The sequence below is a fragment of the Staurois parvus genome, unplaced genomic scaffold, assembly GCF_062004578.1.
Source record: "Staurois parvus isolate SC_StPar_1 unplaced genomic scaffold, SC_StPar_1.0 ptg000621l, whole genome shotgun sequence".
Lineage (NCBI taxonomy): Eukaryota > Metazoa > Chordata > Amphibia > Anura > Ranidae > Staurois > Staurois parvus.
The window spans coordinates 1,416,107-1,560,285 of record NW_028318417.1 but is presented as its reverse complement, the minus strand read 5'-3'; the positions used below and the strand labels follow the sequence as shown (position 1 = coordinate 1,560,285).

Below are 144,179 nucleotides of genomic sequence, written 5' to 3'. Positions count from 1 at the left end.
TCAAGCCCCGTAGGCAGCTTTCAATTCACTGCTTAACAGCCCCAATCCTTCCTCTCTCTGCATGGCTCTGGATTTCACACGCATTGCCTTGGCTTTTTTAACATTCACTTTTTTCACATTCTTCAGCACTTTTTTGCCGCTACAAACCATTGCATTTTGCAAGAAATAGCCTGGAAAGTAGCATTGCAGCTTGAAACACTATATACAAACACAAACAAGGCACAACTCAAATGTGCATGTCACAAAGTACAATCGGATAAAGTCAAGAGAGAAAGACAGGAAAGAACTGAAGTACATGAGCAACAGAAATGGAAAGGTAGGCAGAATTATTCAGCTACTGACAGAGTAACTCAATCAATCCAAACATGGGGGTTTCTCAATCATGTAGCAAATGCCTAGGAGTCCTCCAAATTGCCCATTTTCTATCAAATAACCTCAATCTCAACTCCCGATTGATCTGGGATCCCAAATAGGCAGGACTGCACAGTCAGATTGGTGAGACCGACATTGGCGATTGGTCGCAGCAGGAGGAAGGAGCTGCTCGTCCGGCCGCCATCTTGCCATAGGCCGGGCGGCAACTGATTAATATACACTTATTAGGATTTTTTGGACCAAAAACATGTAGCAGAGTACATTTTGGCCTAAATGTATAACTGACTTTGAGTTTACTATATATTTTTTTATCGCCGAAAGTAAAAAATATTGTTTTTCTTCATAATTTGCGGTCTTTTTTTGTTTACAGCGCAAAAAATAAAAAGCGCACAGGTGATGAAATCCCACGGAAAGAAAGCTCTATCTGTGTGAAAAAAAGGGGGTAAATTTCTTTTGGGTACAGCCCTGCATGAGCGTGCAGTTATCCGTAGAATTAGTGCAGCACCGAGTAGCAGCAAGAGGCCTGGTCATCAAGGGGGGGGGGGGGGGTAAATGGTGTTTTGGGCAAGTGGTTAACCCAGAATGTGCAAAAAGAATGAAAAGAAAGCATAAAAGCGCAAGCTGCACAGTGTGTAAGTTGAATGGGAAGTAATGAGTTAATAAGAAAGCGCACTCCCTGTGTTGTGGAAGATAAGGCGCTTGTTTCCCCCATGCTCCCCTTGGAATGTTCTCCTGGGCCCATGAAAGGCTTTGCGAAACGGTAAATTGTGAGAAAAGGAATGTTAAAAGCGTGTGAAAAAAGTCTTGAAATGAATGGCGGGAAGGAAAAGAATAATTGAGCGAAATGTGAATGAAAAGTTTTGTTCCGGCAGAGGGGGGTCTGGAACCTGCGACGATGTGCTTCGCAGTCCTCCTCCCTAACCACTAGACCACAGGCCTCTGCCTAGGGCTCTGTGGGTGAAACTGACCTTTGTTTTTTCCTGTGGGCCACGGAGCGCTACATTCACGACATGAGACGATAACCGCCCACTGCGACTTGGCATGCGCCGCTCCGGGGACGGACTGCTCGGGCCTTAAAGCGGCACATGTGCACTTGCTTCAGGTCAATACATAGCTTGCCATTGCCGCGCTGCCTTCCCCCCGGAGAAGACGCGCACAAAGCTTCCAGGCACACCTCTGTCACTTCACACTGCCGCCTGCTAGCGCTCAAGGCCCCATTCTGGAACGGCACGCTCAAGCCCCGTAGGCAGCTTTCAATTCACTGCTTAACAGCCCCAATCCTTCCTCTCTCTGCATGGCTCTGGATTTCACACGCATTGCCTTGGCTTTTTTAACATTCACTTTTTTCACATTCTTCAGCACTTTTTTGCCGCTACAAACCATTGCATTTTGCAAGAAATAGCCTGGAAAGTAGCATTGCAGCTTGAAACACTATATACAAACACAAACAAGGCACAACTCAAATGTGCATGTCACAAAGTACAATCGGATAAAGTCAAGAGAGAAAGACAGGAAAGAACTGAAGTACATGAGCAACAGAAATGGAAAGGTAGGCAGAATTATTCAGCTACTGACAGAGTAACTCAATCAATCCAAACATGGGGGTTTCTCAATCATGTAGCAAATGCCTAGGAGTCCTCCAAATTGCCCATTTTCTATCAAATAACCTCAATCTCAACTCCCGATTGATCTGGGATCCCAAATAGGCAGGACTGCACAGTCAGATTGGTGAGACCGACATTGGCGATTGGTCGCAGCAGGAGGAAGGAGCTGCTCGTCCGGCCGCCATCTTGCCATAGGCCGGGCGGCAACTGATTAATATACACTTATTAGGATTTTTTGGACCAAAAACATGTAGCAGAGTACATTTTGGCCTAAATGTATAACTGACTTTGAGTTTACTATATATTTTTTTATCGCCGAAAGTAAAAAATATTGTTTTTCTTCAAAATTTGCGGTCTTTTTTTGTTTACAGCGCAAAAAATAAAAAGCGCACAGGTGATGAAATCCCACGGAAAGAAAGCTCTATCTGTGTGAAAAAAAGGGGGTAAATTTCTTTTGGGTACAGCCCTGCATGAGCGTGCAGTTATCCGTAGAATTAGTGCAGCACCGAGTAGCAGCAAGAGGCCTGGTCATCAAGGGGGGGGGGGGGGGGGGGTAAATGGTGTTTTGGGCAAGTGGTTAACCCAGAATGTGCAAAAAGAATGAAAAGAAAGCATAAAAGCGCAAGCTGCACAGTGTGTAAGTTGAATGGGAAGTAATGAGTTAATAAGAAAGCGCACTCCCTGTGTTGTGGAAGATAAGGCGCTTGTTTCCCCCATGCTCCCCTTGGAATGTTCTCCTGGGCCCATGAAAGGCTTTGCGAATAGGTAAATTGTGAGAAAAGGAATGTTAAAAGCGTGTGAAAAAAGTCTTGAAATGAATGGCGGGAAGGAAAAGAATAATTGAGCGAAATGTGAATGAAAAGTTTTGTTCCGGCAGAGGGGGGTCTGGAACCTGCGACGATGTGCTTCGCAGTCCTCCTCCCTAACCACTAGACCACAGGCCTCTGCCTAGGGCTCTGTGGGTGAAACTGACCTTTGTTTTTTCCTGTGGGCCACGGAGCGCTACATTCACGACATGAGACGATAACCGCCCACTGTGACTTGGCATGCGCCGCTCCGGGGACGGACTGCTCGGGCCTTAAAGCGGCACATGTGCACTTGCTTCAGGTCAATACATAGCTTGCCATTGCCGCGCTGCCTTCCCCCCGGAGAAGACGCGCACAAAGCTTCCAGGCACACCTCTGTCACTTCACACTGCCGCCTGCTAGCGCTCAAGGCCCCATTCTGGAACGGCACGCTCAAGCCCCGTAGGCAGCTTTCAATTCACTGCTTAACAGCCCCAATCCTTCCTCTCTCTGCATGGCTCTGGATTTCACACGCATTGCCTTGGCTTTTTTAACATTCACTTTTTTCACATTCTTCAGCCCTTTTTTGCCGCTACAAACCATTGCATTTTGCAAGAAATAGCCTGGAAAGTAGCATTGCAGCTTGAAACACTATATACAAACACAAACAAGGCACAACTCAAATGTGCATGTCACAAAGTACAATCGGATAAAGTCAAGAGAGAAAGACAGGAAAGAACTGAAGTACATGAGCAACAGAAATGGAAAGGTAGGCAGAATTATTCAGCTACTGACAGAGTAACTCAATCAATCCAAACATGGGGGTTTCTCAATCATGTAGCAAATGCCTAGGAGTCCTCCAAATTGCCCATTTTCTATCAAATAACCTCAATCTCAACTCCCGAGATCTGGGATCCCAAATAGGCAGGACTGCACAGTCAGATTGGTGAGACCGACATTGGCGATTGGTCGCAGCAGGAGGAAGGAGCTGCTCGTCCGGCCGCCATCTTGCCATAGGCCGGGCGGCAACTGATTAATATACACTTATTAGGATTTTTTTGGACCAAAAACATGTAGCAGAGTACATTTTGGCCTAAATGTATAACTGACTTTGAGTTTACTATATATTTTTTTATCGCCGAAAGTAAAAAATATTGTTTTTCTTCAAAATTTGCGGTCTTTTTTTGTTTACAGCGCAAAAAATAAAAAGCGCACAGGTGATGAAATCCCACGGAAAGAAAGCTCTATCTGTGTGAAAAAAAGGGGGTAAATTTCTTTTGGGTACAGCCCTGCATGAGCGTGCAGTTATCCGTAGAATTAGTGCAGCACCGAGTAGCAGCAAGAGGCCTGGTCATCAAGGGGGGGGGGGGGGGTAAATGGTGTTTTGGGCAAGTGGTTAACCCAGAATGTGCAAAAAGAATGAAAAGAAAGCATAAAAGCGCAAGCTGCACAGTGTGTAAGTTGAATGGGAAGTAATGAGTTAATAAGAAAGCGCACTCCCTGTGTTGTGGAAGATAAGGCGCTTGTTTCCCCCATGCTCCCCTTGGAATGTTCTCCTGGGCCCATGAAAGGCTTTGCGAAACGGTAAATTGTGAGAAAAGGAATGTTAAAAGCGTGTGAAAAAAGTCTTGAAATGAATGGCGGGAAGGAAAAGAATAATTGAGCGAAATGTGAATGAAAAGTTTTGTTCGGGCAGAGGGGGGTCTGGAACCTGCGACGATGTGCTTCGCAGTCCTCCTCCCTAACCACTAGACCACAGGCCTCTGCCTAGGGCTCTGTGGGTGAAACTGACCTTTGTTTTTTCCTGTGGGCCACGGAGCGCTACATTCACGACATGAGACGATAACCGCCCACTGCGACTTGGCATGCGCCGCTCCGGGGACGGACTGCTCGGGCCTTAAAGCGGCACATGTGCACTTGCTTCAGGTCAATACATAGCTTGCCATTGCCGCGCTGCCTTCCCCCCGGAGAAGACGCGCGCAAAGCTTCCAGGCACACCTCTGTCACTTCACACTGCCGCCTGCTAGCGCTCAAGGCCCCATTCTGGAACGGCACGCTCAAGCCCCGTAGGCAGCTTTCAATTCACTGCTTAACAGCCCCAATCCTTCCTCTCTCTGCATGGCTCTGGATTTCACACGCATTGCCTTGGCTTTTTTAACATTCACTTTTTTCACATTCTTCAGCACTTTTTTGCCGCTACAAACCATTGCATTTTGCAAGAAATAGCCTGGAAAGTAGCATTGCAGCTTGAAACACTATATACAAACACAAACAAGGCACAACTCAAATGTGCATGTCACAAAGTACAATCGGATAAAGTCAAGAGAGAAAGACAGGAAAGAACTGAAGTACATGAGCAACAGAAATGGAAAGGTAGGCAGAATTATTCAGCTACTGACAGAGTAACTCAATCAATCCAAACATGGGGGTTTCTCAATCATGTAGCAAATGCCTAGGAGTCCTCCAAATTGCCCATTTTCTATCAAATAACCTCAATCTCAACTCCCGACATCTGGGATCCCAAATAGGCAGGACTGCACAGTCAGATTGGTGAGACCGACATTGGCGATTGGTCGCAGCAGGAGGAAGGAGCTGCTCGTCCGGCCGCCATCTTGCCATAGGCCGGGCGGCAACTGATTAATATACACTTATTAGGATTTTTTGGACCAAAAACATGTAGCAGAGTACATTTTGGCCTAAATGTATAACTGACTTTGAGTTTACTATATATTTTTTTATCGCCGAAAGTAAAAAATATTGTTTTTCTTCAAAATTTGCGGTCTTTTTTTGTTTACAGCGCAAAAAATAAAAAGCGCACAGGTGATGAAATCCCACGGAAAGAAAGCTCTATCTGTGTGAAAAAAAGGGGGTAAATTTCTTTTGGGTACAGCCCTGCATGAGCGTGCAGTTATCCGTAGAATTAGTGCAGCACCGAGTAGCAGCAAGAGGCCTGGTCATCAAGGGGGGGGGGGGGGGTAAATGGTGTTTTGGGCAAGTGGTTAACCCAGAATGTGCAAAAAGAATGAAAAGAAAGCATAAAAGCGCAAGCTGCACAGTGTGTAAGTTGAATGGGAAGTAATGAGTTAATAAGAAAGCGCACTCCCTGTGTTGTGGAAGATAAGGCGCTTGTTTCCCCCATGCTCCCCTTGGAATGTTCTCCTGGGCCCATGAAAGGCTTTGCGAATAGGTAAATTGTGAGAAAAGGAATGTTAAAAGCGTGTGAAAAAAGTCTTGAAATGAATGGCGGGAAGGAAAAGAATAATTGAGCGAAATGTGAATGAAAAGTTTTGTTCCGGCAGAGGGGGGTCTGGAACCTGCGACGATGTGCTTCGCAGTCCTCCTCCCTAACCACTAGACCACAGGCCTCTGCCTAGGGCTCTGTGGGTGAAACTGACCTTTGTTTTTTCCTGTGGGCCACGGAGCGCTACATTCACGACATGAGACGATAACCGCCCACTGCGACTTGGCATGCGCCGCTCCGGGGACGGACTGCTCGGGCCTTAAAGCGGCACATGTGCACTTGCTTCAGGTCAATACATAGCTTGCCATTGCCGCGCTGCCTTCCCCCCGGAGAAGACGCGCACAAAGCTTCCAGGCACACCTCTGTCACTTCACACTGCCGCCTGCTAGCGCTCAAGGCCCCATTCTGGAACGGCACGCTCAAGCCCCGTAGGCAGCTTTCAATTCACTGCTTAACAGCCCCAATCCTTCCTCTCTCTGCATGGCTCTGGATTTCACACGCATTGCCTTGGCTTTTTTAACATTCACTTTTTTCACATTCTTCAGCACTTTTTTGCCGCTACAAACCATTGCATTTTGCAAGAAATAGCCTGGAAAGTAGCATTGCAGCTTGAAACACTATATACAAACACAAACAAGGCACAACTCAAATGTGCATGTCACAAAGTACAATCGGATAAAGTCAAGAGAGAAAGACAGGAAAGAACTGAAGTACATGAGCAACAGAAATGGAAAGGTAGGCAGAATTATTCAGCTACTGACAGAGTAACTCAATCAATCCAAACATGGGGGTTTCTCAATCATGTAGCAAATGCCTAGGAGTCCTCCAAATTGCCCATTTTCTATCAAATAACCTCAATCTCAACTCCCGACATCTGGGATCCCAAATAGGCAGGACTGCACAGTCAGATTGGTGAGACCGACATTGGCGATTGGTCGCAGCAGGAGGAAGGAGCTGCTCGTCCGGCCGCCATCTTGCCATAGGCCGGGCGGCAACTGATTAATATACACTTATTAGGATTTTTTGGACCAAAAACATGTAGCAGAGTACATTTTGGCCTAAATGTATAACTGACTTTGAGTTTACTATATATTTTTTTATCGCCGAAAGTAAAAAATATTGTTTTTCTTCAAAATTTGCGGTCTTTTTTTGTTTACAGCGCAAAAAATAAAAAGCGCACAGGTGATGAAATCCCACGGAAAGAAAGCTCTATCTGTGTGAAAAAAAGGGGGTAAATTTCTTTTGGGTACAGCCCTGCATGAGCGTGCAGTTATCCGTAGAATTAGTGCAGCACCGAGTAGCAGCAAGAGGCCTGGTCATCAAGGGGGGGGGGGGGGGGGTGAATGGTGTTTTGGGCAAGTGGTTAACCCAGAATGTGCAAAAAGAATGAAAAGAAAGCATAAAAGCGCAAGCTGCACAGTGTGTAAGTTGAATGGGAAGTAATGAGTTAATAAGAAAGCGCACTCCCTGTGTTGTGGAAGATAAGGCGCTTGTTTCCCCCATGCTCCCCTTGGAATGTTCTCCTGGGCCCATGAAAGGCTTTGCGAAACGGTAAATTGTGAGAAAAGGAATGTTAAAAGCGTGTGAAAAAAGTCTTGAAATGAATGGCGGGAAGGAAAAGAATAATTGAGCGAAATGTGAATGAAAAGTTTTGTTCCGGCAGAGGGGGGTCTGGAACCTGCGACGATGTGCTTCGCAGTCCTCCTCCCTAACCACTAGACCACAGGCCTCTGCCTAGGGCTCTGTGGGTGAAACTGACCTTTGTTTTTTCCTGTGGGCCACGGAGCGCTACATTCACGACATGAGACGATAACCGCCCACTGCGACTTGGCATGCGCCGCTCCGGGGACGGACTGCTCGGGCCTTAAAGCGGCACATGTGCACTTGCTTCAGGTCAATACCTGAAGCAAGTGCACATACCTTGCTTCGCAGTCCTCCTCCCTAACCACTAGACCACAGGCCTCTGCCTAGGGCTCTGTGGGTGAAACTGACCTTTGTTTTTTCCTGTGGGCCACGGAGCGCTACATTCACGACATGAGACGATAACCGCCCACTGCGACTTGGCATGCGCCGCTCCGGGGACGGACTGCTCGGGCCTTAAAGCGGCACATGTGCACTTGCTTCAGGTCAATACATAGCTTGCCATTGCCGCGCTGCCTTCCCCCCGGAGAAGACGCGCACAAAGCTTCCAGGCACACCTCTGTCACTTCACACTGCCGCCTGCTAGCGCTCAAGGCCCCATTCTGGAACGGCACGCTCAAGCCCCGTAGGCAGCTTTCAATTCACTGCTTAACAGCCCCAATCCTTCCTCTCTCTGCATGGCTCTGGATTTCACACGCATTGCCTTGGCTTTTTTAACATTCACTTTTTTCACATTCTTCAGCACTTTTTTGCCGCTACAAACCATTGCATTTTGCAAGAAATAGCCTGGAAAGTAGCATTGCAGCTTGAAACACTATATACAAACACAAACAAGGCACAACTCAAATGTGCATGTCACAAAGTACAATCGGATAAAGTCAAGAGAGAAAGACAGGAAAGAACTGAAGTACATGAGCAACAGAAATGGAAAGGTAGGCAGAATTATTCAGCTACTGACAGAGTAACTCAATCAATCCAAACATGGGGGTTTCTCAATCATGTAGCAAATGCCTAGGAGTCCTCCAAATTGCCCATTTTCTATCAAATAACCTCAATCTCAACTCCCGATTGATCTGGGATCCCAAATAGGCAGGACTGCACAGTCAGATTGGTGAGACCGACATTGGCGATTGGTCGCAGCAGGAGGAAGGAGCTGCTCGTCCGGCCGCCATCTTGCCATAGGCCGGGCGGCAACTGATTAATATACACTTATTAGGATTTTTTGGACCAAAAACATGTAGCAGAGTACATTTTGGCCTAAATGTATAACTGACTTTGAGTTTACTATATATTTTTTTATCGCCGAAAGTAAAAAATATTGTTTTTCTTCAAAATTTGCGGTCTTTTTTTGTTTACAGCGCAAAAAATAAAAAGCGCACAGGTGATGAAATCCCACGGAAAGAAAGCTCTATCTGTGTGAAAAAAAGGGGGTAAATTTCTTTTGGGTACAGCCCTGCATGAGCGTGCAGTTATCCGTAGAATTAGTGCAGCACCGAGTAGCAGCAAGAGGCCTGGTCATCAAGGGGGGGGGGGGGTAAATGGTGTTTTGGGCAAGTGGTTAACCCAGAATGTGCAAAAAGAATGAAAAGAAAGCATAAAAGCGCAAGCTGCACAGTGTGTAAGTTGAATGGGAAGTAATGAGTTAATAAGAAAGCGCACTCCCTGTGTTGTGGAAGATAAGGCGCTTGTTTCCCCCATGCTCCCCTTGGAATGTTCTCCTGGGCCCATGAAAGGCTTTGCGAAACGGTAAATTGTGAGAAAAGGAATGTTAAAAGCGTGTGAAAAAAGTCTTGAAATGAATGGCGGGAAGGAAAAGAATAATTGAGCGAAATGTGAATGAAAAGTTTTGTTCGGGCAGAGGGGGGTCTGGAACCTGCGACGATGTGCTTCGCAGTCCTCCTCCCTAACCACTAGACCACAGGCCTCTGCCTAGGGCTCTGTGGGTGAAACTGACCTTTGTTTTTTCCTGTGGGCCACGGAGCGCTACATTCACGACATGAGACGATAACCGCCCACTGCGACTTGGCATGCGCCGCTCCGGGGACGGACTGCTCGGGCCTTAAAGCGGCACATGTGCACTTGCTTCAGGTCAATACATAGCTTGCCATTGCCGCGCTGCCTTCCCCCCGGAGAAGACGCGCACAAAGCTTCCAGGCACACCTCTGTCACTTCACACTGCCGCCTGCTAGCGCTCAAGGCCCCATTCTGGAACGGCACGCTCAAGCCCCGTAGGCAGCTTTCAATTCACTGCTTAACAGCCCCAATCCTTCCTCTCTCTGCATGGCTCTGGATTTCACACGCATTGCCTTGGCTTTTTTAACATTCACTTTTTTCACATTCTTCAGCACTTTTTTGCCGCTACAAACCATTGCATTTTGCAAGAAATAGCCTGGAAAGTAGCATTGCAGCTTGAAACACTATATACAAACACAAACAAGGCACAACTCAAATGTGCATGTCACAAAGTACAATCGGATAAAGTCAAGAGAGAAAGACAGGAAAGAACTGAAGTACATGAGCAACAGAAATGGAAAGGTAGGCAGAATTATTCAGCTACTGACAGAGTAACTCAATCAATCCAAACATGGGGGTTTCTCAATCATGTAGCAAATGCCTAGGAGTCCTCCAAATTGCCCATTTTCTATCAAATAACCTCAATCTCAACTCCCGATTGATCTGGGATCCCAAATAGGCAGGACTGCACAGTCAGATTGGTGAGACCGACATTGGCGATTGGTCGCAGCAGGAGGAAGGAGCTGCTCGTCCGGCCGCCATCTTGCCATAGGCCGGGCGGCAACTGATTAATATACACTTATTAGGATTTTTTGGACCAAAAACATGTAGCAGAGTACATTTTGGCCTAAATGTATAACTGACTTTGAGTTTACTATATATTTTTTTATCGCCGAAAGTAAAAAATATTGTTTTTCTTCAAAATTTGCGGTCTTTTTTTGTTTACAGCGCAAAAAATAAAAAGCGCACAGGTGATGAAATCCCACGGAAAGAAAGCTCTATCTGTGTGAAAAAAAGGGGGTAAATTTCTTTTGGGTACAGCCCTGCATGAGCGTGCAGTTATCCGTAGAATTAGTGCAGCACCGAGTAGCAGCAAGAGGCCTGGTCATCAAGGGGGGGGGGGGGGGGTAAATGGTGTTTTGGGCAAGTGGTTAACCCAGAATGTGCAAAAAGAATGAAAAGAAAGCATAAAAGCGCAAGCTGCACAGTGTGTAAGTTGAATGGGAAGTAATGAGTTAATAAGAAAGCGCACTCCCTGTGTTGTGGAAGATAAGGCGCTTGTTTCCCCCATGCTCCCCTTGGAATGTTCTCCTGGGCCCATGAAAGGCTTTGCGAATAGGTAAATTGTGAGAAAAGGAATGTTAAAAGCGTGTGAAAAAAGTCTTGAAATGAATGGCGGGAAGGAAAAGAATAATTGAGCGAAATGTGAATGAAAAGTTTTGTTCCGGCAGAGGGGGGTCTAGAACCTGCGACGATGTGCTTCGCAGTCCTCCTCCCTAACCACTAGACCACAGGCCTCTGCCTAGGGCTCTGTGGGTGAAACTGACCTTTGTTTTTTCCTGTGGGCCACGGAGCGCTACATTCACGACATGAGACGATAACCGCCCACTGCGACTTGGCATGCGCCGCTCCGGGGACGGACTGCTCGGGCCTTAAAGCGGCACATGTGCACTTGCTTCAGGTCAATACATAGCTTGCCATTGCCGCGCTGCCTTCCCCCCGGAGAAGACGCGCACAAAGCTTCCAGGCACACCTCTGTCACTTCACACTGCCGCCTGCTAGCGCTCAAGGCCCCATTCTGGAACGGCACGCTCAAGCCCCGTAGGCAGCTTTCAATTCACTGCTTAACAGCCCCAATCCTTCCTCTCTCTGCATGGCTCTGGATTTCACACGCATTGCCTTGGCTTTTTTAACATTCACTTTTTTCACATTCTTCAGCACTTTTTTGCCGCTACAAACCATTGCATTTTGCAAGAAATAGCCTGGAAAGTAGCATTGCAGCTTGAAACACTATATACAAACACAAACAAGGCACAACTCAAATGTGCATGTCACAAAGTACAATCGGATAAAGTCAAGAGAGAAAGACAGGAAAGAACTGAAGTACATGAGCAATAGAAATGGAAAGGTAGGCAGAATTATTCAGCTACTGACAGAGTAACTCAATCAATCCAAACATGGGGGTTTCTCAATCATGTAGCAAATGCCTAGGAGTCCTCCAAATTGCCCATTTTCTATCAAATAACCTCAATCTCAACTCCCGACATCTGGGATCCCAAATAGGCAGGACTGCACAGTCAGATTGGTGAGACCGACATTGGCGATTGGTCGCAGCAGGAGGAAGGAGCTGCTCGTCCGGCCGCCATCTTGCCATAGGCCGGGCGGCAACTGATTAATATACACTTATTAGGATTTTTTGGACCAAAAACATGTAGCAGAGTACATTTTGGCCTAAATGTATAACTGACTTTGAGTTTACTATATATTTTTTTATCGCCGAAAGTAAAAAATATTGTTTTTCTTCAAAATTTGCGGTCTTTTTTTGTTTACAGCGCAAAAAATAAAAAGCGCACAGGTGATGAAATCCCACGGAAAGAAAGCTCTATCTGTGTGAAAAAAAGGGGGTAAATTTCTTTTGGGTACAGCCCTGCATGAGCGTGCAGTTATCCGTAGAATTAGTGCAGCACCGAGTAGCAGCAAGAGGCCTGGTCATCAAGGGGGGGGGGGGGGGGGGTAAATGGTGTTTTGGGCAAGTGGTTAACCCAGAATGTGCAAAAAGAATGAAAAGAAAGCATAAAAGCGCAAGCTGCACAGTGTGTAAGTTGAATGGGAAGTAATGAGTTAATAAGAAAGCGCACTCCCTGTGTTGTGGAAGATAAGGCGCTTGTTTCCCCCATGCTCCCCTTGGAATGTTCTCCTGGGCCCATGAAAGGCTTTGCGAAACGGTAAATTGTGAGAAAAGGAATGTTAAAAGCGTGTGAAAAAAGTCTTGAAATGAATGGCGGGAAGGAAAAGAATAATTGAGCGAAATGTGAATGAAAAGTTTTGTTCGGGCAGAGGGGGGTCTGGAACCTGCGACGATGTGCTTCGCAGTCCTCCTCCCTAACCACTAGACCACAGGCCTCTGCCTAGGGCTCTGTGGGTGAAACTGACCTTTGTTTTTTCCTGTGGGCCACGGAGCGCTACATTCACGACATGAGACGATAACCGCCCACTGCGACTTGGCATGCGCCGCTCCGGGGACGGACTGCTCGGGCCTTAAAGCGGCACATGTGCACTTGCTTCAGGTCAATACATAGCTTGCCATTGCCGCGCTGCCTTCCCCCCGGAGAAGACGCGCGCAAAGCTTCCAGGCACACCTCTGTCACTTCACACTGCCGCCTGCTAGCGCTCAAGGCCCCATTCTGGAACGGCACGCTCAAGCCCCGTAGGCAGCTTTCAATTCACTGCTTAACAGCCCCAATCCTTCCTCTCTCTGCATGGCTCTGGATTTCACACGCATTGCCTTGGCTTTTTTAACATTCACTTTTTTCACATTCTTCAGCACTTTTTTGCCGCTACAAACCATTGCATTTTGCAAGAAATAGCCTGGAAAGTAGCATTGCAGCTTGAAACACTATATACAAACACAAACAAGGCACAACTCAAATGTGCATGTCACAAAGTACAATCGGATAAAGTCAAGAGAGAAAGACAGGAAAGAACTGAAGTACATGAGCAACAGAAATGGAAAGGTAGGCAGAATTATTCAGCTACTGACAGAGTAACTCAATCAATCCAAACATGGGGGTTTCTCAATCATGTAGCAAATGCCTAGGAGTCCTCCAAATTGCCCATTTTCTATCAAATAACCTCAATCTCAACTCCCGACATCTGGGATCCCAAATAGGCAGGACTGCACAGTCAGATTGGTGAGACCGACATTGGCGATTGGTCGCAGCAGGAGGAAGGAGCTGCTCGTCCGGCCGCCATCTTGCCATAGGCCGGGCGGCAACTGATTAATATACACTTATTAGGATTTTTTGGACCAAAAACATGTAGCAGAGTACATTTTGGCCTAAATGTATAACTGACTTTGAGTTTACTATATATTTTTTTATCGCCGAAAGTAAAAAATATTGTTTTTCTTCAAAATTTGCGGTCTTTTTTTGTTTACAGCGCAAAAAAATAAAAAGCGCACAGGTGATGAAATCCCACGGAAAGAAAGCTCTATCTGTGTGAAAAAAAGGGGGTAAATTTCTTTTGGGTACAGCCCTGCATGAGCGTGCAGTTATCCGTAGAATTAGTGCAGCACCGAGTAGCAGCAAGAGGCCTGGTCATCAAGGGGGGGGGGGGGGGGGGTGAATGGTGTTTTGGGCAAGTGGTTAACCCAGAATGTGCAAAAAGAATGAAAAGAAAGCATAAAAGCGCAAGCTGCACAGTGTGTAAGTTGAATGGGAAGTAATGAGTTAATAAGAAAGCGCACTCCCTGTGTTGTGGAAGATAAGGCGCTTGTTTCCCCCATGCTCCCCTTGGAATGTTCTCCTGGGCCCATGAAAGGCTTTGCGAATAGGTAAATTGTGAGAAAAGGAATGTTAAAAGCGTGTGAAAAAAGTCTTGAAATGAATGGCGGGAAGGAAAAGAATAATTGAGCGAAATGTGAATGAAAAGTTTTGTTCCGGCAGAGGGGGGTCTGGAACCTGCGACGATGTGCTTCGCAGTCCTTCTCCCTAACCACTAGACCACAGGCCTCTGCCTAGGGCTCTGTGGGTGAAACTGACCTTTGTTTTTTCCTGTGGGCCACGGAGCGCTACATTCACGACATGAGACGATAGCCGCCCACTGCGACTTGGCATGCGCCGCTCCGGGGACGGACTGCTCGGGCCTTAAAGCGGCACATGTGCACTTGCTTCAGGTCAATACATAGCTTGCCATTGCCGCGCTGCCTTCCCCCCGGAGAAGACGCGCGCAAAGCTTCCAGGCACACCTCTGTCACTTCACACTGCCGCCTGCTAGCGCTCAAGGCCCCATTCTGGAACGGCACGCTCAAGCCCCGTAGGCAGCTTTCAATTCACTGCTTAACAGCCCCAATCCTTCCTCTCTCTGCATGGCTCTGGATTTCACACGCATTGCCTTGGCTTTTTTAACATTCACTTTTTTCACATTCTTCAGCACTTTTTTGCCGCTACAAACCATTGCATTTTGCAAGAAATAGCCTGGAAAGTAGCATTGCAGCTTGAAACACTATATACAAACACAAACAAGGCACAACTCAAATGTGCATGTCACAAAGTACAATCGGATAAAGTCAAGAGAGAAAGACAGGAAAGAACTGAAGTACATGAGCAATAGAAATGGAAAGGTAGGCAGAATTATTCAGCTACTGACAGAGTAACTCAATCAATCCAAACATGGGGGTTTCTCAATCATGTAGCAAATGCCTAGGAGTCCTCCAAATTGCCCATTTTCTATCAAATAACCTCAATCTCAACTCCCGACATCTGGGATCCCAAATAGGCAGGACTGCACAGTCAGATTGGTGAGACCGACATTGGCGATTGGTCGCAGCAGGAGGAAGGAGCTGCTCGTCCGGCCGCCATCTTGCCATAGGCCGGGCGGCAACTGATTAATATACACTTATTAGGATTTTTTGGACCAAAAACATGTAGCAGAGTACATTTTGGCCTAAATGTATAACTGACTTTGAGTTTACTATATATTTTTTTATCGCCGAAAGTAAAAAATATTGTTTTTCTTCAAAATTTGCGGTCTTTTTTTGTTTACAGCGCAAAAAATAAAAAGCGCACAGGTGATGAAATCCCACGGAAAGAAAGCTCTATCTGTGTGAAAAAAAGGGGGTAAATTTCTTTTGGGTACAGCCCTGCATGAGCGTGCAGTTATCCGTAGAATTAGTGCAGCACCGAGTAGCAGCAAGAGGCCTGGTCATCAAGGGGGGGGGGGGGGGGGTAAATGGTGTTTTGGGCAAGTGGTTAACCCAGAATGTGCAAAAAGAATGAAAAGAAAGCATAAAAGCGCAAGCTGCACAGTGTGTAAGTTGAATGGGAAGTAATGAGTTAATAAGAAAGCGCACTCCCTGTGTTGTGGAAGATAAGGCGCTTGTTTCCCCCATGCTCCCCTTGGAATGTTCTCCTGGGCCCATGAAAGGCTTTGCGAAACGGTAAATTGTGAGAAAAGGAATGTTAAAAGCGTGTGAAAAAAGTCTTGAAATGAATGGCGGGAAGGAAAAGAATAATTGAGCGAAATGTGAATGAAAAGTTTTGTTCCGGCAGAGGGGGGTCTGGAACCTGCGACGATGTGCTTCGCAGTCCTCCTCCCTAACCACTAGACCACAGGCCTCTGCCTAGGGCTCTGTGGGTGAAACTGACCTTTGTTTTTTCCTGTGGGCCACGGAGCGCTACATTCACGACATGAGACGATAACCGCCCACTGCGACTTGGCATGCGCCGCTCCGGGGACGGACTGCTCGGGCCTTAAAGCGGCACATGTGCACTTGCTTCAGGTCAATACATAGCTTGCCATTGCCGCGCTGCCTTCCCCCCGGAGAAGACGCGCACAAAGCTTCCAGGCACACCTCTGTCACTTCACACTGCCGCCTGCTAGAGCTCAAGGCCCCATTCTGGAACGGCACGCTCAAGCCCCGTAGGCAGCTTTCAATTCACTGCTTAACAGCCCCAATCCTTCCTCTCTCTGCATGCCTCTGGATTTCACACGCATTGCCTTGGCTTTTTTTAACATTCACTTTTTTCACATTCTTCAGCCCTTTTTTGCCGCTACAAACCATTGCATTTTGCAAGAAATAGCCTGGAAAGTAGCATTGCAGCTTGAAACACTATATACAAACACAAACAAGGCACAACTCAAATGTGCATGTCACAAAGTACAATCGGATAAAGTCAAGAGAGAAAGACAGGAAAGAACTGAAGTACATGAGCAACAGAAATGGAAAGGTAGGCAGAATTATTCAGCTACTGACAGAGTAACTCAATCAATCCAAACATGGGGGTTTCTCAATCATGTAGCAAATGCCTAGGAGTCCTCCAAATTGCCCATTTTCTATCAAATAACCTCAATCTCAACTCCCGACATCTGGGATCCCAAATAGGCAGGACTGCACAGTCAGATTGGTGAGACCGACATTGGCGATTGGTCGCAGCAGGAGGAAGGAGCTGCTCGTCCGGCCGCCATCTTGCCATAGGCCGGGCGGCAACTGATTAATATACACTTATTAGGATTTTTTGGACCAAAAACATGTAGCAGAGTACATTTTGGCCTAAATGTATAACTGACTTTGAGTTTACTATATATTTTTTTATCGCCGAAAGTAAAAAATATTGTTTTTCTTCAAAATTTGCGGTCTTTTTTTGTTTACAGCGCAAAAAATAAAAAGCGCACAGGTGATGAAATCCCACGGAAAGAAAGCTCTATCTGTGTGAAAAAAAGGGGGTAAATTTCTTTTGGGTACAGCCCTGCATGAGCGTGCAGTTATCCGTAGAATTAGTGCAGCACCGAGTAGCAGCAAGAAGCCTGGTCATCAAGGGGGGGGGGGGGGGGGTAAATGGTGTTTTGGGCAAGTGGTTAACCCAGAATGTGCAAAAAGAATGAAAAGAAAGCATAAAAGCGGCAAGCTGCACAGTGTGTAAGTTGAATGGGAAGTAATGAGTTAATAAGAAAGCGCACTCCCTGTGTTGTGGAAGATAAGGCGCTTGTTTCCCCCATGCTCCCCTTGGAATGTTCTCCTGGGCCCATGAAAGGCTTTGCGAAACGGTAAATTGTGAGAAAAGGAATGTTAAAAGCGTGTGAAAAAAGTCTTGAAATGAATGGCGGGAAGGAAAAGAATAATTGAGCGAAATGTGAATGAAAAGTTTTGTTCCGGCAGAGGGGGGTCTGGAACCTGTGACGATGTGCTTCGCAGTCCTCCTCCCTAACCACTAGACCACAGGCCTCTGCCTAGGGCTCTGTGGGTGAAACTGACCTTTGTTTTTTCCTGTGGGCCACGGAGCGCTACATTCACGACATGAGACGATAACCGCCCACTGCGACTTGGCATGCGCCGCTCCGGGGACGGACTGCTCGGGCCTTAAAGCGGCACATGTGCACTTGCTTCAGGTCAATACATAGCTTGCCATTGCCGCGCTGCCTTCCCCCCGGAGAAGACGCGCACAAAGCTTCCAGGCACACCTCTGTCACTTCACACTGCCGCCTGCTAGCGCTCAAGGCCCCATTCTGGAACGGCACGCTCAAGCCCCGTAGGCAGCTTTCAATTCACTGCTTAACAGCCCCAATCCTTCCTCTCTCTGCATGGCTCTGGATTTCACACGCATTGCCTTGGCTTTTTTAACATTCACTTTTTTCACATTCTTCAGCACTTTTTTGCCGCTACAAACCATTGCATTTTGCAAGAAATAGCCTGGAAAGTAGCATTGCAGCTTGAAACACTATATACAAACACAAACAAGGCACAACTCAAATGTGCATGTCACAAAGTACAATCGGATAAAGTCAAGAGAGAAAGACAGGAAAGAACTGAAGTACATGAGCAACAGAAATGGAAAGGTAGGCAGAATTATTCAGCTACTGACAGAGTAACTCAATCAATCCAAACATGGGGGTTTCTCAATCATGTAGCAAATGCCTAGGAGTCCTCCAAATTGCCCATTTTCTATCAAATAACCTCAATCTCAACTCCCGACATCTGGGATCCCAAATAGGCAGGACTGCACAGTCAGATTGGTGAGACCGACATTGGCGATTGGTCGCAGCAGGAGGAAGGAGCTGCTCGTCCGGCCGCCATCTTGCCATAGGCCGGGCGGCAACTGATTAATATACACTTATTAGGATTTTTTGGACCAAAAACATGTAGCAGAGTACATTTTGGCCTAAATGTATAACTGACTTTGAGTTTACTATATATTTTTTTATCGCCGAAAGTAAAAAATATTGTTTTTCTTCAAAATTTGCGGTCTTTTTTTGTTTACAGCGCAAAAAATAAAAAGCGCACAGGTGATGAAATCCCACGGAAAGAAAGCTCTATCTGTGTGAAAAAAAGGGGGTAAATTTCTTTTGGGTACAGCCCTGCATGAGCGTGCAGTTATCCGTAGAATTAGTGCAGCACCGAGTAGCAGCAAGAGGCCTGGTCATCAAGGGGGGGGGGGGGGGGTGAATGGTGTTTTGGGCAAGTGGTTAACCCAGAATGTGCAAAAAGAATGAAAAGAAAGCATAAAAGCGCAAGCTGCACAGTGTGTAAGTTGAATGGGAAGTAATGAGTTAATAAGAAAGCGCACTCCCTGTGTTGTGGAAGATAAGGCGCTTGTTTCCCCCATGCTCCCCTTGGAATGTTCTCCTGGGCCCATGAAAGGCTTTGCGAATAGGTAAATTGTGAGAAAAGGAATGTTAAAAGCGTGTGAAAAAAGTCTTGAAATGAATGGCGGGAAGGAAAAGAATAATTGAGCGAAATGTGAATGAAAAGTTTTGTTCCGGCAGAGGGGGGTCTGGAACCTGCGACGATGTGCTTCGCAGTCCTCCTCCCTAACCACTAGACCACAGGCCTCTGCCTAGGGCTCTGTGGGTGAAACTGACCTTTGTTTTTTCCTGTGGGCCACGGAGCGCTACATTCACGACATGAGACGATAACCGCCCACTGCGACTTGGCATGCGCCGCTCCGGGGACGGACTGCTCGGGCCTTAAAGCGGCACATGTGCACTTGCTTCAGGTCAATACATAGCTTGCCATTGCCGCGCTGCCTTCCCCCCGGAGAAGACGCGCGCAAAGCTTCCAGGCACACCTCTGTCACTTCACACTGCCGCCTGCTAGCGCTCAAGGCCCCATTCTGGAACGGCACGCTCAAGCCCCGTAGGCAGCTTTCAATTCACTGCTTAACAGCCCCAATCCTTCCTCTCTCTGCATGGCTCTGGATTTCACACGCATTGCCTTGGCTTTTTTAACATTCACTTTTTTCACATTCTTCAGCACTTTTTTGCCGCTACAAACCATTGCATTTTGCAAGAAATAGCCTGGAAAGTAGCATTGCAGCTTGAAACACTATATACAAACACAAACAAGGCACAACTCAAATGTGCATGTCACAAAGTACAATCGGATAAAGTCAAGAGAGAAAGACAGGAAAGAACTGAAGTACATGAGCAATAGAAATGGAAAGGTAGGCAGAATTATTCAGCTACTGACAGAGTAACTCAATCAATCCAAACATGGGGGTTTCTCAATCATGTAGCAAATGCCTAGGAGTCCTCCAAATTGCCCATTTTCTATCAAATAACCTCAATCTCAACTCCCGACATCTGGGATCCCAAATAGGCAGGACTGCACAGTCAGATTGGTGAGACCGACATTGGCGATTGGTCGCAGCAGGAGGAAGGAGCTGCTCGTCCGGCCGCCATCTTGCCATAGGCCGGGCGGCAACTGATTAATATACACTTATTAGGATTTTTTGGACCAAAAACATGTAGCAGAGTACATTTTGGCCTAAATGTATAACTGACTTTGAGTTTACTATATATTTTTTTATCGCCGAAAGTAAAAAATATTGTTTTTCTTCAAAATTTGCGGTCTTTTTTTGTTTACAGCGCAAAAAATAAAAAGCGCACAGGTGATGAAATCCCACGGAAAGAAAGCTCTATCTGTGTGAAAAAAAGGGGGTAAATTTCTTTTGGGTACAGCCCTGCATGAGCGTGCAGTTATCCGTAGAATTAGTGCAGCACCGAGTAGCAGCAAGAGGCCTGGTCATCAAGGGAGGGGGGGGGGGGGGGTAAATGGTCTCTTGGGCAAGTGGTTAACCCAGAATGTGCAAAAAGAATGAAAATTTATCATAAAAGCGCAAGCTGCACAGTGTGTAAGTTGAATGGGAAGTAATGAGTTAATAAGAAAGCGCACTCCCTGCGTTGTGGAAGATAAGGCGCTTGTTTCCCCCATGCTCCCCTTGGAATGTTCTCCTGGGCCCATGAAAGGCTTTGCGAAACGGTAAATTGTGAGAAAAGGAATGTTAAAAGCGTGTGAAAAAAGTCTTGAAATGAATGGCGGGAAGGAAAAGAATAATTGAGCGAAATGTGAATGAAAAGTTTTGTTCGGGCAGAGGGGGGGTCTGGAACCTGCGACGATGTGCTTCGCAGTCCTCCTCCCTAACCACTAGACCACAGGCCTCTGCCGGGGGCTCTGTGGGTGAAACTGACCTTTGTTTTTTCCTGTGGGCCACGGAGCGCTACATCACGGCATGAGATCATAGCCTCCCACTGTGACTTGGCATGCGCCGCTCCGGGGACGGACTGGTCGGGCCTTAAAGCGGCACATGTGCACTTGCTTCAGGTCAATACATAGCTTGCCATTGCCGCGCTGCCTTCCCCCCGGAGAAGACGCGCACAAAGCTTCCAGGCACACCTCTGTCACTTCACACTGCCGCCTGCTAGCGCTCAAGGCCCCATTCTGGAACGGCACGCTCAAGCCCCGTAGGCAGCTTTCAATTCACTGCTTAACAGCCCCAATCCTTCCTCTCTCTGCATGCCTCTGGATTTCACACGCATTGCCTTGGCTTTTTTATCATTCACTTTTTTCACATTCTTCAGCACTTTTTTGCCGCTACAAACCATTGCATTTTGCAAGAAATAGCCTGGAAAGTAGCATTGCAGCTTGAAACACTATATACAAACACAAACAAGGCACAACTCAAATGTGCATGTCACAAAGTACAATCGGATAAAGTCAAGAGAGAAAGACAGGAAAGAACTGAAGTACATGAGCAACAGAAATGGAAAGGTAGGCAGAATTATTCAGCAACTGACAGAGTAACTCAATCAATCCAAACATGGGGGTTTCTCAATCATGTAGCAAATGCCTAGGAGTCCTCCAAATTGCCCATTTTCTATCAAATAACCTCAATCTCAACTCCCGATTGATCTGGGATCCCAAATAGGCAGGACTGCACAGTCAGATTGGTGAGACCGAGATTGGCGATTGGTCGCAGCAGGAGGAAGGAGCTGCTCGTCCGGCCGCCATCTTGCCATAGGCCGGGCGGCAACTGATTAATATACACTTATTAGGATTTTTTGGACCAAAAACATGTAGCAGAGTACATTTTGGCCTAAATGTATAACTGACTTTGAGTTTACTATATATTTTTTTATCGCCGAAAGTAAAAAATATTGTTTTTCTTCAAAATTTGCGGTCTTTTTTTGTTTACAGCGCAAAAAATAAAAAGCGCACAGGTGATGAAATCCCACGGAAAGAAAGCTCTATCTGTGTGAAAAAAAGGGGGTAAATTTCTTTTGGGTACAGCCCTGCATGAGCGTGCAGTTATCCGTAGAATTAGTGCAGCACCGAGTAGCAGCAAGAGGCCTGGTCATCAAGGGAGGGGGGGGGGGGGGGGTAAATGGTCTCTTGGGCAAGTGGTTAACCCAGAATGTGCAAAAAGAATGAAAATTTATCATAAAAGCGCAAGCTGCACAGTGTGTAAGTTGAATGGGAAGTAATGAGTTAATAAGAAAGCGCACTCCCTGCGTTGTGGAAGATAAGGCGCTTGTTTCCCCCATGCTCCCCTTGGAATGTTCTCCTGGGCCCATGAAAGGCTTTGCGAAACGGTAAATTGTGAGAAAAGGAATGTTAAAAGCGTGTGAAAAAAGTCTTGAAATGAATGGCGGGAAGGAAAAGAATAATTGAGCGAAATGTGAATGAAAAGTTTTGTTCGGGCAGAGGGGGGTCTGGAACCTGCGACGATGTGCTTCGCAGTCCTCCTCCCTAACCACTAGACCACAGGCCTCTGCCAGGGGCTCTGTGGGTGAAACTGACCTTTGTTTTTTTCTGTGGGCCACGGAGCGCTACATCACGACATGAGATCATAGCCTCCCACTGTGACTTGGCATGCGCCGCTCCGGGGACGGACTGCTCGGGCCTTAAAGCGGCACATGTGCACTTGCTTCAGGTCAATACATAGCTTGCCATTGCCGCGCTGCCTTCCCCCCGGAGAAGACGCGCACAAAGCTTCCAGGCACACCTCTGTCACTTCACACTGCCGCCTGCTAGCGCTCAAGGCCCCATTCTGGAACGGCACGCTCAAGCCCCGTAGGCAGCTTTCAATTCACTGCTTAACAGCCCCAATCCTTCCTCTCTCTGCATGCCTCTGGATTTCACACGCATTGCCTTGGCTTTTTTATCATTCACTTTTTTCACATTCTTCAGCACTTTTTTGCCGCTACAAACCATTGCATTTTGCAAGAAATAGCCTGGAAAGTAGCATTGCAGCTTGAAACACTATATACAAACACAAACAAGGCACAAGTCAAATGTGCATGTCACAAAGTACAATCGGATAAAGTCAAGAGAGAAAGACAGGAAAGAACTGAAGTACATGAGCAACAGAAATGGAAAGGTAGGCAGAATTATTCAGCAACTGACAGAGTAACTCAATCAATCCAAACATGGGGGTTTCTCAATCATGTAGCAAATGCCTAGGAGTCCTCCAAATTGCCCATTTTCTATCAAATAACCTCAATCTCAACTCCCGATTGATCTGGGATCCCAAATAGGCAGGACTGCACAGTCAGATTGGTGAGACCGAGATTGGCGATTGGTCGCAGCAGGAGGAAGGAGCTGCTCGTCCGGCCGCCATCTTGCCATAGGCCGGGCGGCAACTGATTAATATACACTTATTAGGATTTTTTGGACCAAAAACATGGAGCAGAGTACATTTTGGCCTAAATGTATAACTGACTTTGAGTTTACTATATATTTTTTTATCGCCGAAAGTAAAAAATATTGTTTATCTTCAAAATTTGCGGTCTTTTTTTGTTTACAGCGCAAAAAATAAAAAGCGCACAGGTGATGAAATCCCACGGAAAGAAAGCTCTATCTGTGTGAAAAAAAGGGGGTAATTTTCTTTTGGGTACAGCCCTGCATGAGCGTGCAGTTATCCGTAGAATTAGTGCAGCACCGAGTAGCAGCAAGAGGCCTGGTCATCAAGGGAGGGGGGGGGGGGGTAAATGGTCTCTTGGGCAAGTGGTTAACCCAGAATGTGCAAAAAGAATGAAAATTTATCATAAAAGCGCAAGCTGCACAGTGTGTAAGTTGAATGGGAAGTAATGAGTTAATAAGAAAGCGCACTCCCTGCGTTGTGGAAGATAAGGCGCTTGTTTCCCCCATGCTCCCCTTGGAATGTTCTCCTGGGCCCATGAAAGGCTTTGCGAAACGGTAAATTGTGAGAAAAGGAATGTTAAAAGCGTGTGAAAAAAGTCTTGAAATGAATGGCGGGAAGGAAAAGAATAATTGAGCGAAATGTGAATGAAAAGTTTTGTTCGAGCAGAGGGGGGTCTGGAACCTGCGACGATGTGCTTCGCAGTCCTCCTCCCTAACCACTAGACCACAGGCCTCTGCCAGGGGCTCTGTGGGTGAAACTGACCTTTGTTTTTTCCTGTGGGCCACGGAGCGCTACATCACGGCATGAGATCATAGCCTCCCACTGTGACTTGGCATGCGCCGCTCCGGGGACGGACTGGTCGGGCCTTAAAGCGGCACATGTGCACTTGCTTCAGGTCAATACATAGCTTGCCATTGCCGCGCTGCCTTCCCCCCGGAGAAGACGCGCACAAAGCTTCCAGGCACACCTCTGTCACTTCACACTGCCGCCTGCTAGCGCTCAAGGCCCCATTCTGGAACGGCACGCTCAAGCCCCGTAGGCAGCTTTCAATTCACTGCTTAACAGCCCCAATCCTTCCTCTCTCTGCATGCCTCTGGATTTCACACGCATTGCCTTGGCTTTTTTATCATTCACTTTTTTCACATTCTTCAGCACTTTTTTGCCGCTACAAACCATTGCATTTTGCAAGAAATAGCCTGGAAAGTAGCATTGCAGCTTGAAACACTATATACAAACACAAACAAGGCACAAGTCAAATGTGCATGTCACAAAGTACAATCGGATAAAGTCAAGAGAGAAAGACAGGAAAGAACTGAAGTACATGAGCAACAGAAATGGAAAGGTAGGCAGAATTATTCAGCAACTGACAGAGTAACTCAATCAATCCAAACATGGGGGTTTCTCAATCATGTAGCAAATGCCTAGGAGTCCTCCAAATTGCCCATTTTCTATCAAATAACCTCAATCTCAACTCCCGAGATCTGGGATCCCAAATAGGCAGGACTGCACAGTCAGATTGGTGAGACCGACATTGGCGATTGGTCGCAGCAGGAGGAAGGAGCTGCTCGTCCGGCCGCCATCTTGCCATAGGCCGGGCGGCAACTGATTAATATACACTTATTAGGATTTTTTGGACCAAAAACATGGAGCAGAGTACATTTTGGCCTAAATGTATAACTGACTTTGAGTTTACTATATATTTTTTTATCGCCGAAAGTAAAAAATATTGTTTTTCTTCAAAATTTGCGGTCTTTTTTTGTTTACAGCGCAAAAAATAAAAAGCGCACAGGTGATGAAATCCCACGGAAAGAAAGCTCTATCTGTGTGAAAAAAAGGGGGTAAATTTCTTTTGGGTACAGCCCTGCATGAGCGTGCAGTTATCCGTAGAATTAGTGCAGCACCGAGTAGCAGCAAGAGGCCTGGTCATCAAGGGAGGGGGGGGGGGGGTAAATGGTGTTTTGGGCAAGTGGTTAACCCAGAATGTGCAAAAAGAATGAAAAGAAAGCATAAAAGCGCAAGCTGCACAGTGTGTAAGTTGAATGGGAAGTAATGAGTTAATAAGAAAGCGCACTCCCTGCGTTGTGGAAGATAAGGCGCTTGTTTCCCCCATGCTCCCCTTGGAATGTTCTCCTGGGCCCATGAAAGGCTTTGCGAAACGGTAAATTGTGAGAAAAGGAATGTTAAAAGCGTGTGAAAAAAGTCTTGAAATGAATGGCGGGAAGGAAAAGAATAATTGAGCGAAATGTGAATGAAAAGTTTTGTTCGGGCAGAGGGGGGTCTGGAACCTGCGACGATGTGCTTCGCAGTCCTCCTCCCTAACCACTAGACCACAGGCCTCTGCCAGGGGCTCTGTGGGTGAAACTGACCTTTGTTTTTTCCTGTGGGCCACGGAGCGCTACATCACGGCATGAGATCATAGCCTCCCACTGTGACTTGGCATGCGCCGCTCCGGGGACGGACTGGTCGGGCCTTAAAGCGGCACATGTGCACTTGCTTCAGGTCAATACATAGCTTGCCATTGCCGCGCTGCCTTCCCCCCGGAGAAGACGCGCACAAAGCTTCCAGGCACACCTCTGTCACTTCACACTGCCGCCTGCTAGCGCTCAAGGCCCCATTCTGGAACGGCACGCTCAAGCCCCGTAGGCAGCTTTCAATTCACTGCTTAACAGCCCCAATCCTTCCTCTCTCTGCATGCCTCTGGATTTCACACGCATTGCCTTGGCTTTTTTATCATTCACTTTTTTCACATTCTTCAGCACTTTTTTGCCGCTACAAACCATTGCATTTTGCAAGAAATAGCCTGGAAAGTAGCATTGCAGCTTGAAACACTATATACAAACACAAACAAGGCACAAGTCAAATGTGCATGTCACAAAGTACAATCGGATAAAGTCAAGAGAGAAAGACAGGAAAGAACTGAAGTACATGAGCAACAGAAATGGAAAGGTAGGCAGAATTATTCAGCAACTGACAGAGTAACTCAATCAATCCAAACATGGGGGTTTCTCAATCATGTAGCAAATGCCTAGGAGTCCTCCAAATTGCCCATTTTCTATCAAATAACCTCAATCTCAACTCCCGATTGATCTGGGATCCCAAATAGGCAGGACTGCACAGTCAGATTGGTGAGACCGACATTGGCGATTGGTCGCAGCAGGAGGAAGGAGCTGCTCGTCCGGCCGCCATCTTGCCATAGGCCGGGCGGCAACTGATTAATATACACTTATTAGGATTTTTTGGACCAAAAACATGTAGCAGAGTACATTTTGGCCTAAATGTATAACTGACTTTGAGTTTACTATATATTTTTTTATCGCCGAAAGTAAAAAATATTGTTTTTCTTCAAAATTTGCGGTCTTTTTTTGTTTACAGCGCAAAAAATAAAAAGCGCACAGGTGATGAAATCCCACGGAAAGAAAGCTCTATCTGTGTGAAAAAAAGGGGGTAAATTTCTTTTGGGTACAGCCCTGCATGAGCGTGCAGTTATCCGTAGAATTAGTGCAGCACCGAGTAGCAGCAAGAGGCCTGGTCATCAAGGGGGGGGGGGGGGGGGTAAATGGTGTTTTGGGCAAGTGGTTAACCCAGAATGTGCAAAAAGAATGAAAAGAAAGCATAAAAGCGCAAGCTGCACAGTGTGTAAGTTGAATGGGAAGTAATGAGTTAATAAGAAAGCGCACTCCCTGTGTTGTGGAAGATAAGGCGCTTGTTTCCCCCATGCTCCCCTTGGAATGTTCTCCTGGGCCCATGAAAGGCTTTGCGAATAGGTAAATTGTGAGAAAAGGAATGTTAAAAGCGTGTGAAAAAAGTCTTGAAATGAATGGCGGGAAGGAAAAGAATAATTGAGCGAAATGTGAATGAAAAGTTTTGTTCCGGCAGAGGGGGGTCTGGAACCTGCGACGATGTGCTTCGCAGTCCTCCTCCCTAACCACTAGACCACAGGCCTCTGCCTATGGCTCTGTGGGTGAAACTGACCTTTGTTTTTTCCTGTGGGCCACGGAGCGCTACATTCACGACATGAGACGATAACCGCCCACTGTGACTTGGCATGCGCCGCTCCGGGGACGGACTGCTCGGGCCTTAAAGCGGCACATGTGCACTTGCTTCAGGTCAATACATAGCTTGCCATTGCCGCGCTGCCTTCCCCCCGGAGAAGACGCGCGCAAAGCTTCCAGGCACACCTCTGTCACTTCACACTGCCGCCTGCTAGCGCTCAAGGCCCCATTCTGGAACGGCACGCTCAAGCCCCGTAGGCAGCTTTCAATTCACTGCTTAACAGCCCCAATCCTTCCTCTCTCTGCATGCCTCTGGATTTCACACGCATTGCCTTGGCTTTTTTAACATTCACTTTTTTCACATTCTTCAGCACTTTTTTGCCGCTACAAACCATTGCATTTTGCAAGAAATAGCCTGGAAAGTAGCATTGCAGCTTGAAACACTATATACAAACACAAACAAGGCACAACTCAAATGTGCATGTCACAAAGTACAATCGGATAAAGTCAAGAGAGAAAGACAGGAAAGAACTGAAGTACATGAGCAACAGAAATGGAAAGGTAGGCAGAATTATTCAGCTACTGACAGAGTAACTCAATCAATCCAAACATGGGGGTTTCTCAATCATGTAGCAAATGCCTAGGAGTCCTCCAAATTGCCCATTTTCTATCAAATAACCTCAATCTCAACTCCCGACATCTGGGATCCCAAATAGGCAGGACTGCACAGTCAGATTGGTGAGACCGACATTGGCGATTGGTCGCAGCAGGAGGAAGGAGCTGCTCGTCCGGCCGCCATCTTGCCATAGGCCGGGCGGCAACTGATTAATATACACTTATTAGGATTTTTTGGACCAAAAACATGTAGCAGAGTACATTTTGGCCTAAATGTATAACTGACTTTGAGTTTACTATATATTTTTTTATCGCCGAAAGTAAAAAATATTGTTTTTCTTCAAAATTTGCGGTCTTTTTTTGTTTACAGCGCAAAAAATAAAAAGCGCACAGGTGATGAAATCCCACGGAAAGAAAGCTCTATCTGTGTGAAAAAAAGGGGGTAAATTTCTTTTGGGTACAGCCCTGCATGAGCGTGCAGTTATCCGTAGAATTAGTGCAGCACCGAGTAGCAGCAAGAGGCCTGGTCATCAAGGGGGGGGGGGGGGGGGTAAATGGTGTTTTGGGCAAGTGGTTAACCCAGAATGTGCAAAAAGAATGAAAAGAAAGCATAAAAGCGCAAGCTGCACAGTGTGTAAGTTGAATGGGAAGTAATGAGTTAATAAGAAAGCGCACTCCCTGTGTTGTGGAAGATAAGGCGCTTGTTTCCCCCATGCTCCCCTTGGAATGTTCTCCTGGGCCCATGAAAGGCTTTGCGAAACGGTAAATTGTGAGAAAAGGAATGTTAAAAGCGTGTGAAAAAAGTCTTGAAATGAATGGCGGGAAGGAAAAGAATAATTGAGCGAAATGTGAATGAAAAGTTTTGTTCCGGCAGAGGGGGGTCTGGAACCTGCGACGATGTGCTTCGCAGTCCTCCTCCCTAACCACTAGACCACAGGCCTCTGCCTAGGGCTCTGTGGGTGAAACTGACCTTTGTTTTTTCCTGTGGGCCACGGAGCGCTACATTCACGACATGAGACGATAACCGCCCACTGCGACTTGGCATGCGCCGCTCCGGGGACGGACTGCTCGGGCCTTAAAGCGGCACATGTGCACTTGCTTCAGGTCAATACATAGCTTGCCATTGCCGCGCTGCCTTCCCCCCGGAGAAGACGCGCACAAAGCTTCCAGGCACACCTCTGTCACTTCACACTGCCGCCTGCTAGAGCTCAAGGCCCCATTCTGGAACGGCACGCTCAAGCCCCGTAGGCAGCTTTCAATTCACTGCTTAACAGCCCCAATCCTTCCTCTCTCTGCATGGCTCTGGATTTCACACGCATTGCCTTGGCTTTTTTAACATTCACTTTTTTCACATTCTTCAGCACTTTTTTGCCGCTACAAACCATTGCATTTTGCAAGAAATAGCCTGGAAAGTAGCATTGCAGCTTGAAACACTATATACAAACACAAACAAGGCACAACTCAAATGTGCATGTCACAAAGTACAATCGGATAAAGTCAAGAGAGAAAGACAGGAAAGAACTGAAGTACATGAGCAACAGAAATGGAAAGGTAGGCAGAATTATTCAGCTACTGACAGAGTAACTCAATCAATCCAAACATGGGGGTTTCTCAATCATGTAGCAAATGCCTAGGAGTCCTCCAAATTGCCCATTTTCTATCAAATAACCTCAATCTCAACTCCCGACATCTGGGATCCCAAATAGGCAGGACTGCACAGTCAGATTGGTGAGACCGACATTGGCGATTGGTCGCAGCAGGAGGAAGGAGCTGCTCGTCCGGCCGCCATCTTGCCATAGGCCGGGCGGCAACTGATTAATATACACTTATTAGGATTTTTTGGACCAAAAACATGTAGCAGAGTACATTTTGGCCTAAATGTATAACTGACTTTGAGTTTACTATATATTTTTTTATCGCCGAAAGTAAAAAATATTGTTTTTCTTCAAAATTTGCGGTCTTTTTTTGTTTACAGCGCAAAAAATAAAAAGCGCACAGGTGATGAAATCCCACGGAAAGAAAGCTCTATCTGTGTGAAAAAAAGGGGGTAAATTTCTTTTGGGTACAGCCCTGCATGAGCGTGCAGTTATCCGTAGAATTAGTGCAGCACCGAGTAGCAGCAAGAGGCCTGGTCATCAAGGGGGGGGGGGGGGGGTAAATGGTGTTTTGGGCAAGTGGTTAACCCAGAATGTGCAAAAAGAATGAAAAGAAAGCATAAAAGCGCAAGCTGCACAGTGTGTAAGTTGAATGGGAAGTAATGAGTTAATAAGAAAGCGCACTCCCTGTGTTGTGGAAGATAAGGCGCTTGTTTCCCCCATGCTCCCCTTGGAATGTTCTCCTGGGCCCATGAAAGGCTTTGCGAATAGGTAAATTGTGAGAAAAGGAATGTTAAAAGCGTGTGAAAAAAGTCTTGAAATGAATGGCGGGAAGGAAAAGAATAATTGAGCGAAATGTGAATGAAAAGTTTTGTTCGGGCAGAGGGGGGTCTGGAACCTGCGACGATGTGCTTCGCAGTCCTCCTCCCTAACCACTAGACCACAGGCCTCTGTCTAGGGCTCTGTGGGTGAAACTGACCTTTGTTTTTTCCTGTGGGCCACGGAGCGCTACATTCACGACATGAGACGATAACCGCCCACTGCGACTTGGCATGCGCCGCTCCGGGGACGGACTGCTCGGGCCTTAAAGCGGCACATGTGCACTTGCTTCAGGTCAATACATAGCTTGCCATTGCCGCGCTGCCTTCCCCCCGGAGAAGACGCGCACAAAGCTTCCAGGCACACCTCTGTCACTTCACACTGCCGCCTGCTAGCGCTCAAGGCCCCATTCTGGAACGGCACGCTCAAGCCCCGTAGGCAGCTTTCAATTCACTGCTTAACAGCCCCAATCCTTCCTCTCTCTGCATGGCTCTGGATTTCACACGCATTGCCTTGGCTTTTTTAACATTCACTTTTTTCACATTCTTCAGCACTTTTTTGCCGCTACAAACCATTGCATTTTGCAAGAAATAGCCTGGAAAGTAGCATTGCAGCTTGAAACACTATATACAAACACAAACAAGGCACAACTCAAATGTGCATGTCACAAAGTACAATCGGATAAAGTCAAGAGAGAAAGACAGGAAAGAACTGAAGTACATGAGCAACAGAAATGGAAAGGTAGGCAGAATTATTCAGCTACTGACAGAGTAACTCAATCAATCCAAACATGGGGGTTTCTCAATCATGTAGCAAATGCCTAGGAGTCCTCCAAATTGCCCATTTTCTATCAAATAACCTCAATCTCAACTCCCGACATCTGGGATCCCAAATAGGCAGGACTGCACAGTCAGATTGGTGAGACCGACATTGGCGATTGGTCGCAGCAGGAGGAAGGAGCTGCTCGTCCGGCCGCCATCTTGCCATAGGCCGGGCGGCAACTGATTAATATACACTTATTAGGATTTTTTGGACCAAAAACATGTAGCAGAGTACATTTTGGCCTAAATGTATAACTGACTTTGAGTTTACTATATATTTTTTTATCGCCGAAAGTAAAAAATATTGTTTTTCTTCAAAATTTGCGGTCTTTTTTTGTTTACAGCGCAAAAAATAAAAAGCGCACAGGTGATGAAATCCCACGGAAAGAAAGCTCTATCTGTGTGAAAAAAAGGGGGTAAATTTCTTTTGGGTACAGCCCTGCATGAGCGTGCAGTTATCCGTAGAATTAGTGCAGCACCGAGTAGCAGCAAGAGGCCTGGTCATCAAGGGGGGGGGGGGGGGTAAATGGTGTTTTGGGCAAGTGGTTAACCCAGAATGTGCAAAAAGAATGAAAAGAAAGCATAAAAGCGCAAGCTGCACAGTGTGTAAGTTGAATGGGAAGTAATGAGTTAATAAGAAAGCGCACTCCCTGTGTTGTGGAAGATAAGGCGCTTGTTTCCCCCATGCTCCCCTTGGAATGTTCTCCTGGGCCCATGAAAGGCTTTGCGAAACGGTAAATTGTGAGAAAAGGAATGTTAAAAGCGTGTGAAAAAAGTCTTGAAATGAATGGCGGGAAGGAAAAGAATAATTGAGCGAAATGTGAATGAAAAGTTTTGTTCGGGCAGAGGGGGGTCTGGAACCTGCGACGATGTGCTTCGCAGTCCTCCTCCCTAACCACTAGACCACAGGCCTCTGCCTAGGGCTCTGTGGGTGAAACTGACCTTTGTTTTTTCCTGTGGGCCACGGAGCGCTACATCACGGCATGAGATCATAGCCTCCCACTGTGACTTGGCATGCGCCGCTCCGGGGACGGACTGGTCGGGCCTTAAAGCGGCACATGTGCACTTGCTTCAGGTCAATACATAGCTTGCCATTGCCGCGCTGCCTTCCCCCCGGAGAAGACGCGCACAAAGCTTCCAGGCACACCTCTGTCACTTCACACTGCCGCCTGCTAGCGCTCAAGGCCCCATTCTGGAACGGCACGCTCAAGCCCCGTAGGCAGCTTTCAATTCACTGCTTAACAGCCCCAATCCTTCCTCTCTCTGCATGGCTCTGGATTTCACACGCATTGCCTTGGCTTTTTTAACATTCACTTTTTTCACATTCTTCAGCACTTTTTTGCCGCTACAAACCATTGCATTTTGCAAGAAATAGCCTGGAAAGTAGCATTGCAGCTTGAAACACTATATACAAACACAAACAAGGCACAACTCAAATGTGCATGTCACAAAGTACAATCGGATAAAGTCAAGAGAGAAAGACAGGAAAGAACTGAAGTACATGAGCAACAGAAATGGAAAGGTAGGCAGAATTATTCAGCAACTGACAGAGTAACTCAATCAATCCAAACATGGGGGTTTCTCAATCATGTAGCAAATGCCTAGGAGTCCTCCAAATTGCCCATTTTCTATCAAATAACCTCAATCTCAACTCCCGATTGATCTGGGATCCCAAATAGGCAGGACTGCACAGTCAGATTGGTGAGACCGAGATTGGCGATTGGTCGCAGCAGGAGGAAGGAGCTGCTCGTCCGGCCGCCATCTTGCCATAGGCCGGGCGGCAACTGATTAATATACACTTATTAGGATTTTTTGGACCAAAAACATGTAGCAGAGTACATTTTGGCCTAAATGTATAACTGACTTTGAGTTTACTATATATTTTTTTATCGCCGAAAGTAAAAAATATTGTTTTTCTTCAAAATTTGCGGTCTTTTTTTGTTTACAGCGCAAAAAATAAAAAGCGCACAGGTGATGAAATCCCACGGAAAGAAAGCTCTATCTGTGTGAAAAAAAGGGGGTAAATTTCTTTTGGGTACAGCCCTGCATGAGCGTGCAGTTATCCGTAGAATTAGTGCAGCACCGAGTAGCAGCAAGAGGCCTGGTCATCAAGGGGGGGGGGGGGGGGGGTAAATGGTGTTTTGGGCAAGTGGTTAACCCAGAATGTGCAAAAAGAATGAAAAGAAAGCATAAAAGCGCAAGCTGCACAGTGTGTAAGTTGAATGGGAAGTAATGAGTTAATAAGAAAGCGCACTCCCTGTGTTGTGGAAGATAAGGCGCTTGTTTCCCCCATGCTCCCCTTGGAATGTTCTCCTGGGCCCATGAAAGGCTTTGCGAATAGGTAAATTGTGAGAAAAGGAATGTTAAAAGCGTGTGAAAAAAGTCTTGAAATGAATGGCGGGAAGGAAAAGAATAATTGAGCGAAATGTGAATGAAAAGTTTTGTTCGGGCAGAGGGGGGTCTGGAACCTGCGACGATGTGCTTCGCAGTCCTCCTCCCTAACCACTAGACCACAGGCCTCTGTCTAGGGCTCTGTGGGTGAAACTGACCTTTGTTTTTTCCTGTGGGCCACGGAGCGCTACATTCACGACATGAGACGATAACCGCCCACTGCGACTTGGCATGCGCCGCTCCGGGGACGGACTGCTCGGGCCTTAAAGCGGCACATGTGCACTTGCTTCAGGTCAATACATAGCTTGCCATTGCCGCGCTGCCTTCCCCCCGGAGAAGACGCGCACAAAGCTTCCAGGCACACCTCTGTCACTTCACACTGCCGCCTGCTAGCGCTCAAGGCCCCATTCTGGAACGGCACGCTCAAGCCCCGTAGGCAGCTTTCAATTCACTGCTTAACAGCCCCAATCCTTCCTCTCTCTGCATGCCTCTGGATTTCACACGCATTGCCTTGGCTTTTTTATCATTCACTTTTTTCACATTCTTCAGCACTTTTTTGCCGCTACAAACCATTGCATTTTGCAAGAAATAGCCTGGAAAGTAGCATTGCAGCTTGAAACACTATATACAAACACAAACAAGGCACAAGTCAAATGTGCATGTCACAAAGTACAATCGGATAAAGTCAAGAGAGAAAGACAGGAAAGAACTGAAGTACATGAGCAATAGAAATGGAAAGGTAGGCAGAATTATTCAGCAACTGACAGAGTAACTCAATCAATCCAAACATGGGGGTTTCTCAATCATGTAGCAAATGCCTAGGAGTCCTCCAAATTGCCCATTTTCTATCAAATAACCTCAATCTCAACTCCCGAGATCTGGGATCCCAAATAGGCAGGACTGCACAGTCAGATTGGTGAGACCGAGATTGGCGATTGGTCGCAGCAGGAGGAAGGAGCTGCTCGTCCGGCCGCCATCTTGCCATAGGCCGGGCGGCAACTGATTAATATACACTTATTAGGATTTTTTGGACCAAAAACATGTAGCAGAGTACATTTTGGCCTAAATGTATAACTGACTTTGAGTTTACTATATATTTTTTTATCGCCGAAAGTAAAAAATATTGTTTTTCTTCAAAATTTGCCGTCTTTTTTTGTTTACAGCGCAAAAAATAAAAAGCGCACAGGTGATGAAATCCCACGGAAAGAAAGCTCTATCTGTGTGAAAAAAAGGGGGTAAATTTCTTTTGGGTACAGCCCTGCATGAGCGTGCAGTTATCCGTAGAATTAGTGCAGCACCGAGTAGCAGCAAGAGGCCTGGTCATCAAGGGAGGGGGGGGGGGGGTAAATGGTCTTTTGGGCAAGTGGTTAACCCAGAATGTGCAAAAAGAATGAAAATTTATCATAAAAGCGCAAGCTGCACAGTGTGTAAGTTGAATGGGAAGTAATGAGTTAATAAGAAAGCGCACTCCCTGCGTTGTGGAAGATAAGGCGCTTGTTTCCCCCATGCTCCCCTTGGAATGTTCTCCTGGGCCCATGAAAGGCTTTGCGAAACGGTAAATTGTGAGAAAAGGAATGTTAAAAGCGTGTGAAAAAAGTCTTGAAATGAATGGCGGGAAGGAAAAGAATAATTGAGCGAAATGTGAATGAAAAGTTTTGTTCGGGCAGAGGGGGGTCTGGAACCTGCGACGATGTGCTTCGCAGTCCTCCTCCCTAACCACTAGACCACAGGCCTCTGCCAGGGGCTCTGTGGGTGAAACTGACCTTTGTTTTTCCTGTGGGCCACGGAGCGCTACATCACGACATGAGATCATAGCCTCCCACTGTGACTTGGCATGCGCCGCTCCGGGGACGGACTGGTCGGGCCTTAAAGCGGCACATGTGCACTTGCTTCAGGTCAATACATAGCTTGCCATTGCCGCGCTGCCTTCCCCCCGGAGAAGACGCGCACAAAGCTTCCAGGCACACCTCTGTCACTTCACACTGCCGCCTGCTAGCGCTCAAGGCCCCATTCTGGAACGGCACGCTCAAGCCCCGTAGGCAGCTTTCAATTCACTGCTTAACAGCCCCAATCCTTCCTCTCTCTGCATGCCTCTGGATTTCACACGCATTGCCTTGGCTTTTTTAACATTCACTTTTTTCACATTCTTCAGCACTTTTTTGCCGCTACAAACCATTGCATTTTGCAAGAAATAGCCTGGAAAGTAGCATTGCAGCTTGAAACACTATATACAAACACAAACAAGGCACAAGTCAAATGTGCATGTCACAAAGTACAATCGGATAAAGTCAAGAGAGAAAGACAGGAAAGAACTGAAGTACATGAGCAACAGAAATGGAAAGGTAGGCAGAATTATTCAGCAACTGACAGAGTAACTCAATCAATCCAAACATGGGGGTTTCTCAATCATGTAGCAAATGCCTAGGAGTCCTCCAAATTGCCCATTTTCTATCAAATAACCTCAATCTCAACTCCCGAGATCTGGGATCCCAAATAGGCAGGACTGCACAGTCAGATTGGTGAGACCGAGATTGGCGATTGGTCGCAGCAGGAGGAAGGAGCTGCTCGTCCGGCCGCCATCTTGCCATAGGCCGGGCGGCAACTGATTAATATACACTTATTAGGATTTTTTGGACCAAAAACATGTAGCAGAGTACATTTTGGCCTAAATTTATGACTAAACTTGAGTTTACTATATATTTTTTTTATCAAAATAATATTCTATAAAATATTAATGTGGCACTCAAACGCAAAAAAAATAATTTTCAGTATATATAAACGCAATAATTATTTGGACTTTTTATGAGTTGATATATACTTTGAAAATTATTTTGTTTGAGTTTGAGCGCCACATTAATATTTTATAGAATATTATTTTTCAATTTCCACATATATTTCAATGTGGCAGCATGTTATGAGATATATTTATATTTTTCCTTTGTTTTTTTTGATTCACAATCATACCTTCACAGCGCAGTTTGATTTTAAGGGTTTACACTTAAAAAAAAACTTTTTTCTTGTTATATATTTTTATAGCCGAAAGTAAAAAATATCGTTTTTCTTAAAAAATTTTTTGCTTTTTTTGTTTATATCGTGAAAAATAAAAAGCGCACAGGTGATCAAATACTGCCGGAAGAAAGCTCTAATTGTGTGAAAAAAAGAACGTAAATTTTTCTTTGGGTACAGCATTGCATGACCGCGCAATTGTCAGTTGAAATAGTGCAGCGCTGAATAGCGGAAAATGGCCTGTCAGGAAGGGGGGTAAATCCCCAGGATGGTAAGTGGTTAACCCCTTGACGCCGACGTCACACAAATATGCGGCCTCACGGAACTGGGCTTTTTTCGTGGGCTGCATATTTGCATACCTGTCTTTGTACTGGGAGAGTGCCGCACTGCGTGCTCCCAGCACAGAGACCGCGGTGTCACTGAGAGCCCCGGGTCCCTTTCTAACAATCCGGGTCACATGCTCACTGTGATAGCCTCTGATTGGCTATCACAGTGATCAGTCACTGTACAGCCAGGCCCCTTTGCTTTTTTCTCTCTCTATGAATGAAGAAGAGAGATACATTGTATCTCTCTAACTCCTGGCATAGAGAGAAAAAAAAATGTTTGTAAAAAAAAAAAAAGAAGATAAATAAATAAATATTAAAAAAAAAAGAAAAAAAAAAAAGAAAAATACCTAGATCAAGGTTTGATCTACTTAATCAATCAAATTATTTTTTTGTTTGATCTAGGTTTGATCTAGTTCATTGCCTGGGTTAGTGTTTGGGTCAGGATTTAAAAAAAATGGTATCAGTGTCAGTTGGTGTAAATGTCAGTATGTTTTAGGCAAAAAAAAAAAGACAAAAACAAAATGCGCACTATTGTTTCTGGGCTGTACTCCGGGTACAAACAACAAATAATATACACATATATGGTATTGCTGCAATCGTCAATGACTTTAGAATTTATTTTGGGTTGTTCTTTGGTGGTAGGTTATGGTAGCAACCAGGGGCGGACTGACAACTCATGGGGGCCCCAGGCAATAGGGGATCATGGAGCCCCTGTGTCTTTGCCCAAACTCAAAAAAGCCTATGAAAAAGGTACCAGGGGCATCTCATGGGGCCCCCTACTGACCCTGGGCCCTCGGGCAGTGCCGAGTTTCCAAATGGTCAGTCCGCCCCTGGTAGCAACAAGAAACACACAGCTAAATAAAAAAAAAATGATTTTTTTTTTACTATTTTGGGCCAGTTTTTCTTTGATAATGAAAAAAAATCAGGAGCTATCCATTACCATTTACCACCAAATGAAAGCCCAATTTGTCCTGAAAAAATCAAGATATAATCCACCTGGATGTACAAAGTAGTTGTGATCAGGGGCAGACTGCCCATTTGGAAACTCGGGCACTGCCCGAGGGCCCGGGGTCAGTAGGGGGCCCCATGAGATGTCCCTGGTACCTTTTTCATAGGCTTTTTTGAGTTTGGGCAAGGACACAGGGGCCCCATGATCCCCTATTGCCCGGGGGCCCCATGAGTTGTCAGTCTGCCCCTGGTTGTGATGGTATGTACGGTTTTACTAACACATGTCAACGTTGCAGAATTGTGCTTAGGCATTTAGATTTGTTTTACCCTCAGGAGTGAAGGGGTTAAGTAACGCCCTTTTATAATCACCTGTCTGCTGGATGCCTGTTTAATGAATAATGAGACTCGTCTGGAGTTGAATTCTTGTTAACTAGGATTTTGTTGTATAAAATTTAGCTTTGCTCCTAAGGCTGGCCATACATTATACAATTATCTGCAGATTTTCTGCCCAATTTCCTTTAGATTTACCTTCAACTATGTAGTGCAAGGGCCTGCCTAATTGGATACAACTGAAAGTGTTGTTTAGGTTTGTCCTCCTATTATATGGTTTTTGGTAAATCTAAACCAAAAATCTGCAGATAATTGTATAATGTATGGCCAGCCTTAGACTTTCATTGGGGTGAATTCATTTTTGCAATATGGTCTTAAATGAATTTGTTAGGAAAAATACTTTTTTGTGTGTGCAAAGGAACAAATCTTGTTCGCTATCAATGGTCGGCATTTGTGGTTTTCTGACAAATCTGTTGGGGTGTTCTCATTTATGCTAAGCACTGTATATTTCATCAATTTATTTATCTGATTGCCTGAAGTTCAGCTTTACAATTATGCAGGCCATAGATGGGTCGAAAATCGGCCGATTTTTCTTTAAAAAAAATGAAAAATCGGTCGTTCAAGCGGCCAATGTTACCAGCAACGGTAAAAAAAAATCGGCCGATTTTCATCCCGTCTACAGCCGGCAAAAAGCGTCCCTGCAGAGAGCTCCACTATTTCTTTGACAGTTCCTTGACATTTATAGCGGCTGCAACAATGTATCTATTTGTATCCATTTAGGATACAGATGTTTTTATTTGGAAACAAATAGATACATTGTTGCAACCGCTATAAATGTCAAGGAACTGTCAAAGAAATAGCGGAGCTCTCTGCAGGGACACTTTTTCCTGGACTGGAATTCCTCTTCTTCTTCATCCTCTTCATCCTCTTCTTCCTCTTCTTCATCCTCTTCTTCATCTTCTTCATCCTCTTCTTCTTCATCCTCTTCTTCTTCATACTCTTCTTCATCTTCTTCATCCTCTTCTTCAGCTTCTTCATCCTCTTCTTCTTCCTCCTCTTCTTCATCCTCTTCTTCAGCTTCTTCATCCTCTTCTTCTTCATCTTCTTCTTCATCCTCTTCTTCATCTTCTTCTTCATCCTCTTCTTCTTCTTCTTCATCCTCTTCTTCATCCTCTTTTTCTTCCTCTTCATCATCCTCTTCTTCTTCTTCTTCCTCTTCTTCATCCTATTCTTCTTCCTATCCTTCTTCTTCCTCTTCTTCATCCTCTTCTTCTTCATCCTCTTCTCCTTCTTCATCCTCTTCTTCTTCATCATCCTCTTCTTCTTCCTCTTCTTCTTCCTCTTCATCATCCTCTTCTTCTTGTTCTTCTTCATCATCATCCTCTTCTTCTTCCTCTTCATCATCCTCTTCTTCTTCCTCTTCTTCTTGTTCTTCTTCTTCATCCTCTTCTTCTTTTTTCTTCTTCTTTTTGTCTTCCTCTTGCAGGTCACTGCTCATGCACAGATTTTTTCATCGGTAAAAAGATCGGCCAATTTGCCCATCATTGCCGCGAAAATCGGCCGATCGGCAAAATCGGACGATTTTTTTCCAACTTTACCGATAAAAAAAATCTGCCAAAATACAGAAAAACGGCCGAACAATTAGCCCACTAACGATCCGAAAATCGGCCGATTTTATTTTCGGCCGAATAATCGGACGATTTTCGACCCATCTATGGCCTGCATTAGACCATCTAGAATACTGAAAAAAGGTGAAATGGGAGAGAAAGGAAACAAACGTTTAACCAGTTTATGACAACAAGGCTTGAGTGCTAACAAGACTTGAATGGCAAAACAGGAGATAAGATGCCTTCAACAATGTTTTGTCATCAGATCAGCATAAACGATTTAATATTTCTCCCACACTGATTGTCAACTGACTAGCTGACTGATCTGGTTTAGACGAGAGCAGCTGAATCTGTGCTTGACACAAGACAGCCTCGGGCCACATCCACTATTTTTGAATGTTTGCAATAAGTAATCCTTAAGAGAAGTTGTGTTTCAGAGAATCGGTAAATTCATGTTTTGCCAAATTATATCCTGAGCAATGTGTCCGTGGTTTCGGGGCATAGCTGTATATACATGGCCCTGCCGGAACATTCTTCCACTGGGAACTGTATATACAGTGGGGCAAAAAAGTATTTAGTCAGCCACCAATTGTGCAAGTTCTCCCACTTACAAAGATGAGAGAGGCCTGTAATTGGCATCATAGGTAGACCTCAACTATGGGAGACAAAATGAGAAAACAAATCCAGACAATCACATTGGCTGATCTGGAAAGAATTTATTTGCAAATTATGGTGGAAAATAAGTATTTGGTCAATATGAAAAGTTCATCTCAATACTTTGTTATATATCCTTTGTTGGCAATGACAGAGGTCAGACGTTTCCTGTAAGTCTTCACAAGGTTGGCACACACTGTTGCTGGTATGTTGGCCCATCCTCCATGCAGATCTCCTCTAGAGCAGTGATGTTTTGGGGCTGTCGCTGGGCAACATGGACTTTCAACTCCCTCCAAAGGTTTTCTATGGGGTTGAGATCTGGAGACTGGCTAGGCCACTCCAGGACCTTGAAATGCTTCTTACGAAGCCACTCCTTCGTTGCCCGGGCGGTATGTTTGGGATCATTGTCATGTTGGAAGACCCAGCCACGTTTCATCTTCAATGCCCTTGCTGATGGAAGGAGGTTTGCACTCAAAATCTCACGATACATGGCCCCATTCATTCTGTCCTGTACATGGATCAGTCGTCCTGGTCCCTTTGCGGAGAAACAGCCCCAAAGCATGATGTTGCCACCCCCATGTTTCACAGTAGGTATGGTGTTCTTTGGATGCAACTCAGCATTCTCTCTCCTCCAAACACGACGAGTTGTGTTTCTACCAAACAGTGCTATTTTGGTTTCATCTGACCATATGACATTCTCCCAATCCTCTTCTGGATCATCCAAATGCTCTCTAGCAAACTTCAGACGGGCCCGGACATGTACTGGCTTAAGCAGGGGGACACGTCTGGCACTGCAGGATCTGAGTCCCTGGCGGCGTAGTGTGTTACTGATGGTAGCCTTTGTTACGTTGGTCTCAGCTCTCTGCAGGTCATTCACTAGGTCCCGCCCGTGTGGTCCTGGGATTTTTGCTCCCCGTTCTTGTGATCATTTTGACCCCAAGGGGTGAGATCTTGCGTGGAGCCCCAGATCGAGGGAGATTATCAGTGGTCTTGTATGTCTTCCATTTTCTAATTATTGCTCCCACAGTTGATTTGTTCACACCAAGCTGCTTGCCTATTGCAGATTCAGTCTTCCCAGCCTGGTGCAGGTCTACAATTTTGTTTCTGTTTTCCTTTGACAGCTCTTTGGTCTTCACCATAGTGGAGTTTGGAGTGTGACTGTTTGAGGTTGTGGACAGGTGTATTTTATACTGATAACAAGTTCAAACAGGTGCCATTGATACAGGTAATGAGTGCAGGACAGAGGAGCCTCCTAAAGAAGAAGGTACAGGTCTGTGAGAGCCAGAAATCTTGCTTGTTTGTAGGTGACCAAATACTTATTTTCCACCATAATTTGCAAATAATTCTTTCCAAATCAGCCAATGTGATTGTCTGGATTTGTTTTCTCATTTTGTCTCTCATAGTTGAGGTCTACCTATGATGCCAATTACAGGCCTCTCTCATCTTTTTAAGTGGGAGAACTTGCACAATTGGTGGCTGACTAAATACTTTTTTGCCCCACTGTAGATGTCTGTGCGGAGGGCCAGCAAACAGTGCCTGGTACAACTGCATGCTACAACCCAAAGCACAACTCTGGCCAAACTAGATAAATACACAGATAAATATATATATATTTATAATGATGGCCATACACTGCTAGATTGTCATGGGAACGTTAATATTGGGGAGGCCACTATTGAGAAGGGGGAACCTCTGATATGATGGAAAGCCAATAATGTGATAGTGGGACCTCTGGTGTGAAGGGCTGGGTCTGATAAGATGTGGGGACCTCTGATGTGACAGTAGACCTCTGATGTGAGGGGGGACCTCTTGTGTGAAGGGCTGGGTCTGATAAGATGGAGGGACCTCTGATGTGACAGTAGACCTCTGATGTGAGGGGGGACCTCTGGTGTTAAGGGCTGGGTCTGATAAGATATGGGGACCTCTGATGTGACAGTAGACCTCTGATGTGAGGGGGGACCTCTGGTGTGAAGGGCTGGGTCTGATAAGATGTGGAGACCTCTAATGTGACAGTAGACCTCTGATGTGAGGGGGGACCTCTGGTGTGAAGGGCTGGGTCTGATAAGATGGAGGGACCTCTGATGTGACCGTAGACCTCTGATGTGAGGGGGGACCTCTGGTGTGAAGGGCTGGGTCTGATAAGATATGGGGACCTCTGATGTGACAGCAGACCTCTGATGTGAGGGGGAACCTCTGGTGTGAAGGGCTGGGTCTGATAAGATATGGGGACCTCTGATGTGACAGTAGACCTCTGATGTGAGGGGGGACCTCTGGTGTTAAAGGCTGGGTCTGATAAGATGTGGGGACCTCTAATGTGACAGTAGACCTCTGATGTGAGGGGGGACCTCTGGTGTTAAAGGCTGGGTCTGATAAGATGGGGGGACCTCTGATGTGACAGTAGACCTCTGATGTGAGGGGAGATCTCTGGTGTGAAGGGCTGGGTCTGATAAGATGGGAGGACCCCTGATGTGACAGTAGACCTCTGATGTGAGGGGAGACCTCTGGTGTGAAGGGCTGGGTCTGATAAGATGTGGGCACCTCTGATGTGACAGTAGACCTCTGATGTGAGGGGAGACCTCTGGTGTGAAGGGCTGGGTCTGATAAGATGTGGGGACCTCTGATGTGACAGTAGACCTCTGATGTGAGGGGGGACCTCTGGTGTAAAGGAGGAACTCTGATTTAAAGGGGGACCTCTGTTTGGCTGTGGCTAACCTTTCCCAACCAAAAAACAAGTACAGTATGGATAGGGCCTTCAGTTGCAGTATAGAAAATAGAGATTCGCCCTCTCTGTTTGATCTGGTAATCTTTGTCATTGAGAGCGAAAGTGAGGTCAAATCCATCATTTTCAGTTTTCGGTCTAGGTGCAACATGGTGCAGGTAGCAGTAATCACTCTGAGGCTCAAGGAGTACAAAACGATGTATTGAGGAACTTGCAGAACAATACAGAAGCCGGTGGGCTGAAATGTCTGTCCGGGAACTCATAATCAATAAAGCAGAGCAACAGGCCCAAGCTGAAGAAAGCTCTTGCCAAGGAAAATGGAGAGCGGTGTGGCCGGTCCAACTCAAGACGTAGTGTACATGCAGGCCCTGCTCTTTCCCTACTACTTTGGAACTCTAGTGCTGATACTTACAGATGGGTGAGCTCTCCCTCCACTAGGCACTTTGCCCAAATGTGCCAAAACCCTGGGGGCAGGAACTTAAAAAGACTCTGCTTGACCCAAGATGGTCACCAGGGTCACCTGGATGCAGCGTAGCCAACTTGAATGTTGTCCCAGGAGAAATCAGGTTTCTTTTGACTTCCTCTCCAGCTGTAGTACCACTCCAGTTGAGCGCCACCTATAGTATAGGAAACAGACTGCACCTGCCTACAAGCTGCTACCAGAACAGGAATAGAGGGGGAAATTTTCCAATGGTGACCTTAAAACTGGCCATACACCGATCAATATTTGGCCAGTTTAGTTACCACTTGCCTGCCGGGCACTTTCATCCCCTTCCTGCCCAGGCCAATTTTCAGCTTTCAGTGCTGTTGCACTTTGAATGACAATTTCGTGGTCATACAACACTGTACCCATAGGACATTTTTATCATTTTTTCACACAAATAGAGCTTTCTTTTGGTGGTATTTAATTGCCACTGGGTGTTTTTTATTTTTTGCACTTTGTTTTTATACAATTTTGCAAACAGGCAATTTTTCTCTTTCACTGATGTGCGTTGATGAGGCTGCACTGATAGGCAGTACTGGTGTGCACTAATAGGCTGCACTGATGAGCTGGCACTAGTGGGAATTGGTGAGGAGGCACTGATGCTGATGCACTGATATGTGGCACTGATGGCAGTTCTGATGTGCACTGATAGGCTGCACTGATGAGGTGGCACTGGTGCGAACTGATGAGGAGGCACTGATGTGCGGCAATGATGGGCACTGATAGGCAATACTGATGTACACTGATGAGGCGGCACTGGTGGGAATTGATGAGGAGGCACTGATGAGGCTGCACTGATATTCGGCACTGATGGGCGGCAATGATGGGCACTGATAGGTGGCACTGATGGGCAGTACTGATAGGCAGTACTGATGTGCACTGATGAGGCGGCACTGGTGGGAATTGATGAGGAGGCACTGATGCTGCTGCACTGATGGGCAGCAATGATGGGCACTGATAGGTGGCACTGATAGGCAGTACTGATGTGCACTGAGGCTGTACTGATGAGGCGGCACTGGTGGGAATTGATGAGGAGGCACTGATGATGCTGCACTGATGGGCAGCAATGATGGGCACTGATAGGTGGCACTGATAGGCAGTACTGATATGCAGCACTGCTTGGCAGCAATGATGGGCGCTGATAGGCAGCACTAATGTGCACTGATACTTGGTACTGATGGGTGCTGATAGGCACTGACTGACGGCACTGACAGATGGCACTGCAGGGCACTGATGGGTGGCATTGATGAGTGGCACTGATAGGCATTGCTGGGCACTTTTGGGGCTGCACTGATAATCAGTGCCCTGATTATCAGTGCAGATGTCCTGTGTGACATATTGCCGGTTATCGGCAGTATGTAATATATGAGACGTGAGGCAAGTGCTGCCGATAACCGGCAACTGTATTTACTTTGTGATCAGCTGTCTCATTGGACACAGCTGATCAAGTGGTAAAAGGGCACTGTGATTGGTCTTTTACCTTGTCATGTGATCAGCTGTGTCCACTAGGGGCACGCGGGGGGGGGGGGGGGGGGCACATTCCGGGAGGACGTCATATGGCAGCCTCCCAGAACTGGACAACCTCACTGTAGCCATCATTCGGCTATAGCCCAGTTGTGGTGGTTAAGAGTCTTGAAGGAATGGAGACGTGAGAACATCAAGAGGTGAAGGTTGGCTCCATAGATAAAAGTAAGAAGCTAGTTAGTGACGGGGAAGCCTTTCGTTTGACGTTTGACCCCTCTAGTGTGTTGTGTTTGTGGTTACATTGGAACATCCCTCCCAGCATGACTCGTCTGGCAGGTTTCAGTCTATTCTCTCTATAAAAACAAATGCTTGAGGATAAACATGGTCTGACAAAGCCACTTACAGGGGGCAGAGACAAAAGCCACAGCAAGATTTGTACCAAAAACTAGAGAAAAGGATTATATCTTAAAGCCGAGTGATCGCAAAAAAAAAGATAAAATATTGACCTCCACCAGAACCAAGGTAGGTGAATCTCTTCCTTTCTTCTACGCTCCTTAGATGTGTCATAAGGATTCTGATAGCTTGTTAGTGTGTTCCATGTAACTGCCATTGACCTAAATATACAAATTGTTACAAAAATTTTAATTTGCAGTTTGTTGAAATGCAGATCCCTAAATGGACAAACAAAAGTAAAAAAGGTTATCATATTAAACCCTCAGCATTTTTTAGTTTAAGGCCCCATGTACACGGGACGTTTCTGAACGATGGAAACTGACTTTTGGAAAACGTAGCCTAAAAAACGTCTGTTTGCATAACTCGTTTATACGCGTTTGTTTTTTAAAGATAAGCACAGGAGAACCTCCCAAATGCCCAGAATGCACTGAAAAGTGGTAAATTATTAACTATTTCAGACTGTTTCAGAGAAATACAGAGAGTAGGAGCAGAGACAGTAGTATGTGTTGAGATAATTAGGTGTGAGTTGCTCATTAACATTTTTTTTGTTTCCAAGGGTGGGAAAGGTGTCTGGTGGAGGAGTCATTAAGGCCACCTGGCAGGGGGTCTTCATGAGGAATTTGAGGTGTGAATGGGTCATTAACATTTCTTTTGTTTCCAAGGGTGGGAAAGGTGTCTGGTGGAGGGAGTCATTAAGGTCACCTGGCAGGGGGTCTTCATGAGGAATTTCAGGTGTGAATGGGTCATTAACATTCCTTTTGTTTCCAATGGTGGGAGAGGTCTGAGGTGTGAATTGGTCATTACAATGTGTGACAAGCTTGGTAGGAACATCCTGTGTTCAGTGTTTTGTCCATCTGAGTACCTTGAAAACGCTTGCATGCATTTTTCATGATGAAAAAAGGCTCTGGACAGCATCGGGAACTGGGAGAGTTAAAAAAAATTTCAAACGCTTACAAACGCGATTTGCTGCATTTAGATGCGTTTACAAGCGTTTGCGTTTGAAACACTGATAGAATTGACGTCTGGACACAAGTTTGTTGCGTTCAAAAAACGACTCTAAACTTAGGTGCCTGTAAATGACTGTAAACGGCGATGTGTACATGGAAACATAGGAAAACATTAGGGAGAGTTCAGGGGCTGCTGAATAAAATGCAGAAAAGCTCCTAAACGGCAGTTTATCAGCTGCAGTGTACATGAGCCCTAACATATTCAGGGCAAAAAAATAAGCATTGCCCCAGAAACTATTTGTTAATATTCTTGTCCCAGCACTTGCACTTTACAGCTGGCTCTTGCTCCTACACCCCAGCTGGCTCCTGCTCCCTTGGTGCTGCTTCTCTGAACTTCAGGTCTTTACAGGAAAGTGTTAACAGTGGACAGTGCAGTCCCCAGCCAGTCCGTAAGCTTTGAGAATAGAGGTGGGGTTAACAGGGAATGGTTGTGCCATCTTGGGTTATGGGGTTGTGTGTTTCCATTGATGTGCACAGTGTAGGGAGACACAACTTTAGTCCCTGCCTGCAAGGGTGACTCTATAACAGTAGGTTCCAAACTGCCCTTTGTTTACTTGAATGGGGCATTGTTCCTTCCACTGTTACAAAGCATTATTCCTCCCACTAACACCACCAATAGAGCAATAATTCCTACTCTAACATCAACAATCGGGCACTATTCCTCCCACTGACACCAATAATGGGGCTCTATTCCTCCCACTGACACCAATGATGGGGCACTATTCCTCCCACTGACACCAACGGTGGGGCTCTATTCCTCCCACTGACATCAATGATGGGGCACTATTCCTCTCACTGGGGCACTATTCCTCCCACAGACACCAATAATGGGGCTCTATTCCTCCCACTGACACTAACGTTGGTGCTCTATTCCTCCCACTGACACCAATGGTGGGGCTCTATTCCTCCCACTGACACTAATGATGGGGCTCTATTCCTCCCACTGACACCAATGATGGGGCACTATTCCTCCCACTAATACCAATGATGGGGCACGATTCCCCCCACTGACACCAATGATGGGGCACTATTCCTCCCACTGATACCAATGATGGGACACTATTCCTCCCACTGATACCAATGATGGGACACTATTCCTCCCACTGACAGCAATGATGGGGCACTATTCCTCCCACTGACACCAATGATGGGGCACTATTCCTCCCACTGACACCAATGATGGGGCACTATTCCTCCCACTGATACCAATGATGGGACACTATTCCTCCCACTGACAGCAATGATGGGGCACTATTCCTCCCACTGACACCAATGATGGGGCACTATTCTTCCCACTGATACCAATGATGGGGCACTATTCCTCCCACTGACACCAATGATGGGGCACTATTCCTCCCACTAATACCAATGATGGGGCACGATTCCCCCCACTGACACCAATGATGGGGCACTATTCCTCCCACTAATACCAATGATGGGGCACTATTCCTCCCACTGACACCAATGATGGGGCACTATTCCCCCCACTGATACCAATGATGGGGCACTATTCCTCCCACTGACAGCAATGATGGCGCACTATTCCTCCCACTGATACCAATGATGGGCACTATTCCTCCCACTGATACCAATGATGGGGCACTATTCCTCCCACTGATACCAATGATGGGCACTATTCCTCCCACTGATACCAATGATGGGGCACTATTCCTCCCACTGATACCAATGATGGGGTACTATTCCTCCCACTGATACCAATGATGGGGCACTATTCCTCCCACTAATACCAATGATGGGGCACTATTCCTCCCACTGACACCAATGATGGGGCACTATTCTCCCCACTGATACCAATGATGGGGCACTATTCCTCCCACTGACAGCAATGATGGCGCACTATTCCTCCCACTGATACCAATGATGGGGCACTATTCCTCCCACTGATACCAATGATGGGGTACTATTCCTCCCACTGATACCAATGATGGGGCACTATTCCTCCCACTGATACCAATGATGGGGCACTATTCCTCCCACTGATACCAATGATGGGGCACTATTCCTCCCACTGATACCAACGATGGGGCACTATTCCTCCCACTGATACCAATGATGGGGCACTATTCCTCCCACTGATACCAATGATGGGGTACTATTCCTCCCACTGATACCAATGATGGGGCACTATTCCTCCCACTGATACCAATGATGGGGCACTATTCCTCCCACTGATACCAACGATGGGGCACTATTCCTCCCACTGATACCAATGATGGGGCACTATTCCTCCCACTAATACCAATGATGGAGCACTATTCCCCCCACTGATACCAATGATGGGACACTATTCCTCCCACTGACACCAATGATGGGGCATTATTCCTCCCACTAATACCAATGATGGAACACTATTCCCCCCACTGATACCAATGATGGGACACTATTCCTCCCACTGACACCATAGATGGGGCACTATTCGTCCCACTAATTCCAATGATAGGGCACTATTCCTCCCACTGACACCAATGATGGGGCACTATTCCTCCCACTAATACCAATGATGGGGCACTATTCCTCCCACTGACACCAATGATGGGACACTATTCCTCCCTCAAATACCAATGATGGAGCACTATTCCTCCCACTGATACCAATGATGGGGCACTATTCCTCCCACTGATACCAATGATGGGACACTATTCCTCCCACTGATACCAATGATGGGGCACTATTCCTCCCCCTGATACCAATGATGGGGCACTATTCCTCCCCCTGATACCAATGATGGGGCACTATTCCTACCCTGATACCAATGATGGGACACTATTCCTCCCACTGATACCAATGATGGGGCACTATTCCTCCCACTGATACCAATGATGGGGCACTATTCCTCCCACTGATACCAATGATGGGGCACTATTCCTCCCACTAATACCAATGATGGGGCACTATTCCTCCTACTGACACCAATGATGGGGCACTATTCCTCTCACTGACACCAATGATGGGGCACTATTCCTCCCACTAATACCAATGATGGGGCACTATTCCTCCCACTAATACCAATGATGGGGCACTATTCCTCCCACTGACACCAATGATGGGGCACTATTCCTCCCACTAATACCAATGATGGGGCACTATTCCTCCCACTGACACCAATGATGGGGCACTATTCCTCCCACTAATACCAATGATGGGGCACTATTCCTCCCACTAATACCAATGATGGGGCACTATTCCTCCCACTGACACCAATGATGGGGCACTATTCCTCCCACTGACACCAATGATGGGGCACTATTCCTCCCACTGACACCAATGATGGGGCACTATTCCTCCCACTGATACAAATGGTGGGGCACTATTCCTCCCACTGGCATCAAAGGTGGGGTGCTACTCCTCCTATTGACACCAATGATGGGGCATTAATATTTACCCCCTCTGATGCTGGAACATTTTCTACTCTCATTGGCCACAGTCCTGTCCCCCTAAAGTCTGAGGCTAGGTTCACACTAAATGCAACCTGAAGTTGCACGATTTCAAAGATCAGTGCGATTTTTAGATGCGACTTGCCTGACATCTGTGCAACTTCATGCACAGATGTCTGTGCAAGTTGCACCTGGAATCGATATAAATAGTGCAGAAGCTGCTTTCGAAATTGATTTGAACGATTCCATTGCCAAAAATAGGGTGGGACTTGTCATGCGATTTGAAACTGTCAAATCACACCGGGGCTGAAGCACAGTAAACTGCCCCCTGCTCTATGGGACTCTGCAAGAGAAAGGAGCCAAGGATTAAAAGATAAAGAAGCTGAATGCTATGTAAGTGAATAAATCTGCTGCAGAAAGTGCTTTAAAAAAAAAAAAAGTGTTTAATATCACTTTAACCCCTCGCCCTCCAGAGGATTTCCCCCCTTCCTGACCAAGCCATTTTTTGCGATACGGCGCTGCGTTACTTTGACAATTGCGCAGTCATGCAGCGCTCCACCCAAATGAAATTTATATCCTTTTTTCCGAAAAATGGAGCTTTATTTCGTTGGTATTTGGTCACCTCTGCGTTTTTTTTATTTTTTGCGCTGTAGAAAAAAAGACCAACAATTTTGAGAAAAAAACAATATTTTTGACTTTTTGCTATTTAACATGTCCAGTAAAAAAAATTTAAAAATAAAATTTCATCATAAATTTAGGCCAAAATGTATTCTGCGACATTTAATCAATAAATCACTCAGTAACCTATCACGTGGTCCGGAATGTTGGAATTGGATACAGAGGATTAAGATATTTTTGGTGGACTATAATAAAAAAAAAATATTTTTGGACACTAAAATTTATTTTTTTGGACACTAATTTTGGACATTCATTTGTGGTCTTTAATTTGTAGAAATTTTGGTGCATTTGGGTTTTGAGTTGAAGGAAAAGGCTTTATTATTAGTATTCTGCGACATGTCTTTGCTAAACAAAATCCCAATATGTGTAAATTAATTTGTTTACTGTAGGTGAAAGTTATAGTGTCTACAAATTAAAAACATCTAGTATATTATATATACTGGAAATTTTTTTTTTTTTTTTATGCTAGTAATGGCGGCGAACAGTGACTTATACAGGGACTGCGGCGGGCATTCTGAGACTGGGGGGGACTAACTGTCACTGACATCCCCAATGACAATAATACAGTGGTCAGTGCTAATAAAAAGCACTGACACTCTCCTAATGGCACTGGGCAGGAAGGAGTTAACATTTGGGGTGATCAAAGGGTTAACTGTGTGCTGTGTGTGCTTTACACTGTAAGCACACTGCTTTGTATGGCTCCGCTGCATTTTTTCAGAGGTTTGCAATCGCAAAGAAATAACATTGTGTTTGTGTATGTGAGCATTTGAAGCTTGCCCAGTGAATGGAAATGTCACATAATTAGGCTGAAAAAAAGACATAAATCCATGTAGTTCAACCATAAAAGTGTGTGTGGGGGGGGGGCTGTTTGTTTGTTTTTTCTATCCTATACTCACAGCTGACCCAGAGGAAGGCAAAAAAACCCAGCACAGCATGATTCAATTGGCTCCTGCAGTAAAAAATGTCATCCAGATCATCCAATGGGCAGCACAGTGGCTGAATGGTGGGCACTTCCATCTGGCAGTACTAGGGTCATTGGTTTGAATCCCAACCACGGCACCACCTGCCCGGAGTTTGCATGTTCTCCCTGTGCCTGCGTGGGTTTCCTCCAGGTACTCCGGTTTACTCCCGCACTCCAAAGACATTCTGGTATGTTAATTGGCCCATGTCTAAATTGTCCCTAGTATGTGTATGTATGAATGTGAGTTAGGGACCTTAGATTGTACACCCCTTGAGGGTTAGGGACTGATGTGAATGTACAATATATATGTAAAGCGCTGAGTAAATTGACAGCATTATATAACCCTGAAATAAATTAAAAATAAATAAATAAATAAGAATCTAATGTCATTGTTGGGACCTAGAGATGGGGAGGGATTTTTTTTTCATTCTCTAGGATATCTATTTATTGTATCGTTGTATATATTTATTGCATATACTGGGTTTGTATGTTGTATGTCTGTGTGTATGTGTGTGTGTGTGTATGTGTGTGTGTGTGTGTGTGTGTGTATATAGTGAATAGCGCCTACCTATTCACTATTAGTTCACATACAAATGTCACTTTCACTTTCTACAGGCAGCTGCAAAACCCCCTGGGGGGGTAAATATTATTCTAACACCAATTTATTTTTTATTATATATTTGTTTTTATTTTCTATTTCATTATAGCAATTGGCGCCACAATAATTTATTATATATATTTTTTTAACAGAAGAGAGCTGTCATTGTCATCAGACTAATTGGGGGGCAGTTGTAGTAGCAATAATAATAATGACCGTAATTATTATTATCATCATTCAGGATTTATATATACAATACAACTCAATGCAAGAAGGTTCAGAGGGCCCTGCTCCCAAGAGCTTACAATCTAAAACAGAGGGTCAATTGATATGTGAACTAATAGTGAATAGGTAGGACTGCTTTAAGGACTGGTCTCCTGCTCCCTGTTAAGGATTGGCACCTTTGGGGAGCGGGGGGGGGAGCAAGTACCCGAAATTGACAGGTACCCGCTCCCACTTTCTCTGCGATCACCTAGGCAATCAGAAGCATAAGTTGTCCCCCCCCCCACATGACAGCTCCCAGAAGACTACGTGACCATTCACAAAGCGCAACGCTACTCACGCATGCGCAGTGAAGTGTGCATTCAGAAATGTATTCTGCATACCTTGGTTGTAACAAGAGGTTATTTGAGTTACAGTTGCCTTTCTATCATCTGGAACCAGTCTGCCCCAGGGCGCGGACTGACTATTTGGAAACTCGGGCATTGCCCGAGGGCCAAGGGTCAGTAGGGGGCCCCATGAGATGCCCCTGGTACCTTTTTCATAGGCTTTTGTGAGTTTGGGCAAGGACACAGGGGCCCCATGATCCCCTGTTGCCCAGGGGCCCCATGAGTTGTCATTCCACCCCTAGTCTGCCCATTCTCCTCTGACCTCTGACATCAACAAGGCATTTTCCTCTACACAACTGCCGCTCACTGGATATTTTCTCTTTTTCGGGCCATTCTCTGTAAACCCTAGAGATGGTTGTGTGTGAAAATCCCAGTAGATCAGCAGTTTTTGAAATACTCACACCAGCCCGTCTGGCACCAACAACCATGCCACGTTCAAAGTCACTTAAATCCCCTTTCTTCCCCATTCCGATGCTCGGTTTAAACTTCCGCAAGTTGTCTTCACCACGTCTAGATCCTTAAATGCATTGAGTTGCAGCCATGTGATTGGCTGATTAGCAATTTGTGTTATCAAGCAATTGAACAGGTGGACCCAATAAAGTGGCTGGTGAGTGTATATGGTAACGGATTTTATGTAGGTCAGACCATTTAAAGGAATCTTTTATTTGATTGGAACCTTAGATGTATTAAACAGTTTGCAATCCGATATGTATGATTTTTCCTGAAGGAAGACCACAATCACACAATGTTGTTTGTCAAAAAAAAAGAATTCCGTTCTGCTCCTTCACCTTTATCATCACTACCAGGGGCGGACTGACCATTTGGAAACTCGGGCACTGCCCGAGGGCCTGGGGTCAGTAGGGGGCCCCATGAGATGCCCCTGGTACCTTTTTCATAGGCTTTTTTGAGTTTGGGCAAGGACACAGGGGCCCCATGATCCCCTATTGCCCGGGGGCCCCATGAGTTGTCAGTCCGCCCCTGATCACTACTCTCAAAAGCGACCATAGAATTGACCCCACTAACCATTAGAAAATCCAACAAAGGTTCAGCAAACAAAAAATGTAAAAATTGTACTGGTGTGTGGCCAGCTTTAGGGACCACCCTTATATGAGGAGCCTTGATGCAGTTTCCACATGTATTTGCAAATATATGCAACTAAAACCTGTGTTTTTAGCCTAAGCAGTTGAAAATAGACTAGTTTGGGTGTTTTTTTGCTGGTCATCTTGAACTTGTCTTCCCTTGATTCCCTTGTAGTTTTGTGTATTGCCCAGCCCATGTGTTCCTTTCCCTTTCCTTTTTTGAATTTCCAGATTGGCTGCCATTATTGCTTTCTTAAATCATTACTACATTAATTAGGAAGCGTTGTTTTTTTTGAGCCTTCAGTAATTGGCTTTATCTTCTAGCCCAACAGGTGACTCTCTACATTCACTAAAAGGTATCCAGAGAACATCCATGGAGCCAAGAAGACCAACATTAATTCATGAAGTCTCCAGGAATTAGCCCTCTGTACATTTCTAACTGAAAACTCTTCACGCAGCCTACAGGATGAGAAGAGAAGTTGTGTAAGGTGTCCATTGTCTCTGAGGTGGACTGAGATCTCTTTGTTGGGTGGAGCACATTGTCAATGCATCTATGAGATTGAACTGTTCAAAGATTAAAAAAGGCTTTGTGGCTTGAGAGTCAAGATGGTCCTATGCTGGAAGGAGAGGCAGGAGGAAAGCCCACGTGGGATCAATTTATGGCAACAAAAAAGGTTTTATTATTTATTCAATCAACATAATATAGGATCCCATTCATCTCGTCATTAGAAAAATTTCTAGGCTATGTTGTTGACCCTTCATTCTAAAAATGCAAGTTGCTTGGCCATCATACTGCCCTTCAGGACCATGCCTAGGTTAACTGCTGGCTGAGGCATCTGTTTTTGCTGCCTCCCTGAAAACATTTATAAGGCTGTATATTCTCTGCTTTACTGTGGCTTCATGGACACTCCAGATACCACCTCAATTTTTCCACCCCCTATACTTTGGCTTTTAGGATGTTGGCACTGCTGGAATTGTGTGGCTGTGCATCTTCGGCAGCTAGGAAGCTTGCGGCTCAGTATCATGCTTTTCCAGAATGCAGCCAGTTGGGCCATACAGCATCATTGACTGTTATGGTGCAGATGGCAGCCTGCACCATAGTAACCAATAATGCTGTATGGCCTATCCGCCAGCATCCTAGCAACCAGATCAGTAATGATGCTCTGAATCCAAAGACCATAGAAGTCAAGAATGTCAGAATTCAGGTGCAGATGTTGCACTTTCTACCAAAACGACTGACTCCTGGCTGCAGTAATACCAACAGGAATTCTGTGTGACATCATTAACCAGATTTTGGGTGATGGCATCGCCTGGGGTTCCCGATGGTAACTCTAAATTACCGCAGCCAGGAATCTGTCAATTAATAGCAGCAGTGCATTGTGTACAAACCAGCGGGTGACAGTTCGTCCTGATAATCGTGGGTTATCTCGCTGGAGACTGTGATTGGTGCTGGATTACATCTGAGGACATTCATGAACTTTTTTTTTTAAAGTCAGTATATATGTGTTTTGTTTGAGTTAAATTTTTTTAATTCAGTGTGTGAAATATGTAAGGGGTACTAATGTACTCCTGTACTCACTACCCTGGTATTGGGCAGGTATCTTGTCACCCCCTATAAATGGAGCTTCCAGATTACTCATAAGAGTCCCCCACATACCACCTACTTCTTTTTGGGGCACATGGAGGTAGGGTAAAAGCCCACCTCTACAAAATGCTCTCTTACACAAGGGTTTGGTCAGATTGTCCACCCGTGAGGTCCAAGTAGACATTCTCTCAGTGCTTATGCAGCTGCTTTTCTACAGGGGAAGGAATCCCGAACTATAGACAGCCACTTGACTAAAGGGGCTGTGCACACCAGCACAATCAGGATCCTGGTAAACTATGGACCCTGGCATTACCAGTCCGACTGGGGTAGAGGTGGCAGGAAACAGGCAGCTTGATTGTGAGAAGGACATGGTTAGGAAAGGAGCAGCCACATGAGGAAGAGGTGGCTGGTAAAGGAGAAGCTTGATAAAGCCAATATGGTAGGGAAACGAGCGAGATCACTAGGAAGAGGTGGCCAGGAGAGTAGTGGCTTCCTGGGGGAGAGGAGGCCAGGAGAGTACCGGCATGACAGAAGGGAGGTGGACAGGAGAGTAGGGGCTTGACATGGCAGAAATGGTTGGGAGAATAGTTGCTTGAAATGGGATAGATGGCTAGCAGAGTGGAGACTTCATGGGGGAGAGGTGGCCAGGAGAGTATCGGCTTAATGGGTAAGAGGGGGCCAGGAGAACAGCAGCTTGGCAAGGCAGTGGTGACCAGGAAAGTGGTGGCTTCACATGGCAGAGGTGGAGAGGAAAGTAGCAGCTTGATGGGGGAGAGGTGGCCAAGAACGTAGCTGCTTGATGGGTGAGTGGTGGCCAGGAGAGTATTAACTTGCACATGGCAGGCTAAGCAAACCTGCAAACTGTTTGTTTATATAGGGCCAAATCCCAATCTGTCAGCACTAAATACTAAGTGGGTGACTTTGTTTAGACACCAGCTTTTGCTTAGATATAAATACCCCTGTGATGACAACAGATCCTGCAATTATATCGTTAAACCTGCGCTCCAGACCTTGCCTAAGGCTTTACAGTTAAGGTAAGCTTGGAGCCATTAGAGTTTCCCAGCTATGGGACAGCTAAAGCAATATATAAACAGAGAACAAGCTCACCTTGAAGCAACCCTTTCCTCCTTAAAGGGACCACACCTATCAGAGGTGCCGAGGTGCAGTATGGCTTCTAAATGGTATTTGCAAATGTTGTGCAATGGAAACCTCAGCTTTAAGATCAAGTAGTTGAAACGTATTAGTTTGGAGGGTTTTTATTGATGGCCAGCTTGAAAGTGTGCTGGGGATCCCTTCTGTACTGTTTTATATATTGCCCATTTCTGCCCACATTTCTGCATGTGCGGGAAAAAAAAAGCAAAAACGTGCGACGCACTTGCTGTGCAATTATTTCTTAATGGCACCCCAAACATAATGCATCTTGTTGCATGATTTCTGCCAGACCGATGGGCTGAGATCTGAGCTGAAGCCTGTCTTTCATTAACCTTGCATTATTATTATTATTATTACATTGAGTTTATATAGCGCCAAAGGGTTTACTCAGCGCTGTACAATAGAGGGGGGGGGGCAATACAAGAAACAGAACAGCAACAACAGTACACGAGGGGTTAGAGGCCCTACTCTTTCGAGCTTACATTGGAGTTGAATATAGTGTGCTACAGTTCCTGCATGCCATATTATATTTTGTAGTGAGATATGCTCTCTTCTCTGCCAGCACCTGAATACAGAGTGTAAACCAGGGGCGGACTGACCATTTGGAAACTCGGGCGCTGCCCGAGGGCCCGGAGTCAGTAGGGGGCCCCATGAGTTGCCCCTGGTACCTTTTTCATAGGCTTTTTTGAGTTTGGGCAAGGACACAGGGGCCCCATGATCCCCTATTGCCCGGGGGCCCCATGAGTTGTTAGTCCGCCCCTGGTGTAAACCTGGGACACTGATACTGCAGACTTGGAGTGGCATAGATCTGTTACAGTGTGCATTGTCATCACAGACAGGAAGTGCTGTGCTGGCAGGATCACCATGTGAAAGTTCAGGGGGAAAAAAATCTGAAAGATGAAAACTAATGCAGCTACCACATCTAAGAACGTAAAAGCTTCAATGTATTACATTTTTGTTCTTGTGTTTAGGTATACTCAGGATCCACAGGAGAAGTACAGACAAAAGAACTTTGGCTGTAGTTCTGTGGATGACAGGAGTTCAATTCGTTCTGTACTCCTGAGACCCGTTTTCAGCTGACAGTAGGCTGAAGTCCGCTATTGGCTAGCGTCACTAAGCCGCTCCAGGCTTGTGAAAGATCCAGACTTCAAAGTCAGGATCAGGGGCGGACTGACCATTTGGAAACTCGGCTGCTGCCCGAGGGCCCAGAGTCAGTAGGGGGCCCCATGAGATGCCCCTGGTACCTTTTTCATAGGCTTTTTTGAGTTTGGGCAAGGACACAGGGGCCCCATGATCCCCTATTGCCCGGGGGCCCAATGAGTTGTCAGTCCGCCCCTGGTCGGGATCCACCCCAGAGTATGGAGAGGCACCTGGCTCAGCCTCTCACTGAAGCTCCCTCCCCCCTACAACCCAGCACAACAGTGAGCACTGGGGGGCAGAGCAGAGTTCTCACCCTTAGAGCCGACGGGGCAAATGCTGCATCGACCAGATGCTGCACCCACCTAGGTAAGTATAAATTGGGGGGAGGGGGGCCTACTTCTCTTTTAAAGACCCAGATGGGTTGGAATATACAAGAGATCTGTTTTAAAATACATAAGAATTTTGACTAGAGAAAACCAGAGATGGCAGCTTTAATGTGAACTAGCAATAGTAGCAACATAGATGGATACTAACATTTACCTATAACTGTTAGTATCCAGTTATATTCTGTGTATCTAAGAAACAATCCAGGACTTTTTTGAATGCTTTATAGTAAGCTCCTCCTCATGGGTGGAGCAGTGATGAAAAGTTCCCCTTTATAAAGCTGGGATGAGCTTGGGAGACAGAGAGATTGCTTGGCGCCACTGGGAAAGGGAGCACAGCCAAGGGGTTCTTGATATGCTTTCCCCTTTGGGATAGGGGCTGTGGAGGGCTTTGGCCTTAGTTTATAGAAATATTGGCTATGAACTGAAGATGGGTTGTCAGTACTGTATTGCTATTCCACCGTTGTGTCAAGTACAAAGGGTATGTTTGCCTTGCCATTACTTGGAAAGCTATTAGCATTCAATGAACTGCTGCTAAGGTTGGGAAGTAAGAAATTACTTTTGCAATTAGAGGCTTCTGTGTGATGCTGTGAGTGAAGTATTAAATACAGCTAATGGCCGAGGTGAAGAGTTTGGTGGTTTACTGGTGCAAACCTGGTTTGCTCTGAAGTAGGTGGTGATGGAGAAATAGATTTCCCCCACGTGACAGTGAGAGGGAACCCCCTCATGTACCATGGCTCTGGCCCCTGTGCTCCACAGGGACCAGGTGAACAGTTGGGCTTCTGGAGCTTCCATCTGGACCACATGTAATACATAGGCCTATGTGTGAGTACTTCAGGTGTGAATGTGAACAGTACGTAGCTTTGGGCTGAATCTAGGCATGATGCCCTGAGACCCTAAATGTAAAGGCGCAGTATAGGTGTGCATGCCTTCCACGTAGAAACAGGCTGAATTCACCTTACATTTGTAAACCCATCTTTATTCAATAAGGAGGGGCAGGAAGAAATGGTAATGTACAAATTACAGTAACCCATAGAGAAACCAAATGGATGTCAGCTACCTGCATCTAGATCAGTCAAAAAGGATTGCTGATGAGTTGTAAAATTCTGTTTTCCTTTTGTGATATTCTAAAATATCTTCTCTCAACCTGGGTTTTATTGAACTCTACTGAGATTTCTAGGGGTTCCTTGGGAAATGAGCAATGGCAAAATAATTTCCCAGCTACACTGACGACCAAGGCTAGGGGGCAATTTTTGGAAAAAGAAACCTTTAGTCCAGCTGTGCTAACAGTTCCAATCCCAGTGTCCAATTCAATAGTGTCCAATCTGAAAGGTCTTCCCCAGGGGACAACTGTCAGAAAAAGAAACCTTTACTTCAATCGCGCTAACAGTTCCAATCCCAATGTCCAACTCAATAGTGTCTGATCTGAAAGGTCTTCCCCAGGTGACAATTTTTGGAAAGAAACCTTTAATCCAGCTGTGCTAACAGTTTTAATCCTAGTGTCCAACTCATTAGCGTCGAATCTGAAAGGTCTTCCCTAGGTGGCACCACCAATGGAAGTGTTTACATCTACACTGACTACTAGGGCAAGGGATCAAAATAAGTGTTAGAGACTTTTGAGGTACCCAATGATACACCTACTGTAACATAGATTTAAAGCCCGTCTCCAAGAAACCTAAAAAATCTCCCTTGCCGTGGGGCTGCACCCTCACTTCAGGACCTTAGACTACTAGAGCATGAGGGGAAGACCTTGCAGTTGAGACACTAAAATGTCAAAAATAGTATACCCCAATAAAAATTTTATCTGCTACCATTACTTACATTTCCTTTCTATATTTTTCACTATACTAATGACGTTTCTGCAACCATAGGTATCTTGTGCAAACAAGTAACACAATCTGTTTTCACAGGATTCAGGAGCTGCCCCTCCTTAAATATGCACAGAGGAATCGTACAAGGGCTCTAAAGAAGTTGCTAGCTTTGCAGACCACTAACCCACTGCAAAGAGGTAAGTACTTCATCCTGGTTAAGATAAAAAAAAGAGTCAAATCTACAAAGAGTGGCAATCCAAGGCTAGTTGTATCTAATATCCACCTAAGGTGGTCATAAATAATTCCAAATTCAGCCGGTTCAGCAGGGACTGTGCAAACTTTGATCCATCTATGACCGCTTCTGCTTGAAAGAAGTTGATCTAATGATCGACTTAGGTTGAATGTGCTTGTTGGAAATGTTTTCTTGATTACCGGCTGCAGCTGCTGATCGGTGTATTCTGAAAGAGGAATACGCCGCAGGTCACGCGGCTTCATCAGGGGGTTGTGATTGCAATCAGGGATGAGAGACGGGGAGCCAGTTGAGACATACCCACCATACCTTATATGATGCAATACACATCTATTTAAAAGTTCCATAAGAGAACGAAAGCGCAGTAAGCCTACTATAGGCTATCAAGGAGGTGAGCGTACATCTTAAATTTACAATAAGGAAGTCATTGGAATTTATCATCATTAAGATTTGACATCATTATTAAAGAAGGCACTGGATATTTATCACTTCACTCTAATCACTGGGAGTGGTCACTCCATTATAATTAGAGACTTTTGTTCTTTTTTTCAATATATGTTATGTACAGGATGTCTTATTAGATAGGTTTTATTATGTAATTATTTGTTTTTTGATCACATGGGTTTTATATAGTTATTTTTCATTTATTTTTGTTAATATTATTATTATGGTACATTTAATAGTTTTTAAATTGAATGGGTACACTCTTTTTATTAATTTGCTAGATTAGGAGCGCGACATTATTTTTATTTATATTTATTTTATATTGACACATAAATAGAGGATGTGTTGGATGTCAGCGAACCTATACTAGTTATAGTTGGTGGCTCACAAGTACTACTTACATTTTTTATTAGAACTTCTTGGATATGACTATATAGAGCAAGTATGGTTGGTGCATGGATCCTCTTCTTGGGAGGCAAATAAGCATCTTGCTATCTATATATATATATATATATATATATATATATATATATTTATATATATATATATATACAGTTAGGTCCATATATATTTGCACACAGGCACAGTTTTAGTTGTTTCAGGTATTTACCAAAACATATTCAAGCTATAGTTATATAATGGATATGTGCTGAAAGTGCACACTCTCAGGTTTAATTTGAGTATATGTACATCCAAACTGGAGGAAGAGTTTAGGAATTACAGCTCTTAAGAGTAGCCATCCCACCTTTTTCAAGGGACCAAAAGTAATTGGACAATTGAATATAATCATAAATAAAATGTTCATTTGTAATATTTTGTTGGGAATCCTTTACTGGTAATGACTGCCTGAAGTCTGGAACCCATGGACATGACCAAAGACTGGGTTTCCTCCTTTCTGATGCTTTGCCTGAAGTCTGAAACCCATGGACATGACCAAAGACTGTGTTTCCTCCTTTCTGATGCTTTGGTCATGTCCATGGGTTCCAGACATCAGGCAAAGCATCAGAAAGGAGGAAACCCAGTCTTTGGTCATGTCCATGGGTTTCAGACTTCAGGCAAAGCATCAGAAAGGAGGAAACCCAGTCTTTGGTCATGTCCATGGGTTCCAGACATCAGGCAAAGACTGGGTTTCCTCCTTTCTGATGCTTTGCCTGAATTCTGAAACCCATGGGCATGACCAAAGACTGGGTTTCCTCCTTTCTGATGCTTTGCCTGAAGTCTGGAACCCATGGACATTACCAAAGACTGGGTTTCCTCCTTTCTGATGCTTTGCCAGGCTCTAACTGCAGCTGTCTTCAGTTGTTCTTTCTGCCTTTAGTTTTGCCTTCAGCAACTGAAATGCATGCTGAATTGGATTGAGATCAGGTGACTGATGCGGCCATTGCAGAATATTCCACTTCTTTTCCTTCAAAAGCTCCTGGGTTGCTTTTGCAGTGTGTTTTGGATCATTGTCCATCTGTACTGTGAAGCGCCGTCCAATCACCTTTGTTGCATTTGGCTGAATCTGGGCTAACAGTATATCTCTAAACACTGCAGAATTCATCCGGCTGCTTCTGTCACATGATCAATAAACACCAATGACCCAGTGCCACTGAAAACTATGCATGCCCATGCCATCACTAAATGGAGAGAGTGTGCCAAACATGCAAGATAGATTTTGGGTTGACATAAACTTAATAAGAAAATAAAGCATACATACCAAACAAAGATGAACTTTAACGGCCTTACACTTTGTTTTTTTCCATCCAAGAATATGCCGGGTCAGTTCAGGTCTCAGATCTACAATATGCAGTAATTATAAATTGAAATGAGATGGGAGAAAAATACAATGCTTATTGCTATCAAGTCCTTGACGCTTATAAAACCTGCTCGGTTGTACTTTATCTGTCAATAAGGCTATGACACACAGGGGTTGATTTTTCCAAAACTAGAGCGTTCGAAATCTGGCACAGCTCTGCATAGAAACCAATCAGCTTCAGGTTTTTTGTCAAAGCATGATTGAACAAGTGGATGTTAGAAGCTGATTTGATAGAATGCACAGCTGTACCAGACTTTGCACTCTCCTGTTTTAGTAAATCAGCCCCATTGCCTCACAATGATGGACTTTCTGCTAGGTGACGTTGGAGAGACTGCACTACATCTTGCCGTGCTTCATGATAACTTGGAGTCTGTGAAGATTCTGCTGGACCATACACCAGAGCTTGTCAACCAGCCCATGACCTCAGACCTCTATAAAGGTAATTAATGGAACCATTACTGGTGCGTTGAAGCCAGAATTTAAAATGCATTATCACTGGTCACATTCAGATGGACCTTACATTACAGAACAGGTCTAGTTTATTATGACTAAGAACTATGAGCTATACCATGACCTGGATATATGAGAACTTTTGCAGATGCATTTTGAAATGTTAATTTATTCATAGTATTGTATTGCATTATAGAAGAGTGGATAGATGCAGAATGTAGACATTTCATTTCCTAAAGTGCCAATCAACCCAAATGTAACATTTCATTTATAGGTGGAGTCTTGTGGACTGGGTCATCCACTGCCCTGTGCCAAAAATATATTTTTTTCAAAAATCCCTACCCTCGTTTCCAAAAAAAAAAAAAAAAGTCCCAAAGTACAGTAGTTCTCTCCCCTTGCATGTTCAAACGCTGTGCTTTGCATCCTCTTCCAGTCCTGACCACCACTTCTTTCCTGGCACCACACTTTCCCCTGTAAGGGTTTCCATTTCCTTCTTAGTTTTAGGTATAAAGAGGGAATGGTAAAGTCCAGGACAGTGAGTGTTGTGGCAATACAGTAAAGAGGCAAGTACTGAGTGTGAGTATTTTTTAGCCCCTGTCCCAAGGATCCAGGGCCTGCATCTTTAAAATATTGACTTCTTTGTTTGGGCTTTACTCCTTGGGGGAAGGCCATGGGGGGAAGGCCATAGATCTTTCCCCTTAGTGGTGTATACTAAGAACCTGAAGTGGGTAATGTAACCAACCATCCATGTCTGAATGAATCATGAAGTCATGGACTATGGTGCCTGTTGCACAAGTAAAGAGCAATTCCAAAAAGATTCAGTCAAGCTTTGTCATTCCAGTGGCCTATACCTGGAGAACAAGAAGTATGGACACTGGCTTAGGCAGTGGACTGGTAGTGGTGGTGAGAATGCATGGTGGTGGTGGTGACAGGCCTCCTGTCTTAATCATGTCCCTGGAAATCCCATGACCTTGTAATGTTTGGATCGGGTGAGTAGTCAGCCTCTAACAGACCCAGCCTGGAGCCTCTGTACTGGGGCACCGAACAACCTTGTTATATAATATTAATGTAGACCTCTTGCTAAAGACCTTCTGAGAGTTCACAGGGAGCCAGAGCCCAGGAGAGATTAAAAAATCTACCGGTCCCTGATTCAGACATATTTAATGTTAAGATCAACAGTAGAGAGGTCGCTGGGGTGGCCCTGGCTCATGAACATCCTGCTATGGGGCCTGATGATCTGTAGTTATGCCTCTACACCTGGGGCGGACTGACCATTTGAAAACTCGGGCACTGCCCGAGGGCCCGGGTCAGTAAGGGGCACCATGAGATGCCGCTGGTACTTTTTCATAGACTTTTTGAGTTTGGGCAAGGACACAGGGGCCCCATGATCCCCTATTGCCCGGGGGCCCATGAGTTGTCAGTCCGCCCCTGCTCTACACTAACATTGTTTTGGGACAGGACGTGAGGGTAAATATCTTCAATGGGGGACGCAGACAGCAAAAAGAAGCCTCAGTCTCTCCAAACAGGGGAAAAAGTGTTTGCTGAAGATGCAGTTTAAGTTTCCCTACAAGGCAATCAACCCAGTGGTGTATTTAGGTTTTGTGCTGCCCTAGGCCAGACAAAAATCGCCTGCCCCCTCTTCCCCTTGGAGAGAGCCTGACACCAACCAACACCACCCCACCCGAGAGAGCCTTCCACTACCACCACCCTCCATACACCCCCCCACCTGGTCCCCATGCCGCGTGTGTCCCTTCTTCTGTCCCTTCGTCCGGGGAGCGGTGCTGCCCCCCTGCCGCCCTAGGCAAATGCCTTGTTTGCCTTGTGGTAAATACACCCCTGAATCCACCATATACTCAATGACAGATCTGAAGAATATGATATCAGTCGATTTGTTTTTACAGATTTCCCCTTTCTTGTGTCTTGGCAGGTCAGACAGCGCTGCACATCGCTGTAATGCGTCAGAATCTGGCAATTGCACGAGAGCTGATACAGAATGGTGCCAATGTGTCCATGCCACGGGCAGTCGGAACACACTTCCAGCTCAAACCCAAATCCTTCTATTATGGTGAGTTAGGGTGTGCTTTCCTGTTTTCTGACCCAAAGTGATGTGTTACTATAGGATAGAGATTGGGCCTAAAAAGTACATAAAACCCAGCAATTAACTTCTTTTATTTATTTGCTTTTGGTCTATTTAAGTAACCATTAAACTGTTTTGTTTTAATATATCCTAATCCCTTTAGCAGCTTCTAAAATCATTGTGCGCATACTGGCAATGAAAGCCTTGTTTTCTAAACTCATCCTCCATCTTGTGGCAGAGAACATGATGACCAATGGAAAAAAGAAATCATGGGTCAGTCCACAAAAATTGTATACTTCCATTTTAGTAGATGCTGGAGAGATAAATGACCTGACAGTCTCTAACAGCTTTAGGGGACTCTCTTAGTGAGATCTTTGCTTTTCCTCCCCATATGTGCACATCTGCTATGAAGGTTTCCCACCATACCTGATGGATTTGTATTCATATTATGATCTTAAAATATCTATATATATATACTGGAGAATGTAACAGCAGGAGTAAGGACACACAAAGGTGGACAGGAGCCCCTAAAATTCCCAGGCAAGCAACAACCTATTTGGGGAATTATGGCAGGGAGGTCTCCCTGTTGGAGAAACCATATATATACCTACAGTATATAAGAAGTCAGGGTCTAATTTAGCCCACCAGTTGCTAAAATAGAAATATTATTTGTGGTCGGATCAACCCTTTAATTCTTCCATGACCACATATTTGCCTTATCTCCTTTGTATTTAAACATGACAATATAAATTCGTCAACAATATATTACTGTCTGTGTCCCTGTTTTGGAGCCTTCCGCTTAACCATTTGCCGCCCACTGGCCGAATGGCGGGCGGCAAATGTTATCAGCGTTCTGGGTGGACGCCATATGGCGTCCTCCTGCACATGCGCAGATTGCGCTCCTGCAGAGCGACGCAGTGGCGCGATCTGTCACCGGCCGTGTACCTCGGACACGGCCGATGACAGATCTGAGTATCGGCCCCGTTGCCGGTACCATGTGACCTGCTGTGACCAATATACAATGGATGGCTTCATTCATGCCATCCCATGTATACTAGTGTCTAGCTGTGAATGGTCACAGCGATCACATGCACATGTCATGTGATTAGCTGTGGCCAAATCACAGCTAAGCACAAAAAAAAAAACCCCTGAATGAATCGATGTCATTCAGGTAAATGCTTGCTTATAGCAAAGTAATTCTTTGCTATAAGCAAATTGTGTAAAAAAAAATAAAAATACTGATCACTTCCCCAAAGTAGTACAATGTTACTATGGTAACATTGTACTACTTTGGTCATAGTGAAATATGAAAAAAAAGAAAAAAAAAAGTAATAAAAAATAATAAAAAAAAGAAAAAAATATATATATATTTTTTTTTTCCATACTGTCACCAGTCAGTGTCCCTGATCACCGCCATGCCAGTTATATGATGACGCTGTACTGCACTGGTGACAGTATGTAAAAAACAAAATAGTAAAACTAATTTTTTTAACTTTTTAATTTTTCAAAAAATTATGACAAAAAAAAAATACAACTTCAAAAAACTCGCCATGCCTCTTATGAAGTACGTCGGACTGTCTACTCTGCAAAAAGGAGTCATTTGGGGGATATCTGTACCGTCCTGACATTTGGGGGATATCTGTACTGTTCTGACATTTGGGGGATATCTGTACTGTCCTGACATTTGGGGGATATCTGTCCTGTCCTGACATTTGGGGATATCTGTACTGTTTTGACATTCTTGGACCTCAAGAAATTAGATTGACTGTCAGTACTTCAGGATTGATCAATATTCAGATCTATACCATAGTTTGTGAACTCTATAACTTTCCTACAAACTAAAAAATACATCCTAATTTGGGTTATTTTCACCAAAGACATGTAGCAGAATACATCTCGGCCTAAATTTATGAAGAACAATTATTTATTTGAAAACTTTTATAACAGCAACAAAGAAAAACTTTTTTTTTTCAAAATTTTTGGTCTTTTTTTGTTAATTTAGCAAAAAATAAAAACCCCAGCGGTGATTAAATACCACCAAAAGAAATCTCTAGTTGTGTGAAGAAAATGATAAAATTTTAGTTTGGGTACAATGTTGTATGACTGTGCAATTTTTAATTCAAAGTGTGAGAGCGCTGAAACCTGAAAACTGGCCTGGGCAGGAAGGGGGTAAAATTGCCCGGTAATGAATTGGTTAAAATCATGTTCCGATTATACTTTGGGTGGCAGGTTGTCACTGGGACAGGAAGTAGTTGGAAACATCCACAATAGGGACACAGAGAACATTTCAAATTTAAGAACAGGTAATGACAAGGTGCTAGACACAAATTTTCACTGTTTTTTTTAAAGGTACCGTATTTTTCGCTCCATAAGACGCACCCTAGGTTTTAGAGGCAGAAAACAGGAAAAAAAAATTCTGAACTAATGGACTGCAGACATAGTACAGGAGATGACCAGAGACTGCAGACATAGTAGAGGAGATGACCAGAGACTGCGGACAGTACAGGGATGACCAGAGACTGCGGACACAGTACAGGAGATGACCAGAGACTGCGGACACAGTACAGGAGATGACCAGAGACTGCGGACACAGTACAGGAGATGACCAGAGACTGCGGACAGTACAGGGATGACCAGAGACTGCGGACAGTGCAGGGATGACCAGAGACTGCGGACACAGTACAGGGATGACCAGAGACTGCGGACACAGTACAGGGATGACCAGAGACTGCGGACACAGTACAGGAGATGACCAGAGACTGCGGACAGTACAGGGGATGACCAGAGACTGCGGACAGTACAGATGACTGCTGACCTTTGGGGAGGTGGGGAGCGGGTACCTGAATTTGACAGGTACCCGCTCCCACTTCCGCAGCGTTTTTTTTTTATCTTACCTGTTCCTCTATCCAGCCGCGCGCTGTCTTTCCGGCTTCTGTACTGTGGGCACTCGTCGGACAGCCGGATTCCCAGTGCGCATGCGCGAGAAGCGCTGCGCTTTGTGATTGGTCCGGCGGCTTCTGGGATCTGTCATGTGTCCCAGGTACCGCCTTACCATTCACAAAGAGCACTGCTTCTTGCGCATGCGCACTTGGGACCCGGCTGTCACGCACACTACAGAAGCCGGGAAGACAGCGCGCCGCTGGATAGAGGAACAGGTAAGGTCCCACTGCAGAGCTGAGCGGCCGGCCCGGTATTCTGACACGGCGGCGGTGGAAATACCGGACCGGCCGCTCTATATTCGCTCCATAAGACGCACTGACATTTTCCCTCCTTTTTTGGGGGACAAGAAGTGCGTCTTATGGAGCGAAAAATACGGTAAGTAAAGTCATGACTTGAGCCTGATGATTTGGCCTTGGCCACTCACCACAAAACAGGGAGGCCTTCAACTTCCAAGGGTAGTAGGTCAACAAAAGCACCAAATGAAAATCATGAGAGTCCAAAATCTTAAAATGTTTGGTTGGTGACAACAAGAAAAGTAAAGGACGCAACATGTTTTGTGGGCCACATTAATCATGGCTGGGCGGAATATTACTACCTGAACTCAGAAGTGCTCCTCTGCAGATCCAGTGTGCTTGCCATTTTGCTTTGAACACTTGAACTGATTGTTCTCCCTAACATGTACTGTCTGCAGACCAATCTGCATAGGAGCACTTTCAGGTCCATATAATGTGCTGTTCTGCCCATCCTTGATGAAGAGGGGTTTTGTGGCCTCCAAAATGCATTGGATGTCCTTTGCCTTTGCTTTTCTTGTCATTGGTAGAACATTTAAATATTTTAGACTCTCTTTGCATTTGGAGCTTTATTAACCTACTACCCTTGGTTTTAAAGATGAATTCCAGGTATGGATGTTTTTACGTGGTTACATTGGTCCTTCATGGTGCAATGTAACTGTGCATATACCATTCCTGGCCAGTCCCCCTGGACACTTGAAATCACTGCAGTAGACACTGCTACTCCAATAATCTCCACTAGCTTCTGAGTGGCTCAATTGCTGTTTACTGAACTCTTTTTTTTTTTGTCAATGAATGCAAAGCATTCTCTGATTGGATGAGATGGAGATTGTGACATCACTGTTCTGCTGTTCTAAATCATCCAATCAAAAAACGCTTTGCATTCAGTGAGAAAATGCAAAGGGTTCTCTAAATGGGACCCTTGCAACCTCCTGTGTTCATAATGTGGCAGGGCAGTCACACGGCACACAACCCAGAAGCTAATGGAGATCTTTGGAATAGTGTTGCCTAGTACAGTGATAATCAACTTCCACAGGGATCAGCTAGGAATGATACCATGCATGGCTACATTGGTCCAAGATACACAAATGCAACAATATAAAAATATCCATGTCTGGAATTCTTCTATACCAGTAAAAACCAGACAGGGGTTCTAACCGATCTCCATCCAAAACAAAAATGCATTTTGACTAGATTTGTGCTTTATGAGTAGAACTCAAGCCTATCAGCAGATCTCCATCCCAATTAAAGCAATTCGTTGCCCTTTATCTTCAAGACTTATGATCTGGTGAGGAGTCAGTTTTGCATGAAAAAAAATCTTGCAGAAGGGAAATGTGTTAGCAGTATAACAATTGCTGATTTGGTCCGAATGAGAGAACATCGAAGATGTACATGAGATAAGGCAGGTGACGTTCTATGATATATCTAGTATTTGCGGAATGTAGAAAACAAAATATGCTATAAAAACACTGATTTTTATCAGTTATCAGAAAATCTAGCCACTATCAGAACAAAAAAATACTTAGAAGGATGTGGGCCAATTTCTAGTGGTTGAAAACCCTTATATACAGTTGCAAGAAAAAGTATGTGAACCCCTTGGGATTACGTGGCGTTTTGCATGAATTGGGCATAAAATGTGCTCTGAACGTCATCTAAGTCACAATAGAAGAACACAGTCTGCTGAACATAATACTACACAAACATTAGATGTTGCCATGGTTTAATTGCACATAACATGTAAACATTCACAGTGCAGGGAGGAAAAAGTATGTGAACCTTTGGACTTAATAACTGGTTAACCCTCCTTTGGCAGCAATAACCTCAACCAAACGTTTCCTGTAGTTGCAGATCAGACCTGCACAACGATCTGGAGTCATTTTGGACCACTCCTCTTCACAAAACTGTTTCAGTGTAGCAATATTCTTGGGATGTCTGGTGTGAATCGCTCTCTTAAGGTCATGCCACAGCATTTTAATCGGGTTGAGGTCAGGACTCTGACTGGGCCACTCCAGAAGGCGTATTCTGTGCTGTTGCAGCCATTGTTTTGTTGAATGACTTGTATGCTTTGGGTCATTGTCCTGTTGCATCACCCATCCTCTGCGGAGCTTCAGTTGGCGGACAGATGGTCGTACGTTTTCCTGCAAAATGTCTTGATAAACTCTGGAATTCATTTTCCCATCAATGACAACAATCCGTAAAGGCCCTGAGGCAGCAAAGCAGCCCCAAACCATGATGCTCCCTCCGCCATGTTTCACAGTGGGGATGAGGTTTTGATGTTGGTGTGCTGTGCCTTTTTTTCTCCACACATAGTGTTGTGTGTTCTTCCCAAACAACTCAATCTTGGTTTCATCTGTCCACAGTATATTTTGCCAGTAGTGCTGTGGAACATCCAGGTGCTCTTTTGCAAACTTCAAACGTGCTGCAATCTTCTTTTTGGACAGCAATGGCTTCCTCCGTGGTGTCCTCCCATGTACTCCATTCTTGTTTAATGTTTTCCTTATTGTAGATGTGTCAACAAAAATGTTAGCATGTGCCAGAGATTTCTGTAGGTCTTTATCTGACACTCTGGGATTCTTCTTTACCTCATGCAGCATTCTGAGCTGTGCTCTTGCAGTCATTTTTACAGGACGACCACGCCTAGGGAGAGTAGCAACAGTGCTAAACTTTCTCCATTTGTAGACAGTCTGTCTTACCGTGGACACATGAACATCAAGGCTTTTGGAGATACTTTTGTAACCCTTTCCAGCTTCATGCAAGTCAACAATTCTTGATCGTAGGTCTTCTGAGAGCTCTTTTCTGCGAGGCATGGTTCACATCAGACAGTGCTTCTTGAAACCAGTAAACCCAAAACAGGTGTGTGTTTTTTAAGGGCAGGACAGCTGTCAGCAACACATCCAATATCATCACACTGATTGGAGTCAAGGTTGGCTCACTCCTGGCTCCAATTAGCTCTGGGAGAAGTCATTAAGCTAGGGCCTCACATACTTTTTCCTCCCTGCACTGTGAATGTTTACATGTTATGTGCAATTAAACCATGGCAACATCTAATGTTTGTGTGGTATTATGTTCACCAGACTGTGTTCTTCTATTGTTGTGACTTAGATGACGTTCAGAGCACATTTTATGCCCAATTCCTGCAAAACTCCACGTAATCCCAAGGGGTTCACATACTTTTTCTTGCAACTGTGTACCCAGTGAAGTGACTGGCCTGGTGATACACAGAGATAATACAAGTCCTCCTACATAAATTGTACCTGTTTATCTGCAGTTTTCTTTACTCTATAGCAGTACAAAGTACCCAGTTTACACAACACTCCTGAGCTTCAGAAGGTAGGGAGGTGTGAATGATGTCACATATGTTGATGGAGTATATTGCAGATTACCTGTCTTTAGATATTGAGGATGCATTATACAAAACAGTAAAAGACAATTGAAAAAGATAAAAATGACAAAAAAAGATAAGGCACAGAGCACAGAAATATCAGCTCACAAGATTTCTGGCAGGATGGCCAAACAGGATCAACTAACAGAAGTTCATTTTAGGGTTTACATAAACTTTAAATCAAACCTGATGCGACTTAAAATATTTAAGGTAACTAAAATCTACTAGTACAAGCACCTTACCGTTACTTGGGCTAGTTTTTAGATTGATCTACTGTATGAGGAGTCCCATTGGATCCCAGGCTCAGGCTATACACGAGGCCGGCACAAGTCAAGGTTTACATCCAAAGAGAAAAATAAATAGCTGTGCTTCTACCCCTAGTCTGTGTTTGAGAGGATGGAAATCAGATTCTTGTGCCTGGACATAGGCTGTACATATTTTCCATGAAAATGTAAAAAGTGAGGGTCCAGCACCAAGGCATCATAAGATAAAATCTTTATTGAAGATCCATCATGACATAGAACGAATACGTTCCTACAGTGATAATTGACGTGTTTCAGTCATTTTGTCCTTCGTCACAATCAAATACTATAACCAAAAGCAGCTAATTATATAGGATTCCAAAGCTGTGACAGATGTTCAAGATGCCATTGTGCCCCACTCTCACTTTCTACAAATTAAAGTTTAGCCTATACATGTGGCCTGCAGAAGTTAAGGTGTAGCCAATAAATGTGGCCTGCACAAGTCAAGCTTTAGCCTATGAATGGGGCCTGCACATGTCAAGGTGTAGCCTAAACATGGGACCTTCACGAGTAAACGTTTATCCCATACATGGGGCCTGCACAGGTTAAAGTTTATCATACACATGGGAATGAGTAACACAAGTTAAAGTTTAGCCTTTATATGGGGCTGGCACAAGTCAAAGTTTAGCCTATGCATAGGGCCTGCACCAGTCAAAATTTAGTCTTTACATGGGACCTACACAGGTTGAAGTTTAGCCTATACATGGGGCCTGCACAAGTCAAGGTTTAGCCTATACATGGGGCCTACTCAAGTCAAGGTTTAGTCTTTACATGGGGCCTACTCAAGTCAAGGTTTAGTCTTTACATGGGGCCTACACAAGTCAAGGTTTAGCCTATACATGGGGCCTACTCAAGTCAAGGTTTAGTCTTTACATGGGGCCTACTCAAGTCAAGGTTTAGTCTTTACATGGGGCCTACTCAAGTCAAGGTTTAGTCTTTACATGGGGCCTACATAAGTCAAGGTTTAGTCTTTACATGGGGCCTACACAAGTCAAGGTTTAGCCTATACATGGGGCCTACTCAAGTCAAGGTTTAGTCTTTACATGGGGCCTACTCAAGTCAAGGTTTAGTCTTTACATGGAGCCTACATAAGTCAAGGTTTAGTCTTTACATGGGGCCTGCACAAGTCAACGTTTAGCCTATACATGGGGCCTACTCAAGTCAAGGTTTAGTCTTTACATGTGGCCTACTCAAGTCAAGGTTTAGTCTTTACATGGGGCCTACATAAGTCAAGGTTTAGTCTTTACATGGGGCCTGCACAAGTCAACGTTTAGCCTATACATGGGGCTGGCACAAATCAACGTTTAGCCTCTACATGGGGCATGGACAAGTCAACGTTTAGCCTCTACATGGGGCATGGGCAAGTCAAGGTGTAGTCTATACATTGGCCTGGCACAAGCCAAGGTTTAGCCAAGCACTTCCTAACGCTATGACATGCTCCTGTCATTTAACTGTTAAATGCCAGATTTTCTACTGCCTACCAAAAGCTCTGACCTTTCAAGACTGAACAGCAGGGGAGGAACTTGTTGCAACTAAGATGCAAGATTAGTTTAACACAGTCATGCATTCATTCAAAAAAGTTAAGGTAGATGGAAATCTTATTGGAGAAACATTTAGTTTGCTGCAGCACTGTGAGTGCTAAACATTTTTTTCAACACTGGTTTCATAATTTTTCATCCTTTGCAGCTCAGTGCTGCCTCCTCTTTGTAGGCCCTTGAAGGCTACAGGCACTCCAGCGATTGCTTCATTGCATTTCTCAGGGAGGGGTTTCTGATGGTGCCAGCAGTGGACCGTATCTGTGTAATGAATGTTGAAGTGACCACTTTCAATCTCCAATGAAAGCTCATGAGACAGGTTGACAATGTAGGAAGAAAACTGGAAGACCAGAACAGAGCATTGTCACCTTGTAACAGAAAGGGCCTGAACGAGGACCTTCATGGCAGGAGCATGACTTGTTAATTTAATGAAATCAGCAGAATCTTTGTAAATATCAAAAATTAAAAAAAAAAAATTAAATTCTGAACTTACATTAACGTGGTAAATCTTATACGAGATGTTTATGATTGGGTTTACATCTACTTATAAATCCATTAATATTCTAAAGTATTGGAAGTAAAAAAATTATTTTTGGTTTCATTTAACAGGAGAACACATTCTTTCCTTCGCTGCCTCCCTGGGGAACGCAGAGTTGGTCCGATTGCTACTGCAACATGGAGCCGATGCAGAGGCCAAAGATTCCCATGGTGAGGTTTATTATTCTGCTGCGCAAATTATTTTTATTTTGAATAAAATAAGAATAAAATCTAAAAAATTTTTTATTCTGTAACTACCTACACATCTTTCTGTTCTTTGATCCTTAACCACTCAAGTCCCATAAGCCATTTTAAAATGGCACCAGAATTGAGCAGTTCTCTTCAGTCCCAGCTCGGGTGCAAGCTAGAACCACCGGCTGTCACTGACAACTGACATTGAGCACTATTCTCAGGAGGTGAAACGATCAGCTCCTGGGATTCTGATTTTGCTACACAGCACTCTATTGGAGTGCTTGTAACAGGTCAATGTATATTCTCTGATTGGACAAGGTGGAGAGGCGATGTCATGATCTTTACATTCATTGAGAAAATGCAAAGTGTTGGCTGAATGGTGCCATGATCCGTGAGCGACTCTCTATGTTTACTAAGCAGCAGGGCAGCCACTTGGTGTGGGACCTGGAAGCTAGTGGCTGTGACTACAATGATTTCCAACTTCCACGGGAACTGGCTAGGTATTGATCATGCACACTAACACTGGAACAATGAAACCATGCGAAAACAGTTATACTGTACCTGGAATTCAACTTTAATTGCTCTTAGCCAGGAGGTGTAGAAAAGGGGAGGTAGTGGGATCCAAACACCTCAATTGCATCCACAGTACCACAACTTTCTCTGTCCGAGGCTGAGCCCCCCAAGAAATACAATTATCTATGGCCCTGGTATCAACAAGGGCCACTGCTAGAACCAGCTGCTGACTGAAGATGGTCAAACCTACAACTTGGTTATAGTAGTATGTTTGAGGCTTGTTTGTACTCCCTCTGATAAGGGATTCAAAGTGGCTTTTCCTCTGGAAAAAAAGAGGAGCTTTTTGAAACCGACCTATGAAAAGCCATTCACTTTTTTTCCCACCCTATAAGGTGCTCTCCCAGGTCAAAATTGATATAATTAATTAATAGTTTATTTTCCATGGACAGCTGGGAAATGATCCACTGACGTAACATTTCCCTTTCCATCCCTATATATCAACTAAGGAAGATCCAATTATTTTACCGTCTTTATTTTCTTCGCAAGCAAAAGCAGATAAGTAACTAAAGTGGGATACATGTGAAACCTAAAAATGTAATTACATTTCTATTTGATATTATAACTACTTATATAATATATAATGTATGTACTATATATATACAGTTGCAAGAAAAAGTATGTGAACCCCTTGGGATTACGTGGAGTTTTGCATGAATTGGGCATAAAATGTGCTCTGAACGTCATCTAAGTCACAATAGAAGAACACAGTCTGCTGAACATAATACTACACAAACATTAGATGTTGCCATGGTTTAATTGCACATAACATGTAAACATTCACAGTGCAGGGAGGAAAAAGTATATGAACCTTTGGACTTAATAACTGGTTGACCCTCCTTTGGCAGCAATAACCTCAACCAAACGTTTCCTGTAGTTGCAGATCAGACCTGCACAACGATCTGGAGTCATTTTGGACCACTCCTCTTCACAAAACTGTTTCAGCGTAGCAATATTCTTGGGATGTCTGGTGTGAATGGCTCTCTTAAGGTCATGCCACAGCATTTTAATCGGGTTGAGGTCAGGACTCTGACTGGGCCACTCCAGAAGGCGTATTCTGTGCTGTTGCAGCCATTGTTTTGTTGATTGACTTGTATGCTTTGGGTCATTGTCCTGTTGCATCACCCATCCTCTGCGGAGCTTCAGTTGGCGGACAGATGGTCGTACGTTTTCCTGCAAAATGTCTTGATAAACTCTGGAATTCATTTTCCCATCAATGACAACAATCCGTAAAGGCCCTGAGGCAGCAAAGCAGCCCCAAACCATGATGCTCCCTCCGCCATGTTTTACAGTGGGGATGAGGTTTGATGTTGGTGTGCTGTGCCTTTTTTTCTCCACACATAGTGTTGTGTGTTCTTCCCAAACAACTCAATCTTGGTTTCATCTGTCCACAGTATATTTTGCCAGTAGTGCTGTGGAACATCCAGGTGCTCTTTTGCAAACTTCAAACGTGCTGCAATCTTCTTTTTGGACAGCAATGGCTTCCTCCGTGGTGTCCTCCCATGTACTCCATTCTTGTTTAATGTTTTCCTTATTGTAGATGTGTCAACAAAAATGTTAGCATGTGCCAGAGATTTCTGTAGGTCTTTATCTGACACTCTGGGATTCTTCTTTACCTCATGCAGCATTCTGAGCTGTGCTCTTGCAGTCATTTTTACAGGACGACCACGCCTAGGGAGAGTAGCAACAGTGCTAAACTTTCTCCATTTGTAGACAGTCTGTCTTACCGTGGACACATGAACATCAAGGCTTTTGGAGATACTTTTGTAACCCTTTCCAGCTTCATGCAAGTCAACAATTCTTGATCGTAGGTCTTCTGAGAGCTCTTTTCTGCGAGGCATGGTTCACATCAGACAGTGCTTCTTGAAACCAGTAAACCCAAAACAGGTGTGTGTTTTTTAAGGGCAGGACAGCTGTCAGCAACACATCCAATATCATCACACTGATTGGAGTCAAGGTTGGCTCACTCCTGGCTCCAATTAGCTCTGGGAGAAGTCATTAAGCTAGGGCCTCACATACTTTTTCCTCCCTGCACTGTGAATGTTTACATGTTATGTGCAATTAAACCATGGCAACATCTAATGTTTGTGTGGTATTATGTTCACCAGACTGTGTTCTTCTATTGTTGTGACTTAGATGACGTTCAGAGCACATTTTATGCCCAATTCCTGCAAAACTCCACGTAATCCCAAGGGGTTCACATACTTTTTCTTGCAACTGTATATATATATATATATATATATATATATATATATATACACACACACACTGCTTTTTTTCTCAGAGAATAGGTGCAGGAACTCCTTGCCATTACATACATTCAGTGCCGGAGGAGCCATTCCCCTGTATGTGTATATATACACACTGCTCAAAAACATTAAAGGAACACTTTTTAATCAGAGTATAGCATTGAGTCAATGAAACTCCTGGGATATTGATCTGGTCAGGTAAGTAGCAGAGGGGGTTGTTAATCAGTTTCAGCTGCTTTGGTGTTAATGAAATTAACAACAGATGAACTAGATGGGCAACAATGAGACCACCCTCAAAACAGGAATGGTTTTACAGGTGGAGGTCACTGACATTTTTTTTCCCTACTCGTCTTTTCTGACTGTTTTTCACTAGTTTTGCATTTGGCTAAGGTCAGTGTCCCTACTGGTAGCAAGAGGCGATACCTGGAACCTACAGAGGTTGCACAGGCAGTCCAACTCCTCCAGGTTGGCACATCAATATGTTCCATTGCCAGAAGACTGGCTGTGTCTCCCAGCACAGTCTCCAGAGCATGGAGGAGATTAAAGGAGACAGGCAGTTACTCTAGGAGAGCTGGACAGGGCCATAGAAGGTCCTTAACCCATCAGCAGGACCGGTATCTGCTCCTTTGTGCAAGGAGGAATAAATGTCTAAATGTCTCTGACCAAACAATCAGAAACAGACTTCATGAGGGTGGCCTGAGGGCCCGACGTCCTCTAGTGGGCCCTGTGCTCACTGCCTGGCACCATAGAGCTCAATTGGCATTTTCCATTGAACACCAGAATTGGCAGGTCCACCACTGGCACCCTGTGCTTTTCACAGATGAGAGCAGGTTCACCCTGAGCACATATGACAGATGTGAAAGGGTCTGGAGAAGGCGTGGAGAACGTTCTGCTGCCTGTAACATGGTTCAGCATGACCGTTTTGGTTGTGGGTCAGTGATGGTCTGGGGAGGCATATCCATGGAGGGACGCACAGACCTCTACAGGCTAGACAATGGCACCCTGACTGCCATTAGGTATCGGGATGAAATCCTTGGACCCATTGTCAGACCCTACACTGGCACATTGGGTCCTGGGTTCCTATTGGTGCATGACAATGCCCGGCCTCATGTGGCAAGACTATGCAGGCAGTTCCTGGAGGATGAAGGAATCAATACCATTGAATGGCCCTCATGTCTGACCTAAATCTAATAGAACACCTCTGGGATGTCATATTTCGGTCCATCCGACGCCGCCAGGTTGCACCTCAGACTGTCCAGGAGCTCAGTGATGCCCTGGTCCAGATCTGGGAGGAAATACCTCAGGACACCATCAGTCATCTCATTAGGAGCATGCCCCAATGTTGTTAGGCATGCATACAAGCACGTGGGGGCCATACAAACTACTGAGGACCATTCTGAGTTTCTACAATTAAATTTCAGTAAAATGGATTAGCCTGCTGCATTATGTTTTCATTTTGATTTTTGTGGTGTCTTTGAATTCAGTCCTCTGTAGGTCGATCATTTTAATTTCCATCAAATAATGGGGAATCCTTACATTCCTAACACATTACCCCGTCCATGTCAGTATAGATATCAAGCAGGAGATTTTCCCCCATTGAGATCTGATGGGTTTTCAAAGTGTTCCCTTAATTTTTTTGACCAGTGTATAGAAAGATATTTATTACTAGTTGCTAGTGCTGCCCACCCTCTTAAACTTTATATATTTATTTCTCATATATTTGTACCACCCGTCATCTAATCCTAGTTCTCCAATTTCTCTCCCCCTCCTGCAGGGAACACCGTCCTCCACATTTTGGCCTTACAACCCAACAAAATGTCAGCCTGTCAGATGTATGACCTCATCTTGGGCCATCACAAAGAGAAGTTTGGGCCCGGTTTAGAAGGGATCACCAACAATGATGGGCTGACCCCGCTGAAGATGGCGGCGGTAGAAGGAAACACTGTGGTATGTACAGTCTCTGCCCGAATCACACACCTACTGAGCGACATATCAGACTGGATGTCGCTCCACTTCCTTAAACTGAACCTCTCCAAAACCGAGCTCCTAGTCTTCCCCCCAGCCCGGACCCCACTCCCCATTGACTTCTCCACCATGTCCAACAACGCCACCATCAAACCCGCCCCGCAGGCCAGAGTACTTGGTGTCATTCTGGACTCCAACCTATCCTTCCATCCCCAAGTCCAATCTTTAACAAACTCGTGCAGACTCCACCTCCGCAATATCGCCAAAATCCGCACGTTCCTAACCCCAGAAACCACTAAACAGCTCATCCACTCCCTCATCATATCACGACTCGACTACTGCAACTCCCTCCTCACTGGCCTGCCTTGCCGCTGGCTATCCCCGCTTCAGTCGATCCTGAATACGGCTGCCAGACTCATTCACCTTTCCAACCGCTCCACCACCCCCCTCTGCCAATCCCTCCACTGGCTTCCGATTGCACAACGGATCAAATTCAAAATCCTAACACTGATGTACAAAGCCGTCCACCACACTGTCCCGAACTACATCACTGACCTAATATCCAAGTACCACCCAGCACGCACACTCCGCTCCTCACAAGGCCTCCTTCTCTCTAGTTCTCTGGTCTCCTCCTCCCATGCCCGCCTCCAGGACTTCTCCAGGGTGTCACCCATCCTCTGGATCTCCCTGCCCCAACCCATCAGATTATCACCTACTCTCCTCTCCTTTTGGCGCACCCTGAAAACCCATCTCTTCAGGGAAGCCTACCCACCCCCTGCTAACTTGCCGACCTCCTCCACTCTTCCTACCACTCCATCCCCCACAGCTATCTCCTCCTGTACCACCATCCCCTCCCTCCTAGATTGTAAACTCGAAAGAGCAGGGCCCTCGATCCCCTCATGTTTTGCATTGTATTGTTATTGTTCTGTCACATGTTCTGTCCCCCTTTGTAATGTACAGCGCTGAGCAAACTATCGGCGCTTTATCAATACTGTATAATAATAATATGGAAGGATCCATCCTCCATAGCAGAGAAATGTATTGTTATTGTAATATGGGGTCTCTGGGTAATGGTTCAAACTAATAGAGTCCATGGTCATTGATCAATAGCAAAGTATAACCTTAATGGGGGGGGGGGGGGTGTAGAGCAGGGTAAGCGTGGAGGACCTCAGTCATTAAAAATACAGATTGAGTCAGATTTATTTATACTACACAAAAGGCGGATAGAATCACCAACTGGAACTAAAAAAATGCCCCTGCGTTGGTGGTGTCACTGAAAGGAAAAAATGCCAATGCATTCATCTAGTCAGTCTGAGGGGGACTGTTTTGGCATCTGTGTCAGCGTGATGAAGGGGGAAAGTGAAAGTGGGCTATTTGGGGTGCATGGAACTAAAGGGATCTGGGGGAACTCTGAGGAAGGGAGGGGGACTGAAAAGGCTAAGATGCTCTTGGGAGGGTTCTTAGAAGTAGAGGGGGCTCTAGGGCGGAGTTGTCCCCCAACACTCTATGTAATCAATCAGTTCAGATCTCCTTCTGTATGGAATGAAGGCAGCTTCTCCCATCTTTAGTCATGTGGTATGTCACCTGGCAAGAGGAGACAGGAAAAAGGCCTTCACTTCCCAGCAGCTATCAGGCCCTGCTCTAACAAGTGTGACTGTGTAGTCCGTCCCCTCCTGAAGCTCCCAGCGTGCCCCCACCTATTAACACTGCACCCAGGGCACGTGTCCCTAATGCCCCCCACTCCTTGTCCCAGCCCTGCCACTCTATACAACAGACTATTTTCAGCAAAAAAACTCCTTTAAGTGACCTGACTAAAGGGTGACTGGTTGCCATGAGTAGTTTCATTTTGTAAATTTAGTGCTTTAAGCATAATTGTATTAAATGAGCCTCACCTAATATTGGTCTCCTTAGATGTTCCAGCACATTGTACAGAAGAGAAGACATCTGCAATGGACATTTGGTCAGATTAGCTGCTATCTTTATGACCTGATGGAGATCGATGTATGGGGGGATCCCAAGTCAGTATTGGATCTGGTGATCTCTGGAAAAAAAAGAGAGGTGTGTATGGAGTGAACCCCTTCTGGAAGAGGTTCTAATCTCTCTGCTAAAGGAAACCATTTTTATTACTGCTTGTTTTGCTTTTGAAGAGTTCTCCCACTTTCTGTCCGATAAACGTTGTCAGCAGGACAATAAGTGGGAGCAGGGGCGGACTGACAACTCATGGGGCCCACGGGCAATAGGGAATCATGGAGCCCCTGTGTCCTTGCCCAAACTCAAAAAAGCCTATGAAAAAGGTACCAGGGGCATCTCATGGGGCCCCCTACTGACCCCGGGCCCTTGGGCAGTGCCCGAGTTTCCAAATGGTCAGTCCACCCCTGAGTGGGAGGAATTCTCTCTAACAGAGCCACACATAGCAATAAAAACCAGGCTAACCTTGCCTGACTCTATCCAAGACAAGGAAAATATGATTTTTGTACTTACCATAAAATCTTTTTCAGCAAATCTGTTAAGGGACCCAGGAATTCAGTTACAGTCGGGTTATACTGCTGCCTATAAGCAGTTGGGATACTGGCAAACAGAAAAAGTTGTAAGCCAGCATTTCTCAGTTTTGTGAGGAAGCAGTGCACAGGGCCAAAAGAAAACCTAGACGTGTGGGACCCTCAATAAACTCAAAGAAAGGTACAGTTGTGCTCAAAAGTTTGCATACCCCGGCAGAAATTGTGAAATTTTGGCATTGATATTGAAAATATGACTGATCATGCCAAAAAATGCTCTTTTATTGAAGGATGATGATCATATGAAGTCATTTATTATCAAACAGTTTGGCTCCTTTCTAAATCATAATGATAACTGAAATCCCCCAAGTGGCCCGGATCAGAAGTTTCCCTACCCTGGAATGTTGGCCTTGGTACAGACACACAAGGTGACACACACGGGTTAAAATGCCAATTAGAGGTTAATGTCCCACATCTGTGACTTTTTAAATTGCAATTAGTGTCAGTGTATAAATAGTCAATGAGTTTGTTAGCTCTTATGTGGAAGCACTGACTAGGCTAGATACTGAGCCATGGGGATCAGAAAAGAACTGTCAACAGTCCTGTGTAACAAGGTAATGGAACTTTATAAAGATAGAAAAGGACATAAAAAGATGTCCAAAGCCATGAATATGCCAATCAGTACTGTTAAATCACCTATTAAGAAGTGGAAAGTTCGGGGATCTCATGATACCAAGCCAAGGTCAGATAGACCAAGAAAGATTGCAGCCACAACTGCCAGAAGAATTGTCTGGGATACAAAGGGAAACCCATAGGTAACCACAAGAATAATACAGGCTGCTCTGGAATAAGACAGTGTAGTTGTTTTGAAGGAGCACAATATGTGTCAGGGCCAAGTTTTCTGCCGCGATGCGCTGGGCGGCGCATGCGCAGAACACTGACACTCTTTAGCCAGTGGGCAACGGGACCCGGGCGATCGCGATGGCCACGCATGCGCACTCGCGATCGCGGACACGCACCTGGCACCAATGACAGTGCAGGGCGCGCTATTTAAACGGGGCAGGAGGTATGTCAATTGCTGTTTGGTCTTATTGTCCTGTTCCTGTATTCTGATCCTGTGAATCTTCTGTTGCCGACCTCTGCATTGATCCTGACCCTGCTGATTGTCTCCTGCTTGACCCCTGGCTTGACCCGACCATTCTTCTGCCTGATCCTCTGTACCACGCTGCCCGTTAGTTGCTGAACCTGGCTCGTGACCCTGACCATTCTCTGCCTGCTCCTCTGGTACCTCACCGCCCGCACGTTGCTGACCTGGCCTGCTTGACTACTCCTTACGTTACCCTGACGATCCATCCATCCATCCTGCATGGATCTGTCCCTGTTACCAGGCCTGCCAGCCTCTTCACATCAGGCTCCATTTCCCGCACACCCCTGACTGTGCTCTCTACCACTGCCGGACGTACTCAGGGGTCGCGACCTGGTCTCAGTCTGCTCCAAGTCCATCCCCACCATCAGGGGCCCTGGTGAATAAGCAGATTGGGACTTAGACCCCGCGCCCTGAGGAACCCCATGCTGTGGGTTGCTAGAGACTCCGCCAGGCGGTGCTTGACAATATGATGACACTTCAACAAAAATGAGCTGCATGGTGGAGGTTCCAGGAAGAAGCCTTTACTGCATCAATGACACAAAAAGGCCCATTTAGGCATGTCAAGGTGTTGTCAAGCATATTGTAACCGGGCTTTTTTGTGGCATTGGTGCAGTAAAGGCTTCTTTCTGGCACCTCAAGCAAACAGCTGATTTTTGTTCAAGTATCTCCATATTGTACTCATCCACACCATCATTTTCCAGAGCAGCCTGGATTTCTATTGTGGTTGCCTGTTTGTTTTTCTTTGAATCCTTCTGGCAGTTATGGCTGCAATCTATCTTGTTCTACCTGACCTTGACTTGGTATCAAGAGATCCCCGAACTTTCCACTTCTCAATAGGTGATTTAACAGTACTGATTGGCATATTCAAGGCTTTGGGCATCTTTTTATATCCTTTTCCATCTTTATAAAGCTCCATTACCTTGTTACGCAGGACTTTTGACAGTTTTTTTCTGACCCCCATGGCTCAGTATCTAGCCTAGTCAATGCTTCCACATAAGAGCTAACAAACTCATTGACTATTTATACACTGACATTAATTGCAATTTAAAAAGCCACAGATGTGGGACATTAACCTCTAATTGGCATTTTAACCCGTGTGTGTCACCTTGTGTGTCTAAACAAAAATATAAAACTTTTCCCTTTAACAAATAAATAACAATAAAATAAAAATAAAACCAACATAAAAGACATAAAAAACATAAAAATTGTCCAAAATATCCAAAATTCAAAAAATAGTCCCCACAGGTGTAAATAATAATTTTTCTTTCTTCTTTCATCAAAAAACTCCTTCTCAATACCCGCAAATCCTGATGACAGTACACCTCAAAAAGAAAAAACTTGACATAGTGTCATACCTTTTAAATAATACAACACACGTGCCACTCACTGTGCAGCATGCAAAAATCTTTATAAATGTGTATACTCTATAGACGAGTGTCTATACACATGCAAATATTATATATAGAGAATATAGATATAGGTGAAACACACTCACATAAGATAGTGTCATAAGCACCATGTGTAAAAGCAACTCCAAATTATCACTGCAAGTGTGTATCACCACACCCTGTATACATCAGTGATCACCTAAACCCAAAACAACACTTTCCAACTCATATGCTGATTGGTAATTACCCTATATAAAAAACATCAGGGCATAACACCACTCTGGGTTAATTTCTCCTCATACCGATTTCATCCAATGCTAGGGTTTTTCTTCCATTATCCTCAAGAAAATCCACAGTCACAGATAGTATATAAAATATCCTCCTTTATTTGGTAACTCACATAAAATTTGGGTGAAACAGCTCCTCCTCACAGGGATACAAGTGTAGACAGATTCAGGGAAACATTGGCCACATGTTCCCACTTCCAAGATGGCCGCGATTGCACTTCCGGTCAACGTCGATACGTCTGACGTCACGAGTCTCTGACGCGTTTCACTTCCTATGACTTTTTCAGAAGGGTAAGGACTGCGCATCGACTCCTTATGTACCGCCCTTCATACACTAACGGCACCTCTAACCGCCATCTTGGAAGCTGGAAAACGCCGCCCACACTTATCTACACTATGCCTTACTACAACAAATGATCTAAAGCAGTGGTTCTCAACCTTTCTAATGCCGCGACCCCTTAATACAGTTCCTCATGTTGTGGTGACCCCCAACCATAAAATTATTTTCGTTGCTACTTCATAACTGTAATTTTTCAGTGGGAGGACTAGTGCCACATCATTGGTGTCAGTGGGAGGAATAGTGCCCCATCATTGGTGTCAGTGGGAGGAATAGTGCCCCATCACTGATGTCAGTGGGATGAATAGTGTCCCATCGTTGGTGTCAGTGGGAGGAATAGTGCCCCATCATTGGTGTCAGTGGGATGAATAGTGTCCCATCGTTGGTGTCAGTGGGAGGAATAGTGCCCCATCATTAGTATCAGTGGGAGGAATAGTGCCCCATCATTGGTGTCAGTGGGATGAATAGTGTCCCATCGTTGGTGTCAGTGGGAGGAATAGTGCCCCATCATTAGTATCAGTGGGAGGAATAGTGCCCCATCGTTGGTGTCAGTGGGAGGAATAGTGCCCCATCGTTGGTGTCAGTGGGAGGAATAGTGCCCCATCGTTGGTGTCAGTGGGAGGAATAGTGCCCCATCGTTGGTGTCAGTGGGAGGTATAGTGCCCCATCGTTGGTGTCAGTGGGAGGTATAGTGCCCCATCGTTGGTGTCAGTGGGAGGAATAGTGCCCCATCGTTGGTGTCATTGGGAGGAATCGTGCCCCATCGTTGGTGTCATTGGGAGGAATCGTGCCCCATCGTTGGTGTCAGTGGGGGGAATAGTGCCCCATCGTTGGTGTCAGTGGGAGGAATAGAGCCCCATCATTGGTGTCAGTGGGAGGAATAGTGCCCCATCATTGGTGTCAGTGGGGGGAATAGTGCCTCATCATTGGTGTCAGTGGGAGGAATGATGCCCCATCATTGGGGTCAGGGGGGGGGAATAGTGCCCCATCATTGGTGTCAGTGGGGGGGGGAAATAGTGTCCCATCATTGGTGTCGGTGGGGGGAGGAATAGTGCCCCATCGTTGGTGTCAGTGGGGGGAGGAATAGTGCCCCATGGTTGGTGTCAGTGGGAGGAATAGTGCCCCATCATTGATGTCAGTGGGGGGAGGAATAGTGCCCCATCGTTGGTGTCAGTGGGAGAAATAGTGCCCCATCGTTGGTATTAGTGACACAAATGATGGGGCACTATTCCTCCCACTGACACCAATGATACTTACCTTGCTGACCCCTGCTCCAGCCTGGGCTCGCTCTCTCACTTACCTGTCAGCTGTCTTCCTTCTCTAGCCGCTCTCCTCTTCACTTACTCCGGCAGTTCCCTCGATCTTCTTAGATCTACGCGCGCTGCCGCTCGGCTCCTCCTCTCCAAGCTCCACTTTCTCGCCGGTGATTGGCCGCCTGTGTGCCTCTCCTGAGCTACAGTTCCGGTGGCCAATCAGCGGCGAGGAGGCGGAGCTGTTGAGTGATCCCGGAGGTGTGGCCAGGTGACAGGGCAGCGTATCATCCCGCCCACACATCGCCTGAGTCAGAGGAGCGGTGTCTCGGTTCCTAAGACCATCGGAAATATGTGTTTTCCGATGTTCTTAGGCGACCCCTGTGAAATGGTCGTTCGACCCCCAAAGGGGTCGCGACCCCCAGGTTGAGAACCGCTGATCTAAAGGCTATTCACATCTTATCCCAAACCCTGTGCCTCTATGAAGTTATATACAACACAGAGACTGCAATTAAATATACAACATCAATCAAATTAAGAATAAAAAAATGCCAACGTACAGATATAAACATCTCAATAAATTATGTACATATATATACTCCATGATATTAAACACATGTATATGCTCCAAATTGATCTACTTCACCCCTTAAGCCAACCATATACAATATAATCTTATACCATTCTAAAAATCCATAGAAACATATCTATTCCCATTAGTATATACATATTCATATATTGCACATACCAAATGCTCCCTCTACTGGTCAAAATTTAAAACCGCCCTTATACTAAATTGTTTCCTTAATTCTATCCTATTTTCTTATACAGCCCCCCATACAATTATTTAAATCCATAAATATCATCGTATACCATATATATTAATATCAATATACACCTCTATCATTTTTTCGTATATCCAGACACATATCCTAACACCTAATAAAATTTATTTTTCATTTTTCTTTTTTTATAATAAAACACTATAATTAAATACACATCATCAGATAATTCATAATTTAAAACCATTCTTCTATTGCTTTTATAAATTTTATAATTATCAATCTTATATTACCTCCATGGGTCCACCCATTAATTTCATGAATCCATATACACTTCCCTCATTAAATATGGGGTATTTTTTAAACAATATCCTATAAGGTAAATATAAATGACATATTAATTCTAAAATATTCATTAAAATATTCATTAAAATATATATTAAATTAAAAATCCGAAATGAAACAGTTCAAATCCAATTCCATATTTAAATAAGTATTCAATTTAAAAATCCAATATGTCTCATTTTGCGAAATACTCTTTACCCTATTACTTCCTCTCCAATGGGAATCAACCATGTCTATACCACAAAACTTAATTCCCCTAGGGTCAGAGTTATGATGTTCCTTAAAATGTCGTGAAACGTTATGGTCCTTTTTACCTTTCAAGATATTTGCTACATGTTCCTTTAATCTGATACCCAAGTTCCTTTTAGTTCTTCCTACATATTGTAATGGACAAGGACATTCTAAAACATAGGTCACATACTTAGTATCACATGTAATACATTTTTTTATATTAAATTCTTCTCCTGTATGAACCGATTTGTAACTCAAGATTTTTCTCTCCTTAATACCTGTCACTTTACAAATTTTACATTTTTTACAAGGATAGAACCCCTGTAGATCGAACATCCTTGTTTTTTTAGGGGGTGAGATGACCCCCTTGACTAATAGGGTCCGTAAGTTATCACTTTTTCTATAAACAAACTGGGGTTGGCTAGGTAACACATTACTCAATATTTGATCTTTTTTCAGAATAGGCCAATATCTTTTAAAAATACCCTCTACTTCTTTGTACTGACAGTTAAATTTTGAAATAAAAGCAAAATCAACTCCATTTTTTTATTTTTTCTTTGTAGTTTCAGTCTTTATCTTAGTTTCCCCTATGTAGTTTTTGCTAACTTTAAATCTAGCTTTTTCCAATTCTATTGGATTATACCCTTTCATTATAAATCTTTGTTTTATCAGTTGTGATTGGGTAATATAGTCCTCTAATTTGGAACAATTCCTCATTATTCTCGTAAATTGTCCAATGGGGATCCCACGAATCCATTGGGGATGATGGCAACTCGTCGTAGGAATAAACCCATTCCTGTCAGTATCCTTGAAAAAAGTTTTAAAACAAATTCTGTTTTCATATTTAAAAATATTTAAATCTAAAAAATTGGCCGATTCCCTATCAATCTTACATGTAAAACCCAACCCATATTCATTATCTTTAATGAGATCTAGAAAAATCTGTAAATTCTCTTCCGTACCCTCCCAGATGATTAAAATATTGTCAATATATCTTCTCCAGATTTTGAGGCCTTCCCATTGTTTACCAAAGATGATCTTATCTTCCCATTTTGATAAAAGGATATTTGCCACACTAGGGGCAAACTTGGCGCCCATCGCCACACCCTTTCTCTGTTCATAAAACTCCCCTTTATACCAAAAAAAGTTTTTGCTCATACTAAACTCGAGTAATTGGATAATAAACTTCCTCTGTTTTAAATGTAGGTCTGAGAAATTGTTCAGACCCCATTTTACAGCCTCAATACCATCTTGATGTCTAATATTAGTGTAGAGAGAATTAATGTCTATTGTTACAAAAAGGGTATTCTGTGAAATCTCCATTCCTTCTAATAGATCTATCACATCTCGGCTATCCTTCAAATACGACGGCATTCCCTTCACAATTGGTTGCAGATAAAAATCCGCATCTTCCCCAATTCTCGAATGTATCGACCCAATGCCGTTTATAATTGGCCTACCTGGGGGTTTTGTCAGGCTTTTGTGTATTTTAGGTAAAATATAAATAAACGGGGTTCTACAATGTGAAGGAATTAAATATAACGCTTCTTTCTCATTTAAAATTTTATTATCTTTCGCTTGATTTACTAATTTTTTTAACTTTTATATAAAACAATCAGATTTTTTTAAATCTTCACATATGTGTCTGAATCACTTAAAATGAGTTCCATCTCTTCTTCATATTGTGTGTCTGTACCAAGGCCAAACATTCCAGGGTATGTAAACTTTTGATGATGGCCATTTGGGTGATTTCTGTTATCATTATGATTTAGAAATGAGCCATACAACTATTTGATAATAAATGGCTTCATATGATCATCATCCTTCAATAAAAGAGCATTTTTTTGCATGATCAGTCATATTTTCAATATCAATGCCAAAATTTCACAATTTCTGCCAGGGTATGCAAACTTTTGAGCACAACTGTATCTCAAAGAAAGTGGAAAAATATGTATCCGTCATCCATTGAAGGACACAGGAATTCATTAACATTTGAGATGTCTAAAAGCAGTCCAACTGAGGGGTGGACTCTAGCCTCAGAGAAGTCCAAAAGAAATTTGTAAACCAACCACATTTTAGTGGAATTTGAAGGTTCAATGCCTGAATCAAAGCTAGATGAATCTCTCCCTCAGAGAGGGAAACTGCCACAACCTGGCGGAGAGCACTGAGCATTGAAGTGGTGCTGCAGACTAGGACAAAGAAAAAAACCCACAAGGTAAACTTCACTTGAAAGAACAATGGACCTAAATCAGTGAGAGAGTAGAAGGCCAACCTACAATTCCACCAAAGAAAAAAAAATCAAGTGGAAACAAAATTACTACCCGAACAGAAGGAAATCAGACCAACAACTAGAAGTGGTCAACATTAAATATTTATTGGGTCAAGTCCCAGGAAATTCATGTCCCCAGAAGCAAGTTTGGTGGACAACAAGCAAGTCCAAAAAAGAAAACCAACAGAAAAATAGTCATAGTCTAGCAGTCCTAGTCCTAATCAGGAAAAAAGGAAGTTCCATGAAAATGAAGCTCCAACATATGATTCGAAGAATCATCCAACTTGCCTCAGAGCAGTACTATAGCCTCCTCAGAGGAGTGATGGTCAGGATACAAATGGAGAAACAGAAAAAGGGCGCACCGACCTAGTGCATTATCGTTTAAAATAATTTATTGAAGAAACAAAATAGGTATCATACTCACAATGGACATAATAACACAGGCATGTCAAACTGAGTGGCTCTGAGGAAGAGGTTGTGTCATCGAAACGCGTTAGAAAGTTGGTCATCCAGGGTTCCATCGTATGGACTCAGATGTTGTTTGGACCATACATCTTGTTCAGTTTGACATGCCTGTGTTATTATGTCCATTGTAAGTATGATACCTATTTTGATTCTTCAATAAATTATTTTAAACGATAATGCACTAGGTCGGTGCGCCCTTTTTCTGTTTCTCCATTTGTATCCAGTGTATTTGGACCACCCCGGTCTGTTGAGGGCAGCAAGCAGTGCATACTCCAGAAAATTCCAGAACATTCCTATTGGGTCTACTGAGTCCTTTCCTAGCGCTGGAGTAAAGTGTTTGTTGTGTTAGTGATGGTCAGGAATCTTGGTCACAAGAACACTCACCTGTCTGAAGACAAGAATGAAGAAGGAATCTAAAGGTACTTCCTCAAGAGGTTGCCACTCACCTTGTGCTCAAGTCCTATGAAGGCCTTTGGACTTGCGTTATCCCCCATAAGGGATGCCTGTAGCAAGGTTTCAGCATATTCACAAACAAACACAAATTTCCCACCACACTTATTGGCTTGCCTGCACACAATCCAAAATGAGATTATCTATCAATTCACGTTAAAAACAGAGGGTTTCATTGCACATTTGCAAATATATGTAGAAGCCGCGGTGCCCATGTCAAGGCTGCTCTGTACACTGCGGTCCTAACTATTTTTTTTTTTTTTTTGAGAGTCTATAAGTTGGAGCATTTATAGCAGTGGATAAATTAATGTAGGCTTGTCTGGAGGAAGCACACTCCTGCTTAAAGGCACAAGGACACACTGCGTGTACATATTGCACCACACAGTGGTAAGCAACTAGGCTCAATGTCAAGCAAGGCCTCAAGTATTCACAATCCCAGGTTCTAGGATGCATCACTAGAAGGGTCACCAGCAGGAGGAAGGAGGTTCTGATTCCCCTATATAGATCTTTAGTTAGACCTCATTTAGAATACTGTGTCCAGTTCAGGAGACCTCACTTACAAAAAGATAGACTTTTGTTCAAAATAGCCATAGAAAGAATGGCCAACCTCCTAAGACACTAGCAAAAAACTGAGCAATTCTGGATTGAGGAGGGGTAATACCAGGGCTGGTCTACAACTTTTACTGTTTGCCAATGTCCTGACCTCCTGTAGGCAGCAGTATAATCACACTGTTACTGAACTTCTGTGTCTCTCAATGAAGGAGGGAGAAAGACTCTGTTATCCCTACATACACTTCAACTCCATCCCTTCTCCTATCCTTAACTCTTAATCAGGGGCAGACTGACAACTCATTGGGCCCCCGGGCAATAGGTGATCATGGGGCCCCTGTGTCCTTGCCCAAACTCAAAAAAGCCTATGAAAAAGGTACCAGGGGCATCTCATGGGGCCCCCTACTGACTCCAGGCCCTCGGGCTGTGCCCGAGTTTCCAAACGGTCAGTCCGCCCCTGCTCTTAATCTAAGCTTTACAATTGTCTCTTAACATTGATCTAAAATACATTTCTCATTGTGTCTGTTGCTGATTTAGAATGTGAGTCATGATTTCAGGCCTCATTGAGTGTATACTTTTCTTAGGCTCGTCGGATTTTGGATCTCTCCCCAGTGCAGGAGTTGGTCAACAGAAAATGGCAAAGGTTTGGTCGGCCATATTTCTGGACATTGGCCTTTATCTACATCCTTTACATGATTGTTGTCTCTCTTGTCTGTGCCAACCGCCCCCTAAAACCAAGAATGGACAATGTAACTGATCCAAGGGACATCACCTTACTGGTCCAAAAATCGCTAAATGTAAGAACCTTAACCACTTTTCTATCGAGACATTTTTTTTGTGTTCAAATTTTTTTTATGTTAAAATATGCATTTTTTTTGCTAGAAAACCCCCAAACAGTTATATATTTTCTAAAAGCAGAAGCATTGGAGAAGAGGGTAGTGGCAGTTGCCATTTTGTTTTTGTCAGACAAAATGAGAAATAGCTCTTCACAAAGATATTGTGCTAACGCTAAAAAGTGACGTCATCACGCTACACAAAGGCACTTGGGAATAACATTTGGTGTACAAAAGGCATGAGCATATAATTAAAGAGGCATGTTTTCCTGTAGTGGCGTGCTTTTATGGAGATGGTGTTTCACCCACACTCCTAATGAGGAGTGTCTTCACATGTTCGATTTTTTGCACTTAAGATTTGGACAGTGTCACTGAGGAGTACAAGTGAACTGTATTTGTGGACTTATAAGTGAAGCACATACTTTAATTTAAGATTTTTTTGTTCACTTTATTTACCTGTTTTTTTGCACATTTTATTTATCTATATATGTGCACAATATGGAGTTGGCTTAGTTGCTGAAAGTTATCCATTTTGTATTTATATGACACTTTGTTAAGTCATAGTGTTGTGATTTATTAATTTTGAGCACTGTGCATTTTTTTTATACTAAAAAAAAATATGTGCTTGTGAGCCACTATGGTACTAACTTTAGTGTGACATTTAAATGTGATTAAGATTATACTAATATGGTTCGCTCACACTAATGCACATACTCATATTCATGTGTAAATGTATCTAAAATTAAAACTAGAAACTGTGTTGCGCTCCAAATAAAAGAAAATTTGAATATAAATATACCGTGCTACATGTGCTTAATTAATATTGAAATTAATATCCGTATTTAAGTGCGTAATCCATTAAATACACCAATAGACCATCATCAATACTGAAACATATTTTTGTTAAAATAAAAAAATAATACAAATTAATAATAAAAAATTAATAATAAAAAGTCTCAAAAATATATATAAAAAAAATATATATAAAAACTAGTGATACACAAAAATAAGTGTCCCAAAGTTAATTTGTGTAATCCATAACGGTGTTCACTTCATGATATTTGCTCAGAAGACCTTAATTATATTATGCGCTCACCTTAATAAAAGCCTAACATTCAATTAGGCAAAGACAGCTTTATGTCCTAATAGATATATAGGGTATTTCAACTTCACTGCGTTTCCAATTTAGATGAGTTGTATGATGTAATACAGTACTTCTCCCACCAGGGGTTCCTAGGTATTCCGATCCCTTAATATGGACTGGATAAGTGGATCTCTCCTTCTGTCCTCCAGGGGTCTATGGATCTTTTTCTCCTCCTCTCCTTAATTCTCCACAGTAAAAATCACATGATAAGAAAGAGATATAGTGCCTTATCCTTAAAACACCTTTTATTTATAACCAGTTGTCTATGCACTCACATTATCAACATAAAAATACGCATTAAAATTATCACATGGAGCCTCCTCTGTGTGTGCTATGCACACTTTCAATACTCGCCGTCTGGTTCCCAAGTGCTTGGTGACGTCAGAGCCTCTCCCCTACGCGTTGCGCCACCAGGTCATGTGGCTTTGTCAGGGGGATACGATAGGACACCACTTCACTCATTGCTCTTTATAAGGCGTCTAGAATCTATTCCCAAAAAATAGGCAGGCAGAGGGCAAAAGACTAGTAACTAGTATTTCATATAGTCTCCAAGAAGCTGATCTTTTCTCATCATGGATTGGCTTGTTCTACACTGTGTCTGTGTTCCTGCTAGACCCAGGGCTTTGCTTCCTCATATCAGAGCCTCCAGCAAAGAGAACAGTAATTAGCACAGCAGTAGCATCACCAAATCTCTCGAGACTAGAAGTCAGAGGCAGCAGTGTCTTGGATCTCACACTGCAGATAGGAAGTTGGCTCAGTGCCTAGGCCCCCTCACATACAAGTTAGTGCATTGTGGCTTTTCAGGAAGAATTCAAGACAAAACGTAGTTTTTTTTTAGGGTATTGCTTAGCCACAATTAACATTTCTAGATATTCCCTATAATCACAAATCTTCACTTTTTGAGGAAAGAAAAAAAACTGCATTTTGGTAACTAAAACCCTAGTTTCCTTAAAGTTAAAAGAAATGTTCTACTTGAAAGCACTCGAGAACCCGAGACTGAGCAAATCTTCCCTGCCAAGTTGCCCCTTCTGCCTCCCCTGAAGTTTCCCTGCAAGTAAATTATTTTATGTACCATACATACTGCAGGGATACTGTGGTGACACCAAGGGCCGGTGCTAGACCATTTTGTGCCCTAGGCAAGAGCCCCCTTAACCCCAAAAAATAAATAACATTTTTAAAAAATAGAAAATATTAAATCAACAAAACATGAAACTGATAAATTTATTTTAATGTGCAAAAATAAGTGCCATAAGATGCCACCAACACCAATATTAAAGACAAAATCAGTGTCACAGACAGACTGTATCTGTGGTTGGCAGTGGCAGGGTGACAGTTGCAGTGAGTGGAGGATGATGGATCCACACTATGACAGATCCCAGGCTGGAATTCCCTAGGCAATGGGGGGAGGTAAAACGCTGTGACAGCAGGCAGTGAAGCCCACACACACACGGAGAACCACTGAACTGAGCGATCCCACACAGTGATAGATCTGACACAACACACCACCACCAACACTGACACAGATCAGCAGGCCCAGCAGGCACTAGAAGAGCAGGCTGTGGGATCGTGATGATGTCATCACTCACTGACACATTGCACATGTGATGGATGGCTGGCTGGCCAGGTCACACTCACACAAACAAGAGACATCAGAGTCAGACATTACCTTCCTCCACACGCTCAGCTCCACCTCCATTGATGAATGACAAGAGAATGGCTGGAACGCCACAGTGATCATCAGTCGCCAGCTGGCTTTCAGTAAGGGACTGAGTCTGAGAGGAACACTGGAAGGAGTGACAGCTCAGCTGCCACACTGGCCCCAAACACGGGGCATCTTCCTCTGTCCTTTCTTCCTCCTCTCTGTTGCCTCTACCCTCAACTGAAGGATCATGCATGACGTGGTGGCATCCCACACAGAGAGAGCGCCGGCCTGTGCTACGACCAGGTGCCCCTAGGTGGCAGTGTACCCTAGGCGACTGCCTAGTTTGCCCAGTGGAAGTATAGGCCCTGGTGACACCCATGACACTCTGCACTCACAGTGTCCTTAGTCTTCCAGGTTGAGTAACTCTGGACATCATTAACTCAGAAGGCTGAGGATATCTTGAGGTGGAGATGAGGTACTGCTCGGAACCTCTTTTAGAAGTGTTTGCTGGGTATTGTTAGAAATACTTCCAATTCAAGCCTATTCGGGGGGTAAAAATGTTGCCCACATTGAGTATTCACCATAATATTTTCTTCTTCATCTCACCAGGAATCATACCTCACTTCTGAAGACCACCTCCGCCTGGCTGGAGAGATCATTAGTGTCATTGGAGCATTTTTACTTTTACTTCTCAAGGTAAACACAGAATTTAAAGTGTACGTCAAGCCAAACATTTTTTTTTCTAGTTTTGGATAAAGTGGGGAAGTATAAGAACTCCTGTTAGGTTTTTACTACTATCTTAGGCACTTTTAGCATCCTGAGGACAACAGACAACATCTGTCTCTGCACTGTGACCGTGACCATAGGTGAGCAGTTGACTACGGGAGAAGGTGGGTAATTAGAGGTGTGGAAGGATCTTTTTACAGTGTGGAACAAGGGCAGACAAAGGTCTGGGACCTTTCCTATATAGCAGGGGTCTCCAAACTTTCTAAGTGAAGGGCCAGTTTGATGTCCTTTAGGCTTTAGTGGAGCCGGACCATGGCCAGTGGGAGAAGAAATCGGCATCAGTGCCCATCATTGATCTTAATGAGGGAATAGTGCCCCATTGTTGGTATTAATGGGAAGAATAGTGCCTCATTGATGGTGTCAGTAGGGTAAATTGTGTCTCATCATTGGTATCGGTTGTGGAATAGTGCCCCAAGGGCCAGATAAAGGCAAGCAAAGGGCCATATCCGCCCCCCGGGCCACAGTTTAGAGATTATTGCTCTATAGGAAGGGAAAAATCTGAGATCAGACTCACCAAGCCTTTCCAGCTGTGCTGATGATGAGTAATTCTAAAACTTAGAACAGCTCTTTATTGTTTTAGTGTGTGAATCCGTAAATTGTATGTAAAACCCTTAGTGCTCAAACACATGTGGTAGTCCTTGCCACCAATCTGAAAAGCGATCCATGGTGGACCGCTTTTTCAGAGGGCATTTTACAGGCGCAAGAAGGTCATATTTCATCTCTTCATCACCAGATTTAACCCTGAAAATGTCACAACGCCACACTGCAATTGTGCACATTGTACAAGGCTGTGGCTCTGCCTCATATTCTTATTATACAGTATTTATATAGCGCCAGAAAGGTTTGCTCAGCGCTGTACATTATAGTGGGGGACAGAACATGAGACAGTACAGTAACAATACAATACACGAGGGGTTCGAGGGCCCTGCTCTTTCGAGCTTACAATCTAGGAGAGAGGGGATAGTGGCACAGGAGGAAGTGGCTGTGGGGGATGGAGTGGTAGGAGGAGTGGAGGAGATCGGCTGTTAGGTGAGGGTGGGGTAGGCTTCCCTGAAGAGATGGGTTTTCAGGGTGTGCCTAAAGGTGAGGAGGGTAGGTGACAGTCTGATGGATTGGGGTAGTGAGTTCCAGAGGATGGGGGAAGTACTGGAGAAGTCCTACAGTTGGGCATGGGAGGTGGAGACCAGGGAGCTAGAAAGTAGGAGGTCTTGTGAGGAGCGAAGAGTACGGGTTGGGTGGTATTTGGGTATCAGGTCGGTGAGGTAGTTTGGGGCAGCGTTATGGATGGCTTTGTATGTCTGTGTTAGTAGTTTGAATTTGATGCGTTGGGCAATCGGGAGCCAGTGGAGGGAATGACAGAGGGGGGTGGAGCCAGTGGAGGGAATGACAGAGGGGGGTGGAGCCAGTGGAAGGATTGGCAGAGGGGGGTGGCAGAAGAGGAGCGGTTGGTGAGGTGGATGAGTCTGGCCGCTGAGTTCAGGATAGACTGAATCGGGGATAGTCTGTGATGAGGTAGGCCAGTGAGGAGGGAGTTGCAGTAGTCCAGATGTGAGATAATAAGGGAGTGAACGAGTTGTTTAGTAGTGTCTGGGGTTAGGAACGAACATATTTTGGAGATGTTGTGGAGGTGGAGTCTGCATGAGTTTGCCAACGATTGCAAGCCCCATAGACTTGCATTGGCCGCGTTCAGCGATGGTAATGCCCGCCAAAGGTGACATACTGTTTATTTTTTGCTGTGATGTTGTACAGCATGTGTACAGCCCTAAATGGCTGCATGCCCTGGTCTAGGCAGGCAGTTGGAGGGGTGGGGAGCAGTAAAACCACGGCTCAGACACCTTGTGTTACCGCCCCTTAGTTGCATGTGTGAGTGAAGCCTAATAATGGTCTTCTGTCCTTTGCTCCTTTTTTTTTCTTGTAAATAAAACATTGAAAGCGTTTTGCTATATCTGTTCACTAGGTGCAAAAAAAGATCCTTCCAGAAATCTTGTGAGCTGATACGTTCCTGTGCTCTCTGTCTTGGCTGCACTGTTACCATTTATTTTGTTACCAACAACCCCCTATCCCAACAATGTTGTAGAGAAACAAAGAGGGGAAGGTGTTCTGTAGTCCAGGTCTAGAATGCAAGGTAGAATGTCACCAGCACACCGAGGATCACCGATATGGGTCCAAAAGTTTTAATGAACGATCATTAGATCAGATAGTAACAGCAAGGCAACGTTTCGGAGTCTCGCAGGACCCCTTCATCAGGTATGTGACGTCACATGCCTGGTGAAGGGATTCTGCAAGACTCCGAAACGTTGCCTTGCTGTTACTATGTGATTGTTCATTAAAACTTTTGGACCCATATTGGTGATCCTCGGTGTGCTGGTGACATTCTCCCTTGCTGATTCTGTTCGGTTCCAGCCAACAGTCGCTGCAGCACCCGCTTATACACACTTTTGCCATTTTTAACACAGGAACGTGTGTGTATGGATCAGGGGCGGACTGACAACTCATGGGACCCCCAGGCAATAGGGAATCATGGGGCCCCTGTGTCCTTGCCCACACTCAAAGCACACCCAAAAAAGCCTATAAAAAAGGTACCAGGGGCATTTCAAAGGGGGCCTCTACTGACCCCGGGCCCTCGGGCAGAGCCCGAGTGCTTGAATGGTCAGTCCGCCCCTGGTATGGATTATTCACTTGCATTCAGGTCTAGAATGCAACACCTCTCTTCCTCAGATACAGTACATTGAGTAAGCATAGCCAGCCTAGGACAGGAATTGTAATATAGTGACGGAATCCCCAGTTAAAAATCAAGGAAAAAAAGCCTGAAAATAAAACTAATGCTGCCACCCCATTTAAGGACTGGTAAGCTATAATATGCTACATTTTTATTCTTGGGTTTTAGATACACTTTATTAAGCCCCCAAGGTGGTCCATTAAACAATAGCTACTAGGGAACACTTTCCAGCTGCTGACAAGAAGCAGTGGGTGCACAGATCACAGCACTGCAAACTGCCTGTAGTACACCTTGTGCCATTGGGTGAAATATGAATTTAAAAGGGAGTTTATTCTGTAGAAAACGGTGCAGTCGTGTTGATCTAATCTCCAATATATTCTACTCATTTTCAGCATTTCTCTAAACTCTCTAGATTCCGGACCTGTTTCAGATAAGAGATCCAAGGTACTTCATACAAGCTGTTCAAGGAGGACCCTTCACACTTATCATGTAAGAACCACAGGGAAGAATTTTATGTAAGTTAGCCAAAGATGTGAACAGAGGCGGACTGACAACTCATGGGGCCCCCGGGCAATAGGGGATCATGGGGCCCCTGTGTCTTTGCCCAAACTCAAAAAAGCCTATGAAAAAGGTACCAGGGGCATCTCATGGGGCCCCCTGCTGACCCTGGGCCCTCGGGCAGTGCCCGAGTTTCCAAATGGCCAGTCCGCGCCTGAAATGTGAAATGACGATCAGAAGATCTGCCTGCTGAAGGTCTCTCTATAAACATGTATGGTTGGTTAGACCAGTCATTCTCAACCAGGGTCCTCCAGAGGTTGCTAGGAGTTCCTTGAGTTGTAGCTGATTGACTTCCCATCTGATGATTCCTAGATGGTTCTGGGGCCAACACCAGTTGGCAGAGCCAGCAGCATGACACCAATGATCTTCTTAGCTGGCTTTAAGTGTGGCATACTGACCACCACTGTAAGGGCTTCATTCTACCTCCTGACCACCAGTGTAAGGATGTTCCCACTAGACCCCCAACAAACTGGATTTAGTAAGTGTTCCCGAAGACCTGAGAATTTTTCCAAGGGTTTCTCTGGGATAAAAATATTTAGAGAGGCTGCATTAGACTGAATATGTATGTTTCTGCATCCAGGAGACACTGTTGGCGCCATCATTATCTCAACAAAACAATAAGCATTGTCACATTGTCACAGAATTTATATATACACTCGCTGGCCACTTTATTAGGTACACCTGTTCAATTGCTTGGTAACACAATTTGCTAATCAGCCAATCACTTGACAGCAACTCAATGCATTTAGGCATCTAGATGTGGGGATGACGGCTTGCTGACATTCAAACCGAGCATCAGAATAGGGAAGAAAGGGGGTTTAAGGGACTTTGAACGTGGCATGGTTGTTGGTGCCAGACGGGCTGGTGTGAGTATTTCAAAAACTGCTGATCTACTGGGATTTTCATGCACAACCAGCTCTAGGATTTACAGAGAATGGTCCAAAAAAGAGAAAATATCCAGTGAGCGGCAGTTGTGAGAAGGAAAATGCCTTGTTGAGGTCAGAGGAGAATGGGAAGACTGGTTCAAGATAATAGAAAGGCAACAGTAACTCAACCACTTGTTACATCCAAGGTATGCAGAATACCATCTCTGAATGCACAACACGTCGAACCTTGAAGTAGATCAGCTACAGCAGCAGAAGACCACACAGAGTGCCACTCTTGTCAGCTAAGAACAGGAAATGGAGGCTACAATTTGCACAGGCTCACCAAAATTCGACAATAGAAGATTGGAAAAACGTTGCCTGGTCTGATGAGTCTCGATTTTGAGCTGCGACATTCAGATGGTAGGGTGAGAATTTGACGTAAACAACATGAAAGCATGGATCCATCAACAGCTCAGGCTGATGGTAGTGGTGTAATGGTGTGGGGGATACTTTCTTGTCACACTTTGGGCACCTTAGTACCAGTTGAGCATCGTTTAAATGTCACAGTCTACCTGAGTTTTGTTGCTGACCATATCCATCCCTTTATGACTACAGTGTCCCATCTTCTGATGGCTCCTTCCAGCAGGATAATGCACCATGTCACAAAGCTCAAATCATCTCACACTGGTTTCTTGAATATAACAATGAGTTCACTGTACTCCAATGGCCTCCACAGTCACTAGATCTCCATCCAATAGAGCACCTTTGGGATGTGGTGGAATGGGACATTTGTATCATGGATGTGCAGCTGACAAATCTGCAGCAACTGTGGGATGCTATCATATCAATGTGGACCAAAATCTCTGAGGAATGTTTCCAACACCTTGTGGAATCTATGCCATGAAGAATGAAGGCAGTTCTGAAGGCAGAAGGTGGTCCAACCTGATGTTAGCAAGGTAGACCTAATAAAGTGGCCGGTGAGTGTATATATTTATCACCACCTCACTGCCTGTTTTAACCCCATTGGGCTGTTTTGCTGTGCTTAGCCTTTCCAACACTACTTTAAATAGCCTAAAGGTGCATTTTTTATGTTTATTTCTTGGTTTGGATATTTCTTTTGTCTATATGAGCAAAGCAACTAAAATATTATCTGCCAACAGAATCACCTTCCCTTGTTTTGTTTTTGCGACCCTCGTTCTCCGAGTGACTGACACGGGTGGAGAGGTGGTGCCGATGTCCATATTACTTGTACTTGGCTGGTGCTACGTCATGTATTTTGCACGTGGATTCCAAATGCTGGGACCGTTCACCATCATGATCCATAAAGTAAGTTGACTGGAGAATGGGATGGACATGCACAATCTGATAGGACCAAGCAATGTGAGTGGTTTGATGTAGAGATGCTGTGTTGTATCGTGAATTGATAAGACGTTGGGAAAGTTCTTGTCAAAGCAAATTGTTACCTTTTCTGTAGGGGCCCTGATGAGCAAGTTTATTTTATTTTATTTTTTTCTATTGAGGAGCTTACAACCCAAGGTCTGCATTTCCCATTCATACACACACATACTAAGGCCAACCTAGACAGGAGCCTAATAACGTATTTGCAGGGGCGGACTGACCATTTGGAAACTCGGGCACTGCCCGAGGGCCCGGGGTCAGTAGGGGGCCCCATGAGATGCCCCTGGTACCTTTTTCATAGGCTTTTATGAGTTTGGGCAAAGCCACAGGGGCCCCATGATCCTCTATTGCCCGGGGGGCCCCATGAGTTGTCAGTCTGCCACTGCTTATTAGCATGTTTTTGGAGTGCGGGATGAAACCAGAGTACCCGGAGGTAACCCATACATGCACAAGGAGAACATGTTAACTCCATGCAGATAGTGTCCTGGCTGGTATTCAAACCAAGGAAAACTGCAGGAAGGCAGTTGGCACTGTTGGGCGTGCAGTATATCTACTCTTCACCCTTGCAGTAATAAATAGCAGATTTAGGATCTGTGCCAATAGGCTTTGTTTGGTGGTATCAGTTTGAGATACTTCTGAGATCTAAAAAACAGGTGTATTTGACCTACAGTTGACCTCCCTTTGACCTGCGTGTTTTCCATTCTCATTGACTTGCATGAAAATGCAAAACACATCTGAAACAAACAATAGCTTATCAACAGAGGTCCTTACAATGAGGATTACATTATTCTTAGCTGTAGAAGTCTCACTATTATGAACACTCAGGAGTTGGGAAACATGGGACATGTATTATCTACTTGAGATTAGGTCATTGACACGGCAGCAATTATTAGACCTAGACCTCAGGGTGTCGTAGCTGAATTATAGGCTTGCTTTCGTAAGGAGGAATTGAAGGAACTGTACCAGAAAGGTAAAGAGAGAGGCCAAAGCCATACAAGCAGGGCATGAGAAGTATATCTGATCTTAGTATTTATAGGAAATCTGATATGTATCCAATATATTGGGTTTATGAGAAAATCCTACTATCTCGGTTTTTGCAGATGATTTTTGGAGACTTGGTACGGTTTTGCTGGCTGATGGTTGTGGTCATTTTTGGATATACAACTGGTAAGTAAAGAGTTCTGAAGATGAATTAGACTATAGAGTAGATATTAAAGCGGTTGTGAGCCTAAAAAAAAATGTAAATCTTCTCTCTGCAAGTTAAGAACATAATGTGCTAGTATGTATCACACCCTAGAAAAATTATGAAAGACTTACCTGAAAACGAAGCTCTCCAGCAGAGCGCTGTCTCGGCTGCCCGAGGCCTCCATCTTTACCCAGTCTTCCTTCCAGGTTCCCTGTTCCCACAATACAAATATCATCAAATTGATTTGATGATTGGTTAATGCAGCCTTACACAATTGGAATGAACATTGCTTTGGCTTTCTGCTGTTTATCTGACCAGAGGTACACTTGGACTAATGGTTCCCTAATAGGACCAGAGGTACTCCTGGACTGATGTTTTTTTTCCCCCCCGATGTCCACTGGATAAGGCTTTTTTGTATGTTCTACCAATATTGATCTTCATCTACGTCAGGTGTTACTATTGTACAGAGTATCATCATCGGCACTGTTATTTTGTTTTCCTAAATTCCCTGAGGAAGTGGGTCTTATCCCATAAAACGCGTCGGATTTCTGGATTAATAATTCAACTTTATGGCAATACATTTGCCTATTGACGATCTATGTATCTGTTGGTATTGTTGGGGCTCTTAGACTCTTGCCCGCTCCCCCCCGTCTGTTACTTATAGATTTATATTATGTTTTTTTGCTTCATTATGCATGTGTCTATTTTGACTGACCAATTGGTCTCTCTTACCACTTATGTGTTTTTTTTTTATAAAATGACAATAAAACATGTTCTATTTTATCTAGTGTCTTCATGTTGTGCATCTTTATACTTTCATATGGTATGGTGCTTTAAAAGCTGCATTCGTTTTTTCTTTGTTAGGGTTTTTATATCGTTCTGATTAAATAGAGGTGTGGCACCTATAAAACCAATATACAAGGACAGGTGAGATTATATGTCTCTCCAGCTCCCGTCCTTTTTTTTTATCTAACTGTATCGTAAAACAGTTTTGGTAAAACTGACGCTTCTTTCTCTATATTAACCCCCCTGGCGGTATTCCCGAGTGTAGCTCGGGGTAAAGTTTCAGTTCCAAAAGCGGTAACCCCGAGCTACACTCGGGCTTACCATGCGGCGTTGCTCTGGGATCTGTTCTTCTCTTACCTTGTCCTGCGCTCCTGCGATGTCCCTCCTGCAGTGTCCCCTGTAATGTCCTCCGGCCGATGCCGGCATCTGTCTTCTGGGTTCCGTCCCCTGCGAGCGTCGGGACGTACGGGGGACGGAACGGCGGGAAATTTGAAAATGACAAAAAGTGATATTCACTAAAATCACATAGTATAACATTCCTGTAACAAACCATTTCACATACATTTTGTCCCGAGTGCTTTGTCCGGCGCCCTGCCTGCATTTTTACTGTTCTTTCTGCCTGGAAACTGAGAAACGTCCATGGCGTCCAAAAAGCGTCCCTTTAGGTCAAAAGCGGTTTTAGACCGGCTAGAGAACAGCGATAGTAAATTAGAACCACTTGCAGAATTGAGTGATAATGATTCGTGGGGGAAATTCATCATCAGACACTGAAAACAATTCTGCGACTTTGCTCAGCGATGTGCGAACTTGGCGCTCTTTCAAATTTCAGTGTTTTTGGTTTGATTATATTATGTATTAAATTTATTATTATTATTATTATATTATTATTTTTTATGATTATTTATTATATTATAATTTATGATTTCGTGTTTCAAATTTTATCCTACCCGGGATGTTTACTAGACTCTTGTTCGGACAGATTTCAGTGAGTTATTCCTAAAAATTACAGGCCTACAATAAAAAAAAAATATATTTCCATGCAAAAAAATGTACCGCTTTGAGCACAGAAATACTGACATAATCCGACCGCTAGGGAGGTTAAATGTAACCTATCATGTTCATCGATCTCTTTCTGTTTGTGTTTTCTTTCTGCCAGCGTTTTACATCATCATCCAGACAGAAGATCACAACCACTTTGGATCTTTCTATACCTACGTCATGTCTATTTTAAGCACCTTTGAGTTTTTCCTCAACATCATCAACTCCCCCACCAACTATGCTGTGACCCTTCCTTACATTTTCCACATTGTATATTTTTCCTTCGCCATCCTCACCAACCTCCTGATGCTGAACCTGCTGATCGCCATGGTGGGAGACACTCAATGGAGGGTGGCACAGGAGAGGGATGAGCTATGGAGAGTTCAGGTACTCGAAGGGTTAATACCTAAGGGTCTTTGGATATATATTTTTGAAAATCTAATTGAACTTTATTGTACAACAAGTTAATTCTCCATCATAATAAAGACGTACCTGTTTCTCGCCTCTCTTTTTATCAGGTTGCTGCAACCACAGTGATGTTAGAGCGAAAGCTCCCGCGATTCCTCTGGCCTCGATCAGGCGTTTGTGGCACAAAATATGGATTAGGAGACCATTGGTACTTATGGTGAGTTGAATGTTGTAAGGTGTAGCTGACTTTTTGTCTTTTTTAACTCTGCTTTGCAGAGATCTCCAGTTTTTATCTTAACTGTTTTACTGCCACCAAATGTCATATGTGTGTCGTAGGTCGGTGGTAGCTAGAGCCTTTTACACATGACTGAGGTATTGCAGATACTTATTGGCTGCCGTACCCTTTATAACCACCCCATTACTTGTGTCCCCCCCCCCCAATAACAGACAACACAATGTTATTGCTTGGAATGTAAAGGCCATAGCAGCCATTTTATTGGAAGAACAATAAAATGCAACTTTATTAAAAACTTACATCTTTGTTTTTATATATGTGAACATAGCTGACCACAATGTAATTACAGTAACTAACCTCCTTAACCACTTCCAGTCCGGACACTTTCACCCCCTTCCAGTCTGGACACTTTTACCCCCTTCCAGTCTGGACACTTTCACCCCCTTCCAGTCCAGGCCAATTTTCAGCTTTCAGTGCTATCACACTTTGAATGACAATTGCGCGGTCATGCAACACTGTACCCATATGCACTTTGTGAGACAGATAAAGCTTTATTTTTATTTTTTCCAATTTTTGTTTTTGAGACAGATAAAGCTTTATTTTGGTGGTATTTATTCACCACTGGGATTTTTATTTTTTTTGCTATGTAAATGAAAAAGTCAAAAAATTTAAAAAAAACAGTGTTTTTCTTATATAATTTTGCAAATAAATATTTCATCATAAATCTTGGCCAAAATTTATTCTGTTATCTTTTTAGTAAAAAAAAAACCCAAATTAGTTTATAACCAAAAATTATAATTTTTAAACATTTTTTTCACATTTTTATTTTTTTATATTATTATTTGTTTTTTGTTTTTACATACTGTCACCCTGGCAGTACAGTGTCACCCATAAAGGCTGTGAAAGCAATAATTTCTCCTTCTCTCTGGCTGCATTCTTGCAGCCATTGAGAACTACTGTGTGAGCTGTGATTGGTCACAGCTGGTCACATGGTACAAGGCTGTTGTGAATAGCCCTGTACCATGTGACCTCTGTGATCATTCACAGATTTCACATGTAGTAAGCAATTATGTCAGAAGTGACATCTTGCTTACTACTCTGCATGTGATCACTGATTGGCCAATCAGTGATCACATGATTGGGACCTCGAAAAGAGGTCCCGTATGACGATCGTTTTTTCCAATATGTCCGGAGGACACAGTGGGCACCGGATCCCAGGGAGCGCGCACAAGCAGGAGGCGAGGAGGCCGTTTATGAACGGCCACCCACCCCTTCACTGCCATCGTCCGGCCGTTTATATACAATGGCTGGATGGGAGGTGGTAAAAATCTAAAGGTCTTTTAAGGCAACTTGTATTCAACCGACCGGCTATATCTGCCAACACATAGACTTGAAGGCCCCCAGCCGCAAATACTCTGGCTTGAGGACAATTTAATATCTGGATAACCTCAATTTAGCCGAATGACTCTTAATATATTACTCCTTAACTTAACTAGGGAAGGTACACCCATACCTGAGATGGGCCCAACCTGCTCAGTCTCCAACAATTTTGCCAGTCACTGCCTTAAAAGACCCTGAGACCCCCTGCCAACTGCTACGACACAACCCAAAACGAAAATGAAGAACATCAAGGCAATTAATAAAAAGGCTAACACAATCTGAGGCCAAATTAAGTATCACGGGCAGGAGGGAGGGAGAAGCTTGTTCTCTTCTGTACCAGCTCTGACTGACCCAGGGGAAAATGCTCCACCCCTTTTCCTCTTCCAGGGCCCACCCTGCCTCGCACCGTCCCACCCCATGTTCCTCCAGTCAGATGGGAAACTCAAACTTTTAAACAAAGCTGACTCATTTTTTAACCCCATGTTACTCCAGCCTTCCCTGCAAACCCAGTCATGTCTGGCCTTACGCTTATGCTGCCCATCTAGCTCCAGGCCCTATTCTTTCCTGACTGCTACAGAAGCCAGGAGTGTGTGGAAAATTTTAGGTAGAAGAGATCCGGCAGCTTTCCCACCCACAGGCCCAAGACCCACAAATCACCACGTAGACGGGAGGGAAACCAGCGAATGTCCATTTGCTTATCTCTCCGAGATAGTAAGAACCCAGACACAAAGAGGATTTTGTCACTTCCGTTTTCTACTATCACTTTTTCTGGCCACTGTGGTCAGGGAAGAAGCAAATGGATTGTGGTCTGTGTGGAATGCAGGGGGGACATCAGGGGTCTAATAGAGCTTGGAGCACATGTTGAACACAATGTCACAAGCATGAGACTGCAGGTTTGGCTGGCTTAAATCAGGTTTGGTCTCCACCCAGAGACTGGCTACATCAATCACCTTGCAGGTGGACAGACAGAGAGAATGTATCACAGCCAAAACCTGGATGCTGGAATGAGATCAGCAGCTGTGATACATCAGGAGCGTTAGACATTCCTGACAGTTAGTGCATTTTTTACTGAAAAATTTCTCCTAAAGTGTTGCTAAACCCAGGACACTGCATTCACTATATCTGGTATAGGTAGCTACATGCCACTGTATGCTATCCTACTAATGGTTAACCAACAACTAGCAAACAAAACTGACAGAAGCAGCGTTGTGTTTTATTCCTGAATTTTACATCTGTGAATAATTCTGTAAAACTGCAATACAATCACATAAAGTGAAGTTACAATATGCTTGTATACATGTCTTTTACAAATGTATACACTGAACACATTTCTTGTAAACAGCTACCTACAAATCACAATAAATACATTGAAATTCAATCTAGATATTGCTTAACTTCATCAAATGATAAACTTACAAGCATACTGTATTGCAGGCCATAGATGGGGAGAAAAACGGCAGATTTTTCTTTTAAAAAATGAAAATTCGGTCGTTCAAGCGGCCGACGTTACCGTCAATGGTAAAAAAAATCGGCCGATTTTCATCCCTTCTACAGCCGGCAAAAAGTGTCCCTGAAGAGAGCTCTGCTATTTCTGACAGTTCTCTGACAGTTCCTTGACATTTACAGCGGTTGAAACATTGTATCTATTTGTTTCCATTTAGGATACAGATGTTTTTATTCGGAAACAAATAAGATACAATGTTTCAACCGCTGTAAATGTCAAGGAACTGTCAGAGAACTGTCAGAAATAGCGGAGCTCTCTGCAGAGACACTTTTTGCTGGACTGGAATTCTTCTTATTTTCATCCTACTTCTTCTTCTTCATCCTCATCCTCTTCTTCTTCTTCTTCATCCTCTTCTTCTTCATCCTCATCCTCTTCTTCATCCTCATCCTCTTCTTCTTCTTCTTCCTCATCCTCTTCTTCTTCTTCTTCTTCATCCTCCTCCTCATCCTCTTCTTCTTCTTCCTCATCCTCATCTTCTTCATCCTCTTCTTCCTCTTCTTCTTCTTCTTCTTCATCCTCATCCTCTTCTTCATCCTCATCCTCTTCTTCATCCTCATCTTCTTCATCCTCATCCTCTTCTTCTTCATCCTCATCCTCTTCTTCTTCTTCATCCTCTTCTTCTTCATCATCTTCTTCTTCTTCATCCTCATCCTCTTCTTCTTCATCATCATCATCCTCTTCTTCTTCTTCATCATCCTCTTCTTCTTCTTCTTCATCATCATCCTCTTCTTCTTCTTCATCCTCATCCTCTTCTTCTTCTTCATCCTCATCCTCTTCTTCTTCATCCTCTTCTTCTTCATCATCCTCATCCTCTTCTTCTTCCTCCTCATCCTCTTCTTCTTCTTCTTCTTCTTCATCGTCCTCATCCTCTTCATCATCATCCTCATCCTCCTCTTCTTCTTCATCCTCTTCTTCATCCTCATCCTCTTCTTCTTCATCATCCTCTTCTTCATCTTCTTCTGCTTCTTCATCCTCATCCTCTTCTTCTTCTTCTTCATCCTCATCCTCTTCTTCATCCTCATCCTCTTCTTCTTCATCCTCATCCTCTTCTTCTTCATCCTCTTCTTCATCCTCTTCCTCTTCTTCTTTTTCTTCTTTTTGTCTTCCTCTTGCAGGTCACTGCTCATGCGCAGATTTTTTATCGGTAAAAAATCGGCCGATTCGCCCACTAATTGCCGCGAAAATCGGCCGATCGGCAAAATCGGCCGATTTTTTTCCAACTTTACCGAAAAAAAAAAAAGAGGCCAAAATACCGAAAATCGGCCGACCAAATCGCCCACTAACGATCCGAAAATCGGCCGATTTTATTTTCGGCCGAAAAATCGGCCGATTTTCGACCCATCTATGGCCTGCATAAGTGTATCAAAAGGAGAATGGAGGAGACCTTCACAGGTTCTTCAGGAAGCTAAAATTGCTCTACAGTGGTTTATGGAAAATCCTTATGAACAAAACATTCCCTATTCTCCTTTTTTAACAAGACACTCCCTATTCTTGTTGAAAGAAATAATAAAAACAGGTGCTATTGCAGTGAACACCCTATAGATGGTTCCTTATTCAACACAATGGTATACATAACATGCTGGTTTTAGAACCGTTCTCACAGATGTTACACATTTAGAACTAAGACAAGGATTTAGAAAAGTGTACTTTAACCTCCTCGGCGGTCTGATTATTTCAGATTTTTGGTGCTGAAAGCGGTACCATTATTTTGCATGGAAATATGTAGTTTTTTTATTGTAGGCTGTAATTTTTAGGAATAACTCACTGAAATCTGTCCGAACAAGAGTCTAGTAAACATCCCGGGTATGATAAAATTTGAAACACGAAATAATAAATTATAATTTAATAAATAATCATAAAAAATAATAATATAATAATAATACATTTAATTCAATAATATAATCAAACCAAAAACACTGAAATTTGAAATAGAGCGCCAAGTTCGCACTTTGCTGAGCAAAGTCGCAAAATCGTTTTCAGTGTCTGATGACGAATTTCCCCCACGAATCATTATCACTCAATTCTGCAAGTGGTTCTGATTTACTATCGCTGTTCTCTAGCCGGTCTAAACCTGATTTTGACCTAAAGGGACACTTTTTGGACGCCATGGACATTTCTCAGTTTCCAGGCAGAAAGAACAGACAAAATGCAGGCAGGGCGCCGGACAAAGCACTCGGGACAATATGTATGTGAAATGGGTTGAAACAGCAATGTTTTACTATGTAAAATTTGTTTGGAAAAAAATGAAATTTTTGAAAATTTTCAAATTTCCCGCCGGCGCCCGTACGTCCCGACGTCACAGGGACCGGAACACAGAAGCCGGATGCCGGCATCGGCTGGAGGAGTTGGCCGGGGACGCTGCAGGGGGCACATCGTGGGAGCGAAGGACAATGTAAGTGCTGCAGGGAATTCCTATGCAGCGCCGCATGGTAAGCCCGAGTGTAGCTCGGGGTTACCGCTTGTGGTACTGAAACTTTACCCCGAGCTACACTCGGGAATACCACCAGGGGGGTTAAAACCTCTACCTTTGGATAAAGAGGGTAGGTAGTTGAAAAGATGAAAAGCATTATTGTAGAAAATATTTCCTAAAAAAACCACTCTAACTTAATCTTCTGGTATTACAGGGTGGTGGTAAGAAAGGACCTTAGTCAGAAAAAGATCCGTCGTTATGTCAAAGCTTTTCAAGGTCGAGAAAAAAATATTCATTCAGTCAAGGAAACACCAAATTACTTCAAGGAATACCAAACGATAAAGCCAGATCTGCTTGGATTGGTGGTGACTGAGGCTGAAAAACTACCAACAACCTCATATGAGCAAATAAAGACTTCCCAAACACCAAGTGGGTTGCTACACGAGGACACAGCCAGGACACAAAGCGCTTCACATATGGTTTCCTTGGACATACCACGAGTATGTGTGGAACCATCTGGGTCAGAGCTTCAGTCTTTAAAATGTGAAGTGCCAGTGGTTAGGAAGGCCAGAGGACACGGCTGGGAAATCTTAAGGCCACTTCCATTACGATTACAAGTACAAACCTCTCAAGCCATTAATGGTGATGAGGAGGAAATTCTAAATATCTAACGTTTTCGCTCAAATGTGGTGCTTTTCATCAGCTTTGGTCCAGCAAGCAAAGTACAATTTCAAGGCTCGTGGACCCCTTTTATTAAAGTAAAGTTCAAAACAGCTTACAGGGTTATCTTTGCGGGGGTTTTCAGCATCTCCATGACAGAACATACATTTTCAGCCTCCCAGCTATCACAACTCTGCCTACCTTGGACTGCACAGGCTCCTGCTTTGTTACACACTGTGGTGGATTTACTAAAACTGGAGAGTGCAAAATCAAATCTGTACAGAAACCAATCAGCTTCCAGGTCTTATTGTCAAAGCTTAACTGAACAAGCTGAAGCTAGAAGCTGATTGGTTATCATGTACAGCTGCACCAGATTTTGCACTCTCGAGTTTTAGTAAATCGACCCCACACACCCCTAATATTACTTTCAGGCCCCAGTCTGGTCCGATCTGAGCACCTCTCCTCGAGGTCATGGTAAGCACCATCCTAGTGTCTCTCCATAAATCTGCTCCTGCAGCAGCTTGTCCCTAGGGAAGGAGCCCTGACCTGCAGACAGAACCTTGCCTAACAATTCTGTGCAAATCTGCACCATCAGGGTCCTGGTCTCCAGCTCTCCTGGTCAGGGGTAAGCCAGACTCGGAGACCAGTAGCTATAGCAGTAGAGAGGCTCCCGCCAACCAGCAGGGTAAGTATACAAACAAGTCACCCTGGTGGATGGTGTTGGCTCACCTGAGATGCGGGATCTAAGCAATAACCAGTATTCACCAGAGCTCCTGATGGTGGAGATGGGTTTTGCTGTGTATTAGTACCAGATCGCGGTCCTCAGGATCGCCTGCCAGGAGGTGAGCAAGCCAGGGTCCAGTAGCAGATATAGAAGATAGGGATCGAGCAAAAGCATAGTCAGTAAATAAGCCAAAGGTCAGTAATAGGTGGTTGCAGGTTGGGATCCAGCGGAAGCATAGTTGAGGAACAAGCCAAAAGTAGGCACCGAGTGGTAGCAGAGATATGGCCAGAAGCAGGAGTGACAAAAGCGCAAGGTTAGCTGGAGAGAGAGCACAAAAATTTGGAAAACAGGAACTATAGAACATGGCTTAAATCAAGAAAATCATGGTTCATGAGAAACAAGAGACAAAGCAAGATTGTCCCAAGAGATCAGACAGACAGCAGTCTCAGGTGGCTCAGTGAGAAGAGCTACAGGCAGACACCACAGCTGTCAAAGGGTTCAAACCAAGACCCTGCCACCAGTAAGATGTGGACACAGGATTAGAGGTGTCATCCCTCCCAAGACTATCCAAAGGCTCTGGGCTCCAGAACCAAATCCAGGTGTGCTTGTGAGCCTGACGGCAGAGGAAGGCCTCTCGTACAGGTGCGGCTCGAGGGCCACTGAAGGTGAAACAGCAACCACAACAGCATGGCAGGGTATGAGTGCCTGGTCCGTCCTGTAGTCTGTGCAGAGATTGTTGGCACTTCGCTGACAGCTGGACCGGCTGGCAGCAGAGCTGGCTGGTAGCAGGCAGACGTCACGGCTGGACAGGCTGGTGGCAGAGCAGGCTGGCAGCGGGCAGATGTCTCATCGGGATTCTGTATGCAGGGTCAGACAGGCTGGGTCGGTAATGGATAAACGGGTCAGGCATGAACAGCAGGCAGAAGAATAATTGGGTCAGAGGCCAAGGTCAGTAATGGTAGGAGCAGATCAGGCAGAGACAGAAGGCAGAGGCAGAGTCCAAGAAGCAAGCAGGGGTCAACCACAGGCATCACTGATCAGTCAGCACAGGGTAATAGCGCTGATGAGTTTAAATAGTCTAATTGGCGCCAACATTGGCAATGGGCAGTTGCGGGTGCGCACAAATGCTCATGACTCTGCACAGCAGAATGGGCCCTCGCGCATATGTGCCTATGCCACTGTGTAAGCCCAGAGAGAGATTTAATCTCCAAACACGGAAAGGTTTCTTCACAGTAAGAGCTGTGAAAATGTGGAATAGACTCCCTTAAGAGTTGGTTCTGGCCAGCTCAGTGGGTTGCTTTAAAAAAGTCCTGGATTCTTTCTTGGATACACAGAATATAACTGGATATAACATTTATAGGTAAAGTTGATCCAGGGAATATCCAATTGCCTCTCGGGGGATCAGGAAGGAATGTTTTTCCCAGCAGGAGCAAATTGGATCATGCTTTGTAGGTTTTTTTGTCTTCCTCTGGATCAACTGTGGGTGTTGGATTCTAACTTTTTTTATTTAATGGTTTAACTGGATGGACTTTTGTTTTTTTTTCAGCCAGACTAACTATGTAACATATTCCTCACGCGCGCCCCCTACCTGTTTACAAAACACACGTTTTAAACCGTGCTTTTGCCCAGCCGTGCCGCCCTGCCGCCGTATTTATACAGTGGCTGGGTGGCATGTGGTTAAATCAAATATTTGCAAGAGTATACTCATCAAAATGAACACCATTCTCCTTTATGTAATTACTGAACAAGATATACCATTTTGCAGTCTGTTGTTTATCAGGTCATTATTTCTCACATACATTATTAGCACTGTAGTATCCTCAGTGTTACTAAGTGTAGGTAAAATCTAGTTTGGCACCTCTGTAGGCAGAGGAGCAGGGGTTAATTTGTGTTTTATCAGTGCCCCAAGCACTGAGGCTCTATTACCTCCCAATGTTTTCTGGAACTTTGTGGATAGTTCTACAGTCTAGTGCAGGGTTACTCAACCAGGGTTCCATAGAACCATAAGGTTCCTCCAGAGCTTGCTAGGGGTTACTTGAGCAACGAGCAATATCTGCCTCTCAGGTTCCCGCTGACACCATTGATATATTTAGCTATCTGTAAGGGGGGTAATTCTTCTCAATGACCACAAGTGTAAGGAACATTCTTCCCACTGACCATCACACGAATGTATCATGAGCTGTAGATACAGTCATTTTTAGCTCCCCGAGACCAAAAAGTAATTTCAAGGGTTCCTCTGTGTTGAAAAGGTTGAGAAAGCCTGGTCTAGTGGGTGGAGGAGCAGAGACTGCAGCCTGAATATTTATCCCACATGGCTGGATCTAGGGGGGTGCTGGGGTGGGCTATGCCCCCCCCCCCAGATTTTAGTTGTGCACCCTACCCCCCAAAGCCAACCCTAATGCAGGCCATACATGGGTAGAATTCCAAATGAATTTTGTTTTAGAAAATTGGAAATTTCGTGCATTTTGTAATCTGATGATGCCACCATTGATTTCGAAATTTGACCAACCAAGCTTTTAATTTCACCTCATGTTGCTAGAGAAAAGAATTTTTGTGGCCAAGAATTTTCTTTTCTTTTCAGGTCACAGCTCATGCTCATTTCTTTTTCAGTAACATTTATCACATGATTATCCCATCATTGATTAGAAATTTGTTCCTTTTTCATACAATTTCAAACATGCCCGGGCACTCAAATTTGATGGTCCCTCTAAATCGGCTGTTGTGGCCCCACTAATGGTGCGAAATTCAAACAAAAATTCTTAGAAAGGATTTTCGAAAGAAAATTCTTTCAGAATTCGACCCGTGTATGGCCAGCTTAACCTGCCACTATACTACCCTAACCTGCCACTATGCTGCCCTAATCTGACACTATACCACCCTAATCAGATATTTTACTGCCCTAGTTTGACATTATACTGCCCTCGATTGACACTTCTGATCTCAGATATGCATTGTGTGAAGACGAGGAGCTCTGCTGCCTGTGGCCAGGTTTTGTGCAGTACAGGAGCTGTGCCCTATTCACTGCCCTGTCAGCAGTGACCCCTGTCATCTGCCCTACTGACCTCCCATCCTCTGCCCCCCTGACATTTTTTACTGTACCCCCATATCAGACAGGCTAGATCGAGTCCTGAGTTCCCACCAATCCCCGAGGAGGCAGAAGGGGTGGAAACAACCCATACTACCATAAATACTCGGAAGCCTGGCAGTCTGGGAGCAGAGTCTGGGATCTGGTCGCTCAGAAAGGGTCCCCTGTGCTGGGGGGTTCTGCCCCTGAACAGAAGGAAGGGAAGATGAGAGAAAGCAAGAGGGAGCAGGGGCGGACTATTTGAAAACTCGGGCACCGCCCAAGGGCCCGGGGTCAGTAGAGGACCCCATGAGATGCCCCTGGTACCTTTTTTATAGGCTTTTTTGAGTTTGGGCAAGGACACGGGCCCCATGATCCCATATTGCCTGGGGGCCCCATGAGTTGTCAGTCCGCCCCTGAGCGAGAGAGAACATGAGAAGCTGGAAACCTCACACTCTTTACCAGTCTCATTTAGGCTTAGTTGAAAACATGCTAAAATCAAGACACAGCCTGTAGAGCAATGCACCCATACAGCAGCCTCTTGTATTCCAGGAACCACTTAAAGGGACAAAGTGAATAACGTCTGTGGCGGAACCGTTCCGCCTGGGCTTCCTCGTGCGGAGCTATGTGTCACACCCAATGGTCCTCTTTTCCAGCAAGTCTTCCAGCACTCTCCCAAGGCAGATATTATAGCTAAGAAACCCTCCCTTTTGCTCTACCCAAAACCACGAGTCGGAACTTCGTGTAGGGTGAATAATGACTGACTCTTTATTAAACACATCTCAGTATATACAGCTTCAACCCCACCCCCACCACACAGCCTGGCACCGGGTTTTCCCCACCCACAACAAACCCTACAACTAACAATACAGTATGAACTCTATTAGAAGTGAAAGACTACCAGGTCACATTTCCCTAAACAAACAGTGTAGAATGTCTGTGAAACATGTCCAGCTTTACAAAGGGGATGAAACTGGAACAGAAAGGGCAAAATGTGATCACACAGGGACAATTCGTCACAATACTCCCCCGTTGTGTAACACCCGCCAGACCCGGCGAGACCTTCAAACGGGTCCGCTTGGGGCTGGTCGGTTCAGAGGGTCACTTCTCCAACTCGGCTTCCCGGGACAATCCATCTGCTTTGGCGTTTTGCTTCCCCGGTCGGTACTGGTTGAGCTTCAGCAGGGGTCTCTGTGCCAAAAAGTGGAGACCAGGACTCCCAGATCATTTCCAAGGAGCACCTCAGCTGGCAAGTTCTGCATTACTCCAATTTCAACATCCCTGGCCCCGGCCCCCCAATCCAGATGAAGCCTTGCGGTAGGAATCCGGTAGACATGGCCTCCCGCTACCCGTAAAGCTACAGATCGCCCAGTCTTGGCCCAGTCTGGTACCAGTTGAGGTTGGACTAGGGTGAGTGTGGCCCCAGTGTCCCGTAATCCTTGGGCCTGACGGCCGTTAACATGGACAACCTGTTGGTGGTGTTGGCGATTGTCCGGGGTTGCAGCTTGGAGAGGGTTAGCCTCATGAAAGACCCCGATATCCTCATCCTCGCTGGTAAAATTCCTCCATGAAGAGGCGGTGTCACTCGGGTGGTCCTGTAGAGAGTAGGCAGAGGCTCGGCCATAGGGAATGGTAGGTCGGTTGGAAGTGCCCTGAGGGGGTTGGCTGCTCTGGAGCCTTGGTGGATTCCGGGGGCAATGAATGCGGATGTGCCCTGTTTGGTTGCAGCCATAACAGCGTGGGCCAGACCACTTTGGGTCAGAAGGTGTGGGTGGTCTGAGGCATTCTCGGGTGACCGGAGTGGGCACCACTGGTTGTGGACGAGGTGCAGGGGGAATGGTGGGCTCTGTTAGCCTCCTGTTGTCCAGGTACTCATCTGCCCAGCGACTAGCGTCGGCTAAGGTTAGGGGGTGTTTGTCCCGGACCCAATGTCGAACATCCCCTGGAAGTCCATTGTAAAACTGCTCCAGTAACAGCAGTTGTAACAGTTCCTCCAGCTTGGTGATCTGACACCCTCTGACCCAGCTGCGGGCAGTGTGCTGTAACTGATGTCCCCATTCAGTGAAGGTGTCCTGGGATTTCTTCTTGAGTGTCCGGAACTTTAAGCGATACGCCTCTGGGGTGAGAGTGTAGCGGGCCAACAAGTGTTCTTTAACAAAATCATAATCCAGGCAGTAGCTGTCGGGTACAGTCCTGAATGCGTCTGCAGCCCGACCGGTTAGCTTGCTGCTCAAAATGGGGACCCGGTCTTGGGTTGCCACACCATGGATGGTGCACAAACGTTCAAAGTCCTGAAGAAAGCTATCAATGTCCCCATCCGCCTCTGAGAAAGTTTTAAAAGCAGCGTAGGGAATTTTCTTTGGTCCGGTTGCAGTCTGGAGAAGGCGGGAGGTAATCCTCTCCCAGACCGAGTCCTCGGTTGATGACCGGGAGTGACTAAGCCGCAGTTGGGTGGCATCGTCCAGGGCCTTGGAAATCTGTTCAGAGGTGGGGAGCGCTGCCAAACAGAGACAACCGCCACTCCACCTCTTGTCGTAAATCTGAATGGTATAGGGGTCTCTGTACGGTGCTAAGTGGGCCTGGTGTTTCAGGGGCCGATGAGCTGCTCTGTTCCTCCAACTCCTCCTGTGAAGCAGAGTTCACTTCTGGTGGAGCAGTGTTCGCTTTAAGCATAGCGGAGTGTGCATCAGGTGGAGCGGGGTGCGCATCCGCTTGGTCCAGGTCCATAATCTCGTCCAACAGTTCCTCTCTGGTCTTGGAGCCAGCGATACCTCCCCGAGCAACAAGCAGGCTTTGGAGAGCTGGCTTCCGGAGGTCCCGTATATCCATCTGGCTGAGCAGGGATGTCTCCGTGAAAAAGATGGGATCCCGGTTGGTGGTTTGGACTTTCTCCGCAATGAGGAAAGATCCCACCGCTGCCAACCAATTGTGGCGGAACCGTTCCGCCTGGGCTTCCTCGTGCGGAGCTATGTGTCACACCCAATGGTCCTCTTTTCCAGCAAGTCTTCCAGCACTCTCCCAAGGCAGATATTATAGCTAAGAAACCCTCCCTTTTGCTCTACCCAAAACCACGAGTCGGAACTTCGTGTAGGGTGAATAATGACTGACTCTTTATTAAACACATCTCAGTATATACAGCTTCAACCCCACCCCCACCAGACAGCCTGGCACCGGGTTTTCCCCACCCACAACAAACCCTACAACTAACAATACAGTATGAACTCTATTAGAAGTGAAAGACTACCAGGTCACATTTCCCTAAACAAACAGTGTAGAATGTCTGTGAAACATGTCCAGCTTTACAAAGGGGATGAAACTGGAACAGAAAGGGCAAAATGTGATCACACAGGGACAATTCGTCACAACGTCCATTTCCACTTACCTCAAGCCTGTACACAGAAGCCAGGCGCAATACTTTACATGTCTGAGACCGGGGGGCAACTTAGAGCCAACACACAGCAGCCAGAAGCACCCCCATATCTCTAGCTTGGGACAGTAGTAGCCAACTAACCAGGTTCTTTGGTATTCCTGCCAGGAGCAGCACCTGCATCATTCCCATGGGTGGGCAGCACCGTTGAAGTCAGTTCTTAGTAGCTGGAGACTTTAGAAAGTCCTTAAGAGTTATCTAAGTTCTTCAGTTCAGGGCATTCCATGCATCCCTATTCCCTGTCCAAGTTCTACCCATAAATTAAACAAAACAAAATCCCCTGGACCGATTATTGAGCCTGTGGGTGTGGTGCAGAGGGAAAAGGACAGAAATCCCGTAGCTCCTACAGGAGTAAGCATTACACCACAAAAAGCCAAATTTGGTCCGAAAGCCCTGGAACTCCTCTGGATACAGGAAACGTCTGGCAGAGTCTGGAACCCAGATGCTGGAAGAGACCTTCACCCTAACCCTCTCTTCTTGGAGCAATGAAACTTGAAAAACACTAAAGTGACTGGTGCCCATCATTGTTGTGACTATCTCCACTGCTCCCATGGATCCACCCTATTGCTTGCCCTCTCCTTGAGTTGGGTCATGTTTTCCTTGCCCCCGGCCAGGAGTGGCACTACACATCTTTATGAATGTATAAGGACATCTGTGACTATCTCCACTGCTCCCATGGATCCACCCTATTCTAGCCTTCTCCTTGAGTTGGGTCATGTTTTCCTTGCCTCCGGCCAGGAGTGGCGCTACACATCTTTTTGAATGTATAAGGACATCTGTGACTATCTCCACTGCTCCCATGGATCCACCCTATTGCTAGCCTTCTCTTTGAGTTGGGTCTTGTTTTCCTTGCCCCCGGCCAGGAGTGGCGCTACACATCTTTATGAATGTATAACGACATTTACGCGTATGTCCCCCTCTCCCTTTTTCTTAAGTTTTTCTTTGTTAATTTAGATTTATGTTTGAGGATATGGCGCCATGCTTTTGCCTCGTCAAACTCATCCGCATCCTTTCGGATTGGTAAAACAACAAATGGAGAGACAATATGGTGGTAATGACTAAAATTCTATATTTTAACATCTGCATTTTTCTATATCTGTATTGAAAGAAATGCATTCTTCAAGGTGTGTTATTTGAAAAATTCTGGAAAATGTAATAAAAAAATATTTTGAGCATAAACAAATCAGTTCCTCATGGGAAGCATGGCACATATAACACCAATAGAATGACATTGCATCTTATAAACATACACACATCATCAGTCTGTGTTTTTATAAAGTACCTGATGGATGATAAAATAGCTTCCACTCTGTTGACACGTTGCGCAGACTTGGTCAGCTTCCTCAGGATGGAACATCTCACTAAATATGATACAAGGAGAAGAGAATAAATACATGGGAGTTCGATCAAATACGTATACTTCTATCTTCAAACATAGTACATCTGTCTCAACAAGATGCAAAGATACAGAATTCCATGTCTGATATCGTCTATGTGTGCGTGGCAACTAGAGAGAGCATCATACTGCTCCCCAAGAAGACACGGACAAGAGGGGAACAGCCAATATGAGGCCAACAAGGAATTCCCACCTGCAGTCCCATAGCCTAATAAAAAGTATCGAATTAAAAAAAAAATAAAATCGATAGAATCAAACTAATGCGGCTTCCAAGCTTGATCCGCAGTACAACAAGTCACAACACTAATGCCCCACAGGGGTAATTTACTTGTCCTTTGGAAAAATATATTTCCGGAAGCAAATAAGAGCAGATGATATAGTAAGTAGCTCAAGTAAGTGCATCACATATACTATATTGCAAAAAGTATTGGTCCAGCCCTCCATATCATGTGATTCAGGTGTTCCAATCCCCTCCATGGACACAGGTGTATACAATCACACCCCTAGGCATGCAGACTGCTTCTACAAACATTTGTGAAAGAATGGGTCGCTCTCAGGAGCTCAGTGACTCCAAGCGTGGTCCCGTGATAGGTGGTCACCTGTGCAATAAGTCCATCCGTGACATTTCCTGGCTACTAAATATTCCACGCTCAACTGTTAGTGGGATTATAACAAAGTGCAACTGGGAACAACAGCAACTCAGCCACCAAGTGGTAGGCCACGTCACATGACAGAGCGGGGTCAGCGCATGCTGAAGCGCACAGTACGCAGAAGTCGCCAACTGTCTGCAGAGTCAATAGCTAAAGATCTCCAAACTTGGTGTGGCCTTCAGATGAGCCCAACAACAGTGTGTAGAGAGCTTCATGGAATGGGTTTCCATGGCCGAGGAGCTGCATCCAAGCCTTCCATCACCAAGTGCAATGCAAAGCGTTGGATGCCGTGGTGTAAAGCATGCCGCCACTGGGCTCTAGAGCAGTGGAGATGTGTTCTCTGGAGCAGGGGCGGACTGACCATTTGGAAACTCGGGCACTGCCCGAGGGCCCGGGGTCAGTAGGGGGCCCCATGAGATGCCCCTGGTACCTTTTTCATAGGCTTTTTTAGTTTGGGCAAGGACACAGGGGCCCCATGATCCCCTACTGCCCGGGGGCCCCATGAGTTGTCAGTCCGCCCCTGCTCTGGAGTGACCTCTGGATAACATATATGTATTTCCCAATTTTAAGGAAGGACGTCTAGGTGTTTCCTAAAACTTCTATACAAACACTTTTTCAGCCCTGAGAAATACACGGCAGGAACACGCCTGTATAATGTTGGCCGCCACCATTGCCTTCTCTGCCCACTAGGTGACAGTCTGGTACTTTCCATGATGAGAATGTTGGGCTGTACAGGATAAAGGACATTTTTGCAACACTTTGCAGTCCTTGCTCCTTTTCTTTTCTTTCTTTTTCCTTGTATGAACGTGTACGCAGTTATGTGCTGCAGACCATTGCAATGAATTACAGCGTGTCAGCAACAATGTAACATGTCCATTTTTTTCAGTTTTTTTGTTAATGTTTGCGCCCCCCAGTGTGATGTCTGACATTGCAGCCCTGATGGTGCACCAGCTGGGATGCCTAGGAAGCTGTCATTTGTATTGATTTGTTCTATGACACCCGTACAGCGCACATGGATCACCATCACTGCAGACAAACTGTGTTATATATTGGGGCCGTCAGACTCAGATCACAGGGAGCCGAATCTCTGATTTTGTCGGGTAATTTTCACATCATTGCACTCCTGAATCCCGATGGATAGTTGCAGTGGATCACTTTTCAGAACTGTTTGACAGGCGGTGAGGAGGTGATATGTCAACTCCTTGATACCCATATTAACCATAAAACAACTGGACCATTGAGCTTCAACTGCATGCAGTGCACACGATTGTGCTGCATCCCCACACACTGACATAGGCTGCATTTGTCAGCAGTATTGCCCTTCAGAAATGACGCGTGGCTCCATTTTTGCCTGTACACCCGCTGTGCCCATTATGAGGGGTTCCCACCATCCCTGTGCTGAGTTCCCGGGTCTGTACAACCATTGTGTCCATTATGTGGGTTGCCAATATCCCTGTGCTGTGTTCCTGGGTCTGTACACCTGTTGTGCCCATTATGAGGGGTTCTCACCATCCCTGTGCTGAGTTCCCGGGTCTGTACACCCGCTGTGCCCATTATGAGGGGCTTGCATCATCCCTGTGCTAAACTCCTGGGTCTGTACCCCCGCTGTGCCCATTATGAGGGGTTTCCACCATCCCTGTGCTGAGTTCCCGGGTCTGTACACCCGCTGTGCCCATTATGAGGGGCTTGCATCATCCCTGTGCTAAGTTCCCAGGTCTGTACCCCCGCTGTGCCCATTATGAGGGGCTTGCATCATCCCTGTGCTAAGTTCCCAGGTCTGTACCCCCGCTGTGCCCATTATGAGGGGTTCCCACCATCCCTGTGCTGTGTTCCTGGGTCTGTACACCCACTGTGCCCATTATGAGGGGTTCCCACCATCCCTGTGCTGAGTTCCTGGGGCATCCAGGAACGATTTGTATGGTCACCAATGGGGATGGGTCACCCATGAGCGGACATACCTCGATGGCTCCAGATATACAATATTCTGCAGAAGCACAATCCAGATTTACTATTCATTATCCTCTCCAAATCCAGATCAATGACAACTTCATCTCTATATAAATAATTCTCCGGCTGTGCATCACCTCCAGTCGCTCCGTGTTTGTGAATCACTCGCGGCTCTGCAAACATTCCATCCGTGGAGCTCGCAGGACTTGCAGGACACGATGACAGCGGCCCCCAGACTCAGTATCATTAGATCGCCATTTGTTTAACTTAAAGCAGAACTCCATCCAAAAATAACAAGTTAAAGGAAGGGCCCCTGAAAGGTAAAATGACAAGATCAGCATTTGCTGCAACATTCATCTTCCATTGGGAGATTTCCCCCGCAGTAGTCAAAGCTCAGCTCTCTGGACGTCTTTCAACATTGGCTGGGCAGCCCTTTATTTATCGTTTAGGATAACTAGCTATTGAGTGGTCGATCTGCCTGGTAATCGCTGTGTACCGAGCTGTCATTAGATAGCTCAGCACTCAGAGACACTGTACCCAGCAGATCTGGAGGGGGCTGGTTACCATGTGATCCCTGTGATTGGTCATCCTATGGTAATCTTTACAGTGCTGGTCCCTCCCCATCCCCTTACAACAAGGGAAGGAGAGAGATCAATACTTATGAATGGGCCAGGGGTGGACTGGCAACTCATGGGGCCCCTGGGCAATAGGGGATCATGGGGCCCCTCTGTCCTCGCCCACACTCAAACCACACCCAAAAAAGCCTATGAAAGGTACTAGGGGCATCTCATGGGGCCCCCTACTGACCCCGGGCCCCATGGAAGAAGCACAAAGAGAACAGGAGACGTTTTAACAATAGTACATGGTACAACAGACACATCTCAGGAACAGGGGCGGACTGACCATTTGGAAACTCGGGTACTGCCCAAGGGCCCGGGGTCAGTAGGGGGCCCCATGAGATGCCCCTGGTACCTTTTTCATAGGCTTTTTTACTTTGGGCAAGGACACAGGGGCCCCATGATCCCCTATTGCCCGGGGGGCCCCATGAGTTGTCAGTCCGCCCCTGCTCAGGAATATAACATATTCTTTACATACCACCAAAAGAAAGCTCTACCTGTCTCACAAAATGATACAATACTAGCTTAGCTGTTCCATAACAGAGTAATTGTCAGTAAAATCATCACAATGGTCAAATCTGAAAAATGGCCTGGAAATGAAAGGGTATTATGGGATGGTACTCAAGGACTGCAGAGCTGCATTCAGTTGTGTCTTTTATATCTGGCTGGACTTCAGCTTTAATTTGATGTCAACCAAGAAAACAAAGAGAAGGCGCACCAGCCTAGTGCAATACCTTAAATAACATTTATTGATAAAAAAGGATAAGAGATATACTTACAAAGGACAAATGTGTGTTAGCTCATCATAAAGAACAGCACCGTCCAGTCCGCATGGTATGACTGTCCACATAGGGACACTGGACCTCCAACAGGCTAACGCGTTTCGAGGACTTGCCTCTTCCTCAGAGCCCTCTCTTTGTTTTCTTTGTATCCAGTGTTTGGACTCCCCCAGTCTTTTGAGAGCAGCCAGGCGTGCACCATCCAGGATCTCCACAATGGATCCATAACTGTATCGAGCTCACCCCCAAACGCACGAGTATTTGTGTCAATTACAGGCGTACCTTGGGTAATGTAATTTTCGGTTTACGAATGAAAATCCATTGAAAATAATGGCTCGGTTTACTAATTTTTCCCAAATACGAACGTATGAATTGGTTTTCAATGCATTTGCGATTTTTATTTTTTAATCATGTCCCTGTACAGTATTTATGCCTTTAAAGTGCACTATATAAAGAAGACTTTTTTTACTTTTTTCTGACCTCCAGAACGGATTGTTTTAATTGGATTAATTGGTTTTCGATGCATTTACGAATTCATTTTTAATCATGTCCCTGTACAGTATTTATGCCTTTAAAGTGCACTTTATGAAGAGTTTTGAACAGAAACTTTTTTTTACTTTTTTCTGACCTCCAGAACTGATTAATTGGTTTTTAATGCATTTACGAATTAATTTTTAATCATGTCTCTGTACAGTATTTATGCCTTTAAAGTGCACTATATAAAGAGTTTTGAACAGAAGACTTTTTTTTTACTTTTTTCTGACCTCTAGAACGGATTAATTGGTTTTCAGTGCATTTACGATTTTTATTTTTTAATCATGCCCCTGTACAGTATTTATGACTTTAAAGTGCACTATATAAAGAGTTTTGAACAGAAGACTTTTTTTTTACTTTTTTCTGACCTCCAGAACGGATTGTTTTAATTGGATTAATTGGTTTTCAATGTATTTACGAATTAATTTTTAATCATGTCCCTGTACAGTATTTATGCCTTTAAAGTGCACTATATAAACAGTTTCAAACAGATGAGACTTTTTTTTAGTTTTTTCTGACCTCCAGAATGGATTAATTGGTTTTCAGTGCATTTACGAATTAATTTTTAATCATGTCCCTGTACAGTATTTATGCCTTTAAAGTGCACTTTATAAAGAGTTTTGAACAGATAAGACTTTTTTTTAACTTTTTTTCTGACCTCCGGAACAGATTAGTTGGTTTTGCAGTGCATTCCTATGGGAAACCGCGTTTTGGTTTACGAATTTTTCGCAATACAATAAGTCCCGCAGAACGCATTAAATTTGTAAACCGAGGTGTACTTACTATGATGTCAGTCAGAAGCATTTCAACATGTATTTGTTAATTTATTTAGATAGAATTTTTACACCAATGTTCCATTTGCAAGCAAATCATCACTTTGGAATGGTGGCACAGCCTCCTGCAACCTCAGAGTTGGGGTACCTTGGGCTAAGTTGGGGTGTTGGACTCCCTGAGATCCCACAAATCTAGGAATGCCAATGTAAAATTTCAATCAACTCTCCTGGTCATCAGCAAGGATGGGATGGTCTGAATGTGAATGAGAGCTGTATTGGCGGCTCAGTGAGGTTCCTCTTCCAGCAGCAAAGACGCTGGTGACATCATCGATCCAAAATGGCCGAATGTACAATGTCATGGCCGTGTGGAGGTATTAGGTCAATGACATCACCAGCCCTTTGTTACATGCAGCTGCGGGGAATTCCACTGCTACAGCTGATTGGCCTGGCGGCCTGTTATCATGTAACGATTTTTAATAAATGTATTTTACTACAAAAGGTAGAGGTTGTATTTATTGAAAACAGATTTCATCAGTTACAACATCCATCCATGATTAATGTATCAGATATCATATCATAGTAGACGAATATGTATATTGTCCAAATATCCCTTTTTTTCTTATTTATTTTAGTTATTTACTAAAAATGGAGAGTGCAAAATCCGGTGCAGCTCTGCATAGAAACCAATCAGCTTCCAGGGTTTATTGGCAAATCGTACCTGCTTTCCCGCCGCACTATAGCAGATATACTGCTACAGGGCAGGAGGGGCGCGCAAAATCACGTATATATACATGATTTTGCATTTCCATGTAGGGGGCACTCATGAGCCCTACTCGTGCCACCATTTGTGACATCGACTGTCAATCACCGGGTCCAGGCTGGTGATTACTCACTGGCACCTGGTGATCGCTGAGCATTACCGATGTGGGGGGGAGAGAACTGTATGTAAACAATACAGATCTCTCCCCTGTCAGCTCCTGCACACTGCTTTGTATGGCTCTGCATAGCACAGCCATACAAAGCAGTATACTTACAGTGTAAAGCACACGCACAGTTTACAGTAAAACAGCACACAGTTAACCCTTTGATCGCCCCACATGTTAACCCCTTCCTGCCCAGTGCCATTAGTACAGTGTCAGTGCTTTTTATTAGCACTGATCACTGTATTGGTATCACTGGGGATGTCAGTGGCAGTCAGTTCCCCCCCCCCCCCAGTGTCAGAATGTCCGCCGCAGTCCCGCAATAAGTCGCTGATCGCTGCCATTACTAGTAGAAAACAAATCCCAGTATATGTACCATTATTTGTAAACGCTAAAACTTTCACGTAAACCAATTAATTTACACTTATTGGAATTTTTTTTAGCAAAGACATGGAGCAGAATACATTTTGGTGTAAATTTTTGATGATGTGATTTTTTAATTTTTTTTACTAGATATGTTTAATAGCAAAAAGTAAAAAATGTTTTTTTCTCAAAACTGTCGATCTATTAAAAAAAAAAAAATAAAAAAAATACACAGGCGATCAAATACCACCGAAATAAAGCTCAATTTGTGGGAAAAAAGGACATAAATTTAATTTGGGTGCAGCGTTGCATGATCGTGCAATTGTCAGTTAAAGTATAGCAAAAAAGGGCCTGCCACGAAGGGGGGGAAATCCTCTGGAGAGCGAGGGGTTAAAGTGTTACTAAACCCTGGACCCTGCATTCACTATATCTGGTCTCCCCAGACCCTGCATTCACTATATCTGCTCTCCCCGGACCCTGCATTCACTATATCTGGTCTCCCCGGACCCTGCATTCACTATATCTGGTCTCCCCGAACCCTGCATTCACTATATCTGGTCTCCCCGGACCCTGCATTCACTATATCTGCTCTCCCCGGACCCTGCATTCACTATATCTGCTCTCCCCGGACCCTGCATTCACTATATCCGGCCTCCCCGAACCCTGCATTCACTATATTCGGTCTTCCCGGACCCTGCATTCACTATATCTGGTCTCCCTGGAACCTGCATTCACTATATCTGGTCTCCCTGGACCCCGCATTCACTATATCCGATCTCCCTGGGCCCTGCATTCACTATATCCAGTCTCCCCGGACCCCGCATTCACTATATCCGATCTCCCTGGGCCCTGCATTCACTATATCCAGTCTCCCCGGACCCTGCATTCACTATATCCGGTCTCCCCGGACCCCGCATTCACTATATCCGATCTCCCTGGGCCCTGCATTCACTATATCCAGTCTCCCCGGACCCTGCATTCACTATATCTGGTGTCCCCGGACCCTGCATTCACTATATCTGGTCTCCCCGGACCCCGCATTCACTATATCCGATCTCCCTGGGCCCTGCATTCACTATATCTGGTCTCCCCGAACCCTGCATTCACTATATCCGGTCTCCGCAGACCCTGCATTTACTATATCCAGTCTCCCCGGACCCTGCATTCACTATATCTGGTCTCCGCAGACCCTGCATTTACTATATCCAGTCTCCCCGGACCCTGCATTCACTATATCTGGTCTCCCCGAACCCTACATTCCCTATATCTGGTCTCCCAGGACCCTGCATTCACTATATCCGCTCTCCCCGGACCCCGCATTCACTATATCTGGTCTCCCCGGACCCTGCATTCACTATATCTGGTCTCCCCGGACCCTGCATTCACTATATCTGGTCTCCCCGGACCCTGCATTCACTATATCCGCTCTCCCCGGACCCTGCATTCACTATATCCGGTCTCCCCGGACCCTGCATTCACTATATCCGCTCTCCCCGGACCCTGCATTCACTATATCCGCTCTCCCAGGACCCCGCATTCACTATATCCGCTCTCCCCGGACCCTGCATTCAGTATATCCTCTCTCCCCGGACTCTGCATTCACTATATCTGGTCTCCCTGGACTCTGCATTCACTATATCTGGTCTCCCACAGTACACACAACATGGAAATACAATTATTTTAGTGAATATAAACTGCTAAATACCTTTTCTCATCAGCAGTATATAGCAGTCTTGTGACTTTTATCAGAATCCAGCAAAGTTAACGCTTGTTGGAGGAGTTTTCGTTCTGCTCCGACTGTACTATGAAGCTGCAGGTCCCCTGACCCTCTGTCTGGACAGTGCTTACTGGCTCTGTGCTGATCACATGCATCCTCCCAAAAAAAAAACAAAACTCTCTAGCCATACACACTAAACCGAGCATGTGCAGAGTGACTTTTAGAGCTCTGTACTATCAGCAGATGGATTGGGGACAGTAGAAGATGGGGAGGATCAGAGAAGACTGGATCAAAGAGCCTTTTTACACAATGCGGAGGATTAACCCCTTAGGTTCCACAGTGAGTATAACAAGCATGCTTTACTGCATCTACAGACTGATTGTACTGTTGGGGGTTTAGTAACACTTTACTGAACAAGCTGAAGTTAGAAGCTGATTGGCTATCATGTACAGCTGCAACAGATTTTGTACTCCCCAATTTTAGTAAATCAACCCCATTCAATTCTAATTTCACTCTTTTTATGTTCTGCCTTTTTTTGTCCGATTTTTTTCTTCATTTTCTCTGAATTCTATCCACATATGTTACAGCATAACTGGAAGCAGTATCTTTTTTTTGTAATTTCGGAGAGCAGAGTTGGATTAGGACTCCTGTCAGATTTCTCTTGTTGGCTGCGTCCCCATTAGGGAGATTCACCCTCTCTGTTTGTCCTGTTTACAGGTACCATTGAAAGTGAAAGAAAATCTCACAATGTGAGCTGTCAGCAGAACAGGAAGAGAGGAGAAATCTTCTAATGGGGACACCAGTGCTGGTGACAACCAGTTTCCTTCACCTTGGAGGGATTTCCTCTCACTTTCTGCTTTGGCTATAAGACAAGAAGTGAAGGGGAATCTCCACAATAGGACACAGATGGCAAAAGAGTAAAAGGGACAGGAGATATAACCCTCCCTTGCTCTATTCAAAATGGAAAAAATTTTTTTTTAGCTTGAGTTCTACTTTAATGGATAAGTTTGCATTTTAGCAGAAATTAATAAGCGCACAATTTTGTGCAGGTAAAAAATGTGCATTTATTATTTTTTGTTTGTGAAGCCTCTAAAGCAGGACTCTCCAAACTTTCTAAGCAAAGGGCCTGTTTACTGTCCTTCAGACTTTAGGAGGGCCGGAATGACCAGTGAAAGTAGAAAATGTCCCAGCGTCAGCAGTAGTAAACAAAAGACACAGTGCTTGTAGTCAGTGGAAGGAGGAATAATTTCCAGTCATTGGTATCAGTGGGGGGAATAGTGTCCCATCATTGGTGTCAGTGGGAGGAATAGTGCCCCATCATTGGTGTCAGTGGGGGGAATAGTGTCCCATCATTGGTATCAGTGGGAGGAATAGTGCCCCATCATTGGTATCAGTGGGAGGAATAGTGCCCCATCATTGGTATTAGTGGGAGGAATAGTGTCCCATCATTGGTATTAATGGAAGGAATAGTGCCCCATCATTGGTGTCAGTGGGAGGAATAGTGTCCCATCACTGGTGTCAGTGGGAGGAATAGTGTCCCATCATTGGTATAAGTGAGAGGAATAGTGTCCCATCATTGGTATTAATGGAAGGAATAGTGTCCCATCACTGGTGTCAGTGGGAGGAATAGTGTCCCATCATTGGTGTTAGTGGGGGGAATAGTGCCCCATCATTGGTGTTAGTGGGAGGAATAGTGCCCCATCATTGGTGTCAGTGGGGGGAATAGTGCCCTATCATTGGTATCAGTGGGGGGAATAGTGTCCCATCTTTGATATCAGTGGGGGCAATAGTGCCCCATCATTGGTGTCAGTGGGAGGAATAGTATCCCATCATTGATATCAGTGGGGGGAATAGTGCCCTATCATTGGTATCAGTGGGAGGAATAGTGCCCCATCATTGGTATTAGGGGGAGGAATATTGCCCCATCATTGGTGTGAGTGGGAGGAATAGTGCCCATCATTGGTGTCAGTGGGAGGAATAGTGTCCCATCATTGTTAATAGTGGAAGGAATAGTGCCCCATCCTTGGTATCAGTGGGGGGAATAGTGTCCCATCATTGGTATTGGGGGGAGGAATAGTGTCCCATCATTGGTGTCAGTGGGAGGAATAGTGCCCTATCATTGGAATCAGTGGGAGGAATAGTGTCCCATCATTGGTATCAGTGGGAGGAATAGTGCCCCATCATTGGTATTAGTGGGAGAAATAGTGCCCATCATTTTATATTAGTTGGAGAAATAACGCCCCATCATTGGTATCAGTGGGAGGAATAGTGCCCTATCATTGGTGTCAGTGGGAGGAATAGTGCCCTATCATTGGAATCAGTGGGAGGAATAGTGTCCCATCATTGGTATTAGTGGGAGGAATAGTGTCCCATCATTGGTATTAATGGAAGGAATAGTGCCCCATCATTGGTGTCAGTGGGAGGAATAGTGTCCCATCACTGGTGTCAGTGGGAGGAATAGTGTCCCATCATTGGTATAAGTGAGAGGAATAGTGTCCCATCATTGGTATTAATGGAAGAAATAGTGTCCCATCACTGGTGTCAGTGGGAGGAATAGTGTCCCATCATTGGTGTTAGTGGGGGGAATAGTGCCCCATCATTGGTGTTAGTGGGAGGAATAGTGCCCCATCATTGGTGTCAGTGGGGGGAATAGTGCCCTATCATTGGTATCAGTGGGGGGAATAGTGTCCCATCTTTGATATCAGTGGGGGCAATAGTGCCCCATCATTGGTGTCAGTGGGAGGAATAGTATCCCATCATTGATATCAGTGGGGGGAATAGTGCCCTATCATTGGTATCAGTGGGAGGAATAGTGCCCCATCATTGGTATTAGGGGGAGGAATATTGCCCCATCATTGGTGTGAGTGGGAGGAATAGTGTCCCATCATTGTTAATAGTGGAAGGAATAGTGCCCCATCCTTGGTATCAGTGGGGGGAATAGTGTCCCATCATTGGTATTGGGGGGAGGAATAGTGTCCCATCATTGGTGTCAGTGGGAGGAATAGTGCCCTATCATTGGAATCAGTGGGAGGAATAGTGTCCCATCATTGGTATTAGTGGGAGGAATAGTGCCCCATCATTGGTATTAGTGGGAGAAATAGTGCCCATCATTGGTATCAGTGGGAGGAATAGTGTCCCATCATTGGTATCAGTGGGAGGAATAACTCCCCATCATTGGTATCAGTGGGAGGAATAGTGCCCCATCATTGGTGTCAGTGGGAGGAATAGTGCCCTATCATTGGAATCAGTGGGAGGAATAGTGCCCTATCATTGGAATCAGTGGGAGGAATAGTGTCCCATCATTGGTATTAGTGGGAGGAATAACGCCCCATCATTGGTATCAGTGGGAGGAATAGTGTCCCATCATTGGTATCAGTGGGAGGAATAACTCCCCATCATTGGTATCAGTGGGAGGAATAGTGCCTTATGATTGGTGTCAGTGGGAGGAATAGTGCCCCATCCTTGGTATTAGTGGGAGGAATATTGCCCCATCATTAGTATCAGTGGGAGGAATAGTGCCCCTTCATTGCTATTAATGGAAGGAATAGTGCCCCATCCTTGGTATCAGTGGGGGGGAATAGTGCCCCATCATTGCTATTAATGGGATGAATAGTGCCCCATCCTTGGTATCAGTGGGGGGAATAGTGCCCCATCATTGGTATTAGTGGGAGGAATAGAACCCCATCATTGGTATTAGTGGGAGGAATAGTGCCCCATCCTTGGTATCAGTGGGGGGAATAGTGCCCCATCATTGGTATCAGTGGGAGGAATAGTGCCCCATCATTGGTATCAGTGGGAGGAATAGTGCCCCATCATTGGTATTAGTGGGAGGAATAGTACCCCGTCTTTGGTATCAGTGGGGGGAATAGTGCCCATCATTGGTATTAGTGGGGGGAATAGTGCCCATCATTGGTATTAGTGGGAGGAATAGTGCCCCATCATTGGTATTAGTGGGAGAAATAGTGCCCATCATTGGTATCAGTGGGAGGAATAACGCCCCATCATTGGTATCAGTGGGAGGAATAGTGTCCCATCATTGGTATCAGTAGGAGGAATAACTCCCCATCATTGGTATCAGTGGGAGGAATAGTGCCCCATCATTGGTGTCAGTGGGAGGAATAGTGCCCTATCATTGGAATCAGTGGGAGGAATAGTGTCCCATCATTGGTATCAGTGGGAGGAATAGTGCCCCTTCATTGCTATTAATGGGAGGAATAGTGCCCCATCCTTGGTATCAGTGGGGGGAATAGTGCCCCATCATTGCTATTAATGGGAGGAATAGTGCCCCATCCTTGGTATCAGTGGGGGGAATAGTGGCCCATCATTGGTATTAGTGGGAGGAATAGAACCCCATCATTGGTATTAGTGGGAGGAATAGTGCCCCATCCTTGGTATCAGTGGCGGGAATAGTGCCCCATCATTGCTATTAATGGGAGGAATAGTGCCCCATCCTTGGTATCAGTGGGGGGAATAGTGCCCCATCATTGGTATCAGTGGGAGGAATAGTGCCCCATCATTGGTATTAGTGGGAGGAATAGTACCCCATCTTTGGTATCAGTGGGGGGAATAGTGCCCATCATTGGTATTAGTGGGGGGAATAGTGCCCATCATTGGTATTAGTGGGAGGAATAGTGCCCCATCATTGGTATTAGTGGGAGAAATAGTGCCCCATCATTGGTATCAGTGGGAGGAATAACGCCCCATCATTGGTATCAGTGGGAGGAATAGTGCCCCATCATTGGTATCAGTGGGAGGAATAACTCCCCATCATTGGTATCAGTGGGAGGAATAGTGCCCCATCATTGGTGTCAGTGGGAGGAATAGTGCCCCATCCTTGGTATTAGTGGGAGGAATATTGCCCCATCATTGGTATCAGTGGGAGGAATAGTGCCCCTTCATTGCTATTAATGGGAGGAATAGTGCCCCATCCTTGGTATCAGTGGGGGGAATAGTGCCCCATCATTGCTATTAATGGGAGGAATAGTGCCCCATCCTTGGTATCAGTGGGGGGAATAGTGCCCCATCATTGGTATTAGTGGGAGGAATAGAACCCCATCATTGGTATTAGTGGGAGGAATAGTGCCCCATCCTTGGTATCAGTGGGGGGAATAGTGCCCCATCATTGCTATTAATGGGAGGAATAGTGCCCCATCCTTGGTATCAGTGGGGGGAATAGTGCCCCATCATTGGTATTAGTGGGAGGAATAGTACCCCATCTTTGGTATCAGTGGGGGGAATAGTGCCCATCATTGGTATTAGTGGGGGGAATAGTGCCCATCATTGGTATTAGTGGAAGGAATAGTGCCCCATCATTGGTGTCAGTGGGAGGAATAGTGCCCCATCATTGGTGTCAGTGGGAGGAATAGTGCCCCGTCATTGGTATTAGTGGGAGGAATAGTGTCCCATCATTGGTATCAGTGGGAGGAATAGTGCCTCATCATTGGTGTCAGTGAGAGGAATAGTGCCCCATCATTGGTATTAGTGGGAGGAATAGTGCCCCATCATTGGTATCAGTGGAAGGAATAGTGCCCCATCATTGGTATTAGTGGGAGGAATAGTGTCTCATCATTGGTATCAGTGGGAGGAATAGTGCCCCATCATTGGTATCAGTGGGAGGAATAGTGCCCCATCATTGGTATCAGTGGAAGGAATAGTGCCCCATCATTGGTATTAGTGGGAGGAATAGTGTCTCATCATTGGTATCAGTGGGAGGAATAGTGCCCCATCATTGGTATCAGTGGAGGAATAATGCCCCATCATTGGTATTAGTGGGGGGAATAGTGCCCCATCATTGGTATTAGTGGGGGGAATAGTGCCCCATCATTGGTATCAGTGGAAGGAATAGTGCCCCATCATTGGTGTCAGACGGAGGAATAGTGTCCCATCATTGGTATCAGTGGGAGGAATAGTGTCCCATCATTGGTATCAGTGGGAGGAATAGTGCCCCATCATTGGTATTGGGGGGAGGAATAGTGTCCCATCATTGGTGTCAGTGGGAGGAATAGTGCCCTATCATTGGTATCAGTGGGAGGAATAGTGCCCCATCATTGGTATTAGTGGGAGGAATAGTGCCCATCATTGGTATCAGTGGGAGGAATAACGCCCCATCATTGGTATCAGTAGGAGGAATAGTGTCCCATCATTGGTATCAGTGGGAGGAATAGTGCCCCATCCTTGGTATCAGTGGGAGGAATAGTGTCCCATCATTGGTATCAGTGGGAGGAATAGTGCCCCATCATTGCTATTAATGGGAGGAATAGTGCCCCATCCTTGGTATCAGTGGGGGGAATAGTGCCCCATCATTGGTATTAGTGGGAGGAATAGAACCCCATCATTGGTATTAGTGGGAGGAATAGTGCCCCATCCTTGGTATCAGTGGGGGGAATAGTGCCCCATCATTGGTATTAATGGGAGGAATAGTGCCCCATCCTTGGTATCAGTGGGGGGAATAGTGCCCCATCATTGGTATTAGTGGGAGGAATAGAACCCCATCATTGGTATTAGTGGGAGGAATAGTGCCCCATCCTTGGTATCAGTGGGGGGAATAGTGCCCCATCATTGGTATTAATGGGAGGAATAGTGCCCCATCCTTGGTATCAGTGGGGGGAATAGTGCCCCATCATTGGTATCAGTGGGAGGAATAGTGCCCTATCATTGGTGTCAGTGGGAGGAATAGTGCCCCATCATTGGTATTAGTGGGAGGAATAGTACCCCATCTTTGGTATCAGTGGGGGGAATAGTGCCCATCATTGGTATTAGTGGGAGGAATAGTACCCCATCATTGGTGTCAGTGGGAGGAATAGTGCCCCATCAGTGGTATCAGTGGGGGGAATAGTACCCCATCATTGGTATAAGTGGGAGGAATAGTGCCCCATCATTAGTATCAGTGGGAGGAATAGTGCCCCATCATTGGTATTAGTGGTAGGAATAGTGCCCCATCATTGGTATCAGTGGAAGGAATAGTGCCCCATCATTGGTATTAGTGGGAGGAATAGTGTCTCATCATTGGTATCAGTGGGAGGAATAGTGCCCCATCATTGGTATCAGTGGGAGGAATAGTGCCCCATCATTGGTATCAGTGGGAGGAATAGTGCCCCATCATTGGTATCAGTGGAGGAATGATGCCCCATCATTGGTATTAGTGGGGGGAATAGTGCCCCATCATTGGTATCAGTGGGGGGAATAGTGCCCCATCATTGGTATCAGTGGAAGGAATAGTGCCCCATCATTGGTGTCAGTGGGAGGAATAGTGTCCCATCATTGGTATCAGTGGGAGGAATAGTGCCCCATCATTGGTATCAGTGGGGGGAATAGTGCCCCATCATTGGTATCAGTGGGAGGAATAGTGCATCATCATTGGTATCAGTGGGAGGAATAGTGCCCCATCATTGGTATCAGTGGAAGGAATAGTGCCCCATCATTGGTGTCAGTGGGAGGAATAGTGCCCCATCATTGGTATCAGTGGGAGGCATAGTGCCCCATCATTGGTATTAGTGGGAGGAATAGTGTCCCATCATTGGTATCAGTGGGAGGAATAGTGCCCCATCATTGGTATCAGTGGGAGGAATAGTACCCCATCATTGGTATTAGTTGGAGGTATATTGCCCCATCATTACTATTAGTTGGAGGAATAGTACCTAATTGTTTATATCAGTGGGAAGATTTGTACCCCATCATTGGTGTCAGTGGAAGGAAAAATGCCCCATAGTTTGTGCTAGTGGAAGAAAAGGTGGCTCCTTGTTGGTATCAGTGGGAGGAATAGTACTGTGAGGGCTGGATAGAGGCAAGCAAATGGCCGCATTCGGCCCAAGGGGCCGCAGTGTTGAGACCACCGCTCTAAAGCATTGCACCAGCGATCAGCAGATCGCTGGTACCATGTAGGTCTGCCTCTGACCTGTTACTGTATCTGGAGCTCATACATCCCATACGAGCAAGCAGATACTTACGGATAGGGAGACTCAATGAACTACCGTGGCACTGTGGAGCACCATGGTAGTTAATTGAAAACTACAAGCCGACAGCTGCAAAGGCTTCCAGGACTTGTAGTTTTCTCATTCACTGAATACTGTGAAGGAATGACACGGCTGGGTGGGTGGAGCTAGCTGTAACAGCGGGGATCAGGGGAGGTTTGGGGGGTCAGTCAGATCATAACTTGTTACACGTTACACCCTGAATATGGGTGTAACGTTACGAAAGGTGGACTTATTCTTTAATGATAGGGATGAGGTTTGGGTTCTTCGTTATTGTGGGTTCATGATGAAACATGTGGGCAAATATATGTGCACTACATGGTTTTGACGCATGGCCAATGGGCTTACAAGGGCTCAGAGCACAGAGGCCCCAAGGGCACAGGGCAGCCATACTGTCAGTGTATTGGAAGCTGCTGTATGGAAAGGATGGAGAGAGATGACAAACTACAAAGGGAGAAATTTGGATCAGTTAGGAATCTGTGCTTTACATCCAAGGACTAGTTCTCTAGGCAATCACCCCTATGCAGCCTTCTTCTTTTTGGTCTAATTTTTTGGGGCTCTTTTGTCTTTAGAGATGGGTCGGTGGGGCTACACAGTGCACATGGATGAATCTACTGCTTGAACTTGAGCAGTGTATGGCCAGCTTTATAGAGACCTTTTTCTTTGCCTCGCAGGACAAAGAACAAGGATCACTTATCCCCCACATCCCCCTCTGGAAGGATATGAAGACCTTTCTTTTGTTCCCCCTGTTTCAAAATGCAGATACCAAGCATTTCCCACTATGGGTATACACATTTTACTGGCCTTACAGTATGTACGTTACTTCATTGTATGTGATATCTCATTTTAGTGTAATACACATTTTATACCTTTTTAGACATTTAAATACCATTTATTGTGGGGTTTGCTTTTGCATTTTATTATTACGATTGTTATAACTTTCTAAAAGACAAGACCATTAGTCTTGAAATCATTTACGTGTGTTTTAAACTATATGTCTATATGACCTTTATATATATATTTTGTACCCCTGATGAAGGGTGTAGTGAGTTGGTCCCCGAAAAGTGTTGGCTGTTCTGTGTGATCATACAGTGAGTCAATAAAGATAGCTAGACTCTTCCACCAATTGTTTGGCTCCCCATTGTGTTTATATTTTGTTTTTTTCAAAGGCGTGTTCATATTTTGAGTCACATTCTAGGTACCCATCATAGGGAGCCTTGGTTCATGTAAGTGACCTCACTAGAGCGCCAGAGACACTGTAATGCTTTCATCATAATATTGAACTAATAGGCATTTTGGGTGTGTCATTTGAGGTTTACATACCCTCTTCCCATGTGACAGTGCGATTGGACCAGTACCATCATATTGGGGGACAGGGATGGACTTCAAAGCTCTGTGTAAGCTCCAGCTAGTTTGTTTAGAGTTTACATATGGTCCTCCTAGCCTGGTTCTGGCATCTGGGAGTGAAATGGTGAGTATGTGCTACAGAGAAGGGAGAGCTAAATGACACTCTTACTTTGCCTTCCATAGATATAAGAAAGGGTCACCTTACCAAAGGGATGGCTGTCTGCTGATAAAGAGGAAAAATGTTTGGCTCATACCTACTGTCTATGGAGAAAACAAGGCTCTCCGTCCCATATGTCTCATCATGGTGACAGTAATAATTTGGGCCTTGATCAAATGTAATGTGAGCACACAAAAGGAAAAGGTGGCACAATGCTTGGGTACTAACACACCACAGACTTGGTAAAAAATGTATCTTCTGTAGATACTGTTATATTCAATGGATTTGTTGAGCTAATGTTCTTTTGGGGGGAGTAGGACACCCACTGAAACTCCATATATACCTCCCCCAGATGTCACTAATCTCTGTACTGGGTAGGTAGCTCTTCCCATTGTTAGCCATGGCAACATCACATATCACACTGGATCTAACCATTTGGATACTCATGTGCAGGGGCGGACTGACCATTTGGAAACTCGGGCACTGCCCAAGGGCCCGGGGTCAGTAGGGGGCCTCATGAGATGCCCCTGGTACTTTTTTCATAGGCTTTTTTGAGTTTGGGCAAGGACACAGGAGCTCCATGATACCCTATTGCCCGGGGGCCCCATGATCCCCTATTGCCCTGGGGCCCCATGAGTTGTCAGTCCGCCCCTGCTCATGTACCAAAGAAGTGATAAGCACTCTATTCACTACATACAGTTGTGCTCAAAAGTTTGCATACCCTGGCAGAAATTGTGAAGTTTTGGGATTGATATTGAAAATATGACTGATCATGCCAAAAAATGCTCTTTTATTGAAAGATGATGATCATATGAAGCCATTTATTATCAAATAGTTGTTTGGTTCCTTTTTAAATCACAATGATAACAGAAATCACCCAAATGGCCCGGATCAGAAGTTTCCATCCCCTGGAATGTTTGGCCTTGGTACAGACACACAAGAGCATTTTTTTGCATGATCAGTCATATTTTCAATATCAATGCCAAAATTTCACAATTTCTGCCAGGGTATGTAAACTTTTGAGCACAACTGTATATCTCCATGCACCAAAACTGCAGGCTACCATTATTATTTGGCACATGTACAGTCTGATCAGCCCAACATGCTTGAGTAGTATCCAGGGGCGGACTGACCATTTGGACCATTATTATTTGGCACATGTACAGAGGCCCAGGGTCAGTAGGGGGCCCCATGAGATGCATTCAAAAAAAGGGGATTTGTGAAAAGAGATTCACAGAAAAGCGGCTACATTATGAACAGACCGTGACACTCAGAAAATTTTCCAAAAATTATGCTTTATTACACAGATATAAATATGACATATGGGCATTCGCCCTGGTTTACCATCACCTCAGTATGAGACAATAACACACAGACCTAAAACCATATAAAATGACATCAAGACCGGTCCAAATGTATGTGCAACAGAGAAAGTGACTGCAAGAGTCTAATATCTCTGTAGTACAAACACATAGGTAAACACTTCCCAAAAGAGGTGTATCCAAAAATTATACCATAGGTATACCATAATATTAAATAATGAATTTACACCAATATCATAATGGTGAATCCCGAACAGGGAATCCAAAAATTATACTATGGATATACGTATATCACATGTATGAAATGCAGTAAGCACAATAAGCGTGAAGAGGGGAACAGTAAGCCTCAGGCCTGTTTGGAAAAAGACATAAATGTCAAATATATGATGCAATACATTCCTGTGGCGGCACACGTGGTTGGGGCCCGTTCATCTGTAATGTGAACAGCTGTGTCATAAAGCTCTTGAATGGAAATAAGCCCCATTTATACCCAGGATGGGAGAAAAGGTGCAGATTGCAGCACTCTGCTTGAAATGGTGTCTTCACCACTGTATGTGGACTACACACCACCCTTTGTAGGAAAAGCAAGACATATCCCAAGGAATCTTCTGCCTGTTGAACTATATGCGGTATGTCCTGTATCCTACACAAAGCACCATAATGTCCCCATCCTGTAGTGAAACAAATAATGTGGGAAGTCACTGACAGAGCTTGCACTCAATAAGATATGTAGGTCATATTGATCACAGAGGACCGTATATCTAATGTCCTGTAACAATCTACTCACCACCTGTGCCGTGGATAAAGGGAATGAAAGAGATGTCCTTCATGGATATTGCCAAACACGGCCACAGAGGCCCAGGAACCACCGCTGACATCCGCCGATATACTGCGGGTTCCAGCCCCCTCTCAGCGCCTGTGCTGCTCACGCTTGCCTCATGGCATGTGAAGATGGCTTCCTCCTTATGGGTCAGCGTGCGTTCCACCTAGTGCGCATGACCGGAAGTGACGTATCTGACGTATGACGTCAACGCGTTTCGCCGATGGGCGTATCTCACTCAGCTTCGTCAGGACCAATGGGACAACTGCATTTCAATATCCTATTTATAGTGGGTAAAGACCCACCCATTTATGCAAAAGAGGTGACCTGCAGTTGTTCCTAATGGAAGAAAACAAGGGGGGGGGCTAAATACTTAGCACAGCTACTGGTCTTAATTAAAATTAAAAAGGCAGGCGGCTGGAGTCCACAGAGAGGGGAGAGGCTTAATATTTTTACCAAAACATATATTAATCAAAGGTCATAAATTACATATACCAGTCTGTTGGGGCTTTTGTCACACTTTAACCAGGAGATGGCGATATAAATCAGAGAATCACCAATTCCATCCACCGAATCGGGTTTTTGGGGAGACAATATCAATATCAAAAGATACCAACAAATACCACAAGATGGCAATATAATCTGAAAATTCACATGAGGGTCATTATAACAAAAATACCCCAGTTTTTTACATCCATCCTATGGTATGGTTATTGTTCAGAAACGGAAGGTATTAAGGGACATATAACCAGACAGTGAGTCCTTTTGCATTATTTAGAGCTATATAAAAAGCTCATATCGTAATGTCATCCATATTTACGTTAATATTCCCAATATACACAGGTTTATCGCAATTCCAGCCATTAAGAGAAACTGAGAAATGCCATCAACTAACCGCCACATGGCAGTAAATCAGAGAATCAACAGTTCCATCTACTGAATCGGGTTTTTTGGGGGAGACAATATCAATTATCAGAAAATACCAACAAATACCACAAGATGGCAATATAATCTGAAAATTCACATGAGGGTCATAATAACAGAAATACCCCAGTTTTTTAACATCAAGGAGGAAGCCATCTTCACATGCCATGAGGCAAGCGTGAGCAGCACAGGCGCTGAGAGGGGGCTGGAACCCGCGGTATATCGGCAGATGTCAGCGGTGGTTCCTGGGCCTCTGTGGCCGTGTTTGGCAATATCCATGAAGGACATCTCTTTCATTCCCTTTATCCACGGCACAGGTGGTGAGTAGATTGTTACAGGACATTAGATATACGGTCCTCTGTGATCAATATGACCTACATATCTTATTGAGTGCAAGCTCTGTCAGTGACTTCCCACATTATTTGTTTCACTACAGGATGGGGACATTATGGTGCTTTGTGTAGGATACAGGACATACCGCATATAGTTCAACAGGCAGAAGATTCCTTGGGATATGTCTTGCTTTTCCTACAAAGGGTGGTGTGTAGTCCACATACAGTGGTGAAGATACCATTTCAAGCAGAGTGCTGCAATCTGCACCTTTTCTCCCATCCTGGGAATAAATGGGGCTTATTTCCATTCAAGAGCTTTATGACACAGCTGTTCACATTACAGATGAACGGGCCCCAACCACGTGTGCCGGCACAGGAATGTATTGCATCATATATTTGACATTTATGTCTTTTTCCAAACAGGCCTGAGGCTTACTGTTCCCCTCTTCACGCTTATTGTGCTTACTGCATTTCATACATGTGATATACGTATATCCATAGTATAATTTTTGGATTCCCTGTTCGGGATTCACCATTATGATATTGGTGTAAATTCATTATTTAATATTATGGTATACCTATGGTATAATTTTTGGATACACCTCTTTTGGGAAGTGTTTACCTATGTGTTTGTACTACAGAGATATTAGACTCTTGCAGTCACTTTCTCTGTTGCACATACATTTGGACCGGTCTTGATGTCATTTTATATGGTTTTAGGTCTGTGTGTTATTGTCTCATACTGAGGTGATGGTAAACCAGGGCGAATGCCCATATGTCATATTTATATCTGTGTAATAAAGCATAATTTTTGGAAAATTTTCTGAGTGTCACGGTCTGTTCATAATGTAGCCGCTTTTCTGTGAATCTCTTTTCACAAACCCCCTTTTTTTGAATGCCTTTTTTGGCTACTGAATGGAAACCAAACATTGGGTGACACGATAACTTAATTAACAACCTCTTAATAACTACCTATAGTATATAGGCCCCATGAGATGCCCCTGGTACCTTTTTCATAGGCTTTTTTGAGTTTGGGCAAAGAAACAGGGGCCCCATGATCCCCTATTGCCCGGGGGCCCCATGAGTTGTCAGTCCGCCCCTGGTAGTATCACACCACAGATCTGGTAAAAATGCACATTTACTAAAACTGGAGAACTCAAAATCTGGTGCAGCTGTGAATGAGAGCCAATCAGCTTCCAACTTTAGCTTGTTCAATTAAGCTTTGACAATAAAACCTGGAAGCTGATTGGTTTCTATGTAGAGCTGCACCAGATTTTGCCTTTTTACGTTTTAGTAAACCTCCCCCATAATAATATAATGGATTTGATGAGGAAAGGCTCTCTTTGGGGAGGGGGAGCTCCCACTGAAACTATTTATACCTCACCACAGATGTCACTAACGTCTGTACTAGGGGAGCTGGCTCTTCCCATTCTCAGGTGTGAAATGTTCACAATCAGCCTACGTGTAGCACCTTTACACCTCACACTGGATCCAGCCCATTGGACTCATTCACCAAAGACATGATTATCAACCCATTCACTACCTGACATCACTGAATCCATACATATCCATGTACCAAAAATACAGAATATCATTATTAGTTGACATGCGTACATGTAGTGTATGTAAGTGCAAGGGTTAGGTCCTGCATAATTGGCTCTGAAGAAGAGGGATTCCAGGTGGCGTCATCTTGGTGGTAGATCACTTTGGGTCCTACTATTCACTGTGTCACAAGATGGTGGCTTGACATGCTGTATATCTTCACCGTTTGTGAGTATATTTTATCTTTTTCCAGTAATAAAGTACCCCAGGGATAATACACTAGGCTGGTGCTCCCGCTTTTGTTTCGTCTTTTGCAGTTGCTATTGGACTACCCCAGTCATTAGAGGACAGCAAGGCCTGGCATTCCCCTGGATATGGTTCTACAAGGAAGCATGTGCAAACTGACCCTAGCCCACCACACTTATGCGCAGGAGGTTTTACTTCATTTTAGCTATTTGAAATGTACAGTGTAATCAGCCCAGCATGCTTGGACAGGAACACATCAAAAACCTAGAAAAAAAACATCTCATTTTCTGTAGCTCCTGTTATATTCTGTGGATTCGATGAGCAAATAGTCAGACTTCTTGTGGCAATATCACACCTCGCACTGGATCTAAACTATCTGCTCATGCACCAAAGACATGACAAGCAACCAACTCACTTATGGATCCATCCAACACACATGCATTGTTGACTTGATATGTCTGTGGCATGCTTCCATGCATCTAGCTACCAAAGCTACAGGCTACCATATTTAGTTGGCTGATGGAAAGTCTGATGAGCCCAGATCGGGAGACATGAGGCAGGAAGGAGAGCTTTCTCATGGCTGATTATCAGGCTGGGAGAAAGACCAGCCAGACTTTGTAATGCCACATACAGTTGCAAGAAAAAGTATGTGAACCCCTTGGGATTACGTGGAGTTTTGCATGAATTGGGTATAAAATGTGCTCTGAACGTCATCTAAGTCACAACAATAGAAGAACACAGTCTGCTGAACATAAAACTACACAAACATTAGATGTTGCCATGGTTTAATTGCACATAACATGTAAACATTCACAGTGCAGGGAGGAAAAAGTATGTGAACCTTTGGACTTAATAACTGGTTGATCCTCCTTTGGCAGCAATAACCTCAACCAAACATTTCCTGTAGTTGCAGATCAGACCTGCACAACGATCTGGAGTCATTTTGGACCACTCCTCTTCACAAAACTGTTTCAGTGTAGCAATATTCTTGGGATGTCTGGTGTGAATCGCTCTCTTAAGGTCATGCCACAGCATTTCAATCGGGCTGAGGTCAGGACTCTGACTGGGCCACTCCAGAAGGCGTATTCTGTGCTGTTGCAGCCATTGTTTTATTGAATTACTTGTATGCTTTGGGTCATTGTCCTGTTGCATCACCCATCCTCTGCGGAGCTTCAGTTGGCGGACAGATGGTCGTACGTTTTCCTGCAAAATGTCTTGATAAATTCTGGAATTCATTTTCCCATCAATGACAACAATCCGTCCAGGCCCTGAGGCAGCAAAGCAGCCCCAAACCATGATGCTCCCTCCGCCATGTTTCACAGTGGGGATGAGGTTTTGATGTTGGTTTGCTGTGCCTTTCTTTCTCCACACATAGTGTTGTGTGTTCTTCCCAAACTACTCAATCTTGGTTTCATCTGTCCACAGTATATTTTGTCAGTAGTGCTGTGGAACATCCAGGTGCTCTTTTGCAAACTTCAAACGTGCTGCAATATTCTTTTTGGACAGCAATGGCTTCCTCCGTGGTGTCCTCCCATGTACTCCATTCTTGTTTAATGTTTTCCTTATTGTAGATGTGTCAACAAAAATGTTAGCATGTGCCAGAGATTTCTGTAGGTCTTTAGCTGACACTCTGGGATTCTTCTTTACCTCATGCAGCATTCTGCGCTGTGCTCTTGCAGTCATTTTTACAGGACGACCACGCCTAGGGAGAGTAGTAACAGTGCTAAACTTTCTCCATTTGTAGACAGTCTGTCTTACCGTGGACACATGAACATCAAGGCTTTTGCAGATACTTTTGTAACCCTTTTTAGCTTCATGCAAGTCAACAATTCTTGATCGTAGGTCTTCTGAGAGCTCTTTTCTGCGAGGCATGGTTCACATCAGACAGTGCTTCTTGAAACCAGTAAACCCAAAACAGGTGTGTGTTTTTTAAGGGCAGGACAGCTGTCAGCAACACATCCAATATCATCACACTGATTGGAGTCAAGGTTGGCTCACTCCTGCCTCCAATTAGCTCTGGGAGAAGTCATTAAGCTAGGGCCTCACATACTTTTTCCTCCCTGCACTGTGAATGTTTACATGTTGTGTGCAATTAAACCATGGCAGCATCTAATGTTTGTGTAGTATTATGTTCAGCAGACTGTGTTCTTCTATTGATGTGACTT

General features: G+C 44.8%; 1 protein-coding gene and 1 long non-coding RNA gene across 2 annotated transcripts; one reads left to right on the top strand and one right to left on the bottom strand.

Moving 5' to 3' along the window:
* Positions 1 to 45,569: 45,569 nt before the first annotated feature.
* Positions 45,570 to 67,923, bottom strand: LOC149449397 (uncharacterized). Its single transcript, XR_016315412.1, has 3 exons — positions 67,828 to 67,923; positions 62,308 to 62,387; positions 45,570 to 45,678 (listed from the first exon to the last, which is right to left on the bottom strand). It is a non-coding gene; the product is annotated as an uncharacterized LOC149449397 (long non-coding RNA).
* Positions 54,172 to 110,557, top strand: LOC149449396 (transient receptor potential cation channel subfamily V member 5-like). Its single transcript, XM_089693313.1, has 15 exons — positions 54,172 to 54,517; positions 60,014 to 60,111; positions 62,723 to 62,845; positions 64,784 to 64,921; positions 73,992 to 74,090; positions 78,705 to 78,877; positions 80,807 to 80,953; positions 91,475 to 91,687; positions 95,119 to 95,205; positions 98,427 to 98,503; positions 100,599 to 100,764; positions 101,937 to 102,003; positions 103,965 to 104,233; positions 104,365 to 104,471; positions 109,998 to 110,557. The coding sequence occupies exons 1-15, from the start codon at positions 54,450 to 54,452 to the stop codon at positions 110,452 to 110,454; spliced, it is 2,289 nt and encodes a 762-aa protein (XP_089549439.1). The 5' UTR covers positions 54,172 to 54,449; the 3' UTR covers positions 110,455 to 110,557.
* The last annotated feature ends 33,622 nt before the right edge of the window (positions 110,558 to 144,179 follow it).

What these genes read in the sequence shown, in the direction of transcription:
- LOC149449396 (XM_089693313.1), top strand. Translation starts at nt 54,450, where the DNA reads ATGGTCCTATGCTGGAAGGAGAGGCAGGAGGAAAGCCCACGTGGGATC. An exon ending in TTTTACTTTTACTTCTCAAG is followed by an intron (nt 95,206 to 98,426) that starts GTAAACACAGAA and finishes TAAACTCTCTAG; the next exon opens with ATTCCGGACCTGTTTCAGAT. An exon ending in GGACCCTTCACACTTATCAT is followed by an intron (nt 98,504 to 100,598) that starts GTAAGAACCACA and finishes ATCTGCCAACAG; the next exon opens with AATCACCTTCCCTTGTTTTG.